The 136,375-nt window shown below is 38.1% G+C and overlaps 22 protein-coding genes across 35 annotated transcripts; 11 read left to right on the plus strand and 11 right to left on the minus strand.

The window, feature by feature from the left end:
• The first annotated feature begins 11,721 nt into the window (after positions 1-11,721).
• On the plus strand, positions 11,722-21,316 carry LOC110997658 (calmodulin). 2 transcript variants are annotated; one of them, XM_022265907.2, is made up of 4 exons: positions 11,722-11,993; positions 13,905-14,079; positions 19,657-19,899; positions 20,399-21,316. In XM_022265907.2, the coding sequence occupies exons 1-4, from the start codon at positions 11,991-11,993 to the stop codon at positions 20,425-20,427; spliced, it is 450 nt and encodes a 149-aa protein (XP_022121599.1). In that variant the 5' UTR covers positions 11,722-11,990; the 3' UTR covers positions 20,428-21,316. The 2 variants fall into 2 exon arrangements, with proteins under 2 accessions (XP_022121599.1, XP_022121598.1); XM_022265906.2 differs by lacking the exon at positions 11,722-11,993 and adding an exon at positions 13,674-13,795.
• Positions 21,317-21,325: 9 nt separating this feature from the next.
• LOC110997657 (cytosol aminopeptidase) lies at positions 21,326-26,471 on the minus strand. The gene is made up of 13 exons (XM_022265903.2): positions 26,127-26,471; positions 25,913-26,022; positions 25,541-25,676; positions 25,332-25,459; positions 25,092-25,263; positions 24,807-25,012; positions 24,634-24,739; positions 24,341-24,448; positions 24,159-24,264; positions 23,935-24,084; positions 21,689-21,762; positions 21,526-21,625; positions 21,326-21,458 (listed from the first exon to the last, which is right to left on the minus strand). Exons 1-13 carry the CDS (start codon positions 26,292-26,294, stop codon positions 21,385-21,387), a joined length of 1,638 nt encoding a protein of 545 aa, XP_022121595.2. The 5' UTR covers positions 26,295-26,471; the 3' UTR covers positions 21,326-21,384.
• A 15-nt stretch (positions 26,472-26,486) lies between these two features.
• On the minus strand, positions 26,487-27,981 carry LOC110997695 (alpha-ketoglutarate-dependent dioxygenase alkB homolog 6). The gene is made up of 2 exons (XM_022265962.2): positions 27,605-27,981; positions 26,487-27,167 (listed from the first exon to the last, which is right to left on the minus strand). Exons 1-2 carry the CDS (start codon positions 27,644-27,646, stop codon positions 26,529-26,531), a joined length of 681 nt encoding a protein of 226 aa, XP_022121654.2. The 5' UTR covers positions 27,647-27,981; the 3' UTR covers positions 26,487-26,528.
• Positions 27,982-28,120: 139 nt separating this feature from the next.
• LOC110997694 (ubiquitin domain-containing protein 2) lies at positions 28,121-31,975 on the plus strand. Its single transcript, XM_022265961.2, has 5 exons — positions 28,121-28,315; positions 28,395-28,675; positions 28,986-29,183; positions 29,274-29,430; positions 30,117-31,975. Exons 1-4 carry the CDS (start codon positions 28,234-28,236, stop codon positions 29,418-29,420), a joined length of 708 nt encoding a protein of 235 aa, XP_022121653.1. The 5' UTR covers positions 28,121-28,233; the 3' UTR covers positions 29,421-29,430; positions 30,117-31,975.
• A 73-nt stretch (positions 31,976-32,048) lies between these two features.
• LOC110997693 (cytochrome c oxidase assembly protein COX15 homolog) lies at positions 32,049-34,881 on the minus strand. Of its 2 annotated transcripts, none has more exons than XM_022265960.2 (6): positions 34,645-34,881; positions 34,419-34,566; positions 33,639-33,771; positions 33,190-33,322; positions 32,910-33,096; positions 32,049-32,831 (listed from the first exon to the last, which is right to left on the minus strand). In XM_022265960.2, the coding sequence occupies exons 2-6, from the start codon at positions 34,560-34,562 to the stop codon at positions 32,160-32,162; spliced, it is 1,269 nt and encodes a 422-aa protein (XP_022121652.2). In that variant the 5' UTR covers positions 34,563-34,566; positions 34,645-34,881; the 3' UTR covers positions 32,049-32,159. The 2 variants fall into 2 exon arrangements, with proteins under 2 accessions (XP_022121652.2, XP_022121651.2); XM_022265959.2 differs by having other exon boundaries at positions 34,715-34,880.
• A 1,870-nt stretch (positions 34,882-36,751) lies between these two features.
• LOC110997661 (tubulin alpha chain-like) lies at positions 36,752-39,031 on the minus strand. Of its 2 annotated transcripts, none has more exons than XM_022265914.2 (5): positions 38,904-39,031; positions 38,162-38,372; positions 37,575-38,047; positions 37,144-37,500; positions 36,752-37,013 (listed from the first exon to the last, which is right to left on the minus strand). In XM_022265914.2, exons 2-5 carry the CDS (start codon positions 38,268-38,270, stop codon positions 36,756-36,758), a joined length of 1,197 nt encoding a protein of 398 aa, XP_022121606.2. In that variant the 5' UTR covers positions 38,271-38,372; positions 38,904-39,031; the 3' UTR covers positions 36,752-36,755. The 2 variants fall into 2 exon arrangements, with proteins under 2 accessions (XP_022121606.2, XP_022121605.2); XM_022265913.2 differs by lacking the exon at positions 38,904-39,031 and adding an exon at positions 38,446-38,547.
• An 861-nt stretch (positions 39,032-39,892) lies between these two features.
• Positions 39,893-40,940, plus strand: LOC110997663 (dihydroanticapsin 7-dehydrogenase). Its single transcript, XM_022265915.2, has one exon. The coding sequence runs from the start codon at positions 40,027-40,029 to the stop codon at positions 40,789-40,791; it is 765 nt and encodes a 254-aa protein (XP_022121607.2). The 5' UTR covers positions 39,893-40,026; the 3' UTR covers positions 40,792-40,940.
• A 96-nt stretch (positions 40,941-41,036) lies between these two features.
• LOC110997664 (circadian clock-controlled protein daywake) lies at positions 41,037-45,237 on the minus strand. Of its 2 annotated transcripts, XM_022265917.2 has the most exons (6): positions 45,115-45,237; positions 43,667-43,895; positions 43,462-43,592; positions 43,255-43,392; positions 42,798-42,951; positions 42,092-42,201 (listed from the first exon to the last, which is right to left on the minus strand). In XM_022265917.2, exons 1-5 carry the CDS (start codon positions 45,218-45,220, stop codon positions 42,800-42,802), a joined length of 756 nt encoding a protein of 251 aa, XP_022121609.2. In that variant the 5' UTR covers positions 45,221-45,237; the 3' UTR covers positions 42,092-42,201; positions 42,798-42,799. The 2 variants fall into 2 exon arrangements, with proteins under 2 accessions (XP_022121608.2, XP_022121609.2); XM_022265916.2 differs by lacking the exon at positions 42,798-42,951 and having other exon boundaries at positions 41,037-42,201.
• Positions 45,238-47,673: 2,436 nt separating this feature from the next.
• On the plus strand, positions 47,674-52,076 carry LOC110997689 (protein takeout-like). The gene is made up of 5 exons (XM_045634731.1): positions 47,674-47,939; positions 48,467-48,686; positions 50,689-50,813; positions 50,925-51,077; positions 51,530-52,076. Exons 1-5 carry the CDS (start codon positions 47,873-47,875, stop codon positions 51,679-51,681), a joined length of 717 nt encoding a protein of 238 aa, XP_045490687.1. The 5' UTR covers positions 47,674-47,872; the 3' UTR covers positions 51,682-52,076.
• Positions 52,077-53,510: 1,434 nt separating this feature from the next.
• On the plus strand, positions 53,511-57,145 carry LOC110997691 (circadian clock-controlled protein daywake). Its single transcript, XM_022265956.2, has 6 exons — positions 53,511-53,667; positions 54,936-55,041; positions 55,124-55,237; positions 56,242-56,375; positions 56,533-56,688; positions 56,940-57,145. The coding sequence occupies exons 1-6, from the start codon at positions 53,613-53,615 to the stop codon at positions 57,089-57,091; spliced, it is 717 nt and encodes a 238-aa protein (XP_022121648.1). The 5' UTR covers positions 53,511-53,612; the 3' UTR covers positions 57,092-57,145.
• A 3,597-nt stretch (positions 57,146-60,742) lies between these two features.
• Positions 60,743-61,908, plus strand: LOC110997669 (ribonuclease P protein subunit p40-like). The gene has a single exon (XM_022265923.2). The coding sequence runs from the start codon at positions 60,853-60,855 to the stop codon at positions 61,870-61,872; it is 1,020 nt and encodes a 339-aa protein (XP_022121615.2). The 5' UTR covers positions 60,743-60,852; the 3' UTR covers positions 61,873-61,908.
• A 59-nt stretch (positions 61,909-61,967) lies between these two features.
• On the minus strand, positions 61,968-63,479 carry LOC110997670 (superoxide dismutase [Cu-Zn]). The gene is made up of 4 exons (XM_022265924.2): positions 63,280-63,479; positions 62,862-62,912; positions 62,372-62,539; positions 61,968-62,281 (listed from the first exon to the last, which is right to left on the minus strand). The coding sequence occupies exons 1-4, from the start codon at positions 63,343-63,345 to the stop codon at positions 62,102-62,104; spliced, it is 465 nt and encodes a 154-aa protein (XP_022121616.1). The 5' UTR covers positions 63,346-63,479; the 3' UTR covers positions 61,968-62,101.
• Positions 63,480-63,916: 437 nt separating this feature from the next.
• On the plus strand, positions 63,917-73,292 carry LOC110997685. 3 transcript variants are annotated; one of them, XM_022265947.2, is made up of 14 exons: positions 63,917-64,060; positions 68,227-68,293; positions 68,477-68,681; positions 69,277-69,472; positions 69,540-69,699; positions 69,774-70,069; positions 70,148-70,532; positions 70,600-70,760; positions 70,830-71,026; positions 71,092-71,224; positions 72,227-72,539; positions 72,609-72,746; positions 72,838-73,004; positions 73,086-73,292. In XM_022265947.2, exons 2-14 carry the CDS (start codon positions 68,230-68,232, stop codon positions 73,227-73,229), a joined length of 2,559 nt encoding a protein of 852 aa, XP_022121639.2. In that variant the 5' UTR covers positions 63,917-64,060; positions 68,227-68,229; the 3' UTR covers positions 73,230-73,292. The 3 variants fall into 3 exon arrangements, with proteins under 3 accessions (XP_022121639.2, XP_045490445.1, XP_045490444.1); XM_045634489.1 differs by lacking the exon at positions 63,917-64,060 and having other exon boundaries at positions 68,203-68,293; positions 69,540-69,664; positions 71,092-71,162; positions 71,194-71,224; XM_045634488.1 differs by lacking the exon at positions 63,917-64,060 and having other exon boundaries at positions 68,203-68,293.
• Positions 73,293-75,463: 2,171 nt separating this feature from the next.
• On the minus strand, positions 75,464-77,595 carry LOC110997684. 2 transcript variants are annotated; one of them, XM_022265945.2, is made up of 3 exons: positions 77,438-77,595; positions 77,272-77,313; positions 75,464-77,199 (listed from the first exon to the last, which is right to left on the minus strand). In XM_022265945.2, the coding sequence occupies exons 1-3, from the start codon at positions 77,471-77,473 to the stop codon at positions 76,615-76,617; spliced, it is 663 nt and encodes a 220-aa protein (XP_022121637.2). In that variant the 5' UTR covers positions 77,474-77,595; the 3' UTR covers positions 75,464-76,614. The 2 variants fall into 2 exon arrangements, with proteins under 2 accessions (XP_022121637.2, XP_022121638.2); XM_022265946.2 differs by having other exon boundaries at positions 77,427-77,593.
• A 2,857-nt stretch (positions 77,596-80,452) lies between these two features.
• Positions 80,453-86,364, minus strand: LOC110997667 (exocyst complex component 1). Of its 2 annotated transcripts, none has more exons than XM_045634427.1 (6): positions 85,846-86,364; positions 83,785-84,085; positions 83,233-83,432; positions 82,631-83,152; positions 82,263-82,553; positions 80,453-82,189 (listed from the first exon to the last, which is right to left on the minus strand). In XM_045634427.1, exons 1-6 carry the CDS (start codon positions 86,014-86,016, stop codon positions 81,500-81,502), a joined length of 2,175 nt encoding a protein of 724 aa, XP_045490383.1. In that variant the 5' UTR covers positions 86,017-86,364; the 3' UTR covers positions 80,453-81,499. The 2 variants fall into 2 exon arrangements, with proteins under 2 accessions (XP_045490383.1, XP_045490382.1); XM_045634426.1 differs by having other exon boundaries at positions 82,631-83,155.
• Positions 86,365-89,030: 2,666 nt separating this feature from the next.
• Positions 89,031-90,026, plus strand: LOC110997660 (prefoldin subunit 2). Its single transcript, XM_022265912.2, has 3 exons — positions 89,031-89,332; positions 89,402-89,543; positions 89,616-90,026. Exons 1-3 carry the CDS (start codon positions 89,193-89,195, stop codon positions 89,769-89,771), a joined length of 438 nt encoding a protein of 145 aa, XP_022121604.1. The 5' UTR covers positions 89,031-89,192; the 3' UTR covers positions 89,772-90,026.
• A 145-nt stretch (positions 90,027-90,171) lies between these two features.
• On the minus strand, positions 90,172-93,304 carry LOC110997659 (GTP 3',8-cyclase, mitochondrial). Of its 4 annotated transcripts, none has more exons than XM_022265910.2 (7): positions 93,098-93,304; positions 92,557-92,674; positions 91,795-92,126; positions 91,639-91,723; positions 91,500-91,563; positions 91,057-91,427; positions 90,172-90,923 (listed from the first exon to the last, which is right to left on the minus strand). In XM_022265910.2, the coding sequence occupies exons 3-7, from the start codon at positions 92,113-92,115 to the stop codon at positions 90,337-90,339; spliced, it is 1,428 nt and encodes a 475-aa protein (XP_022121602.2). In that variant the 5' UTR covers positions 92,116-92,126; positions 92,557-92,674; positions 93,098-93,304; the 3' UTR covers positions 90,172-90,336. The 4 variants fall into 4 exon arrangements, with proteins under 4 accessions (XP_022121602.2, XP_022121601.2, XP_022121600.2 ...); XM_022265909.2 differs by having other exon boundaries at positions 92,994-93,304; XM_022265908.2 differs by having other exon boundaries at positions 92,775-93,303.
• A 1,549-nt stretch (positions 93,305-94,853) lies between these two features.
• Positions 94,854-103,207, plus strand: LOC110997681 (major facilitator superfamily domain-containing protein 8). Of its 3 annotated transcripts, XM_022265939.2 has the most exons (7): positions 96,519-96,977; positions 98,737-98,983; positions 99,054-99,371; positions 99,873-100,119; positions 102,047-102,296; positions 102,375-102,701; positions 103,011-103,207. In XM_022265939.2, exons 1-6 carry the CDS (start codon positions 96,810-96,812, stop codon positions 102,675-102,677), a joined length of 1,533 nt encoding a protein of 510 aa, XP_022121631.1. In that variant the 5' UTR covers positions 96,519-96,809; the 3' UTR covers positions 102,678-102,701; positions 103,011-103,207. The 3 variants fall into 3 exon arrangements, with proteins under 3 accessions (XP_045490384.1, XP_022121631.1, XP_022121630.1); XM_045634428.1 differs by lacking the exons at positions 96,519-96,977; positions 103,011-103,207 and adding an exon at positions 94,854-94,999 and having other exon boundaries at positions 102,375-102,994; XM_022265938.2 differs by lacking the exon at positions 103,011-103,207 and having other exon boundaries at positions 96,520-96,977; positions 102,375-102,994.
• Positions 102,707-109,126, minus strand: LOC110997679 (organic cation transporter protein). Its single transcript, XM_022265937.2, has 7 exons — positions 108,932-109,126; positions 107,793-107,997; positions 107,618-107,718; positions 107,378-107,532; positions 107,055-107,314; positions 104,047-104,395; positions 102,707-103,975 (listed from the first exon to the last, which is right to left on the minus strand). Exons 1-7 carry the CDS (start codon positions 109,090-109,092, stop codon positions 103,563-103,565), a joined length of 1,644 nt encoding a protein of 547 aa, XP_022121629.2. The 5' UTR covers positions 109,093-109,126; the 3' UTR covers positions 102,707-103,562.
• A 1,149-nt stretch (positions 109,127-110,275) lies between these two features.
• On the plus strand, positions 110,276-118,714 carry LOC110997690 (solute carrier family 22 member 6). The gene is made up of 7 exons (XM_022265955.2): positions 110,276-110,468; positions 115,713-115,944; positions 116,026-116,126; positions 116,203-116,357; positions 116,949-117,315; positions 117,396-117,834; positions 118,085-118,714. The coding sequence occupies exons 1-7, from the start codon at positions 110,344-110,346 to the stop codon at positions 118,241-118,243; spliced, it is 1,578 nt and encodes a 525-aa protein (XP_022121647.2). The 5' UTR covers positions 110,276-110,343; the 3' UTR covers positions 118,244-118,714.
• A 7,426-nt stretch (positions 118,715-126,140) lies between these two features.
• LOC110997686 lies at positions 126,141-135,657 on the plus strand. Its single transcript, XM_022265948.2, has 12 exons — positions 126,141-126,382; positions 127,051-127,179; positions 127,254-127,373; positions 127,445-127,571; positions 132,746-132,872; positions 133,174-133,242; positions 133,322-133,452; positions 133,523-133,748; positions 134,591-134,813; positions 134,895-134,958; positions 135,035-135,078; positions 135,159-135,657. The coding sequence occupies exons 1-12, from the start codon at positions 126,314-126,316 to the stop codon at positions 135,510-135,512; spliced, it is 1,683 nt and encodes a 560-aa protein (XP_022121640.2). The 5' UTR covers positions 126,141-126,313; the 3' UTR covers positions 135,513-135,657.
• Positions 129,177-133,308, minus strand: LOC110997687 (collagen alpha-2(I) chain-like). The gene is made up of 7 exons (XM_022265950.2): positions 133,135-133,308; positions 131,817-131,939; positions 130,786-130,948; positions 130,251-130,310; positions 130,070-130,169; positions 129,936-130,002; positions 129,177-129,820 (listed from the first exon to the last, which is right to left on the minus strand). The coding sequence occupies exons 2-7, from the start codon at positions 131,833-131,835 to the stop codon at positions 129,282-129,284; spliced, it is 948 nt and encodes a 315-aa protein (XP_022121642.2). The 5' UTR covers positions 131,836-131,939; positions 133,135-133,308; the 3' UTR covers positions 129,177-129,281.
• Positions 135,658-136,375: the final 718 nt, after the last annotated feature.

Here is a 136,375-nt window from a genome sequence, read left to right on the forward strand (position 1 = left end):
AGGTCCACACTGTTCCAATATAATGGGCCCATTTAAAGTGATTTTTATTTGGAAAATTACGCGACCAGCCGTCGTAGCCTTAAAGAAGTGATAACATAAAAATGCGGCGAAACGAGCGACAATTGAAGTTAAATCGAGTTTGTTTGTGAAGTCCGGCCCCGCAATGTCTCTTTATGGGCTTCCACATTAACTCTACACTAACATTTTCTCATCTACCCTTTCATGTTTATGTTTAAGTATTCTCAGGAGTACTCTTAAGTAAGGAGATGCTTTTTTAACTAAATTTTATATCAAGGCAACTTATAATTAGAAGCTTTAAAGGTTAAAAAATTAAAGCTTTAACATCATAAATCAGCTAAATCTTGAGAAATTTAATCTAACATTATCGAGTTAAGGTACGTGTAATCACGGACCATAGAAGCCGGCGACATGAATAAGTAATAAAGTTTAAGAGAGCCAGCACGAACAGGTCATTTTAAATGTGGCCGTTTTATAGTTGGGCTATAAAGTGCACTTACTGCGGCGAACTGTCCATAAAGCGAGGAGCGCCGTAAACTGCGGATAGTTTTATGACGGAGCCTCCATATGGAAATTACTTTTTCATTTATTACTTTACTCGTAAACCCTTTCAAGTTTGATCACGTAAGCTTGTTCAGTCTTTGGAACGAACACGTAATTATATCGTTTGGCTTTAGTCGCTTAATACACTTGATCAGCATATGAGCAGAAATTAAACACAAAGTAAAGAAAATTATTTCCTTTTATCCTAAATCTCGGCACGTAGGTAACAAATGAACGCGAGTTATTTGCTTGGGCCGACCGCGCCCGGAGCGATGGCCCTTTGAAACCTTTGAGCCCTCTCTCCTCACATTCTTTGTTTAGCACAACTAAGAAATTAACATAATTATTTTCTTCCAAGACACGACAAGCAAGTTATTGATATTTAATGTTTCTCTTATATTGCAAAACAAGATTATTGAGAGGATTGATGTCGCAATGTGAGAAACGCAATGCGGCGAATATAATAAGACCTTTCGACTCACTTTTATGTGATGTGTTAACTCCATTTAGACCTGTTAAGGCCAACAACAGAATGGATTGGAAAACAGTATATGAGCAATCGGTATATAATGACTTTCTACAAATGCTTAAAAACATATGTGACGAACATTCTATTCTTCCTAATATAGCCTCATGAAACTGTATCCTTCTTCTTCTTCTTTATTTGAACACCGTCGCCAAGCCGAAAATTTTAATTTATTAAAAGATTACCAACTTCTGTCTTTTATGCGTTCAATAAAGGCATATGATTTGAATGTATTATAAAGCTTATAAGAAGATGTACTGCAGAGGATGACTTAATTAGCAATAAGGCAGAAAGGTCACAAGTCAGTGCGGCGTGTGACGTTGTTGCGAGCGAAACAGGGTCAGTAAACCAGTTAAGCATGAAGCTAATACGCTTATAAGAATATTGGATTTGTCGGCTGCCGCACTCCGCGGATCTTCACTACCATTTGGCTTCACTTTACTATGCGTCCGATGTAAGCTTCGCTCCCGTCTGTACCTGTACCATAATTATTTATTTATCATAGGGAACGACTATTCCTTTTGTATTAAAATAGATTTCCACACAGTTTTAAAACACAGCAAAAATGTGCTATCTATTATCTATATTGTTAATCTATTTATATCAAAATATGTTCATGTATAATGGGGTATATATTTTATACTTTACCAGATTTAATTTCCAATAGGTTATATGATAAATGAAAGGTTCTATCACAATAAATTTATACATCTCGTCGCACAAGGCTATGTGCTACGGACTGCGTTGCTACGGATTTGCTACGCATGTGTCTGTGCGCGTGCTCTATGCCACGCAATACGAACCTACGCCAACTTTTACACCGATTCACTATGACTGAAAAATATATAATATTATTCTTACACAACTTTAAATAATTGGCAATATAATAGTTTTAGGATTATTTCTATTAACTAAAAATTTAATAATTAATTATAAATTCAATTGTAAATAATATGTATAATAATTCCCGTCTTATGGAACTGTTTGTTAAATTACAACTTTATTCAAATTCTAATTAAATGATTGAATTCACTGGTACAACACGATATTATTCTAAAATATAAAACTTCAAATACGTTATATAAAAAGCGTTCCATTTTGTCACGAAACACTAAAAGCAAACGTATCGCTGACACATAAATCCCAGCTCGTTTGTTTATCTGTCTGCTATGAGTAATGGCTTGCATCAGCCGCGCGCTAGCCCACCAAAGTGCTTGGATTTCTGAAACACGCAACTTAAGGGATAAACATGTCCTTTGAAACAAGACGTCATTCGTTGTGATTTCTTAGTTGTGATCACACATCTCTTAACCCAAGCAATGCCAACGCAATAATAACTGAAATTTTAAATGAAAATATTGTTACTATTTACAAATAAAACAATTCAGCTTACAAATAGTTCAATGAAATTTTAATATTTAATTACAAAGTAACCGTTTAGTTGATTTTATAATAATGCTTTCGTGTTAAGGTTTTTATTTCGCATGCGTAAGAAAAATCGTAAATTACAACTTGCTTATCAACTCATCATTGCTTATCAAATAATTTCTAAAAAAAGACTTTTTTAATAATAACGGCCTAAAGCCACAAAGACGTTGAATAAACACGGCCTTTGTAAACAAAATTTAATGTAATTCAAATAAAACCTTTCATCGCAAGTTTATTGACACCAATAAAGTTCGTTTATGGAAAGAAAAATTAGAGAACGCATTTGAATACAAGATTAAAGGAAGGATGTACGTTGATGGCTTGATGCGTATTGCGTCGTAAAGGACCTTGGTTTTGCATTTCGTTCTATTTTATTTTACGATTCTCCCAAATGGAATCAAACAATTACTGCGTTTGATAAGCGTGGCATTGCCCAGCTCGCTATACATTGCTGCTTAAAAACCAAAATTGTAAAAACCACACAAATTAATAAAGAAATGTATCGCATTACATTTCGTACAAGTTTTAATAAGTAGAGAGTGTCGAAGCTCACGGGCGCCTCACGTGGCCAAGCCCAGATCGATAGTACAAGCACGACAACTGTTGCGCCATCCCCCGCCTCCTTCTTTCAAACACTGCATTGACGTGCCAGACAGAGATGGAAGCCAGGATTCATACGTAGATTCATAGCGGAACACTCGAGCACACAGCTATTTCGCTCCAACTTGCGTAAAAATTAGTGGTGGAACAAGGACACGAGATGCGGCAAGCGTTCCCGAAACGCCACAAAAGAGGTCGCCTGATGAATAACAATGCGGACTGCGGGTAAGATGTCCTTATCGAGCTCTAACTTTCATAGTGAATTTATTATTTCATCGTGAACATCGAACGCATACTTCTTGTTGAGTTATCATAGAAAACTTAATCAATTTCGATCATGCAATATAAAAACAAGGGTTAACATTTAAGCTAGTGCTAGTAGCTAGTTAAAACAAAATTCTTCACCTAAGGGGGCACTGTTGTTCGTAAGCCACGTAGTGTAAGTAGTAAACGAGGAGCATGGAATGAATAAGCGGTATCCTCGATGAGTAGATTAATTACGAGTAGATATGCGAGCCATTTCGAACATTACTTTTTGTTGATGAAAAAGAATATATTATTAAATATCATATCAATATCAATAAAACACCAAACTTTAACGACTATAAATTAGTATGTGTGGCAGGAACTGTCGTTCTAATGGATTGAAACTTAGAATTATTCATATTTGAAGCGAGTGAATATTTATGAATAAATTATGAGACAGCGGAGCCCCTCGAAGGCTACATTCGAATTGCTGCTACGTTCAGGACAACGCACTGTATTCATTTCAGTTTTAAATTGGGTATATTTTTCAATAATTGACGGAGAATACTCGAATACGTCAAATTGTTTGGACGAGTTGTATCGTTGACCTAATTACTGCTGAGTATTTATCGCTCTCTTTTTATTATTATAATTATGTATATAAACACACTAGCAGCTTAATAAGCTGATGCGCGCGTAATTTGAGATTTGGAGAAAATATCCAATCTATTTTAAAAGAGTTCAATGATGGAGTACTTTCCGGAAGCCTATTCCAGTCGGCCACTACTCGGTTTGGGAGAAAGTTCTTTAGGGAATTTGTGCTATATTGAGTACTCTTAAGTACCTATTAAAAAACTCCCCTTAAATGGGTATTTTCACTTAAAATAAAGAGCTTCTCAATTCCTGGACCATTTTTGTGGCCAGTGAGGATTTTATAGGTTTCAGTGAGATTTCCTCTTAATCGCTTTCTTGCTTTCATTTCCTTGACGATAATTCTTGGTAAATAGAATCATCACCCGAAACGTCTTTATGTACCTAATTGTAATCACATAGCAAAGCTAACACCATGAGATGCCGTGTGATAACCTTTTAGATTGAACAGAAAATAAATAAAGAGACTGGACCAGATGGCCTCGACCAAGTAGACGCCATCGATGAAGTTAAAGTAATGAGTTCTGGATCCACTCGCCTGTCACAGTTGTGTATCAAACTGAACTCTACCAAACAACATTTATTGTGTTATGCGCCAGAAGCGACGGTCCCTAATTTAATCAAGACTAACTTCAAGAATTGTTCATAAAATGAGATGTTTTTACTAGTAATTAGTTTTTATATTTCTATTCCTTCTTCAAAATTACCGTACAAAATATTTTTATAATGAAAGAAGTTGTATCTAAAACCAATTTCTTAAAACTGTTGAACGTTCGAGCTGTGCTATTCGTATGTTGTTATAATTAGGTAATCAATTTTCCTCTGTAATTGCCTCCTTCCGTGTTTAAGACACAGTTTATAGGTGTTGAGCCTTTTTTATTATTACATGCATGCTTATAATGAAACTTATTATAAATGCATTTTTGATTATTAGGTGAACAATTATTTTGATTATTGTTTGTAGTACGTAAGAAATTAGTATGTGTAATGTATCCGCTATAAAATATGTACAAATAAATATTCACTACACAGCAGCACAGCTGTCTGCTGTTGCCATGTCACTGTTTCTACAGAACAAAAGAAAAGATTTTAAGATCTATGGGCCATCTATAATACAACTATGTTTCTAGAAGCGAATCTAGGTTAGTTTAGTCGGAATAGACGTTTACTTTTTGCAGTATTAGAAATGGTCGATTAGAAGTGGAAAGGAAATTAAAACTAAAATCACATTAGAAATGTATTCGGTTTTAATTTCCCACACACGCAATAGAACTTCACAAGTAAATATCCATTAACTGCTCTCACGTCGGCTTCCACGATTTGTGGCGGTTTCGAGGCTGTTTCATCTCCCTCGTTTTTTATTTACTATACTATTTATTTAAGCCTGCTAAGGATCGTAACCAGATTTTGCGCCAAATCTTATCACATATTTCGGTTTACATTATCTTGTATAACCTCATTGAAACAAGATCTGTATCGAGCGAAGAGATTTTGATTCAAATAAGACATGTACACGGCTACGACCTTCTCTGCTTGAATATTGAATAATTATTGTCAAAGTTAGGATTGAGAAATATGTAAAGGAACATCTAAAACTCAAATTTTTATTTTAAGCTTCCAACTTTTATACAGTTTTCTTTATATACATTTTGTAGTTGTTGAAGAATGGCGCTCCATCTCGTCATAATTTAATAGGACTACTGTTACACGTTTCACTTTCTCAATCACATGAAATGGTTTGTGCAGCCATACAACTGTTTTAAATAAATATTTTGTTTAGTTCAAACGGACAGCTCTTTGTTCTATAAAAAAGCTATTCGTTGCGAAATCGTGAATCTTCTCTGCCATATTTACTTATTTATTTACGGTTTCCGGCTTGAAAAAGCCATCTCAGGGATATATGGAAGTTAGAATGTCGCCATGTAGGCTGAGTTGGGAGAGACGTTTGCCAAATACTCGTAATTGCAACCCTTTGTCTCGCCTAGATTTACTTGCCAGAAACTGTGCCGCATCGCACCAATTTTATTGCTGCCGTCTCGGAGGCATGCCCTTATTATATATTATGCTTTGTATTTTTTCAAGACTTTGCGGCTAGCGTTTCTACTTAGATTACATTTAATTTGCTTGGAATAATAATTAATATATTATAGTATAAGTAAATACTCATAATTATTTATACTGTAATATATTAATAATGGATTTTAATTAAAAGGATGAAGGTCTAGGAATTAATCACTTTTGTTGTAGAAGGCAAATCGCACATTTCCTTCTTGGTTACAAGTTGAGGGAATACATAGTATATTATGTATTTTTTTTTAATTCTTCAGAACTTTAATTTTAAATCTGATTGATCCATTTCTGCGAAATATAAATTTTCGTTTGATCAAAATTAGCAACCTGCAGTACTTAGGATTAAATAATTCTCTCTTCTCCTGGTTATGTATCACTGAAGTAATTAAATATGTAATGCGCCTTGAGACTTTCCGCCTTTTTCAGTACTATGTTCTATATTAGTATATACAGTAAATAACTAAAATGTTTACTACATGAACAGTAGAATATGTTCACTATTTGACCCAACACTATTATTACGTTTCCTAATATTCATTACACAAACTAAAAAGTTCATTAACCACATAACTTAATAGGTTTTGTGTGTTCGTGATACACATGTGATACACGTTACTTATCTATTGGTTTGCGTGACACGCGCTCCAAAAGATACTACACTCGAATGTCCTACAAAAAAAATTACATGTTCGAATTCAGCCGTCTTCTAACTGAATAGCGTGTGAAGCCACAATAGAGCCTTACACCACCTGCATTGGCGACTCTTACCCATTTTAATTACCGCACGACTATTAATATTCAAACGTTGGCACACGACAATTACACACCAATTTGCATAATTGTACGTTCGTGGTTTTCTGGAAAATTTGTTTCCTGAAATATTATTTCTTTTTTCACATTTTAAATTAAATTTTCTACTTACAAAGAGGATCCCACTTTGTCGTTTACTTTTAATTACCTGAATGTTTTAAATTAATAGCTTCAGAGACAAATTGTAGTTATTTCTCATTAAAACAATTACAGCGAATTTTTTTTATTCGATGTAAACTGAATTCTTGTTGAACTTCACAACCTAATCTATAAATTGTAAGCATAAAAGTAAAACAACAAATGTCTTGTAAAGTATGGATCAAATTGAACCTTTATGTAAATTAACCCTGCTGCGTTTAAAAAAAGTATAATATAGAAGAGCACGCGAAGCCTGCACAGTATCGATCGGTGGGAAACTTTCACCACAGGTAGCTTGTAGCTGCTTGTTTCTTACTTACTTGCAGTCACGGCGCGAATTTATAACTAGGATATTACTAATTATTTTAATGTTTTTCTGCTATAATTCTCTAAGGTTTTACGATGAAAATTGTTCAACAGATGCAAAAACTTGAACATAATTTGTGAGCGTTTAGATTATTAACGCATGTGACCAGAAGACGATTTCATAACACATATCTAGTGGTCTACAGTCTTATTACAGTTATGAAATTCAAAATTGCCAAGAGCTATATTAGCTTGAAGCTATAATTCTTGCAGGTGAACCACTCTAGGCTGATTACGTAGATATTTGTACAATGCAAATGTGTTGTTTGAGAACGAAATACATTTATGGTTGCAAATGGTTGCCTACTGCAAATTAATGTACGGGTTTATGATTATAGCAGTACTCTGATATCGTTTCGATCTACCTTTAGCAATTATCTTTTTGGATGCTTATTCTGTTGTCGTTTACCAATAAAATAAATTATACATTGTGTCCAACAGAATATTTTATTGCAATAACAGTAACGACTAGTTACTAAATGTACAAGCGAATTATGTGGCTTAAAGAAATCATAAAATAAAACTTATAATAGAATATATATTGTATTATATTTATTTTAACATATTTTATTTTATTTTTTAAGTTTATGGTCAAATTAGTCTTTACACGTGCATATAGTTAAAAAAATTCTTGAATTTACACCTAAATAAATTATTTACAATTTCATTTGTGCCCTGACCCAGTTATCTAATATTTTCGTCATTTGTTATCCACTTAAATGTTGACCTAATTCATTACTTTGCCTTTCATTATAATAATTTAATTTAATTTAATTTAATTTAAGTGCTCTACCTTATATGTAACACAATAAATTATGACTGTTAAATCATAATAGAAGAATTATAGACTAAAACCAATAAGTATATATAAGTATTTGGATAATCTATTTTGCTGACTCAGGGAAATTTCTAATGAAGAAAGAATTTATGAAATACGTCCAGTAGTTTGAAAGAATCAAATTGAAAAGTCAATACTGACTTAACTAGGAAATTATTGAAAGTACTGCTAAAAAATTCAGTGGCGCTACAACTATTTTAGGTCTGTCAGGCAAGATCAGCCTTCTGTGCCTTTGTCTAAGACAAGCCGCTTTCCTCGTGATGTTTTCCGTCACAAAGTACTTTTACAGATTTATAAAAGTATGTTTAGGTTATTATGATAATGAAATGTGCAGTAAACGACGTCAAAAGATGGCACGACTCATTAATCTTGCTTATTCTCCTGCTAAAGTCTACAAAGTACCTATAATATTATAAACATCTCAAATACAACAAAAATCTTACCATGAAATACATACAATGAATATTCAAATACAATTCAACCATCGACGAACGTATTATGTAGCCTCATAACTTGCACTTTGTCTCTTACTGTGAAAATGCATAGTGGTTGAGAATATACCGTTAAGTATGCCGAGCATTTAACTAGAAAATAGTTAATAATGTATCAAGTCGTAGTTTATCTGCTAGTATTCTTTGAGTTACAGTCGTATGTAGCGTGAATAAGTACATTTCACCGTCTTGTAATTTGAAGTGTAATCAGCTTGTTCATTCAAACAAAAAACAAATTGTGTATTCAACTGAGTCATGATAATACCCACCGTTCACTTTATTTATATGTATTTTATTTGAAGTATATTAGTTCTAGAGGGACTATTTCATTATTTTTCAACTTTCTCCTTTAGCGTTATTTAAGCCCCGTCGCCGTAGCAAACTCGCGAGGATTACAATGTGTTACGTGTTTTGTACTTTATTAGCTTTGATGAAAATAATAACGTTTGAATGAACGAAACCTTTATTGTTTTGTAAAGGTACAAAATGTTAGGTTACAAAGGTATGTTAAAAAGAATCTGGCTTTTCAACCTTTTTAGGACTGGGCCTCAGATTCCTGTTTCCGTTTCATGATTAAATCAAATTATATCAAAATTATTTATCCATTTAGGTAACATAATTTTTCCTCTATCAGCACTCAGCAGGAGGAATGCTGAAATAGGAGCACGCTAAGTGCTTCTCGTGGGAACAACACGCAAATATACATATACACACAACAGGCATAGTTCAGACAGGAATAGCGGAGGCCTTTGCTAAAAAAAGGGCACACAGATACCTAAAAAGTATATATAGATAAGGTAAGAAATATAAATGTGTTTAAGTGTCAAAGTATCTTCGAAAACCTACGTAGAATGAATCATTACATGCAATCAATAATCAAATAATATGGTTGTAGGTCATGAAATAGTCATCCCAGACTAAACAGTATAGTGAGGCATCACGCGCCATTTGAATTGTTATTGTATATAACATCAGCTCATCTTATATGTGATTTAATCATCACACATCGTTAAATAATACCGACATGGTGTGGTTGTGTACCAATGAATCTTGGGCTGTTTTATATGCCTGAACAATTTATAAGAGCAACATTATTGTAGTTTGCTTTTGCTAATTATGTTAAGTCAGCGCACAATTTGTATAGGTACCTACAGTGTACACTGAGTTTATAATATTATAACAGTACCTGGATCCGAGCTTTGCTCGGTATTTTTATTTTTTTATAAATTGTGTTTTTGGAAATCATATATAAGTACGAATTACATACTAATAAAATGATGAAATATGAACAATATAGATTATATATGCTGGAATAGCTTTAGTGTTGTTGTGTCGTTAAAGCAATTTAAAAAAAATAGTATTATTTTTCGCCGATAGATGACAGGAAGATTAATTTTACAGTTTAAATTGGGACTACTCAAACACCACCTTTTTGTTATTTTCTATCATTTATTCCTAGCTAGATCGATTTATCGCCCCCGAAACCCCCCGTATACTAAATTTCATGAAAATCGTTGGAGCCGATTCCGAGATTCTAATTAAATGTATAAACATATATACAAGAATTGCTCGTTTAAAGATATAAGATTACACGTACGTTGACGTTACGTAATTATTATTATTATCTAGACGTTAAAATACGACAGAATACACAATACGCCTCGTGAGGTCAACCACTTGTAGATTTTTCTGATAATAATACTATGGCATCACCACCTTCCCCTTTTTTTATAAATCTTTGAAGTGAGCTGGTAGTGCGAAGTATTCTTCGCACTATATAATAAATTATTCTCTGAAGAAAGAATTTTAAAGTTTTTATTAAAATACTCGTTCATAGTGTCGTGCTCATTCCTAATTTTTAAGCAAAGTGAAGTGAAGTGACCGGCAATTGTGAATACTAACAATATTATTTTGGTTTAAAACAAAAAATAAAACGTAGAAAGCGTTTGGAAAATAAAAGAAGCCGTTAGGGCTCTTAACCCCTAACTTCATTGGTTCAGCGAGGAAGGGGATCGGCCTCGAGGTCTGGTGTTCTCCACTCATCCAGTCACGATGAGATTTTCTAGAGATCCATCTCTGCTTGTTACATGTCCTAAAAATGTCAGGATGCGTTTTATAAACAATCTTGTATTTAAAAAATTGTGATTATTTTTCGATATTATATTTATTATATTGAAATAGTTATTATTAGTTTTTATAGTCGGATTTAACCAGTGGAATACTACTGCCACCTACGTAAAATAAAACATGTGAAACATTACTTTATCCTATGAATTAGGATAGCTTTAGAAAATAAATGATCGACGATATTCCTTCGGTGGCTATTTATGCATGGTTTTTATGATTTAGTTCTTGTTCTTAGGTATTTTGGATCCAGTTTGACGTTTAACTTATTTAGTGATCTAGACTTTATATCAAATCAGTTGTAATCGGTTCGATATTTTGTTTTTCTGAGGTGACTGACTAATACAAACAGCAGCTTAATAAGTAGATACTGTCTAGCGACCCTCAGCTAAATAAATGGGGGGGAGATATGAATTCAATTCATTTTATCTTTTCTGTCTCACCTCTTATACTTATTATTATAATAAGGGAATGTCAGTATTATGAATTCATTCTTAATCAACTACCTTATGCATAATCAAATGCATGGATTTGTAATAGCGTGTCTAAGAATGCAAAGATTTACAAGGTGAAAGATCGGACGGTGGGAAGCCTGCGCAGTCCGGACAGCTGTTATCTCGTTAGTCGGGCGGCATTGCGGGTGGAGCGGGTGAGGCGAACCCGAACTGGGACAGCGCGCCTGGTTCGCGGTGCGGCCTGGCGCAGCGGCCGCGGCCGGCAGCCGGCAGCCTATTCGCGCGCGCGCCGCAGTGACGCATTGCAGGTATAGGACATCCAATCGGCGCGCGCCGCAACTCAGACACTCTATGCCACGGTAGCCGCCCGATATAAAACCGACTATCCTTTGCGGATCGGCTCTAATCCCTTGCTGTGCGTCCCGAGACATGGACTTGTATGTTCAAAGAGAACGACACGAAAAGTTATCTTGAACGAATAAGAGTTTGAACCGGTCATGATAGTGCGGAGATTCGATTGAACGATTACGAAAGATTCGCACGGCGCACGGTCGCGAGTTTCCCGGCGCGGCCGTTCGCGCGATAGAGGGCGGCAGTATTCGTTTACCCGTCGGTCTGTGTGGTCGCCTTACGGCATAGTCTGTGATTTTTTTAGTGTAGCTCCTGTTAATCCAAGTTAATCGACTATGGTGAGTGTCCTTTCTTCAAAAAAACTGCCGGAAGTGTTTTTATAAAAAATATACTACTAGTTTTAGGGTATATTTCGGAGCTTTGGTGAATCGGTGTTTATAGTGATGACGGCCTCCATTATTATTGTGATAGCCGTTTTTATACCGCATTGCGGAATGTCTACGTAGCTTCGAGACATGAAAAGGATATCAACAAAAGCGTTTGGGTATCATCTATCACAAGGAAGTGAAAATGGAATGAGAAAATTGATAATCGTTACCATAGCTCGTCAACTCCGTCGCCATAGTTAGGTGTAACCGACGTTGTGACGTTCAACTGGACTGGATTGAATTCAGAGAATGTAGCACGGCTTTTAGCCTTTAGGTAGCAAATATTTGAGAAAGTGTTTAACATGTTTTGCACGAATGTCGCGCCCCAGCGTCGATGATCGATCGCCGGGCGCTCCTGTCAATCGCCCGTTGACTCATCCCTCGCACAAATTGAATACGCAATTTAACTAAACTAGTTCCGTTACCTTTCTTGTCTTGTACTTATGGTGAAACTTTATCAAGTTAGTTTGGATTCCAATCAAACTAGATAAGTCTGATTTTACTTATAAGCAATTTTACAAAAGTAAACCTTTGATCTTGATTTGATGATTTTTAAAGTACTTAAAAAATTTGGTACTATATAGGCATGTATTTTCTGAAATTTCTTTCTTTTCACAAGACTTCAGTTCTTTATGAAATATACAGATTAGATAATATTTGTGATTCTTTATTAAACTTCTGCCTAGGAAGTTTTCAAGTTTTAACCAACTACTCAGTGAAGACTTAAGTTAGAGAAACCATAGAAATGCTTATATTAATACATATTTTTTTCTATGAAAGTTGTAGTTTAATACCACACTATATAATGGGAGACAGATCAAATGTTAGGCATTTTTTTTAAATAAACGTAATACATGTACAGTAAAAGGGCACAGGACATATATAACTAAATTTTGTAGGAAAAATATTAGTTTTTTAATATTAGTTTAGTAAGACATTTCTATTTTGTTCTATCTAGTTCTACTCTGATGTCATTTGTATTCAGGATTCCTATATTGTATATTACGAATGGGCAACAATTATTGTATCTCAAGAAACATGTATAGTTTACTAAATAGTTATTTTCAAAACTAAATCTAATTAAAAAATATTTCTTACATATTAGCATGTACTTATGTGAAGGCTGTCAGGCTTTCAATATATATCAAATGGATAACATTGTATATGATATACTGCATTATTCCTGACAATTTAAAAAATAAATTATTTGGAATAAAGGGTCCTTTCATAAAGACTTTGAATTTTTGTTGATTTTATAAATGTATTTAAAGTATCTTTAGAGCATGCATATCTTTTTGAATAAATGTTGTTGTCCTGTGGTTTGTTGGAAGGCTACAATTTAACTGATATTACTTGTAGATATTCTAAAAGGGTCTGTAAGCATAAAAAAGCTATATTATAGTCATGATAAAGTAAATGTTAGTTGATTGAATCCATTGTAATAATAAATATTAATATATATTTAATCAATAAGAATAATTGTAACAAGTTCCAATCTGTATGTGAGCACTTGAAACTTGTAAATTATCTAGTATTGTACAGCTATGATAATATTTATTGTAATGCAGTAAATGATATCACAAGTTATTATGTCTGCATTGTGACGTGGCTCTAATCAAATAGAAAATTATCTTATCTTTTGAAGACTAAGTAACTCATTAGCTTACAGTGTTTTGCAGGGTACAATACAATACACAATGGTTGTTACAGTGGTTTGTACCCATAATAGCAAATAAAAAATATTTTATTTAGTATAATAATAAAGTCATAAGGAACCAAGTAATAATTTCTTTAATCTAATAATATCTCTGCATGTTACAGGCGGATCAACTAACAGAAGAACAAATCGCTGAATTCAAAGAAGCGTTCTCACTATTTGACAAAGATGGTGATGGCACCATCACCACAAAAGAATTGGGCACTGTGATGCGATCACTAGGACAGAACCCCACAGAAGCAGAACTACAAGATATGATAAATGAAGTTGATGCTGATGGTGAGTCTCATCTTGCCCTCTATTTACCAATATTTTAAACAGATACAAAGACCAGAGATTCATTTTGAATGACATATTTTGACTTATAGCTTCTAATAAAGTAAGAATCCATTCTGATATTAATAATCGAATTGTTATCGGCTCACTTATCGATTACATTGCGGTACGTACCTGTGCTGTATTAACGCTAGTTTTCCCTATCTTTTATATTATATATTATAATATTATTATAATCTTAATAACGTGAGTGGTTACGATTACAACTAAATTATACCATTGGTTTATAATTATTAATAGACCCAATTATTTATTTTATAAAAAGAACCGCGTAGAATTGAAATCCATTTGATCAAGGCACAAGCAAGCGCCAAATGTTATAATTGAATAGCCGAAACTAAGCCGGGCCGTCGTCTCCGTGGCTAGAGATTCGCTTGCAAATCGCTTCTAATTGTACTTTTGTGTAAACGCTCGCCTAGAACTGCGTGTGCCAACAAAGTCTGAATTAGTGGCAAACAAAGCTCATCGGGTTTTTTCTCACATGCAAGTAAAAATCTATCGTTCTCAACTAATTTCAGTACTTGATAGATGCGTTGGCAAAAAGAAATGGTATATTATGATTGATTATGAATGTGTTGAACGATCGCAATGCGTAATTAACGGCGAAGAAATGACAGGATCGAACAGCTGGCAGCGTTCTCTTCACCCAGGGTGGGTGGGGCCAAAGGCGTTTACAATAATTACGCAATATCTATTACTCGAAACCAATGTCAAACATTTTCCAAATGTTTTATAATATATTATTTGCTTGAATTCTCAAAAATCAGTTTCTATTATAATGATGGCAAATGTAATTTTTACACAATTGTGTAAAAAATAACAAAAGAAACCTTTCTAATCTCAATAGATTTGTTACAGTTAAATATTTACGCAGCGATAATTAAATATTACTTTAGTACTTGATATCACATCTCTATCTAAACAGATATCAGTAGTAGGTACTTCGAGATGTTCCGCGTTCTTTTACAAGATAAATATTAATAAAGGGAGAGCTATATTATTACAAATCTTTACTTTTCCGATCCTCACTACTACGAATGTTATTCGAGTGTTACAATGTTCTCGTTGGTCGCGTCTAGACGTCCCTGATCTCGTCATCTCTTTACAATATTAATATGCGATTTAAGTATTATTAGCTTATGTACACACTCACCTGTCGAAAATCTTGGCGCATCTCTCAATAAATTAATATTGGCTAATGTGGATGTCTGGTTCGCCAAAGAAAATGCAGGCTAGTAAAACCTGTGTATGACGAGTATCGCTAGGGTTTTGGTTTGCGATATCTGCTCCAGAGGGTCTTTAAACTTCAACATTTGTAAATATTATACATTGTTGCGACTCAACTGACTTCCCATGGACTGAGCCAATTTATTCCCACATTTTAATGTAAATATTTCCGTTGAAATAACCTTGGGTTGCATTTATGAAAATGGAGCGAACAAATGTGAGAACCGGCAGATGTGCGTATCCAAAGCGATCCTTTTATTTGTTATTGTAAACCGGTGCTGCCGTGAGAGCTGTTTCCTACTCATTAACATGACAATTGCAGTTTTATTGAGATCGTGTAACATAATATCTTCATTGAAACACGACAACTATTATATCTGCTCTTGCCCAGCAGATTAGTGTGGTGGTCAACAGGAAGGCGTTTCTGATAAACTTTATCCCGTCATTTTCCTGTTTTGACTTAATCGCTCGTTGATAACAGATCCAGAATTTAGTACTAACGATGTGTTTTTTCCATACGTTAATAACTATTATTTTCTGACGCTGTGTCCGGTTGTATTTGTTTTAGTTAAATTTATAATTTACTAATTAAACAGTATATTTATAACATATTCAACAATAAAGTGAACCTAACGTAGGCAACGCGAAAGGATGCGTTTTTAATTTCCCCATAAGAAAAATTAATAAAGTACATTTTTTTCCCTATACTGGTTTGAGAAGAGAGACAAAAAACACGCAATAAATCGTTTACTCGAGAGATTGCAAAATTTGAAGTCGATGTACGATACTAGGAAGTGCATTGGTCCAGTTACCCGTACTTAAATACCTTTACGATTGCCTTTTTATCAAGTATTTACATTTAGTAAGCTTTCTCTCTGTATTCAATCAGATCAAGTCAGTCAGTGCAACAAAACGTTACTTTACAATTTACACTTGTTATGCCACCGCTTGGTTACCTATGGGGCCATTGCTTTACAGTTCGGCCCCTCTATCCTTAAAATATAAAATGGGTAATTAAAATGATGATGTCACTACGATAAAGAGTCGTTCACATGTCCGAGTGAGACAGTCGAGCGCTTTGCACTCCTCCGATTCTATTTGTGGAACAATACCGGAAAATTAAACGGAAAATCAGCTTGAATGTCCAGCACCACGCACATGAAATTCACGTTAAATATGCATTGTTACTTAATGGCGTGTCTTTCATAAAGTCACCCAAATATTGGAGATACGACTGCTCGCCTGAATACAGCGAATTGCGGAATACGTACTCATATATTTAAATAGATTTTAAAGTGTCTCGAGTAAATACCAACTATATCCATTACTTGTTGAGCGGAGAGCCGCCAATTAATAATTACGTTAAGATCGATTTGTATCTCGCGTCTCGCTCGACCCATTCACCCTCGCCACAATAGCTCTTTATTGATCTGCTTAGTGACCCGTAGGTGTTGTACCCGTAGTGACAGGAATTCTCAAGCCGAATATGGACTCATGCCACTTTTCCGCAACTTTATTATGCTCAGTATATATAGTCTAGACTGTTCTAGTCACCATGAAGTGTAGTTTTAATAACGAGGAACGAACCGCACAACATTACAATAAGGTGTAAATCGGATTAACGGGTCAAAGAAGCCGCCCCGTATCGATCTAGCCGGTCTCTACTCCATCGATGGCAGTTGTTATCTACTTTAATATAGTAATGACCTTAAATATTTCATATTATGTCCCCCACTATCGTAGTAAACGTGGGGTAAAATGATTAGTATTTGTCATGTCAGTAACCGTATAAATCGATAGGAAAAGTAATAGATGTTTTGTTGGCTCGTCGCCAGTCGTATCGAGCCGCTGAAGTCTCGCCAGGAGCGCAGCGTCTAAATAACTGACCCATTGTTGTCCTAATTGCTCGCTCGACGTATGCCCTTTCTTTTCTTCATGGGACGTATTTTTTAGTAAAAATGCGATGGTTTAGGGCAATCTGGGCCAACCGTACTGTTGTCCTCTTATCTTATTGTATCGTGATGAAACTAAACTGAAACTGGTGAAATTTGCAAGTGAATTTGCATATCTTGTTGGCGATGGGCCAGCGGCGGTCACGACAGGCCGTCCGCTAGGAGCAACGCCCCAACAGCTACATGACTGCAAATATCCACTAAGCGGCCGGTGAGTACGCGCTGGCGCCCAATACAGCTATTTACATTTTTTGCATTGTTTTTTTTTTGTGTCATATGATCTTAGTAATGCTATATCGAACGTAGCCAGAACATTAGCTAGCATGATATGGTGTTTTCTCGGTTATTACGCACTCTGTAAAGTATGCGTATTTATCGCAAAGCCTCCGCCTCTGACGCCATTTTGAATCACGCGTCCTTGTCAGGCTTCTTCGATTGCCGCGTTGTTATCGAACATTCACTGATTACTCACCAAGGCCCCTCGCACTGATTACTTATAATTACTTGAAATCCTCTTCGTCGTTATAATATCCGCATAACCGTTATTCAAAGATAGCAACGCCATTGTTGTAAATACTCGACACAAGGTCCTTCATGGCATGGACTAGATGTTAGTCATGATGCTGCGCTGACGTAATTCTACTTGAATAGGCAGAACAGCATATACTAAACACTATATTTTTTTATCAATATATCACACTTAGTTTTGTTCTTACATCATGTATCGATCAGTTTTAAATTCTCAAGTGTTCAAGTCAATTTAGTCCTATATACGATATTATTAGTATGATACGATCAATGCAGGAAGTATTCGATTTCTCAATCGAACCTTTATATAAACAAATATGTGACGCGCAAGGAAGTCATTTTAATATATGATAAAAGTCAAAGAAGTATGCTTAAAAAATTACGTTCGTCGTGGGTCGAGTTCAAGGCAATGAAATATGCTGCCTTTTGTTCCGTGAACAATACGCAGTCGGAAAATGGCTCATAAAAATACTATTAAATTCTAGTCGCCGGTATAAATAGAGAGAGATCCACAAAGTCAATTTATATCATTATACTTACGAAATAAGTTTGATCGTAGGCTCTAGAATTGTTTGTGACAAACGAAATGACAGTTTATCATTGTAGTTTAGGGAAATGACGGCAGATGCCCCTTTACTGACAGATCGTTAGGAATGCTTTCTGCATTCTCGATCACGTGCCTGTTATAAATAGCATTTCGCGCCCCGTAAAGGTTACCACACAATTATCACCTCCAAACTTAACTCGTACTTGTTATTTATTTGAAGTCTGAAGAAATACAAATAATATAATTTCTTTAGCTAAAACTACTACTAAAACTTCGATTTCGTGTTCTAAATCAAGATGATCCGTGGGATATAATATCAAGAGGTGCATCGAGAGAGACCTGATTCTTGGTGGCTTAGTTTCATATAAATTAATAAAACACCCTTGGATTAGTGGCATAATTGTTTCTACAACATGCTATGATTTCCACGTTGATTATCAAAAACTAAGTTTAAATACGACCTTGAGCTTCGTAACGAGACCTTGCTAACTTTAATGTTACTCTGATCTCGGACAGGCCATGGTCACAAAGTTATAATTCTAAATTACGTTACCGCTAATAGTAGGTAAGCCATATCCACTATCTCGTTTACATTTTCTTAAAATAAATTATTCCTTTCAAATATTACGTTCATAAGTACAGGTTTGTGGTACCTTGTACCTTTATGAATACCCTGAATAGTTTTTTTAGCCTCAAAATACACGACGTGCATCTTCGTGTTCGTCATGAATAATAGATTCGATTCTCGTGACTTTAGCCATACTTGTAAACAGATATTGTTTTCATGCGTGTATTTTGAGTTAGTGACGTCATCTCAATTACCTGGACGTTTCTAGCTGGGACAGAACCCCACCGACACGACGCGTACTCGCGTTGAAATGTATTTTTTTTGCTTTAATAGATTTCCTAGTCGGAGAATCAATGTTTTCGTTATTTTATTATAACCGTGGTTTCAGTGATTCACATCGTCGCTTAAGTTCAATCAGAACTTATTTAATTATGATGCAACACATTTAAAGACTTCAGAATTTTATTTTATTTACACTTAAAACAGTTCTTAATACGCACCGAAATCAACTTGACAGCAAAACAAGTACTTAAATTGAATTCTCATTTCATTGAGCCTTGTTTAATAACGGTTAAGTGTGCACCTCTCAAACCTGATACGCACTTGTTAGATCCTAAAATCCACATCTAATATGAGGATAACTAAACTAAAGCCTAAACGTTGCTCAGTGACACTAATCGGCCATTCTCGCATTCCAGGTAATGGAACGATAGACTTTCCCGAATTCTTGACGATGATGGCGCGGAAGATGAAGGACACGGACAGCGAGGAGGAGATCCGCGAAGCGTTCCGCGTCTTCGACAAGGACGGCAACGGGTTCATCTCGGCCGCCGAGCTGCGCCACGTCATGACCAACCTCGGCGAGAAGCTCACCGACGAGGAGGTCGACGAGATGATCCGCGAGGCGGACATCGACGGCGACGGACAGGTCAATTACGAAGGTGCGCGCTCCACTCTCTCGGACCACGTCTCTAATCCGAACGACGACCGACAGAGATTTGTCTGTTTGCAGACTTCCGTGCGCTCGCGCAAATGATTTTCGCGCGCGGCGAAGGCGGCCGCTAGAGCCTCTTGTCGTTTCCGTCCGTCGCCAACGGCAAGGGGCTCGCCGTGATCTCTCTTTCAGCCCGGGGCCTGCTCCGCGGCGCCCTCGCCGATCAAGGGTTTGCTGCTCGTTTTAACTGTTCCTACGTCCTAGTCTCTTCGATTTCTCTCGTTCAGACTTCAGAGTGCATCGCATCTTTCCTCCTCTCGATGTGCCCCGTAGCCCCCTAGCCCCCTAGCCCCCTAGCCCCCTTCCTTCCTTCGGGCGGATGATTGTTGTGTCGCCGCATGTCGACCCGTCCCCCCCGGAAGAAATAACCGCCCCGACGAGCAGCAAACGGCATCTCCGGGCCCCGCCCCTGCCAAACCTATTAACGTGTGTTCTCTCTTTTTCAGAATTCGTCACCATGATGACGTCGAAGTGAGCCGGCGGCTAGTGTGTGTGTAAAAGAATAAAAATACACTTTTGTTTCATGACACACAATATTAACATCGTATTGGACCTGCATTTCTCTAGTGTTTGCGATAAATTAAATATTGTCATCGTTTCAGTTCAATGGTTTAAATGGTTTAAAGGTATAATTGTATAGCGGCGAGGACTAGACTTAAAGTATTCCGTTAATTTAACTATGCTAAGGAGACTTTCGTGTGGGTGTGTGCGTGCCTCCGTGTTGCGTCGCGGCCTATGCGCAGGCGGCGCCAGCGTCCGCACCTTTTAATGTATTTTTAGTATGAGATATTAAGTCGGGCGTCGGCCGGTCCTCGCCGGCGGATCCTTTGCCTTCACTCTTGCGTCTTGAGACTCGTTTTTGTATTTATTCATAAATTGTGTTGTAGTCCAAATTAATTAATTAATTATGTAAGTCATTATGATCGATAGCGTTAAAAGATGTATTCTGCGTCGACTCGGCGGCGCTTCCCGCATAAGTGTAATTAATAATAATTATCTCGTAATTGTAAATTGACTAGTTTCACTATTCATCTCTCGCATCTGTGTAAAGTCGTCGTATTTACTGTATTTATAAAGAGGTCAAAGTTTACTCGAAGCTTAATAATCGTTAATCTAAAATAAATAGTGGAACTAGAAGTCGTTTCGATTCCTCCGCGTGAGCGGGGCGAAGGCCCGGCCGCCGCCCGGTCGCTTCGGAAGATGTAAATGTCTCGATAAATATTATATTTCTATTGTTGAACTAAATAATTGTATCGGAATTTGACGAGTCCACTCTGTTATTGAATTACATTTGATTCATTCTGTTATTCAATTTTACAAAAGACATACTGAAATAAATGTTTCTTCATTTTTAGGTCAATAAGCATTCGTGTTTTATTCGTCTCCCATCTGAGTTTTATTTATTTATTTATTAAAACGCTTGCGATTCCCACTAAGGCCTCGGCCGAGCTCCTCCTCGGGCCGCCAGGTTCGTCAGGAAGGCGGCCAGAGTGCGGGTGGGCCGACCTGAACAGATAACGCACCATTTTAAATACGCTCTCGAATTTGACAAGTCGTTCATTAAATGTGTCACCTGTCATCCGCGACGGTTCCAAGTAAGGTGGCGCGCGCGCATGAGCCAACTTGCTCACGCCCGTGATGTCCAGGTGCATCCAATCGGTACAAATGAAATTCTAAACAAAATTATTTTTATAAAACTTGTCTTGCCATATTTTTTCGGTGTGATAAGAGTGTACCTTGAGAAAAGCTGCGCCGACGCAAGGCGAAGCCGTGCACGATCCGCGGTTTCTGAGGTCCACTGCGGGATCCGCTGCAATTATCATTTTCCGTATTTATAAGGCATACTAACAATATGCATGACATACGCAGACACACTCTAAAGATGTTCGTGATGTGTTTTTTTTTAACTTAACCAAAGCAAAGGAAATTTACAAATACAACAGAAGGTTTTGGAGGTTGCCTGCAGTACAAGTAAAATCCAAAACAATTTGAATATATTAAAAACAGTTAAGTTTTTTCAATGCAACTCACTTTATCGTGCTTGAGTGCAGTTTGGCCAATTTTATATATTTTACGGGTAAAATTGTATACAGTACTTTTATAACATGAACTACGCAATCATTATGATATTATACTTGCATAAATTGTGACAGCCTGAGAAAGAAACATTCATTTTGTCTGTTTACTGATATACCATTTTCGTGGAATGCGCTTGCCTCGTATCATTGATATTAAGTAATTATTTTATATAATTATGACTAGGATCAAAATATTAAATTAAGTTTGTTGAATCCCTGTCCTCTTAGCACGAAGATTTTTTTATTGATCGTGAGGGAACGGCATTGACATTTTGTATGTGTATGAAAGTATGACATTTGACCATACAATGCATTTCAGAACCCACTTGACAAGACAGCAAAACCATATTGGACTTAATTTGCAAAATAAAATCAGTCTGGCATGTTTGTTGAGTATGTGATGATTTTGAGTCATATTTATACCCTCATCGGTTGCAACATTTGTGAACAGAGGCAAAAGCGAGTGGGTATAACTTATAGACCCATTAAACTTCGGACACAAATGACTCCAATATTCAGAATAAAATTTCGCCTGGTACCTGATACCTGAATAGTAGAATAATACCTGAACTAGATTTAAAAATCATTGTTGTTCAATCAAAGTCAAATTCATTTATTCATATAGGTAACTGTAAAAGTAAAATTAGTAAATGTAAAATTAAATGAATCTAACTTTACATTTACTGCCAGTTCTCTAATCAAGGGCGTAGAACGGAAGAGAAGAACTGGCAATAAACTCTCCGCCACTCTTTTTAATCGCCAAGTTTCTTTTACACAATGTTTGTAAAGAGCTGCAACCACTACACCATGTTCCATATGACATATTGAGTAATAAAGAATAAAAAAATAAACACAAAGATTTGTCCTCTATCAGCAGGAGGATGGTGAATGAGGAGCACGCACATACATACTTGTGAGAACAACACGCAAATACGTAGTATAAGCAACTAAATATATCACCGCATACACGAATTCAAGTACGACCAGTCACCACAAGTAGCACCCGTTCACGAGCGATGATTCGGTCATTAACTCTTGAGTAATTGCTCAATGGAATGATTAAGGGTAACTAATGGTCTTAAGCATGTTCAGTCTATAAAATCACAAGCATAAATATTTTGCCGGTTATAACTCCTATTATTTCGATCGATATGGAATGAGGCTATAGTGCGACCTATTGAAAATGGAGATACCTACTACTAACTAGTTAACACTAAAGCGGTAAAGGACCATCGCCCTATAAGTATTCCTAGACTCTCGAAAGTTTTGGAAAAAATTGTTAACTTAATATTGGACAAAAGTTTAACGGCACAGGACTCAATCTGGAATTTTTGGATTATACGTGTAATTTGGATAAAATTAATCTTTGTTCTCTTGGAAAAACTTTGGATTTCTGAGAAGACGGTGAGATGATTTGCTAGTTTTTTAATAGAACGTAGATGGTAAAGGTACCAAGGGAAGACGGTCAAGTGTTATATTCTTGTTGTAGCGTTTGTTACCTGTCAAGACGTGTGCCCCAAGGATCAATTCTTCTATCTGCAGTATTTCGAATTATAAGTATCATATTTGGGCTGATGTCATCCTACTTTCTATTTCATTCGCGCCTGAGGCCGCTTTCAGGAAAATTGTCTTGAACCGAACCGAAAGTGGTAGTGAAAACCGTTTAATTTTAAATCGAAGTAAGACAATTCCTGATGGGAACACCTTATATTAGGTATCAATACATAATACGTTGGCCATTAATAGCTTAGTTATAACTAGCGTCAATAAGGCCAAAAATTTAGGTGTTTTATTTGATGAGGATACGATTTCCAATCGTTTTTACAAGCTAAGACTTGTATAGAAGTTATATTATATTCTGAATTTGTACATTGCTAACGACTGCAATAACGGTTCACGTATACCTTGGATGTCTCGCCCGTAGTAGGCCCAGAGCGGCAGCCTCCAAGGGCGATCTCCTGTCTCTACGCCGGCGTCTCGGAGGCTGCTCCAAGCCGAGTCGTTGTTGCTGAAGCACCCGAAGGCGCCGCCTCCCGTCGCCAGGGCTACGCCCTCTGAAAAGTACTATACTCGTTACTAGTTAGTTCAGGTATGAAAACGTGACTTCGCCGAGATGTGTAGCACTGACGTGTGAGAGCGGCCACGTCCAAGACCAGGGCAGGCTTGAGCAGGGTCTGTCCGTACACCAACGCGTCTGCCAGCAAAAGGCGACCCTCCATGTCCGTGTCCTCGACCTGAAACCAGAGCCGTTTCAGACTACAGAGATTTAGAGCGCGATTACTAAACGTCTCATTCGTATACGAGGCCTACCTGCACGCGAGTCCCGTTGAGGGCCGTGACAACGTCGCCCACTTTCAAGCATTGCCCGCTCACCATATTCTCGCACAAAGGAATTATTGCGCTCACGTTTATCCCCGCCTGCACCCACCCACGAGCGTACGATGGCACGATGGCGGGAGAACCAACCGGGAACACAAGTTCAAATGAATGTTGAATGAACTTAACTAATACTGTAGGTACTGTAATATTGAATGCTTCTAACTAAACTGATACAGAGAACAAAAGAACTCATGGCATATTTAGATTCTATTTAAAAACGTTACCTTAGCTATAGCTATTGCCCGCAAAGCAGCCAGCACGACGGCGGCTCCCGACATGCACCCGCGACCCTCGGACATCTGCGTCCGAGTCTTCAGGCACAAGCCACCGCTACGAACGGTTTAATTCGGTTGGTGGTTGTCAAAAATAACGAGAAACGGTCGATTCGGGGCGGTACCTGTCGAAAGTGACGCCGGTAGCGGCGAGCAGCACGGGCGGGCCGTGAGTGTCGGGCTCGGGCCGGTAATGGCACTCCAGCAACAAAGGCGGCTCGCAGGAGCCCCGGGCCACGCTCAGGAACGTCTCCATGCGCTGAGCCTCCGCCCACTTACGCTCACGCACCGATACCTGCACGCCCAGCGGACACAGCACGTCCAGCGCCTCCTACACATATATATATTACCGTTTTCCACAAGGGAACGCTTCCCGCACCCGCGCGCGGCCTTTCTAGACGAAACCATACCTGCGCCAGGCCGGCGGGCGTCATGACGTTTGCGGGCACATCGCAAAGGTAACGCGCCCAGTTCTGCGACTCACCCAGCACCACGCCCGATGACCACTCTCCCCGCTCGCCGCCCAATGCAGACAGGCGAACCTCGCTTTTCCGGTCCACTGTAGACTTGAACTCTTGGAAACTGAAAGTTAAAGTCGTCGCTAGAGCGGGCTGACGTCATAATTTGCTCGTCAGTTCGTGGATACTAACGTCCAAGAGGCGAGATGAGCGGCCTCCGCGGCGGCGCGCGGGTATCCCGCAACATCAACGGCGATGTCGATCACTCCACGGGAACGCAGACACGACACACCCGCGCCCACGCCCACACGTACGTTCTCCTGCGTGTGCACACCGCGTTTTAGTCGTCCGATTCCAACTTCGAACACATGTTAGGGTCGAAATTGATATCATAGTGTTACCTTGGCCTCGTCCAGGCCTTCTTGTGGGTCATGAGGAGGATCACGTGGTCCGAGAGAGGCGAGCGCCACGGAACCTCCGTCCGCCACCACGTCGGTTACCACGAATGATTTGCCCAGCCTCAGCTCGCACGATAACCTAAAATGTTATAAAACCATGACTACAAATGAAATTAAATCCTACGCTACTCGGAAATCGCGCTGTGCACTCTACACTTATGTGAAGGTGAAGGAAGGTTTCTTTGATATGTTACAGGCTCTTGTTTCGTTAGAGATGTGTTTTGTTGATAGTAAAACATGGTTAGTCATTTAACTTTAGTGTGAACCGTAGATAACCCAATAGATAAGACATTTAAAGACAAGAATAATTCTAACTCATCCAAGTATTTGCACAGCTTTCCCCCACTCTTCTGATTGATTTCCTCAGCAGCAGGTGTTAAAGAGAATTTGTCACCTTCTTCATACACCCCAAGCACCATGCCCTTCTGGAATGTGATACCAGAAAAATATGTTTTGAATGGAGTTCTAATTAACAACAAATCTTTTCTATATATCAATAGGTATACCAATATCAAAACAAATAACCTACCCTGGATGGTGGTCCAGAAGCAGAGGTCTTATTTGTTTTTAACTTATCTTCATTTTTATTACAAGCTGATGCTTCTAATGTTCCACTATAACTTCTCAAAACTGTTCTACCAAAATTTGCCTCAATACACAATAATCTTACACTCAAAAATAATTTTGTAAAGGCCATTATAAAACAACAATTCTAAATAAATATATAAAAGGCCAACTAGATTGTGGGTAAAAATTTGAAAGTAGAAATAATACATAAGTTTAAAATTCAAAATTTTATTACCATTACATTTTTGAAAAAATTGTAGAAGTATGTTATTCAGATTTCATTGGAACATAATATATGAAGGTTACAAAAAATTTCAACAACTTTAGTAGTTATAAATTTATTACTTTCATATCTTTCACATTTCTATTGTTTTCCAATATTAATCTTAAATCTAGTTGTTTTTGGAACATGTCTTATTGTCAATGATATCCTAGTTTCTCGTATAATTTTCTTTTCTTTGTAATATTTACTAGAACACATATTTAAATTTAATATTGAGTCAGTAATTATATCTTCATGAATATCTTCTATGCCATGCAAATAATGGCTAAACAATTTATCTTGTAGAATCAATAAACTTCTGGGCTCTAAAAGAAATGAAAATTTTGGTTTTAAAATGTTTGAATGATTAGAAATTGGTTCATAAAAATTCAAAATAGTATGTGAGGCTAGAGATATTGTAGTGATTGTTGGGTAAAATAAAAATCCATCAAGGTGGGGCAAGATGCCTTGTCCTGGAGTATATTCATTTACCAATATATGATTAGGCTTATTTCCATTCATTACATTTAATTTGTCGATTTTTAGAAGGTAATTGTTAAGCCACATTGGAATATTTTCAGCAATCATGCCTTTGTTATGGGGGATTCCACCCCAATTTTGTAGTCTTCTATTTGACAGTTGTGTCCACTTTGGCTTCGGAACACCATATACATTACTTAAAATATTTTTCTCTTCTGCCTCTGTTATGAAATCTGATACATAGTATGCAGTTGCATCAACCTAAAATCAAATATCGATAAGTTATTTGAGGCATTATTATTTATTTAAAATAAATTTTATAAAATTACAAACAAATATACTGAGAATATAGCCAAAGATGGAATACATAGATGATACATACATTTAACAGCAAAAATATTTAAAAAAGGGAACAAACAAACAAAAATTATTTAATACATTTGACTAATTGTGATTTAATTTATTTAACTAAGCCTAAAAGTGTGTGTACGTGATGGTGTGTATGTGGGGTGTGCTCATGATGTGTGATTTTGCGCTATGGATATTCTTAATACATTTTTTAACAACATTCCGCGATAACCTAAACAAGTCAAGGCCCAAATAGTGGTCATTGTATGTCCGGGCAGCACGATACAAAACTGAGTTTTTAGCATAATTATAAATAGCATAATATATATTAAGTTATTAAATTTACGTACTCCTTGTATTCGGTGGCCTAATAAAAAGGTAGTATCGTGCATCGCAATTTTAGAGGTCTTTTGATCGAAACGGGTAGTCTAAAAATTTTTGAATCAAATCCGGGGTTTATACTATATACACTCGTTAAGGTATAATAATAATAAATATGTAAACACAGGTAACTTGTTAGAATTGTTTTTAGTTATAAACAAAGTTTAGCTACGAAAGAATAAACTTTCAATAATTTATAAACGTATGAAAGTATATACACAGTCACAGATTGGGTATATTTCTTTATTCTTATGTTTATATATTTAAAGCCTGAAGTCTTAACTCTGAAGGTTGTATTTTGTAATGACTAATGAGACATCAAAACAAGCCACCATGTTAATTATGAAAGATTTGACGTTGATCAATGAACGAATCTAAAATTGTTCGTTAATTTTTCGCTTTTTGAGAGTTTTGAGACATTTGACCAATATGTATAAGATTAAGTTATACTCTATGTTTATTAGTCTTGACACATTGAGATTGTCATGAAAGTACTATTCAACATTGAGATGATCGAGATTCGGGCCGATAGTGTTTTAATATGCTAAAATGTGTTTGTAAATGTTATTGAAACTGTTCATAAGAGAATGTGATAACAATGGGTGGATGTATTGGAATAACAAGAACCAGAAGTGGTGCGATAGAAGAATCTTCAGGAACAGTATCTCGACCTAACTCTGGTCCGTGATAAAAGTTGTCGCCGTGGAATCGATGTTGTTGTTTGATTTCGAATCTTATTTATTAAAATCATTGTTTTAGGTGGTTTAAGAAAGAATCAATCGTTGTGCCATGAGACAATCAGGTGGAAATCGGATGTGCCATTGACAGAAGGTCAATTAAGGAGCAAACGCGATGAATTCTGGGACACTGCCCCGGCCTTTGAAGGTCGGAAAGAGATTTGGGATGCATTACGCGCAGCTGCCGTCGCTGCAGAGGCCATGGACTTTCAACTTGCACAGGCAATCTTAGATGGTGCCAGTGTTTCAGTTCCAAATGGATATCTTACAGAGTGCTATGACGAGTGGGGAACTAGATATCAGGTATGTTTTAAGGCATTTACGATTAAAATTATTCTATTTCCATATCCCACAGCAATATTTTTTGCCAGTTTTAAAATTTATTGGTTTGTTTGTTTAATTTACAAGATACAATTTTATCTGTTGTATTAGTATGTAAAGTAAATCATATATTTTTGTTTAATAAAATTTATTCCTTCCATTTGGACTTTTTTAGATTTCCTTAACTTGTCAAATCCTAATAAATTTTCTATACTTTTGGGTATATTTGTCTCCTTGGTACTGTAGTTTTTTTTTATTATTATATATTTAAACTTATTGTCATCACTTTCAGGTACCAATATACTGTCTGTCAGCCCCAATTAATATGGTAAAAGAAGCAAGCGGTCGAGATTCCCCTGCTGATTGCTCTGAACCTGTGGAAGCAGGATCTGAGATGGCTCTAAGGTTACGGCTATCGACTACCTGTAAGGACTTGATCTTGTCAGTTGGCTCCAAGCACACCATTGCACACTGCAAGGCTAAATTACATGTATGAACCTTATTAAATTTAAAAAAAAACTTATTTACCTACCACATTTATTACAAAATAACTAACTCAAATATATTATGCTATTTACAGGCTCAAGAAGCAGTAGAGGTATGGCGACAACGTTGGTTCTATGGTGGCAAGTTGCTTGGTGACCGTCTGCTGGTGGAGGAAGCGAAAATCACAGCTGGTTATGTTGTACAGGTTATTGTCAGCACTGACCCACATCCGCCTAGTTAGTTGCCTGCAGGTACATGTTGCTCTTATTATATTACTCATCAGATTAACCTAGTCCAACAAGTCGGCAAACATTGATCTATTGGTCATTTTGCTGGATAAACATAGTTAAGAGAGTGGGGAGGTAAGGGAAGTTCCTTACAGTCGAGGCTCCTTTGGATTCATAATATAATTGATGCGTGCATGTAGATGATTACTTTATCAACCAAGAAGAGTGGGGATTGCAGAAATTTAGTTGGATTTCTTTAAGACCAATATCAAAAGACACAGGACTTTTGTAGATGGTCTAGTTAATTTAGCAATACTTCTTTTGATGTGAACAAAAAGAATGGATGGGGATTCTGATGGTAAAAGCCATTCTTTTGTTGGGCCAATCAGATGTAAGTGCTAATGGGCAGCAGATCCTGTGGTACATTCTAAATGTAAACTATGTGTTCGGATATACAATGCAGCATTAATGTTAAATTATCAGTGTTGGAACATGAGTGAAGACATTAAAGGGAAAAACGGAAGTATCTACTTTATGACTTTATAAATATATGTCATGTGTCGCGACCCGAACGTGGACTCACTCATCTCAATAATTGTTTCGCCATTTCATGTTACTGAAATTTGGTTTACTTAAGCATAATATTTCTTTCTTTAGATGATATAGCCTGTAGTGAAAATCTCACCTTTTATCGATAACTTAATTTTCAGAGACATAACGGATATGAAGATCACGCAAGTACCGCAAACCTTCTCAGAGACATACATATACCTACGCATATAACTGTATTATAATGAGTATATTAATCTAGTAAATTTGGCATTCCGATCATTAGATGACTGTGCATCGGATCACGAGAGGAGACATCTCGATAAATTATTATTTTTGTATTATTCATCTAATGATTAGGAACATGTGTACATATAAATAAATATTATATAAATTACATAAGACGAAATAGGTTTTGGTAAAACTCTCGGCGTATGGTTTATACTTTTTTATGCGAACCGGGCGGGCGGTATGTGTCAATATATACGCAGAGCACGACATTTCACTATTTTGTTGTTTTTAAGTCGGTTATATTTCGGAACACCCGCACAACCTGTACATAAAGATATAATTTTGTCATTTATTCGATAGGAGACGCTTCTAAGAAATCGAATCGTCCGAGTCTCGTGTACTCGAAAGTCCCTATTTACTCATTGTGTATATCGAAATATAAATATATGTTCGTTAATTTAAAGCATAGTTTAGTATCCGATGCGATGCTAAACGAAATGGTGCAAGGCTAGGGTTGCAATGTGTAAAAAGTACTTAGACAAGGCGCACGCCTTCAATGGCCGAATGCTCATAAGCTCCAGAATTTGAGTAATTGTGCGAGTACGCTTTATTGAGTTCAGCCAAAAGCGGCACAAGGGGGACCATTTTAACGTTCACTGCCGAGTCGGCACGAGCCGCCAAATAAAGAAGTAGCTGCCGTACGCATGCTATTGGTTCGATATTTTTTATTTGTCCCGTTCCTGTCTCATGTCGATTTAATTATTAATGACTTCGCTTTTATATGAATATTTCTAATATTTGAATCGGCTAATGAAAGCCGAACGTTGCTACATGAGAGGCGTAAACAATTTTTGAAATGTTGTGTGCCGATCTTACTTGGGGCATTAATCAGGGAGCGAGGTGGGTATTTCTAGATCTCAATAGTAACTACATTGTTCTTCTCGTCTGTTCGAGATTTGTGGTACGGTGCTATCGTGTAGCGTGCGATATAATAGATATGGACGATTGTGAATGATTTTTATCCCATTTTTTAGCTTTTATAACGTTTGCTAAAGATCTCTAAGAGAATTTCATAACACGTTCCTACGTCATTTCTCTCTCACACGGTGTAATTGACGAAAGTTAAGAGTTTTTAAATAGTTGCTCACGTATTCATAGATTAATTTCAATACGAACGTGTCCGAAACTATTTTTTCAAATGCTATTATATTTGCTATGCTATGCTATTTCCGATCGCTTTCAATTTATTTACGATTAACGGTTTTTAACTTGAAAGATGAGCCAATTCTTTATTAAATCCACGCAACCTAGAGATGCAATATTGGTTTCGGCCACGATATATGTATTTGCCATTGTTCTTTGTCACTAATGAGATACGGGTATCGAAAACTTAGGCGAGTCTTGTTTTATTGTTTTCTGAATTATGAAAATTATTCTCCTTCACATGGAAAACGAGCACCGTTTGGTTCGGATGGTTTTTCGTTTAAGAATTCCGAAACGAGTGCCATAACGACTCGCGAATTCAGATCGACGGCCTAATTTGTCCGGTTCCAATCTGTTTCGTGCCCACGGCGGTCCCCTGCGGGCCCCCACCGGTGACCCTGACTTCGGTCGAAGCGCACATTCTAGTTATGTACATTTTCTATTTTATTATTCGCTTTTGGGTTACATCAGCCGCGTTTTTCTATTTTTACAGGATTACATCGCGGCTGATCTCATCCAAATGTGTTATTGTAGAAATCTAGTTTGTAACAAATTAACATATATTATTAAAATCTAATGATCTGAACATTTGTATTATTTCTTACAAACAAACGAAAGGGAGTGGTGCAGAGATGATGCAATTTACAAAAAAATGGCGCTCAGTTTTGGTAGCAATTTAATTAGGAAATCGTACCTACTCCAGTATCGCGACCGCATTTAGTCATTCGGACGACCGAATGCTCATCTCGCGAGACGTTCTCTTCGGAGATCTACTTGGGGATGTACTTGAGCAGTTTGATCTCGTGCGTGAGCCACACGGCCAGCGACAGCAGCAGCAGCGAGCCCGACTGATGCGAGGCGGCCAAGGGCGTCGGCACGTAGTGCAGCAGCGTCATCACACCCAGCGTGGCCTGCAACCAGGCGGCGGCGGCGACCGCGCCGGCCAGCCTCGACGCCGCCGGAGACAGCGGCGCCCGACGCGCCAGCAGCCCCACCGCCGTGGCCGCCAGCAGCGTGCTCACGCCCAGCACGCGGTGGTCCAGCTGCACCGTGCTAGGGTTCTCGGTGAAGTTGCGCAGGCGCGGCGTCAGCTGCCACGCGTCGTCGGGCACCCAGCGGTCGCCCATCTTCGGGAACGAGTTGTACACGAGCCCCGCGTCCAGCCCCGCCACGAAGGCGCCCGAGAGGGCCGTCACGAAGGCCATCGCTTTGACGAAGTGCGCGGCGACGGTCACCCGCGCCAGCTCGCCCACTCGGCGGGCGACCGCGAGCGAGGGCGCGGGGCGCAGCACGCGCAGGGCTCCGCTCAACAGCCCCGCGTACAGTAAGAAGGCCAGCCCCAAATGCGACGCCAGCCGGTACTGCGACACGCGCGGCACGTCCGAGGGGCCCTGGAACCGGTCCTCGAGGCCGGATTTCACCATGTACCACCCCATCAGACCCTGACGGTCGAAATAAACGGATACCGAGGGCGAGATCAAAGAGGGCTAATAGATGTTTAGATAGATCTGCGAACCGACCTGAGCCCCGACGAGCGCGCAGTACGCGGCCACCCTGATCTTCATGGGCCCGTCGAGTCGGCCCCGCAGCCAGAAGAAGGCGGCCGGAAGGAACACGGCGGCTCCGATGGCGCGGCCCCAAGTGCGGTGCGCGAATTCCATCCACCAGATCCATTTGAACTCGGACAGGCTCATGTTCATGTTCTTACTGGAATAGATGTGTGTTGTAATTTTGTCAATGATTGTGAGCCGAGTCCTGTTTCTAACATGACATGATAATGTGACTAGGAATTACACTAACTATTTATATTCAGGAAATTGTTGATAGGTTTCAAATTCACGCTGCCATTCTTCTTCAGTTCTGGGCAACTTCTCCCCTAAGAGCTTCCATGTTACCATCGATAGACCCGACTCTGTCAATCTAGTGACCCCACCTAAAAGTAGAAATAAAACCAAAACCAAATTTTTAAACAGATTTATTTGTTCTCATGCCCTATTAGCTCAAACTTATGTATTTGTTTAAAACTTGTTTAAATCTACCACCATTTTACATTTTGTTTAATTGATTTTCACTGAAAAATTCTATATTTCAATACGTAACATGATGTGTCTTCTACAGTGAAAAATACAATGTTCTGGTTATACAATTGTTTAACCAGAAGTTTCACTTAGTGCCATTAGTAGTAGTTACAATGACATTTACAACATAATAGATACAATAGAGGAGAACGAAATATCCACTGGCCATACCTAACACTACCGCTGTAAACACCATCCCACTGCACCCAAGTAACCAATAGCCCACTGCTTTAGGGGTGTTCTGTTTTGGTGATGTATTGCAAAACCTGGCCAAAACACCATTTTGTTTAACTATATCACTAATCTGTAAATAAATTGAAAGATTTACAAACTTCATAAAGAAATTTATGATAATATTATCAACATTAAACAGATACAGGACACATATCTGCTTTATCAATAAATGGTCTATGCCAATAGAATGTCAACAATATTTGTTTCAAATTAGCACACCATTTATAAAACTGATCCTACATAAGCTCTATATAAATGTATAGATATTGAATTATATCTCTTTATTACTTTATTTTATATTTCTTCAGAATAGGCCATATACTTTAAAGAGGCATCAAAGTTGTTAAGCTAACTGAAAATTTTGATATAAAAATTTAAAGTTCATGGATGTACAAACTGGAACTACCTACTTAATAAAATAAATGCATAATGCAATACATAAACTAATGGTGCTACAACTCTTGATCCTGTCTACAATTTCTGGGTGTGGTTTCAAAATAAGATCTAAGGTTTTTAGGAGTGGTTTTTTGTGACTGACTACCCCATGATGTTACTGCTAGCTTTCCCTAAGCCAAGGAAGCGATGACTTGCTTGACATTATGTCTAAAAGATACATCGTTTTGGGATCCCAAATTCTGCAATTTGAAACTTATACAGGTAATGGTCTTAGGGTGGAGAAAAGAAGGGTGATTTTTTAAAATAATGGTTATGTAATACCTTAAAACTTTTATTGACATTGTATTGTGTCTGTGTCATTAATTGTCTGGAGGTGGTTATTCCATGTTTTTTGGTGGATGACAACAAAGTACTTGGTACTCTTAGATACTGTGAACACCGACATGATTGCGCCAATTTAATCATTCTTCTGTAATAGGTAAAAATCTTAATTATGTTTATATAGCATAAGAATATCTAATAAAGCCCAATTTTAAATAATACTTTCTTATTTATTCACAGCTTGAAGTTGCAACATTGAACACATGATTGCATGTATTTTAGTTATTATAACTTACATTGAAAAATTAAGAGGAATTGTTTTGTTAATAAATTACTTTTCTTCCTCTCTCTAGTTTCAATTCAATTAATAAAAGTAAGAATTTTCGTTTAGTTAGAATATTTGCCTTTTTATTAATTGTCTTAAAAATAGTAGTGTAACTTGTGTTGTTAACTGTCAAGATTACATTTTTTTTTAATTTATCCCTAATGGGAAAGGCAAAAGACTTTAGTTCATACAGCCAAGTCTTATTTTATGTCAAGATTACAGTAACAGATGACTATTTGCTACAGTCTTCAGTCCACAGATACTGGTTAATAACTTAGAGAGTATAGTAATATAGTATATAGTATAGCAGCTATAAGAGTAACTATAATACTAAATAGTTTTAATTCCAAAATTGAGGTTAAATTTGAGATGCTCTTTAATTTTAGACCCAATATAAATAAACATGTTTATATATAAATATGTTTATGGTTGGTAAAATCGTTGTTTGTTATTATAAATTCAGTTGTATTTTTTTTTTTAGGATTCATTTGTTATCAATTACCAAATGCAATAGGATTATCATTACCTTACCTGAACTAACGTAAGAATAATAACTACTTAAAATAAAATCTACACAGTAGGTACACTGTACATAGTATATTAAGTTCCTGCGATTGTGACTTGTGATTATTATTATTTACTTAAAAATTATCATTTAAGTGTATTTGTTTAGTACTGGAATGGTTGGTAGAGAGGTGCATGCTTCGTTGCCTTGAAGGCACTGTACCTCAAATCAAACCTATACGTGTGTTTTCCTTAGGGTATGATAAATCTTTTCGTCAGGCGTGTCCATGAACGTAAAAAAAATTTTCAAGAAATAAAAAGTAATGTGTATAAAATATAGCTTAAAGCGTTATGGATAAAATACCTTACCGACTAACAAGAGAATGTTTACAAAAATATATATGTAAGTATATAAGAAAGTTCTTTAAGGTTCTCTTGCACGACAGTCCTCCTGTACAGCTTGCCTTTGTAGCACAAAGGCCTCCTCCAGCTTTTTCCAGTGCTTCCTATCACTGGCAAGTCTTTGCCACAGAGAACCGGTAGCTTTTATAAAGTCATCAGCCCACCGCGCATATGGTCTTCCTCTCCTTCGCTTGGTATTGTAGCAAGGTGACCATTGGGTCACTTTTTTCGACCATGTTGTAATGTAGTAACGTAACACAAAACTACTGTTAATAAATAATAATTATCACGTGAAAAACTTGACGTTTGTCTTCGTATTTAAAAGCGTGGTACGTCATAGGAACTGGTGCGACGTCCCGTTTTGGCTTAAAACTTTAAATTGAACATTTGAAATTTAAAAGCCCATACTTAATTGAATTAAAATAACTAATTTGTAACAAATTTATAGATACTTATAAAATCTTGGTCCTTATAACTACATTACGCTCCTCGGATGCATTGATGGATGCAGCTGACTCTCTTACGTCTTTCTACATAAACACTTCTTAACCATATACTTTGCATCTGTTAAATCGTGACGTTTATAATTATATTATTATTGAACCTAGCATTAATTGGGATTCTTAAAATTGTAATTGTGTTAGTCTGCATTAATACTTATTCTAATTCTGTCAATTGAATATTGCTTCTTCCATTTTTCTTACTAAAAAAGTTGCTTGGAAAAGATCGCATCTTAGAGCCGCCCGTAGTCTCCTTAATAATTTATGTCATCTGATTGTAATGTACTATTAATGCAATAGGATTAATAAATTATAAAAATAAACATTTAAAAAAGGACGCTATTTATCAGCACCAAACTGCTGCAAATGTGCGTAAATTTCATACACTAGAAAAATGTGATCAATTTTAATAGGTTTTGTTTTAAACCTGTAAATATTACCAAATTATTAAAATATAACACGAAGCCTTTTATTTACCTTTAATAGAAAAATCGAGCGCACTACAAAATGTACCTATTACAAAAATAAAAACAAAAGTAGAATATCTGTAGAAATAAGTATAACGGTAAATAAGATTAACAATTAGTGTAAATATATTGTTTACTTTTATGTTTCCATTTCCCTGTAATCATTAGATAAAGCCTTGATATTATAAAGAGCATTTGTAAATTCTGCTTCTTCTAATCCTTCTCCAACGTAATGATGTACAAATGCCCGTTTGGCGTACATCAAAGAGAACTTTCGGCATAAATGTTCCCAAGCTATTCGGATCGCGGATGTGTTTGAAACCATGGTGACAGCTCTTTGTAATACTGCTAAATCACCGCCGGGGACAGTTATTGGTGGTCGACTGTTTACACCAATCTGTAATAGAATTTATTGAAGTGAATTTAAACATCATTAAGGATATTAAAATCAATATAAACTGAACTTATACAATAATTTTAAACAAATAAATAACAACAAACTACATCAGCTGATAGAGCTCAGTTACCTTAAATCCTGTCGGTGACCAAGAGACAAATTTAATGGATCTCGTGCTTTTGATTTGGTTAATTGCAAAATTTATGTCATTCGGATTCACGTCTCCCCGGAATAACAGACAACATGACATGTAGTTGCCCTTCGTGGGATCGCACTTTACCATTTGGTTGGCCGGCTCAAAGCAAGACATCATCAACTGTTGCGTACTCATAGTCTCATGTTGTCCTCTCGTCGGTGGTACAAATGGAGCGAAGGTCACCAAAGGAAAATGGATTCTAGGATAAGGAATCAGGTTTGTTCGAAATTCCACGAGTTCCACGTTTAATGAGCCTTCGAACCTTAGAGACGCTGTCATACATGATATTACCTACGAAATAATAAAAACATATTTTTTTTACGTTTTCCTTTACATTAGTAATTTTAGTAGTAAGTCGTATATACCTGAGCGATTAATCTATTTAAATTTGTATAAGTCGGTCGAGGTACTTCTAAAGATCTAGCTAGAATGTCGTACAAGGCTTCGTTGTCGAAGATAAAGCAGACATCTTCTGTGTTCATACAAGCGTGAGACGTCAATATTGCGTTGTACGGCTCTACAATAACTGGTGACATTCTTGGGGCAGGATAAATAGCAAATTCTATTTTAGATAGCTTTCCGTATTCTCTAGCAATGTTTTCCAAAAGAAGTGCTGTGAATCCAGATCCAGTACCTCCTCCAAAAGAGCGGAACACTATAAATCCTTGAAGATGACTGCAATCTTCAGCAGCTATTCGTATTCGATCGAGTGCAACATTAATCATCTCGCGTCCCACTCCGAAATACCCGCGAGCGAAATTGCTAGCCGCGTCTTCTTTGCCCGTTAGCAGAGACTTAGAATTAAATAGATGTCTGTAGGTTCCATTTCGTATTTCGTCTGTAAATAAACCAGCTATGTTTATAAAATTATTATTTCGTTAATTATATTTACATTCCATATAATATGATCTTATTATTTCAGACAATTGATTAAGGTTTTGAATGTACCCACCAATTGGAGTTGGTTCTAAATCAATCATTACTACACGCGGCACCACTTTTCCTCCTGCTGTGTTACTAAAAAAGGAAGCGCAGCTATGTTCGTTTTCGCCAAATAACATGATGCCATCGGGCCTAATGCCATGTTCCAAGCAATACAGTTCCCAACAGGCGTTTGCTACTTGAACTCCCGATTGTCCTATATGGATGTGTATAACTTCTTTCTAGAGGGCAGAATGTAGATATTTTTATCAAAATCTTAGATTATTATGCCTTTTTTGCGTTTTAATTACTTACTATTGTCATTTTAGGGTAACATAACTGAAAATTTGTATTAAATTTTTTGCGAAAACTTCTAAAATTTACCTTACATTATTATGTAAACAAAAGATCTTTTTGAAATTTAATATGATATGTATGCTTCAAATTGACAAACATATAGCCACATAGATATAAAAAAAATGTTAATGGAAAAGGTTAATAAGAATAATAGTAGGGAAAAGATAGTGATGGCGGTGAAGTAAACTTTCTTTCGAAATAAATATTTTTTTATATTAGCCTAATGGTAGTCATGTTTATTAAAATAAACTTAAAAAAACGGGTGTCTAAAAAAATTTTTGTTGTATTGTCGATTTCAGGTAATTAAATAAATTGTGTTTGGCATCTTATCAATCCCACATCCTCAAAGACATGCAGGATCAGCTGCCAACCTATGATCGGACCGACATGGGTTCCTTAAAGAAAAAAGGGCTCACCAATTCTTAAGACCGGCAACGCTCTTGTGAGCCTTCTGACATAGTGAGTTTCAATGGATATTAACAGCAGATGAGCCTCCTGCCTGTTGGCCTCCAGTTACAAAGAAAAACGTCGTCTGAACGGTGTAGGAGAGCACTATCCTCCATAAAAATGGAATCTTCCTGAAGAGCAGTCATTGCGAGTTGAGCATATTATGGTAGATTGACAGTGTAATCTATAGAAGACTTATAGGTAGGTAGCTAACGGCGATGGTCCAGACTTAAGAATTGAGATTTAACGAGTAAATCATCGTTCATAATTCACATTCAATAAATTGTAGTAGGTTCGAACCACAAGGGCTGAAACTTCCTTTAACGTTCAATATAGACGTTCCATCTTAAGGAGGCTATGATTGAACATCAGTTCAGATTTAACATCATTTCCCAAGACTATAACGTTACACAGATATCTTTCAACGATAATTCCGTCATCGGCAAAACCGAAGATACCTTGATTTTAGCATGTCGTGCATTAGAAGTCGCAGAAAGAGCAGATCTTTGAGGTACACTGGCATGGACAAGCTTGTAAGCGCTCCTTTAAGAAATCTTTTATCTATTTGCATACCAGTTCAACAAGTCACATTCCAAATATGCTATTCAATAGTCATAGTCATGGTCATAATATCTTTATTCATTTAGGTAAACATGTACACTTATGAACGTCAAGAAAAACAAATTAAATTAATCATAAATTTACATTTACCACCAGTTCGCAAGTCAAGGGCGTAGAGCGGGTAAGATATAAAATAAACGTTGCTTAATCCTGTTCAGAACAGAGATCATCTCGGAGGGTATTCATTTTTACAGGTATATTATTTTAATAAAATGTTTTAATATAATTTTATGACTTTGACATTAACAATTGACATCACTGATCACACAACTATATATTAGATGTCTGTGAATACATACATAATATTATATTTGTTTTGAGTACTATTTTATTACTATTAATATATGTACATATCATTATCTTTATAAGGTTATACATTATTTAATTTAGTAGATAAGTATAGTTCCTTGGCGACAGTATTTAAAGTTGTTATAAAGTGCTGGTAAGATTTTTGTTGATAATTATTTTACAATGAATTTTTCCGGAAAAGTAGTAGTTGTTACCGGCGCAAGCTCAGGAATTGGAGCTGCTACTGCTGTTTTCCTTTCGAAGCTTGGTGCTCAACTGTCACTAATTGGAAGAAACGTAAATAATTTGCAAAAGGTCAATGACGACTGTGCAAAGTCAACTTCTACCATAACTATACCAGCGGACTTAACTAAAGAAAGAGATATCGAAAAAATTGTTAAGACTACCATTGATCATTATGGAAAATTAGACATTCTCATCAACAACGCAGGTATTATCGAAACCGGCTCAATAGAAAACACGTCTTTGGCCCAATATGAACGATTGATGAATACAAACGTTCGCTCGATTTATTATTTGACTATGCTGGCAGTTCCCCACTTATTAAAAACAAAAGGTAATATTGTGAATGTATCAAGTGTAAATGGAATTCGTTCATTCCCTGGAGTTCTTGCTTACAATGTATCTAAGGCATCAGTCGATCAGTTTACTAGATGTGTTGCTTTAGAATTAGCCCCTAAAGGTGTCAGAGTTAATTGTGTAAACCCTGGAGTTATTCTGACAGAGTTGCAGCGTCGTGGTGGGTTAAATGATGACCAGTATGCTGCTTTCTTAGAGCGAAGTAAAGAGACACATGCATTAGGCCGTCCTGGAAAACCAGATGAAGTTGCAGCAACAATAGCCTTTTTAGCTAGTGATTTGGCAAGTAACATTACTGGTGCTAGTTTGCCAGTTGATGGTGGTCGCCATGCTATGTGTCCTCGATAAATGTGCCTAAATGCCATATGATTTCTTGTATCAAATAACTTTAAGCAATTTTTCTAGTAATTTTGTTTATACTTTGAAAACATTTATCTATTACATAAAAATTATATAGGTATTTATTTTTTAAGAAAAATTAAAATTGTTATATGTTTCTTTGGTTTTTTATTTGTTTAAAAAATTACATTCTTAATAGAATTTTTTGTTTGTAGAAATCTGATGATAAAGAAATGTCATCTCATGTAATTATAACAGAGTAAATGATAAGTTGTAAAGAATACAAACAAAAATATCTCATAGTTCAAGAACAGTTAGCTGAGTTATCATAAACATTGTTTCTGTTGACTTATCAATAAGGAACAGTGTGGGCGTTAATAATTACACAAATACATGTTATCTCCGATTCACACATTGACACTAAAATCAACTAAAAATATATATTTTTAATAATTACTTGTATATTTTTTTGTAACTATTACAGTTTACAGTAACAATGTTTGGAGAAAAATTTATATACCAGGACTTAGATAATGTTGAGGGCAAGGATAGATATAGTGTTAAACATTGTATGTTAAAGAATAAATTACCTAATCACGATACTTTAAAAAATTGTTAAGACATGTGTGAATAGACACAACATTAATGTGATAAATTAACTACCAATATATTAACCATATAATAAATAGTGTTTATATCGTAGACGTACATAGATAAATGAACGCGATATTAATAAATAAAAGACTAAGGACTCATTAAGTAGGTATAAAAAATAACGGAAAGTATATAGAGTTGCAAATACACGCTGGCTTTGTGGTGGCTGGCCCCGAAGAGAGGAATATGCGCACCGAGAGGAAGTTACAATATTCATACGGAAATGTGCAACCGGCGACCTTACGCCAACGAGCCTGGATCGTCTACCGGTTTGTTGTAAAACATGATTACTAGTACTACCACAATTATTAATAACAAGTCAACATAAAATTACATTAGTGCTGTTATACATTATAATTTTTTTTTATTCTAGAACAACATTTTAGAACCCTTTCCTTATATTTATGCGTAATTTCTTAATCACTAATAGTCACTAATTTCAGATGAAGTTAAAACTAAGTACGAATAAAAATAGAACTAGGACTTAAAGACTATAAAAGGCAAACTGGGCGGGATCCGGTATTATAAATATGCAATTAGAAATCGTCTCTTCACTGGTGACGGAAACCCGATTTTCTGTAGATAATCCTGATAATTGTTTGTTCCGCTTCCGTCAAGGCAGCAGTAATCGGTCAGCAGGGACGGCAGCAAACAGTTTCTTAGCCTCGTTGACACACGCACTGATAATAGTCTGGAAGGCCACAGGAGCGATGTCACGGATTACAGGCTCCCAGTTGTCATTGATCACTCTATTTATTGTAGATGCTAAAATGTAAATAAATAGGGTAAGCTTTTAATTATATTAATGATTGGAGTTACGCAAAGGTTCACGCGGCGAGACATCATTGAACTTTCAATTTAAATTACGTTGACCTTCAGAGGGATGTTGTGAAATGAGTTTTTGACATACTTTATGTTCGTAAAGGGCACAAACTTTTAGTTATTTTATTAAAAAAACGTCATAATATATTGGTGTGTGAGTAAAATTTAATCCTTCACCCCGAAGATGTTAATCATAAGTTTGTGCTTTTATTGATGACGGGCTGATCACAGTCCAATAGACTGCTCGGAACGCAGCGTTTTGACTATAAGGAGTTATTTAAACAGGGACAAGCCTTTTTCAAATGCTGCTTCTCATTCAGTCCTCAGGAAAGAAAATCTTTAAATTATTTATATAAAAGAAGATTAGGTGAGACAGATGACGTATAAGTTTGTTATTTTCAGTTAATTATTTCTATTGTAAGTTTCTGTAGTATATATAAACGAAAACCTAAGTAAACAACTTGAGAAATTAGACAGGCTGTAAATTGTTTAAATGAAATCAAGAAACGATGCAGTGACAGATAGTTTCTCATTCAAACCATTAGGCTGCAAGGAGATCAGTCGCCGACACGGCCTTGAAAAGCTTATTAACTTCGTCTACGCATTTCTGTACGACATGCTCGATAGCTGGCGGTGCAATATCTTGCATTATAAGCCTCCAGTTTTGGTTTGCAAATTTTACGGTCGTATCAGCTGAAATTGTGTTTGAAAAAAATTATCTTGTTTCAACACATAACAATATATTAATTCAATCTTGTTGAGTTTAATTGAAAACAGATTGAATTAGATTTCTCTACTCATGTATAGTTGGTACACGTAAACTACATTTAAACGTATTTGTGTAGTGTTTTGTTATCACAACGACTAAATTTTGAAGATATTTAATTGTTTTAGTTGCTATTTTATATCTACAATGAGACATATATAAAATAGAACCCAGCTCTTTTGTTTCTACTTTGCCATTGACCACAGGTTGGTTATCGATACTTTACTCACCCAGCTCCTTGTTGCCGTTGAAAAGGTTAGTGAATTTGAAATGCGCACGGTCCATGTTGTAGCTATCTTTGTAACCCGTCACCGTCCAGTAACCGTCGACAGTCTTGTAGTCATACTTGATCACGATATTAAGGTTGGCTGAAGAATGATTAATCTCATTAATTAATCCTGCATTATCCTATGACATAGTAATAGTGTATAACTTACTGATTTTTATTTTGGCATCTCCGTTTCCTCTAATTGGCAAGATGAGCACCTGCCCATCCATGTCATAATGTGCCTTCAGTGTTACATTAGCGGTAAAGTCTAGTGTAGCTTTTCCTTTCTCCGTGTCAATCCTTAATGATCAAAACAATGTATTTAGCATCCAATCAATCGTGATCAATCTTCCAGCATCAAGTGTGTAACTTACTTAAAAGAATTCACGACAAAGTCACCGAGACCGGTAACGACGGTGTCGTCGAAGGTGAGTTTCAAAGCGGGGTTGTCGACGACCACCCTACCCAGGTGTACCGGATCAAGGGACGCAATTCCCAGCTCCGGGATTCCCTTTGCGAATTTCCCTCCCCCGACCGCTATCACCTTCTCCACGCACTGACTAAGATTTGGGTCTGACGCCGAACAAGCTCTCAGGAAGGACGCTAAGTTATTAGGCAAATAAAATTATTTTTAAAAAGAAAGTAGTCTGAGTCAAGGTAAACTTCTTTTGAAAAACCAATACCAACGGTTTACGCAATTTGAAATTCATACACTTTTTTGCGCATATCTTTGTAGTGTATATAGACCCAGGTATTTTGCAATAACATCAATATCAATTAATGCAACCATTACTACACAAAAGTTGTCACAAACAATGGCGGATAATTATTAATCAAATAATCACACATTGTCTTTTTTCTCCATTATTACCATGTTCTATTCTCTTTTTTTTTCTTTAAAATCTATAACAATATAACTAACTACAATACTCCATTTCTCAATTCTCTAAATTTGCAATACAATTATAGTGATCAGTATTCATATATATACATCATACGTTCACTAGTTGGTTGGTTGTTTAGTAAAGGATTTAGGAAATATTACATGTTAATATGTATATTATATATGTCACAGGATAGAGGACGACATTGAGTTGTCACGCAATAAGGCATTTCTTCATCGGATCGGAATTTATCTCTTACAAAACCACTAACATGAAAGTAACGACCTTAAATATTTATCTTTACAATAAAAACACAAATAATTTGTAGTTTCATTGCAAAATCATAGAAACTAAAAATGTATATATCGGCTATCAATTTTTTTTTGTTGCACACTGTCACATTCAGAAAAACCCTTCCTATTTATTTATATAAGAAATTCCCATATTAAGGTAGTTATAGTTTTTAAATCTTAATGGTACTTAAAAATTTGTGATAAAGCAAAACCTAGGACTAGATTCAACCTTATAAGAGGGTCAAAAGGTGCGACAGCTGCGGTAAGCGCGTTTAACTCTTTTACACGCACACACTTTAATACAGAGTGTTCAAAGGAGTTGTTAGGATTAACCCTCTGGCATTGAGTGTGTCCATGGGCGGCGGTATCACTTAACATCAGGTGAGCCTCCTGCCCGTTTGCCCCCTGTTCTATAAAAAAAAAAACAAAGCTCCTGCTGAATTTCATCATCGGATGACGAATGTGGCTTTGTTTCTTAAAATTCTTTAAAAAAAATAATGGTTTTCAAAACAATAAGTGTTTTATTTATCTGAAAGGTATTAGGTTCATTTTTAATTTTAACTTTTTAAAAGTTTGGTCTATCAATTTAACTATTTCAATTTAAATCAGTTTAAAATAGAGTAGGACATATGCTATTGCACTCACGCAATGTTGCGGCGCGCGCGTCCAGGGTGCAGCAGAAAGCCACCGCGAGGCACAGAAGTCGAAACATGTCGTGCGAATGTAAGTAGCGGACTGCGCACCGCAACATGTACCCAACGTTATATATCTTTCGCAATTGCATACACGCTCAACCTTTGCGTTTAATTCAATCAATTCCTATCTTTATTGACACATGTAGTGAAATAAAAATACCAAGTGACTCTGATACATTGCTTTATTACAGCACCAGAATGCAAATTTATAAGTTTTGACATTTTATGCAGCACATAGCGTGGGACAATTAATGAAGTCGTGCTTTGGTTTTCGTCATGTTATATTTGCAACTGAGTTCCAAAGTGCCTCATAAAGCATAGCAATCGATACATCGTTTGATTTGTTTAACGCAATATCCATACAAGACACATTGGGACTAATACAAAACCCTCCAATATAGTCAAGTCCGGCAGAGATTATTGCTCCAAATAAAAGCCCAGGCACTAGTTTTCAATTGGTTTTATTTATGTCCATTCGTGAAGATTATTAATTGTACCTACCGCTATATCGTGATCAAAGGAACTTAATAATATATTTTCTGCTATGCTGTAGGTATCGAACCAAAAGATTAGGCTCTACGTGATCTAAATCACCTATACAATATACCTTTAGATAATAACAAGTTACTTAATGTAATTTGGTAACCAAATGAGTTTCTTGATGGTCAAACTATGATATGGACTGAGCCCTTGATTGCAAGCTCTCGCTAACTATTTGATTAATTATGTATTTAAATAATAAATTGTTAAATTATATATCGGAGTATTTTTTTAACAAACTTATTATTAAAATTTTCGACTTTATCTGTGTTTGTAAAAACATATATTTTGTAGTAAAGGCATGGTAATTCTTACCTTAGTGATCTACCAAATATTTCCCTTTTAGTATGGGGTTAAACCACCTCATATTGCTAGATTTAAACTTAGGTTGGCTAATGCTTTAAAATTCCATTGACGTATAAGAATACCGTAAGCCGTAATTTTCAATGTTACACTTAACAACTAAGAAAATAAAAGTTGAAGAAATTTAAAAAAATCTTGTCCATTTTCAGTAGTAGCTTCATTTTATTTATCGGTGCAGATGAATGTCCAAATTATCAAGAATTTAATTAGAAAGATCACACAACGAGCAAAATTATTTTTTACTAACGACTGTATTTTATCTTAATTATTATTATAGTATTGCACCTCACCTCAGTTTGAAGCCCGTCCCACCACTAGTTGGATTTTTCTGTTGATAAGCTTATGATTATTTTTAAGCTTATATTTACTAGTTAATTATTTAACTTCACAATAAACACGTCCTAAAGTAAAAAACTTACAATGTTTTTTGGGTAAGAATGCATACAATTAAAACTGATCTATGAAAGAAACGAAAAAATGTGTATGCCCCATGCCCCAAGCAGAAGGATGCCTTCTATATCTAGTTTCGTTGCATAGTAAACTTCCTAAAAAAGCTCGCTGGCTACTTCTTGCAGAAAATAATTCTACCTTCTTATTAATCTAGCGGAATGCAAAGTCACCGAGTTGCTTACGTCTGGGCACGCACGTACACTGTCACGGCCAGGGTCAAGCGGACCCTCACGTATAAAGTGTATAAAATTAGATTTATCTAAGCAAGAGTGCAACATGTTAAGTATATGTTACGTACAACTATGCAAGACGTATACTTCTTCCGAATACATCAGTTCGATAACTAACTAATTGTTTATTAAGTTAACTGCAACCATGTTGACTACTGAAGATTGTCGATCTGAGCGCGGAAGAGTAAAGATCAATGACATCGACCTTTGTGAGTTTGGTTTAACTCCGAAATGATTCATCGAGTGTATCATTTTGTGTGCACGTGTGTTCCTGCGCCCCTCACCAACGGAGCTCTTCTTACTCATACGTAGGTCGAGTTTTATTTAACCTTACAACTAGTTATAAATGACGTTCGTCAACGATTTTCCGAGAATTTTACATTTTACGTAGCAATAAATATTAGATAATGTATATTTGTACACATTTGTACATATTGGATTTATAAAGTTTATAATAATATTTTAAACTAAGTTGAAAAACAAATGTTACTTCATTTCCAAAGTTCCATCTCCGTATGATCCAGAAATGAACGCGTAATTTCACCGACTCAACATTTATGTATTTTTAGTGAAGAGTAAAGGGCTCCATGCCTCGAGTCGTCTGACTGACCCGATCAAGTTACACTTCTTACCACCAGCCAAAGCTTGCCAAAGACGGGGTGGTGTGGACGTAATTGTAACCTTGGGAACACTCAGAAACACCCTGGGAAATAAAGAGCGCAACTGAAGGGAAGAGGCTATTCTCTTCGTTTTAAATTATCTATTTTTAATCAAATGTTCAGTCTTAAATGACAAACCTTTCTTCATATCTATAATATTAGCTATGATAGGCTCATGCGAAACATTTCAAAATATAAGGTTGAAATAGACAAAATGAGTCTGATATTTCAAAATGTCTGTAAATAGTCAAAATGAATGTACCGTGGTACTGGTAGTTTGTGTAAAAATATTGCGTCTGCCCGTTTGTTATATTTGAGCATTTTTCACTAATGATACTCAAAAGTAATGGAATAATTTCACAAGAAACGTTTAACTATTAATGCGTGACTAATTAGTGGTTTAGATAATATAAAATGGTTGCTGATAAAGATCGTCGCCCTTGTGTGCTGATGTTGGATAGTCAAAATGAAGGCATTTCTGTTATTTTCAACCTTTGTTGTGGTTATCGTACATACAGTTCGCTGTGGCTTAGGTAAGTCTATTCTTTTGTTATCTTTTTTCTTAGTGTTCATGATCGATCTCTTATTAATGCAATCGAACACGAAGTTTTAAGTGTAGGTGGAACGACGCTACTGAATAACTACCGAGAACGAATGTTTTGTTATGGAACTGGTTTCATTTTTAACACTTTGTTATTCCGAGTAAAGAGCGGCTTCATCGTAATCGATTAATGTGAAAACTCGAGGAAACTATAAAACATAGCAATTATTTAATATAAGACCATAATAACATTAAAGTGGTGCGTGAATGTAGTGAGGATAAAAGCGTCGAGTTGAGGATAATCGTCTGTTACATCCTTGACACGTTTATTCAGCTTCAACCGATATTCATTTAGACAAACGTTAGAGGTGTATAGGATTCGTTATGTCACATATATTTATATATTTGCAGCATAGAACACGTCACACATAAATACATGCTAAGCATTTAGTAGAGTAATATGACAACTTAACTTTAGTTGACGGCGAACATTTAACTGTACGAGATTCTTTTACACAGCGCCCTTCATTAGACCATGCTACGCAGAAGACAGGGCATGTTTAAAGTCGTCTGCTCAAGCGGCCGTTGCGGTGGTGGCGGCAGGACTTCCGGCATTGGGAGTAGAGCGAATGGACCCGATGCATCTCGAGCACGTATCGGCCAGCCAGTCCGGGCTGGTTATGGAGTTCAATAATACCCAAGTACGAGGGTTGCGACACTGTCGTGTGCTCGATTTACAGTAAGTACGTTTTACATAAGTACAACATTTATATATTGGTAAATATATGTCAGTGTTGGCCTAGTGGATTCGGCGTGAGATTTTCATCTCTGAGGTCGAAGGTTCCATCCCCGGCTATGCCCCGATATACTTTTTTTCTATGTGTTAAATGTTTCTTTCTTCGTTCAAACGTTTAAGGAAAACATAGTGAGGAAACCGGCTTGCCTTAGACCCAAAATATCGAGGTCGTGCGTCAGGCACAGAAGGCTGATCACCTACTTGCCTATCAGATAAACAAATTATTATGAAATAGATAAATAAATCTGAGGCCTAGACCTAAAAAAGTTCAATTCAAAAAGCGCCATTTACTTAAATGTATGTCAGACAACCGTATTTTGATACTCTAAAAATGAATGAAAAATTAAAAACAACAAAAAGTGGACATGGAAAAGGTACCTTAAATGTTTTACAGTCACAACCTTTTAGAAACACACCTTGGGCGCACTGAAGTCTTCGTTTGTCTGAGGCATCAGTCCTATTAAGTAGTTTGCATCGCACGTAGTTGACGGAGTCTGTCAGCTGGAAGAGTGATCTAGCGGAAATAATGACCACGAAGTCTCATCAGTGCATTGCAAAAAATGAATTGAGGATATTATTATTAATTGAATTAAATTATCTGTGAAGCGTCACAGCTAGTACTCTGTAAATCTCCTTAACAATCAATTCCAGCACTCACCGCCACTAACGATGCGATCTATTAGCGTGGCTATTAACTGTCATTAACTTATTTCATGTGACAATGGCATTCGGTTTTTATGAGAAAACTTTTGAGTTTTTTGTCGATTGTCTTTTACAAAGTAACGTGTGTTTAAGTTGAAGGCCTGCTTCGACGTATCCGCTAATATTGTTAAACAAATTGCTGGTTACGACTTCGGGGCAAATGCAAGTTCATGATGCGTGACTTGTACCAGTTGTGTATAGAAGGGCGTAATAGGGATGATCGAATTGTGGAATCAGTCGATATGCGATGACATATTTAACTAATAATAACATTCCACCCGGAATGTTATTATTAGGCACTCTCAGCCCCAATCTATCCTTTATTTCGGCATTATGTACTCTAGGACCTTAAAAAATATAGAGCAAAGGCAAGGTCCTTCTTTACCTCTAAATGGTGGTATCCACCGTTCCCAAGACGAACAGTTAGATACATAATAAACATGGGTAACATATAACCATATGTAAATAATATCTACTAAGTTAATATATTTTGACAACGCTCCACTATTTGAGAGTATGTATTTCTTTTCTTGTAGAGACCAAATCATGTTGATACATTTCAAATTTCTTCTTACACGTGCATTATATAATGTCACTATAGCTTTTATATTTCCCTAAGTCTTCGATTTCTGTTTTCGTGCTATAATTAAAGAGAATCGGTGCCTGTGCTCTGATAAAAGAAACAATGAAATTAAATGAAATGAAATACGTTTATTTTGGAACATAGGATCATGATGGTATCACTCATTCCAGGTCATTAGAACTTTTGTAGCGCTAAATCTATTTCCTTCGCTATCGGTGACAAAATTTCCACTTGTGTTGATTCACTCTGTCACTTCAACTTTGTTTTACACCGATCTATTGATGCTTTAAGGCTAAGATTGAATGTGTGGAGAGTGGGTTCGGCGAGTACCGCCCGAAGATATACGGAGTTATACCACGAGAATCTTGGTTTTATGTACCTCCTTTAATTGTACCTTTCTTACGTGAACCACCGTGCCATATTTACACAATCTATCTCCCCAATGGCTTTCTCAAATATCTATATCTATAATCTTGCTTCGAGTTTTGCCTGACACAGATTGATCTACAATGTTTCGAAAATCTACATAACTCAGAACGATGATTAACACTTTTTTATAAGTAACATCGCTTTTCTCTCGATTGAAAAATAACAAAATCTTAACTCGATTTAAGTATTATTCATTTAAATGTTTCGTATAATGCAGTCTATTTATTGCAGACGTGAAGGTCCTCGGATGTCAGTGGAGCTGCAGTGCAGTGTGGTGCTGACCGGGGATTATGTTCTCAGTGGCAAATTGCTCATCTTTCCCATACAGGGCAGTGGCCGCTACAAGATCACAATACGTGAGTTGGCGTCACATTTTTATATACCATTTATCTTTTTTAGTACTGCTTTTAATTTTTGATTCCAACTATTAATAATTTTTATTATCGTATACAAATTACCGTCAACAGGTGACATAGTTGTGAAGGTCAGCTTGGAGACGGTGGAGCGTACGAAAGGCGGAGAGCGGTACTGGTCGGTGGTGAGTTGGAAGCACACGGCCCATGTCCTTACGAGCGTCGTCTATCATTTTCAGAATCTATTTAATGGCGATGAAGCACTGGGTAAACAGTTTTCTAAAATCTCTATTAGTTTACATTTTTTCATTTTTTTCGGAAGATTATTTTAGATTACATTAGGGCATTTAAAATAACTTCCTTATAGAAATACTTGGTTCTACTAACATGATTTGTTCAGTATTAAATTTGCATCTCTTACCGAGCCTTAAAGTTGTATCGGATGTTATAACGTGGGGAAATACATTCCGCATACCATTTGACGTCATTGAGCCTAGGTTCTGAGGGTCGTGCTTGCGCAGCGCCTCCATGGTGATGGCCTCAACGGAGATGAAAATAAGCTACCGGAATCGACTTCTCTGACCCTAATCAAGTTACCCAGGGTTACTACCTCGCCCTGTAGTAGGTCCACCAGAAACCGAAAGAGAACATATCAACAACCAATTACCAATAGAGCACTTTAAAGGAACTTGGTTTGATCTATCTTCGATTGATTGCAGCCCGTCCAGTAACCCGTTACGCAAACAAGAACTGGCGGGAAATATTCACAGAAGTGTCACCGCCCATCGTCTCCGCTATCGTCGACCGCATCGTGCAACAAACTGCTCACCTCTTCGACAAAGTGCCTCTTACACAACTTTCCTTGGACTGACATACCGAAGATTCAATATTCGAAGTCATTTGTATCTCCTTTCCTTAGAAATTCATGAACGCATTTGGAAATTGATTTATCTAAATACTTATATTACAATCAGAAGAAGTTACCTATTTTGTAATAATTTCATGGCATCCGTTACCTATCACTTGAAGAAATAAGGTCATTATCATTTATAATATTTATTATAAAAACATAGATAATTCTTAATATTATTTTATAATTTCATTTCTGTTAAACTTTTTTGTACGTATGAGTCATTGGATGAAATTAACGTAAGTATGTGTTTTCAACATTGGTTAAGTCACTTAACTAAATGAACAAACGAACATACAAACAAGGGAACACAAACTGTTATTGTATTTATTCTGTGTGAATATAGATTAAAAATATGAGTATGTTTTATTTTTATAACTTAGCTTCCTTACCTTGCTTATAGTAAGGTTATGTAGGTACGTTAATTAAATTAGGAAAACTTAATCGTCTCCGTTTCGCTTCAAGTATGCAAATAGACATCAAATGGGGTTTTCCCTTAGCAAAGAAAAATACAAAAAATTGGAAAATTGTTGGTTGATTATATTATTCCTCTTTTAAATTACATTTGACTAATGTCTATTAAGCTAAATAAACAAAAATCTCAACGTACGTAACGACATACTAATAATTCAGTCGCACTCTCATATCGAATAACCTCGACACCTTGTCACGAGGAAAAAATGTGAGACTCACAGCTAAATAATAAAACAGTATAAAAATGTTAATAAAGACACTTTGTCGTTAGGCTATATACATATCGGTAGAGGACAGAAGTATAACATATAACAGAAAGATTCCAGTACAATTGCGGAAATGGGATAATCCCATGTACCAATAACAGTTTACAGCTAAAAACAAGATGCAGCTACTCTGATGCCAGAGACGTTCATGCACTCTGAAAAGAAAAGCAAAGTTTACTAACACATCGTTATATTAAAAATGAAAGCAAATAACATAAATTAATGGGGATACAACGTGAGGCCTTATCGATAACGAGTAATCTCTTTCAGTCAAACCCTAGAAAGGAAAAAATCCATAGATAAAACAAAAGAGAGACAATTAGAATTAATAATGACTAACTATACAATTCCCAAACCGAATCAAAATAATAAAAAATAGACTAAGAACTAAAATTAAATGTTAAGATTCATAACTTATACATGCAATACAAAAGAATAAGAAAATACATTTATTTCAAAAGACACGATTGAATAGGATGGGATTATTTTCGTACTTAATTTAAATTAAAAACTTCGCGCGATCCGTCGTTTCATAGCTACCTTATGTTTTTTGCGAAGGGCGACTGAGATCAGAACGACTATAATAATAAATAAACTATACTCCTTAGTTTTAATTCGTTTCCAAAAGCAATTAATTATAATTTAAGTAACTTAAACACAAAATGCTATTTGCAGCGATTTTTAATTAAAGTTTTTAATTAAATTCTTCTATGAGAATGAAGAATTATTTAAGAGCTCACAAAAAGCTCCATAATGTCGTTATGCGTCAGGCCGGTTCTTCACTAAGTTGCTAGTAAACAATATTTCTAGACGTTTTGGGAAATATTAATTTGCCGCCGCGGCCGGTACGTATTCAATTGAATTCGTTCTGCTGCGTATATAAGCCACTTGCTTTCTCATCTTAATCACATTATTAATTCTATTATGTATGACCTCGTTGGATCAAAATATCATCGAATCTTTGAATTATTTAGTTATTAAAGAAAATGTTTTGACAACGAAGATGAGGTCGACGGGTAAAGTCAAAATCTCGCATTGGCCGTAGCACGCTCACAATGTCAGGGTCGTGACGTCAGTGTGAGCATAAAACGACGGAGTTGAGGCGACTCTCATCACAACACAACTACGCCACCAGTTGCTAATATTTGCAAAATGTTCCGCATCCTCTATTTACTCGGACTAGGTTTAAGTGTTCAGTGTGCTTCGGGTGAGTCTTTTTTAAAATAATACCTCACAAACACACCTTAAGCAAACGAGAGGTGTTAACTTTATCATGTTATATATACGCCCACGAGTGCTGACTATATACTCGCTTCAAATTTAGAATACGGCTTTATTGCATAATAAATATACTTGAATATATTGATTGATATATATAATAATCATTTTTGTCTGATGAATAAATCTCTGATTCGAATAATACATAAATTACTTGTTTTCGTTATGTACATTTTGCTTTTTACATATTAACACACACGTTACTGGAATTAGTTACTACTTTTTAAAAATATGTACCCATCAAATAGTGGGTGTTAGCTTAATAACAAGGTATTTGATATTTTTTAGGTATTTTTATTAAACTTAATAATTGTAATTAATATGATATTGTATATATAATTTGTAAATTGCGGTTTATAATTATATACGATACCTTATTCACGGGCGATATACTCGTAAGTCAAGCGTTTGTTGAAGATGCAGCAAAACTAGAATTCAATATACTTTCTTATTCATTTCAACTCAACTCGACTGAAATGCAGGCTTTTTGGGCAGTCTGCTGTCTGTATGACGTTATGAGTATATGTATTTAATTCATCGTTACATAAACATTATAGTAGGAACAATCCGTATCTTAAAGGAGATCTCTTCCAACCACCTCGTATATATATTATTCATAATAATATTTGTAAGGCTCGTTTTCGGAACTATAATATATTGTATAATAATTAGGATTCATATAAAATAGCGCCACCGATGAATCTCGACTTAAAGGTTTGAAAAAAGAGTACAAAAAATGCGAAGCCGGAGTTAGCAATAAAAAAATTAATAGTCAAGTTATTGCTCAATTAATAATAATTACAAACTGAGAAAATACAGGATTAGTTTTTGTATTCATTAATATAACGTTAAAGTATTCTTATGAGTTGTGAAGGTAGATTATTTAACTGTCAATTAACAAAATACGCTCTAATGCGAACAAATATTAAAACATTGAATGCACACCAAAACATTTTATGGCGAAAAAGATATGTATGTATATGTACACATTGTATTATGATTTTTTATTTAAAAAAAATCATTTTTCGGATACGAGTGGTCAGCATACAGCACATAGCACTCGGATCCGAGAGCTAGGGATGGCAATGGTTTAAAAACATGAACGGATCCGAGTGGGTGGCACCGCTACTATGACCCCGCTCCACTGGGATTTAAGTAAATAGCCCTTAATGTGTTAAAAATAAATCTTTCCTTCAGCACCCTTTATAAAGCCATGCAAGCCCGGGGACTCCGCCTGCATTTTGGCCTCGGCGCGGGCTGCAGCGCCCTTTTTGTTACCCGGGATACCAGACCTCGGCATTAAGTATGTATGCATGTTTGCCCACACTATTGAAAAGTAAAATTAATTTTAAACAGTACGGTTGATCTAACAAAAAGTATTACAGGTCGCTGGACCCCATGCACCTGAACGTGATCAAGAGTGACCAAGGAGGTCTAAAGATGGTCTTCAAGGACACCAACCTCACTGGCCTTAAAACCTGCAGCATAGACAATGTCAAGTGAGTACCGGATACTATATTAGAAGCCGCAAAGAATTTCTTCAGAAAAATAAATCTTTCGTTACAACTATGTAATTGTAACAATTTAAAATATTATATTGCATTAAAGCAAACCTATGATGTAGAAGAAATAACCAGCGTGAAAACCGTGCCATATCACTGATACGAAAAGTGCTGCGTGCACCTTGAGAGAAACCTATGATGTAATATTACATATTAAATCGATATGGCTAGGCCAGATCATAAATAATTAGCTTTAATTGTAATAAAGCGCGAATGCCAAGCAACCTTTATGATATGGTCATGCATACGCAATACGCATTAGGATACAAATTAAATTGTTTCATTATTCACCGTTCACTACTTTATATTTTTATTTATAAATATGTAGGATAGATTTTTTTACGTTTGGTCATAATAGACGACTATAGAGAAATATAATGAGAGTTTGTTTGATTATTTATTTTTAATTTTTTGAAATCCTTGATGGATTTTATGTCTAAACCACTGAATTTTTTCAATATCCAATTCTCGAAAGTCAAATTAGATAAAAACTAAGATTGAATTCAGTCTATCAGCTAAATACCTCGTTTTTTGTAATTAGCAGTTGCTATAAATATTAAATGTATTATTATTTTTGTTTTTCTATACATACATATATAAAATATGTTACAGTCGATGTATGTAAGTATGTTGCCAGCATAATTGAGGAAGAACAGAATCTTGTGCAAATAGTTTTTTTTTTTTTATTGGACCACAAAATTAGGACAAATCCATGTCAACATCAACTTACATACGAAAATATAAAAAAAAAGCGGTGCCGTCCCTAGAACATGTGGACACGACCAGCGAAATTAAGTGAATACAATAAAGTGTCAAAACAAAAAACAAACAAAAATCTAAAAATAATAGCTATAAAGAATTAAAACACTATAAAGTTGTATTTAAAAGCAATAGATGTAGATGTAGATTAAGTAGTCATATTATGTAATATATCTTTGCAGGATGGATATCGCAAAGATGAAGCAGTCGATATTGCTCAAATGCAGCAAGCTAGCACTTACGGGCAACTATAAGCTATCGGGGCAGCTGCTCATTCTTCCCGTGCAGGGTGACGGGCCATACACCATTGACATAAGTAAGTAGAATCAGGCTGAGATCAACCTTATCAGCTGATACCACCTAGTGTGAACCGTTGTCGCAATGTTCGTTCAGATAATATATGGGCTTGCTCGGCAATAAAATTACTACGATGAGTGGGAGGAGCGAAGTATAATTAAATACTGTATGCGCAGGTGATATCGTGATCAAAGTGTCGACCGATCTAAGCTCGGTGACGGGCAGTGATGGCCAGCAGCACTGGCACATTAGCAAGTGGAAGCACTCGTACAACGTCCTCACCGGCGCACACTTCGCCTTCAAAAACCTATTTAACGGGAACACCGCCTTGGGTAAGATAATTCCTTCACTCAAATAGAACACTCGTTGGCACAATTATAAGGTAGTCGGGGACCATCTATATGAGGGAAGCCGGTTGGTAGCCGTGCCGGTCTAAGACGGTTGCGCCTTCAGATGACTGCATAAGGTTATTCAGATGTAAGGTAATAAAATAATCGGACATTTGAAGAATTTATCTAAATTATCACGAGCGTAATTCTCTGTAAGGATGCCTCCATTATGTTCAATGAGCAATTACTTACAGCGACACCGGTGGAGGAGTTCGCGAACAGCAACTGGAAGGATGTGATGCAGGAAATCGCTCCGCCCATCGTGCACGCTGTGCTGGAAGAGATCGTAGCCGCTGTGGACAACCTCTACGCTGCCGTGCCAGCCGACCAGCTTTACACTCCCTAAGCCACCTATTATGTTTATTTTAACAATGTAAATAAATATTACGGAAACTGCAAATTCTATAACATTCGCCACACCCCGCATTAATTGGCTATCGAGAACAGATTTGAGTAACGGTTGCATCCAATACAGGACTGCCTAACTAAATAATAATACGGATAAAAACTTGAATCTTTTTTTTTATCAAAACATGGACAAACACTTACAACAACATCAAAAAATCGCCACACTATATAATAGTTTATTGGCGATCATAGCGCTCTGTTATTCAAACAATCGTATGGGTTTTACAATTAATTTCGTTAGATTTACTAATTTCCAATTATTTATATTTATGTTATTAACTTATTATATATATTTATTATTTATATTTAATATATATATATATAATTAATAATACATATTTCAGTATTTACTTACCTTATTTGTACTGCTATCTTTGGGAATGTTTTTTAAAACTACATCTAGTTTATTAAATATTGTCGGAGTTCCGCTCCGTAATCGTTACAGCAAACCTAAACGTGTAAAATTCTTATTATCTATGAATTTTTGCAAACTTATGTATATTATGTTGGGATAAGAACTAACGGGTACCCTTCAAATTACACACAGGGCCAATCAATTTAAGTCATATACATATTTTTATTCATAATTTGAGACAATAATAAAATGTAACTAAATTTAATAAAGCGACAATCTTACTTTAGATTCTAGAATATTATTCTAAATGCCTGATGCCTACGATAAAATTTCATTAATCGCTCAGTATCCTTTAATAAATTAACTATGTATCACTCTTATAGATATAGGTACATATCCTTCGACGCGAATTACAAGAAATAGAATCAAGTGTCTGAAAGAACAATTTCTTTCGAAAAGCGAATCGCTAAGCATGCCACTCCTATCGAAGTGTTATCGGGGTGATTGAAAGATTCGATCAACAAGATGCTTTAAAGCTGTTGCGTACGCAAAGTCGAATATCTACTAACACGAATTCTTATTTCGTTGACAAAATCGCCAGATATAAATGTTTATTGCATTTTGTGTTTTTTTTTCTGTTATTTACATCATAGAGCGAAAAAATTTTTTTTATTAAAACGATTATGAAGTGTCTGTGTTAAGTTACTAAATAAGGTTTTTACTCAACCGACAATATTATAAATTGTCTGTGCACAAAGTTAACATTACGATCCCCTACTATTAACCTATCTTGACTAATAGTAGGGGAGCCCACGATGCTAAATGGGGATTTACTCTAGCGTCATAGAGACCTACTGGGTTGCGAATCTTAGATACGAATAAAATGTATAGGTACCTTTTCATCGGTGGGGGGAGTCGATGTCATCTAATAATCGGACCGACTCGTAGGCCGTTATTAGAATCTTTGTAATACATACTCAAGCGCGTCAGATCAAGATATATATTTTCTAGACCTGATGACTTATAATCTGACTATTATCTGGAGGGATTCGCCTAATCTGATATTTGAATTTTTTTTCAATCAGTGAACTTAATTTATTGATAAGCTCAGGAAATAGCAAAAAGTGTATGTTGTCCAAGTAGAACTTTTCATTTATTAAAAATCAAAATATCTTTATTCATAATAATAAATATCATATAGGTAAACGGTACACTTATGAACGTCAAAAAAATTATATTAATTGTAAATTTACATTTACTGCCAGTTCTCAAATCAAGGGCGTAGAACGGAAGAGAAGACTGATAAACTCTCCACCACTGTTTTTAATCGCCAAGTTTTTTTTACACAATGTTTGTAAGGAGCTGCATCCATTACACCATGTTCCATATGACATCTTGAGTAATCAAGAATAAGAAAATAAATTAGATAAAAAAAAGAAAAAACAAAAAAGATTTGTTCTCTATCAGGAGGAGGCATGGTGAAATAGGAGCACGCACTTGCATACTGGTAGGAACAACACGCAAATACGTAGTAGAAACAAGTAATATCACCGCATACACGAATTCAAGTACGACCAGTCACCACAAATAGCACCCGTTCAGGAGTATGACGCATGGCCAGCCATCGGGCCCCCTCGCCATATTTTAGGGAGAGAGAGACAACCCGACGCATGGACGCCGCCATATTACAATTTAAAAAATATATATGTGTGTGTACCAGAGTACACAGGTAAGAAGTGAAACTAATATAAAATAAATATAATTTAATGACATATTTCTTTTTTTTGACGTTCATTATGTTACCTATATAAATAAATGATTTCTGTTTGATTGCAGTATATATTTTGGGTGTCCATAAACTTGGCATCGGCATTTCCTGAGAGATACGATCTTCTACTGTTCGAAGTAAGAGTGTATTCCTCTCTCTAAGGTCGGCAACTCACCCAGTAAATAAGAATAGGTGTTCATGGGATGCGCTGTCCCTATTTTATAAAAACATACTTTCAAGTGCGAACGGGAGGGGTAAGTTCCCATTCCGTTTCTTATTCGTTCTAGTTCTTATTCGTCGGTCTTATACTGAATTGAGTCAGCGACTGCTTCATTCCATCCTGTTGAGGTCTGGTCTAATTTTTAATTGGGCTAATCTATTCGCTGCTTAAGTTTATAGGGATAATAACTAAATAAATCACCTACAAGTTCATTGACAACAGTTTTCAGTTCCAGGCTTTGGGCTTTTTCCTTTTTAAAGTCATTCACTAACAGTTACTCCCTCTCCCCCTAATCTGCAATTGTATTATTTGCACATTATCCATATATATATATTTCTTGTGTGCGTGTGTATGTGACTGAACTTCTCTCAAACGACTGGACCGATTTGGACGAAATTTTTTGTGTGCGTTCAAGGGGATCTGGGAATGGTTTAGATTCACAATTTTGTCCGCTGGACAATGTTTTTTAAATTAATTTTTAATTTATTAGTAGTTGTTGATTTTGGAATGTTTTACATTGGATCCGACAGACGTAAATCGCACTGTCAAATTTTAAATAATATTCGAATTTTAATTTTAGTCTGTCCCGACAGTTAGCGCTGCGATCAAATTAAAAAAAAGTTTTGTTATAATTGTGTTATTGTAGACCATGTGCTGGATCGTTAGATATTGTCATAACATTTGAATAATAATTTTCATCAAAATGGTCCAGAATGTTTTAGCTTATTAACAAAAGTTTGAAATTTTCAAATTAAAGACGTATAGACAGGACAACGTCTGTCGGATCCGCTAGTATTTATATATAATGAATTTACTTATTCTGCAATACAGAATATAGAAAAAAACATTTAACTAAATTTAAAAAAATCGTTGCTTTTTAATTTCCCACCAAGAATTCAGTGATAAGTAAATACAAAAAAATTATCTATACATATAATTCAAACCGTAAAAAACACCTAAAACTGTTTAATGAAACAGTATATAACACCTATAAGTGGATCCAAATCACGTCTCAGGTTTTGCAGTTTGCAGTGTGACAAATATTTTATTCAAAATATCGATTACCAATTTTATAATTTTGGCGAGAAAAAAGAGCCAAAATGATATGAGCTCGCCGTAAACTAAGTCCAAGTTCGACTTCTTCGTCTTTGAATAGAAATAGAGCGTACATGATGGGCTTTGACACAAAGGGTATGAAGCAGGATACGTGTTATGTTGGTAACTTGGTATTGACTAATGACTATTGACACTTGAAAGTGACAGTGGACACTGGACATTGTATTTTGAGTGCTTTTATTATTTCTTGTATTATATTTCAGGACCATATTCTAAAGTTGGATTTAAAAATAAGTGAAAATGTTGTGTCCTGATATATGCAAGTTCTCTGCCCCTAAAACCATTTGTTCTTTGCAGAAAAATTTAAGTTTTAGTAAAACTTTAGACAGGATTAGAAATAATTGCTTTTATAGAAGTGTAATTATAACTTGTCCAGACGAAATAAAATTACCAAATTCAATTGAAGAGGCGGTACTTGAAGACAGTGATTACTATAAAATTTCAAATTGTCCCATCACTGAGTTCACAGACTCTGCTTTTATTGAAACTTTCTTAAAGAAAGGAAAGTTATATTGTTTAACAGCTCTTAATAGCTGTCTGAATGATAACGGATTTGCAATAACTCCAGATGGTTCACTTACTCTGCATGTATTAAGTTCTGTTTACCAAACATTAGGCATTGAAGGAAGTAAATGTCCACATGATTTTTATGACATTAAAATTGATCTTAATGATATTAAATCAGTTGAAAGGTTAAGTAATAATTTAAACAAATTAGATAAATTTAATTTGTATATAACCTGGGAGCCTAACAATGAAAATGTATGTCCATCAACAATAGCAAAATATTTCTGTGATAAAAATTATGTAGTAACCCAGCATTCATTAAAAGGAACAAATTTATCTCCTGATATTGGGCAAATACCTTCTCTTGATGCTGATATTGTAGAAGTTGTAGAGTGGATGGGTATGGTGGCCCATAATGCTAATTTAACAACACCAGAAAATTATGTTAGCTCTTATTACATACCAGAGAGTTCCTATCCAATGCAGACAACAAGGATTTCAGTAATGCTTATTAAGGGTTTTCTAACTCCTAACTTACTATGCAAAGTTGCCCAACTTCTATTTCAACATGTGTCATCTAGAGATTTAGCTAACTACTGGTCAGCTCTTAGTATGCAAACAGTAGAAGAAAGTCTATATCAGTGGTACCCAAGTACGGCTAAAATATTTCAATCACACAACTCGTCAACTAATATATTTTTCACTAGTAATGATGCTATTATTTATTCTACAGGTCACTTAAAGTATTCATGAGAGTTGTTTCAAATCAATAAAAACAATTATTATTTCTTTTGTATTATTTATTTTTCAAGTACCTTCTTTCATCTTTAAATAAGACTATGTGTTTAAAAATAAGTGATTTATTAAAAGAACACACAGATACTGAAACCCCTGCACCAACATAATGAGACACATTTCATGAAATAAAAATGAATTAAATCTTTTTGTCAAAGTGCTATTTTTTACAGTAGTAACAAATAACTTATTCAGCTTTAGCCAATCCTATAACACCACAGGCAATACGTGCACCAGCATTACCTGTGGTCTTGCTCAGTTCATGGCCACCAATTCCCAAGTCATCTGGATCTGCATGAACAACCAGTGTGCGTCCAATAATACTGTTAGGACCACTGAGTGAGATTTGGGAGTCCTGTATGCATACCTGGAAGGCCATGTTGACAGTCAGTTACAATGTGATGAATGTGAAATACACTTAATGTGATATAACACAAAAATTTATTTCGCCTTTAACCTTAGTAACTCCACCATCTTGTGCTTCAATGTTGCCTAAATCTCCAACATGTCGCACAGCTGCATCTGGAGATCCATGATCTTGCTTAAATGGGTTGAAATGGGGACCAGCGGAAGTACATCCGTTAGTATTATCACCAAACTCATGTATATGGAAACCATGTTTTCCCTGTTAACGTAAACAAAATAATAACTATGTATTAAAATTTAGTTTTGAGGATAATGTATTTCGGTAATTACATGTTTGAGGATCATAATCTTTTCAAGTGTTTCATTTTTAATTAATTTATTATATCTTTAATTATTCTCTAAATTTCATTATCCATATTACGAAATATTTAATTTTACATACTTTATTATTATTATTTTAACAATTTCTGGTATTTCATTTTTGTTTAATGAATTTATTTACTAATAATATACAATTAAAACAATTTATAGAGAAATAAGGAAGTAGACACTATCTACTAAAATGATAATACAATACATACCTTTGATAGACCTTTGACCTCTCCAGTTACAACAACTGGTGCCTTGTCATCCTGATGAAATAAATTTATTGATTGAGAACATGATTAAGTTAGCTTGATAGAATGACAAAGCAATTTACTCTCAAAGAAATAACGCAATTTAGATCCTATAGCTTAAATTAACTTTAATCAGTCATTACAAGATACCGATAGATTAAATGTTGCATATTAACACTTAAATACCTATCGACCTTACTAATAGATATTGACATAAGTGCTCTTTTAGTTTATATTTCATACAAGTAGATAGTACAATTATATAAGTACAGTTGATAAACTTGGTTACACAAAATATACAGGTTACTGCAAGGTCATTAAGCAATTATCAAGAAAATAATAAAAGGTTTACTGGTACATATAAATATATTATAACGTTTACCTTTTGATCAAATAACACTGTACCGCTTACGTCGCCATTAAGGACACAAACAGCTTTGACTGGCATTTTTATTGAATTTACTGTTATAAATTAACTAACTTGTTATCTATTCGGATTAAGACGAATGACGTTCACAAATTAATATTTGAATTTTATTAAGTTACTGGAGCCGTAGGACGATTTTTATATTTGAATTTTGATTGTTCGAGAAACTGTGTCATTTGTCAAGAACGCATTTTATTCGCTGTCATAGACAAAAAATACTCAAGAGTCTTTTATAACGATTATTAAATATGAGTGTAAAGAACGCAGAGATTGCATTCTATCCGTCGCCAAAAATGGATTGTCTTCTTAGGGTTTGGTTATTGGGATGCAGATAGAAGATCGATCGACTGTCACGGTCTGATCTCAGATTGTTTTCAATCTCTTTATTGTTTTATCAGCGACTTCTTGTTTGTTTACTCAAATACTTCTTGCCATTAGAGAATATACAGGAAAGCCCACTGCTGCCAGTACTCTGCGGTGATCTTCAAATATTCCTATGTAACCTACTCGAGTAGTCTGTGAATATAAACATTATATTATGTAGAATACATACCTCCTAACTTAATAATGTATATTTTATCATTGTATAATCAGGTGTCATTTGTCACTTCTGACTTCTCAGCTCTCACAAGTCACAGTCACAGTGATAAAAGTTTGTTTTGTATTTATGAAATAATATTATGAAAATATGTTCAGAACATAATTTGTTTGAAAAAGCGCAAGTTTGACTACCAGAGATATCGCACCTCCGCTCAAATAACGTCACAACTCCAAAAACTACATTTTTCAGGAAAGACATTTAAAGTTTACCCAACTTAATTTGTTTAGTTTTTGGATCATAATTAAAAAGGGAACTATTTTAGAAGAAAACTTTCTTCACCGAGTTATAATGTTTTTTTAAGCTCTATAAATTCATATTATTAGTAATCTGAAAATCCTGAAAAAAACATTGAAATAATCTGGGTTGTGACACTATATGTACAAAAAATACAAAGTTTTATTATAATTTGTTTATTATAATGACACAAGTATTTTTAACTTGTAATGAAATACAATATATTCTTTAATATAACGTGTATTACACACATATTAGACTTTGAAATGCCTTTTTATATAAAGACAATTAAATTTTCAAACTTATAACTGAAAAAAAAACAACTTTCTATCAAAATTAAATAATCTATGTACTTCAAAACGATCAACAGTTTAATTAAAACGAGGGTAGTACACCTCTATAGCATTGAAAAAATAAATCAAATTAAGGAACTTATAATTTACAACGTCTTAACTGAAAAATAAACAATTCACACTCTATCACTATAATATATAAACACTCTATGAAAATTAAATAATCTAGGTATTTCAATACTTATTTAAAATCACAATTTGTAACAGTAAGTCTAAAAATGAACTTCTATCAAAATAAAATACTTTAAGTACTTATAACAATCAGCTGTGCAATAACACGAGAGTAGACAGTGTAATAAAAAATAATTAAACTTATAAACTATTATAAAAGTTGGCATAAAAACTAGGAATGTGGTTGTTAAGAAGTAATGTCATTAAGTCATTCTTTTTCCGTTCCTTAATCTCTATTTTAGCAGCATAAACTTGCTTTAGATCAGGAACTATTATTTTTTTATTTCGAGAAAGTAAATTAGTTTCAGACCATTCAATGTCAGTGTACGACGTTTTGTACTTTAAAATATTTGGTGCGGCTTTGGTAATCATCATCATTTTAACTTCAGAAATCTTTAGCTTATTTAAAGTAGTAATACCTAGATCACTAACTAATCTTTTTAAATTAATGAAATCGGTGTGTGATAGTTCATTAACTCTTAGTGGTTCCCCAGTTTTCTTAGCCTCTTTAATTATTTGTACGTACTGACTTGGCACGTAAATTGGACCAGTTTTCAAGGAACGTTTTATTTGCTTTTCGATTACCGAATGTATGGCATCACCTTCGTTTTGCGTATGTCCGGCTATCAAAAATTTATGAGTAATAGAATTTAAATTACTAAACTTCAATATTGCATACATGTACAATCCAACAATAAACTTATTTTTGTTTTGGCCGCAACAGTTATCCGAATAAAAAACTATATCAGCTAGTTGGTCACCCTCGTAATCATGCAATTCTTTTTCTATATATTTAAGCAAACAGCTACCAATCTCATCTGAACCCCGATTACCCTGACCCTCGTGCCAAAAATAACAATCGGTAATACTGTTATTTACAATAGTGTCTCCATTGTAACTATCGTCTTCAGTCTGTTGCCTTTTTTTCTTTTTTCCCGATTCTTCTGCTTTCAATTTGCTTATCGTAAAGTTCATATTATTTAATTTGCTCTTATAATAAAAAACAGAAACATCACCACGAGGTACCTGTAAAACTGCTTGTAAATCGTATACAGATACAATCAGGTTTTTGTTTTCTTTTAGGGCTATTTTATCTCGCTTTTTTTCTTCCCTGGATAAAACCTTGTCCACTAAATGTTCATCATATTTTTTTTTGAGCAACAGTTTACTTTCGGGAACTGCATTTTCATAAGCTACACATAATTCACATCTGTCTTTTTTTGGCACAAAAAATCCTAAATTAAATTCACCGTTAAAAATACGACTGTACATTACGTAGTTTCCAAAGTTGCGTCCATCTTGTTTACATTCATTCACATAATCTCTATGTAAGTCAGATATAGTCTTTCCTCCATCAATGTATTCTCGTGTTGTTTGTGCTCTTAAATAATGACTTTCAATTTTCGGTATACGTTTTATATGATTTCTTATATCATTTTTTATAGTGTCACCTACAGTATAATGTTTACCGTGTTTCCCTCTTTCATCTTCTTTCAAAAATCCTCCAGTAGATTTCTCTGTTACAGTTCTAATTGTTCTATCATTAATATCCAATGTATTTTTAAACATTGTTTTGCAAACCCTTTTTAATGAACCTTCAACCTCAAAGTAAAATGCATAGTTGATTTTTCGATTTTTCTGTGCTTTGGTAGACCGAAACTTTATCTCTATCTGTTGTATGTGTTTGTGAATGAATAGTCTCTGTTTCTCTAAATCTTTCAAAGCCCAATAAGAATCAAAGATTTGAATTCTTATTTCATCGGTAAGAAAATAGCTGCATTTAAGTCTACAACCTTCTCCACAACTTGGTTTCATTTGTTTCTTAGAAATATTTCGTCCGGACTTCGTTTGATAGGGTAATCCAGAGTTTCGTAAAACTTTTGTTATATTCTGCTTCCATTGTGCCTCTCCACGGCGTCTCTTACGTGTATTGAAATTTCCCTGTACTACGGTCTCGTTTGGTATTGGAGAATGAATACTATTTAAGTTAATTTCTTTGGAAGTTGAAGGCAAGCATTCATTGTTGTCTTGATTTGTTTGTTTATTAAGTGACAATAGTACAGAGGTAGATGTTGGAGAATTTCTATTAGACGAAGGAGTATCAGAAGAGGATGAACTAGATGAAGATGAACTAGATGAGGATGAACTAGACGAAGAGGAATTTGTAGATGAAGTACTAGATGATCGCTGACGAGAAACTACTAAATTCTTGCTACGCTTTTTGGAAGACAATTTATAATCACGATCTTTAACAGAATCGTCTGTTTCTTCACCCGTAGATTCGGGTTCTTGCAAATTACAGTCTTCATTCTCTATTCTATTACATTCTACCTGTAAGTTGGGAATGTGTGTAGTAGGTTCATTTATATGATATGTATTCTCTTTATTTGACGTGTCACAATTTTCTTCTACATCTTTTGGTTGCGTATCTTCCGCCACAATAGACAAGTCATCAGTTACTGTGTTATGATGGTCATTGGGTTCCAGACATAATGACAATATTTTTCTGGATCTGGACATAGTTACAAGTGACACCGCCAAACCGAATAACACCTGAGAACAAGATGAACAACACAATTAGTTAAAAACAATTAAATACCTACCTAAACATTTTTTAAGGTTTTAAACTAAAAAAAAAACAACAATGTGGCCTCAGGGAATTAAAAAAAAACATTATGCGTAAACAGTACCTAAAATAATTTTATACTATCACTATACGATAATTTTAAATTAATAAATCTATCACTTTATTAATAATCATAGTCAAAAACACGAGCATAATTGAAGACAAATCAGTTTTCTTGCTGACACATAGTTTTATTTTCAGTCGTTTTATTTATGAATAAAGTCAAAATTCAACATAATTCAGATTTATTATCTAATAAAACATATTGTGCCATCATCCCGATCACATATACTGTCATACATTAGTACAGGTCAGTATTAGTGATAAACAGACATGTTTAATAATATAATTTCAATCACGTATACCGTCGTAACTCTGCATAGGTCAGTATTAGTGATTAACAAATGTGTAAATTGAATTGTTTCAATCCCGTATACCGTCGTTACTCTGCATAGGTCAGTATTAGTGATAAACAAACATGTTTAATAATATAATTTCAATCACGTATACCGCCATAACTCTGCATAGGTCATTATTAGTGATTAACAAATGTGTAAATTGAATTGTTTCAATCACGTATACTGGCATAACTCGACAAGCATCAGTTTAGTTGCAAAAAAGAAAATAAAATGTTACTTACCTCGTTTACAAAGACTGTCTTGATTCGACACAATTCACTTTTACTGAACAACGCCCGTATGACCACCTCGCGCAAGTCGTAACATGACACTGTTTATGTTCGCCGCGGCACAACTTTCGGTAAACAATAGAACGTCACAAGTGCCATCTAGGGACAAATAATTGAACTACGTCTATGACGATTTATGAGCATGAAGTATGTGTTATTCTGATACGAATGGTACAATTAAAGTCATTTGACATTTTATCGAGTTATGACGTTATTTGAGCGGATGTGCGATATGTCTCTTTTCCCCGCTTACGGAGAACTTGTAGGTTTTAAAGAGGACCAAGTTTCAAATGCAGGTACCTAATTGCGAAATACAGCAATGCGATTACATATTCAAACATTTCATACATATGCAGTGTTCTCTTTTAAAGTTATGTGTAGGCTCTAGTCCCAGAGAAATACAAATTTGTATTATTAGAAAATTGTTTTCAATTGTATATATCCTAATATTTATTTTACTTATTTATTGTTATTTGAAGAAAATAGGCTGTCTTCTCATGAAATTACTGAGGCAATGGAAGTACAGTTGCTGTCCAGTGATGTTGAAGAAGATACAGTGGCCCATGATAGAAGTTGTAAACCACTTTTACAGCCAACATTATCTTCAGATGACTTTTATTTAGATTGCAAAGTGGACTATGGAAATTTGCATGTTTCTACACTTTATTATCCAGGTAGACCACAGTAAGTGAATCTTCTAGTTTCTTCTTCTTCTAGATTTTAAAATCAAAGGTTTTTTCAATTATTGTTGTGTAATCTTTTCTTTTGAAAAGTCTAAAATTAAATATATTAAAAATGTTTCTTCTTTCCTTGAGTCAGTAACACTTCTTAGAGATTTTAGGTAAAATACAGAGACATATACATACAAATAAAGATATACATGAAGTAATTTAAATACAGTGTAAACTCCTTTCAACATAGTACTGTGTCATGCTGTACGCTAAGGTTGCGGGCGGCCTGGCCCATGAGATGGTGGTGTTGTGATTTTGGGACATCATAACCTATAAATTACGGGAAAAGTTTACATTCCCTAAATTAATAGATTGATTTGAATCTATTAATTTCACAGAAAAATAATCAGAGAGTTTCTAGTGAAAAATTTAAAAAAGGGGTAAAATTTATTCACCATATTTATAGGACTTATAATTTTTTATATCTACAGTATAAGGCCGTTTAAAAAAAGGTATCATGTTTAGCATTCAATGTTGCAGAAAAAATTATCTTCACCTGACTTGGATTAAAAAGATATAAATTCAAGTGAAAAATCTCTATTTTTCAGATACAACTACACTAACTCTGGTACAATTGGATCAAAACAAAGTAAAAAGGACGAAAAGAAAAGGTGGAAAAGATATTTTTCTAAAGAAATAATTGATGAATCTGGTAGTTTAACGGAGCGGCTCATCGCCTACCGCAAGCTTCTAGCAGAGACGCCGGACGATCTTCAGCTCTGGGAAGCCTACATCGACTTCAGGGTACTTGCATCCTCACCTAATTCACGCCACGCCGTCGGCCACATGTCACTTCGTTCCCGTTTTCCAGGAGGTGTGCGAGAGCGTGGAGGGCGCCCTCGAAGCGGTGCGGGAGGCGGCCGGCCGCCTACCTGACTCCGTCCGCCTCAGGGAGAGGCTCTTCGACCTCATGCAGACCGCGCTTCCTCGCCGGCGGTACGTCGAGGAGCTGCGGGAATCGCTCCGGAAGGGTAAAGCTCGACGCGAGACGCGAGCCGAAGGCGGGAATGAGTATCTCTGTGAACGAGCCTCGGAAACGTTTCAGAGCGACGCCCGGCGGTCCGCACGGAGACGTGGGCCAGACTCGTCGCGGCCGCGGGGGCGGAGGGCGAGGCGACGGACACGGTGCGGGCGGCCCTGGCCGACTGCGGTCGACGCCCGGGCGCCTCGCTACGACTGCTGCACGCCTTCGGGCTCGGCCTGCGTTCGGCGGGGCTCTGGGAGAGGCTGGTGCTGGCCATCGAGCTGCTCGTGGCCATGAACCTTCCCTCGCCCGCCTTCCCGCCCGCGCCTTCAGACGCCGACGCGGCCGAGCGACGTCTGCTCGACCTCGAGGACGAGGTGTCTATCGCCGAACGTCGTTCGCTTTAAACCGCTATCCGTAGTCATGTCACAACTCCCTCCCCCCTCCTCCGCCAGGCCGTCCGCAGCGGATTGCCCGTCGGCGTGGTGTGGACGCGCGTGGAGCGAGCGCGGGCCGCGGCCCACTGGCGCCCGGCCGCCCCTCGCGCGTCGGACGCCGACCCGCAGCGCGCGCCCCTGCCGGCCGACGTGGCGGACCTGCTACTGCCCATCGTCGGCGACGCCGACCTCGCCGGCCTCGCGGTGCGGCTGCTGTCGCTCGCCAAGGTGCCCCTGCTACCGGCGACGGAGGCGGCGGCGCGGGCGCTCGGCGAGCGGGACGGTACGGCGGAGGTCCTGCTCGCGCTCTCGGCGGAGCGGGCCCCGCGGGCCGACGAGCCGTCGACGGCGGCCGCTCTGGAGGCGCTCGCCGATCCGCCGCACTACTTCGCCGACGACACCGGTAGGACGCGCGGCGCGGGGTGACGGAGCGGGCGATGGAGGACCGAATCGACCGTAATCGTGTGCAGGGTACGGCAGCTGGGTGTCGGGGCTGTGGGAGGCGTGCTGCTCGGCGTGCGGCGGCAACCGGCGCGAGGCTCTCGTCTGCTGGCGGCTGCGATGGTTGCGGGCGCTGCTGCTGGCCGCGCCGCCGGACCGCCGCGCCGAGCGAGCCGCGCTGCGACGCCGGGTGAGACCGTCGGCCGGGCGAGTCGGTCCGTCGACCGCGAACGAACGCTGACGAGATGTCTATTCCCAGGCACGAGGCGTTCTGAAGCGGTCGGCGGCGACTTCGCCGACGGCGTTCGCCGAGTTCGCGCTGCTGGAGGCGGACGCGGCGCGCGGCGAGGGCGTCGAGGACGGCGCGGAGAGGGCGAGGGCGGCGGCAGCGCATGCCCTGCGCGCCGCCATCGCCGACGTCGACGCGCCCCCCGAGGACGCGCTCTACGTGGCCAGGTACGTCTCGTCCCGGGCCGAACGGGGATCTCCGGACGCCGTCTGACCTGCGCCCCGGTCCGCAGGGTGACGAGCGAAGTGTGCGGAGCGGAAGCCGGCGAGTGCGCGACGGTGTTCGCGGTGCTGCGCCGCCCGCCGCCGCCCAAGCTGGGCTTCTCGTCGCTCGACGCCGCTTCGAGGGCCGCCGCCCTCTCCGCGGTGAGTGTCAATCTACAGGACAGGAACTCTTTCCTCCTTTTTGTTTATAAAAATGATCTACCTTTCATGTTAGAGAAGAAACATCAGATGGTTTTGCTTTCAGATGATACGTCCTTGATTTTTAAAATCAAACGACAAATAACAAATTTTGACAATGTGAACAACGCTCTCTTTTCGATTGTCCATTAGTTTAGTATGAATAACCTTATGCTTTTTATTTTATTTTTATTTAACCTTATGCTTAATTCAAAAAATTACGAAATGCGCACGATATTTTATATATATAAAAAATATAAATAATGAGGAATTGAATCTGGATGATACAACTGTATTTCTTGGAATCACCATGGATTCATCAATCACCAAAAATTCGCTCACGGACTGATGTCGATACAGATAGCCTTGTTTATTTTAGTTACTTTCACAGCTTAATGACTTATTATTATGGGGTCATGCTTCTGATGTTGAATCTATTTTCATTCTGCAGAAGAGAGCTATTCGTGCAATCTATAATTTAAAATGTCCCTACATTGTCTCTCTGAGAGATAAATTCAAGGAAATTAGTATACTTACCTTTCTCTCGCAATATATTTATGAAAATATTATGTATGTATACAAAAATATGTAAAAAGGCTTACTATAAAGTTAGCAATTATCTAGTGGATAAAGAGGCCTGGGACTAGTGCTGGGCAGGCTACATCTAATTAATTTGCTATATTATCTTTATATATGATAAAAGATATCGGCCAACTCAAGTCTGATCAGCGCAACGAACCTTGTGTACCTCGTCCGTTTCGTCTCATGTTGGAGCAGTAGCAGCAGCTGACAAACTTTTTGACATCCATGTCTACTATCGCTTATGTATCCGACATCATTTGCCCTAAGGATGGGGATCAATAAATTAGAAACGAGTCGGGACTTCTGGTCTGAGGGTGGTGAGTTCGGTCCGTGAATGTTATCTGTATGTCGGCATTTTTCTATCTCATTAAACAACTCGCGCAGTGCGAGCAGCGATGCGCCGAGCTGGAGCGGAGGCTGGGTGAAACGACGGAAGAGGAAACGACGGACTTGACGTCATTTCTGCGCCCGAGCTCCACCGAGTGGGCGCGTGCGAGGGTCGCGCTCGCGTCGCCCGCTAGACGCCGCGAACTTCTCGCGCGACTGCTGCACGCGCAGGCGGACGTGGCCAACACCGAAGGCGAGGCCCTGCGATACTACGAGGAGACCGCGAGCGAGCTCGTCCGGCGAGGCGCCGCCGCGGGGGCCGAACACCGCCTGGCGCGGCTCTTCCCCGGCAACGCGCACCTCAACCTCGGTGAGTCCGCCGCCGTCCGACGCCGGCGCACCGTTCTGCCGAGAGCTGACGCCTTCTCCTCTCCGACAGCGAGCGCCTCCGCCCGTCGGACCCCGAGCGTGCAGTGGCGACTGAGCGCGGTGGCTCCTCCGCGGTCGCCGACGGCCGCCCTCGCCTCGCTGCTGCCGACCTTCCTGCGTGCGTCGCATCGGGACTGGCCGCCAGTGGGTGGGTACCCCTCCGACCTGGTGTCCGACGCTAGATCTACGCGGAGACATTTCGCGTTGCGCAGACTCCTAACTACAGTTCGTTCCGGCAGAAACTGCACGCGCGGTGCGAGCGGCCCGACGGGCGACCGGCGGAGCGGGTGGCGTGGCGAGCGGCGGAGCGGCGTGGGCGGCTAGGCTCGAGGCGGAGGCGCGAGCCGCCGACCCGAAGACCAAGCGAGCGCTGCTGACCGCGCTGCAGCTGACTCCACACGACAAGGTGAGTACTCGGCTCCGCCTCCTCGCGAAGGAGAGCCCCGCGACCCCCGCCGCCGAGGCTGACGGACCGACGTCTCCGCAGTGGCTGCACGTGCGAGGTGCGCGCTGCTGCGGCGAGGAGGCAGAGGTGTTGGCGGACGCGCTGCTCGAGAAGCAGCTGCGGCTGCACGCGCTGCCCGACGAGCTGCGGTCGCTCGACGGACCTCCGGCTTCGGAAGTCTCTTAGTTATTCATAATAAATATTTTCTTTGAAGAAATTTCATCCTTCGGCAATAAATGTTTTCCTCGATGGTTTATTTTTTTTCCGAAGACTTGCCAAATCGTGAGTAAATCTCCAAGAAATTTAATCTCGAGTCCAGATCTTTAATTCGGGATTAATTTACTACTTTGTTGCTTTTTATAAGTTACACCAAAATATGCGTCATTATACACGGAGGACTGGGAAATGTGACGTTCTGAAATTTGTAATGTAAGATTAATTGCATTGTTCTATAATAGAGGGCTCGGTGAGAAAAAATTGAAACGCATCCTTTCATTATATATTATGTACAAGAATTGATACCTTAAAGTTAAATTCTAAACAAATCCAGTGATTGCGCGTACCAGTATCAAAGCGGTCTCGAAAACGTCTAAATGTGATTATGAGAAGACTAGTTCAGACTTCAGAGATCATTAAAACACTTGTCAACTACTAACAAGGCTGACGTGTTACATCCGTAGGGTTTTAGGTCTTCAATTTTTACTGCTGTCAACGAATTAATATTACGAACACGCTGTATAACAGCGTAAATATTCTGCAAACCTCTTTTGAAATGCCTGCGGGAGTATGACAAATATCCCAAAAAATATGAAAACTGCTGCGCAAAAGATCTAAAAACTTTTGAATCAGTGCTACCGTTGTTTTGGAACTATGTTAAGAATAAAAACACCACATCTGTCGTAAAGTCGTAGCAGAAGGTTTCTTAGCTATAAGCGGTGTGCCTTTATAATCACTGTTCGGGGTTGGGATCAATTATAGAGATTATTATTTATTAAAAGATTAATGGACTAAACTAGTGGGGTGAGATGAGATAGGGATAAGAGTCGCGCCCGGTACGCCGTACGACGTCTGAATGCGAACTATGAATATCATAAAATATAATGAAAATGAACACACTAGCAAATCGTATTGCATGGTGTCATTTACATTGCAAATAACTGTACGGTTGTAAACCGTACATGTTCCCAGGGGAGGAAAAGATGAGGGTTAGTCAAAATGGAGGATGAAACAAGGTGTTACACGAATTTTAATATTAAATGTTGATAAAGTGATCACTATAATATGTTAAGATTAGTTGCGGGCATTGATATACAAAAAACCCAAGATGCACAGTCTCGAATAAAAGTAACGGTCGAAAGTGTCCCGAAACACTATTTCCGTCTCTTTCTATAAGTGACAAGCATATATTATTGCAAAATGAACCTTACGCGAATTGTTTAAAGTTGTTATTACAACGCAGTGTACTTAAAGCAATAAAATTTGACAACCGACCGTGGTCGGTAGGACAAGGTATTGAGTGGAGTCGAACATGACTTTTTTTTCATTATACATTACTATTTAGTATTTTAAGAGTTTGATAAATTGTGTTTTAAACACATAAATATATATATTTGTGCATAAATATGTTTTTGGGTAGGCTATGGGTATACCAAAAAAAAAAACAAATAATAACTGTTAAAATTGTTTATTCAAATATTTGGTTCAAAACGATTTAAACCTTTTCGTTAAAACATTTAACGCATTCTTTAGTGAAATAGTATTTTTAACAAGTCTCGAATTCTTTTTCCTTAAGTTTTTAATGACTTTTTCCTTGCTAATTAACCTTTTGCGGCATTTGTGAAGTTCGCTTTTTATACGAACTTTTCGAGGTGTATTCAAAACTGCCCCGTGCTTAGAGAAGTGATAGGAGATTTGAATTTCTAAATTAAACATTGAACTCGTAGGACACACTTCAGTATCACCGCCATCATCCGGTATTTCAATCTATAAGCAATATCAAAATATTTACAAACATTAAAAAAAATGTTAAATTGGCTACCTCCTGACCTACACTTTATATAGCGTAAATATATTTGTGAAAAACTATACATAAAAAAGTTCAATAGTACATAAATTTATTTATAAAAAAAACACAAATAAATATAATCGACTCCACTTATTAGAACAGGGTTATTTTTATAATGCGACTAAAATAAAAAGGAGACTGTTATGCGTTGTTCTAACACTGAACAAGCAACCATTGAAGTTGACCGTATAAAAGTTTGTGCGTTGCATAAAGTTTTTAGAAAAAATAAATAAAAATCACACATTGCTTGTTTCATCAGTTATAAAAACAACAAAAACAAATCAATAAAGTTTTTTTACTTACCGAAAATACGATATCCCATCCTTTATTAGCCTTCTTTACGTAATATTTTTACAATTTCTCACAGAACACTTTGACATTTTTAACGTCTGCTCCCTGACGCGAGCGACGCGAGACTATTTGAAATGAGCGCACAATTTAGAATGTTGCGCTCATTTTTTGAGGACGTTTTTTAGACGTTGAGTGCATCTTGGGTTTTTTGTATATCAATGGTTGCGGGGGAAAAAATGAATGACAGTTATCTTATTAGCTGCTAAGATTTAATTATATTTAATTCCGGAAAGGAAAACACGAAACATCGGCGAGGAAGCTCGATCTTGTTTATTATCAATTACAATGGATTGACTTTTTGAATTGAAATTACTTTTCAAAACACTGTATTATTATGATTAAAATGCATTTTTTCCGTAACTTCACACTCGCTCAAACACTCCCTTTCACGGGGTGTGGACTGTGGAGAGGGCAGATATCGATACTCCTGGCACAGCCTCCACCACCGGCTTTGCGTCTCCAATAGGCAATTATTGCCAACACGACCAGGATTGCGATTAAAACATATATTATAAAAGAATGATGAACATCGTGGCACGATATCTTGGTGCTCAAAATTTCTCTTTATTTCTTCAAATCGTCGAATGTCTTCTGAACTATTCAAATCAAGATCATGACTTGGAAAAGTTGAGATAGATATATTAATAATGTGACATTTCTGATGCCTCAAATTCTGAATCAATACTTATGTTTAGGTCTAATTATTCACATTAAATATTTATCATAAAATTACTATATATCATGTTATATTGTTAAATTCATTCTAAGCTGTAGAAAAATGAACAAACAAGTCTCGAAAAATACAAATGATTCAATCAAATGCTTGTGTGAGTTCAATCTAAATTGTGGAACTGTAAAAAAAAACTGATGTATGTCGGTATTGTGCTGCTGTTTTTTAAGAACTGATTGATGGATCTAATTTTTTATACAATTGGACAATTTTAATATTATTTATTCCATCCATTTAAACAAATTACTTTTCTAACATAGTAAATAATTAATATTTTTTACTGGGAAAAATATGATAGAACTTAAAAGAATTGAAATAGAATATTCTGAATTTTAAATTAATACACAATTGTACAAATCAAAAGTTCCAGGTTCATTGACATGTTGTACATTCCCAGTGCACCTTCTACCAGTATATCACCAAGACTAATCATCACTAACCTCTGTACTCAACAACTCAATTTTTATAACAGAGATGTCATTTTCCATCCGATTTATATCTATTTTAACTTCCGGTTGCATTTGGCATTCACTCCGTTTTAAGGTAGTCAACTCTTGTGGTTTTAATAACTGTGCTCCAGTAAAATTCTGTAGCTTGTAAAGATTTTTAATCAGTTTCTTATCAGTTAGATCGCTGATCTTCATCTGACTATTCATTTTCATAATTTCCGAGTGAAGGCTATTGAGAGGGGCAACATTTTTCAGTATATAGCTTTGACGGGGTCTAGTTGGCCGATTTAAAGATACCTGATCAGGCATATTATTCTCAGACTCACAAGCTTGGTAGAGCTGATCTACATCAGATACTGTGATGCCAGAAATAGATGAAGGTGATGAAAAACTTTGTTTAGTTTTTACAGACCCAGTTTCATTGTCAGGATTATCTACTTTGGCAAACTGTAAGTCTTCATAACCAAATGGAAACTCACACTCGGTGTTCTCACACATCAAAATTTTTTCAAAATAATTAATAAAAAAGAAATTTATTTTAGATGCACATAAAGGACAAACCTAAAACAGAAATAAATAATTAATAGATTTATGTAATTATTAATAATGTTACTATTTAAATTTGTGCTTTACCCTATCTTCTAAGACTGAAAGTCTTTCCATTTCCGTTTGTTCCTGAAACAAATAAAAATTCAACACCATTCTTCAATTAGCAATGAGGATGATATGAAGTTTATTGTTGCAAAAATAATTACATACATTTATTCTTATTACTCTCAAATACTCACTCAAAACTTACATTTGTAGTTAACCCTGCAGTGGTCCTATTATCCATGTTTATTTAGACAAGTATTTTTTATTATTAAAAACAATCCCTAAAGAAATGGCAATTGGCAAGGGTTTGAGACAAAGTCACTTTTCGACAGTCGTGGAATGCTCACGCTTTGTCACGTGACTATTTTCATACGAATTCGTTTGACATTAGTCGGTCACGCCTGCCGAAAATAGATATTGTCTCAAGCTTCTGATTACATCAATTTAAGAAGTCATCTGGACAAGTATTATAATTTTAATTCTGTGAAGTATAAATTCGATTTATAAAAATCCCATACTTGACGCTGACTAATGTACAAACCGTAGGAAAAAAGGCATCTGAGAACTCCTGCCTTACAAACGTAAACTTTCCAAGTCAAGAATTGGCATAGCAAAAAAAAGCACTAGTCCATATAATTTGTGATAAAAACTAAAAAGTGAGATGTTATATGCTCCTTATTATCCGTGGTAATTGGTAACAGTATAATAGGTCCTTACATACGAAATTGGCGTTTTGTGTGGTAGGAACAAAAAGTCGAATATTTTTAAATATAATACATTTAATTAATCAAAGTATGATCCATTGTTTTCTATGCACTTTTGCCATCTCATAGGTAGTTCATTGATCCCTTTACTAAAAAACCAGTCGGACGGGAATCAATAAAATCTGTGAAGGCAATTTGACTTATACTGAATGGATCACCTGAGAGGGTTATTAATTATAGAATTAGTGGCGGGCTCATGTTTGTAGAAGACGCGTTTGGCATTTTATCTAATAAATTCAGACTTTGCATTCACGCATTGATTTACAAAATAGAAAGCAAAAATTGTCTTGATGGCTTGTGTGCATCTACACAATTGTATAAGGAGAAATGAAAGAATTACTGGTGGAGTTTTGAACGAAGAACAACAAAATATTCCCCAGATCGCTCTTAATGTAGAACCAAGTGTAATTAGAAATGAGCTAAAATTTTAATTTCTATCGGAACAAGGTCAGCTTCTTTGGCAATATCAAATATAATGTTTGAAGGAAATAAAATATGATTATACAAATAATTGTTTTATTTAGGAATCAGGAACATTTACCAATAATTTTTATTTTCTTTTTTCTATTACACTATTTTCGGTTAAATTATTTTCCAAGACTTGTAACAGACTGTCACTTGTTGATCTAGGCTATTTTGCATTTCATAGTCTGATTGAACAGAGTAAGAGCGCGAAGTTGAAGGCGATGGTGACATTGCTGACGTAGTAGGTTGGCCTGTGAAGTATGCTGGGGTCTAGTCAAGACGGCTTAACAGTAGTGTATGTCGACACTAGCTGTCATTTTCATTCAAATTTAGTTTTCGACTTTCTACATACACTACTGTTACGCTGTCTTGACTAGACCCCCTAGACGAACATTTTGATAACGAAGAGGCTGAGTAGTATTATTGGTATCAAAATTCATCGAACCCATTCTCATTTCTGCTTCATAGACAATATTCTGGATTTGATGTTGTACTATACACATCGTGTATTGATCCATCTTCCTCAACTTGCTACTTATATAGTCTGCAAATATAGCAGCATCATCGCGTGGCCTTGCATTAGACGTAATCTCCCTCAGTAATTGCAAAGCTTCATCAACTTCAGGTTCTCTCTCTATATTTCGCTTTCGTGAAGTCCTTTTAGTCTGGGGAGTGATATTATCTTGAGAGGACTGAAAATAAAAAGGAAATCTTATAAATAATTACAAACAAGCACAAGCTTCAACATTATACTTTGAATAGTATGTAAATCCCTACTGTATATATATATATATTTTGTGCTACTTATTATTTATGTTTCTTATCGTTTAAACCTTCTCTGAACTTCTACAAATATTTCGAGATCAAAATTAGCCAGCCGTTCTCGAGTTTGAGCGAGACTAACGAACAGGCTAGTTTTGCTGTGAAAAATGGCGATATCAGACCATGTGTCGTTGGCAACACTGGATCTCATCCCTGTCACAGGGATACTGTGTACTGTAAGTTAGACTGTGCTAAGTGCTACGGGTGTGACGTATATTTCCGGGAGTGTAATCCACATTAGGTTTTTTTTGTATAAAATTAATAATTTAATTTTCATCCTTGAAATTTCATAAGAAGTTATAACCATGGCTTTGCCTAGAGTTCTAGCGTCTCGTCTAATGCAAACGACAGGTAAATAATTAAGACCGACTTAATTTTTTATTCATATATTTTTTGATTTCTATAAAAACATATACCGTGTTCTACATTTGGTACTTGAACACATTTCTTACATGATGGTTTCATAATAATATGCGATTTATTTAATTAAAAAATTATTACATAACTAACCTTTAAATGCCTGAATGCAGACATTCAATTTAGGGTACGGTCCGACTTATATTTGCCTCCAGTGTTTGTACCTTTTTAACTTGATGCTCAAGTACAAAACCAAAAACGTAGCAATCAATTTCAAGAATTAATTTCAGATTACTGAAATTTTTTTAAAGATTTACAGGTCATGTTGACTTGTTTATTGTTATGTTAGTACTTACCTTAATTATTCTTCATAGCTATATATATATAATGGTTAACAATTGTGAATGGGTGCTATACATATAATTTACAATATTTGTGAAGATCTTAAATATATAAATTGTGTTGCAGTGCGCCGTTACCACGGTGGGTCTCAGTTCAAACCCCCCTCTATGGATGAGCTACCAGTGCCACGTGGATCTTGGCAGGCCAAGTATGATGCTGACCAGCGCCGCTACAATTCCATCCTTGCCTTTGGAATTGCTTTTTCAGTGTTCTCATTTGCTCTTGTACGTATAGTTACAAACTACATAACAATTGAATCAAATGAAGTCAAATTTATGTATAAAAACTATGTAAAAATCTTGTTTGTTTCAGGCAAAGGGCTCCGGGTTGCTGTACTTCAACTATGCTCCACCAAAGTCACTTGACTAAGCACTGCATTGATGCAAAATGTATTCTTAGATATTAAACAATAGTATTTAATTGATATATCATTTTATTAACAAAATACTCAATTCCACTCAAATTCCAACATCAAATAAACCGTCTTTCCACATTTTTCATAGTCAGCCTATTGTTTGGGTAAGCTTATATAACTTTTTCAATTTAAATGTTTAATGTGGTTAAAAATTAAAAAATAATAGAGGGTAACATTTTTCATTGTTATAACATCCTCCATAAATAGATTTTTGGAATTGCAATAAGGAAAATGAGAACATGAAATATTAAGCACATAGATAACTGTGGCTTGAAGACAAATTTGCTACCGGTCTCAATTTAGTCGATTTGGTAATGGATTTGCGGAACACGTCACAATAATTTCAACATCAATTATTAAAAAATGTAAACTGTAAATCACACAAAATTAGACCATCGTCAACTCGAAAAGTCCTTTCACGTTACTGCATGAGTAGTGGTAAGTATATAATTCCTGGACTACCTAACGGACCTAAAGAAACAACTTCGTTAAAGAAAATTATAAGTAAATACATTCGCCTTTTCACGACAAATTAGTTAAGGTATAAATTATCTGATCGAGAAGAGACTCCAAACATTAGACCGGTAGAATGGCTCCACTGCCAATGTTGTTAAACCGGGTCAGGTAAGAAAGTTAGATTAAAAAAAAATACCACATTCCGCACATATCGCTGGTTACTTCCATTAGATTCGATTGAATTGCTGTTGGAACACAATCTTGTCCTAAATTAAAAACGAAAAACTAGCTAAAGAATTATCAATATTGCACTACAATTACTGTAATAATACTATACTTCACTTCTTCCTTTAGAGTTCGACATACAGAGATGGATTTAAATTCTACATCAAAATGGAGAATTCCTCCTACGGGAAACTCAGGGTTGACGAGATTAGGGAGAAAAGTTTAAAATTTAATTATATAAATTCTCAATATTCTGCCTATGTAAACAGAATATTATTTTGGTAGACATGAATGGTCAATGTTTCTCAATAAAAGTCGTCGTCGTCGTCGTGGGTTCCCTCGTCCAGAGAGTCGCAGAGAGTCAGTGGTCGCGCGCGATGTCCGAGAAGGCGCTCAGGATGTCGGCCGTGTCGAGGGGCAGCGCCAGGCCGGCGCCGGGGTAGCAGGCCGCGATGCGCGTCTGCAGCGCCACGTGCTGCGCCAGGAACTCCTCCTGCATGGCGCGCCACACCACCTGCAGTAGCCCCGCCTCCTCGCTCAGGTGCTTCTCCACGCTGCGATACAGGCGGTGCAGCGAACGACGCACCTCGTGCGGCGGGTACAGCGCCAACAGACGCCGCAGCTCGTGCTTGCCGAAGGCGGCGCGGAAGCAGACCTCGTCCTCGCGGGCGCCCGCCGCGACCGCCTCGGCGACGCCCTCGAAGAAGGCGGCGATCTTGTCGAGCGGCCGCCCGAACGACAGCGTCACGTAGCGCCGCAGCGCGTCGGCGTAGCGTCGCTTGGCCTCGCGCCGCAGAGGCTCGAGCGCGGGCACTCGCAGCGCGCTCAGGGCCGCGTGCAGCCGATGAAAGTTCTCAAGCTGCACGACATCGCGCGGTGTGCGCGGGTGCTCGGCGGCCTCCACGGCTGCCATCGCGCCGCTCACGAGCGCGCAGTACCAGCGGTCCAGCTCGGCGCGTCTGCCGCCCGCGAAGATCCGCTCGCACTCGCCGCTCACCTCCTCCAGCTCCGAGATGAAGCCGAAGATGCCGCACTTGGGCTTCTTGGCCGCCTGACGAACGATAAATGCGCAAATGAGAAGAGTCCACGGAGAGAAGAAGAGCCCGTCGGCGGACCCGCCCGACCTGTTTGACGGCGTCGGGCATCGCGGCCAGACGCTCGGCGAGGGCGCGGTCGGCGGCGCGTTTGGCGGCCACGGCCACCGCCGCCAGCACCTGCCGCGACCAGCGCCCCTCGGCCGCCTCTCCGCCGTCACCGAGAACGCGCCGACCCAACCACGCGAGAGCTCGCATGGCCCCGAACGGATCCCGCTCCACGTGCGCCAGCAGCCCCAGCAGCTGCTGCTCGAGCGCCGGAAACAGCTCGTTCATGGTGCGCCTCACCGCGGCCTCGCCCCTTTCGCCCTCGCAGCCATCCTGCGCGAGTTTACGAGTGAAGGGCCGAAACGTCATCGCAGACGCGTCTCGTCGCGATCGACCGTCGTTTCCGTTACCTTCCGATCGACGTCGAGAGCGAAGAAGTGCGTGCAGAAATCTTGTTCGGCGTCGCACACCGTCTCCACCGCGGTGAGTGCGTCGGCGAGAGGAGCGTCGACGCGGTCGGGCCGGTCGAGGCGCTCCCGGGCGACGGCGCAGATGTTCGCCGTCTCGCGCTCGTACAGCTTGCTCCACGTCGTCACGTAAACACGCAGCAGAGCCTCGTGCGCGCGTTCGTCCATCTCGCGCAGACGCCGCGCGAGCGGGGCGTACGGCGCCAGCTCCACGTGGTGGCGACGCGACGTTCCTCCCGACGCCGTCTGCGCCTCGTTGGCGAGGTGGATGAGCGCGTTGTTGAGGTGGCGGGCCACGGCGGTGGCTAGCTGCTCGCGCGCACGCCGAAGGCGGCGCAGCCGTTCTCTTACGGCGGCGAGCCGGAGGCGGGCGGCGGGCGCGGTCCGCTCGGCCTCGAGCGCGTCGATTAGCGCCTCCGCCGCCGCCGACGCCCGCGCCCTTCCCTCCGCGGTCGCCAGCGGTATCTGCTTGCAAAATTTTTTACTTGAGCCCCGCCGTTAGGTTCCGACTCGATGGCGACTCCGGTGAGAAGGCCGGCGCTCACCTCGGGCAACCGGTCGAGGTCGGCGAGAGGGGGGGCGTCCAGCCAAGCCACGACGTGGGCGAGCTCGGCGCGAAGCGCGCGGGCACCGTCGTCCGCTCTGCCGCCCGCCCATCGCGCCGGCAGCGCTCCACCGCCGGCCCGCGCCAGCGCCTCCAGCCTGCCCGCTCGCGCCGAAAGCGACGCGCCCAGCGCACTGCCCTCTGCGAGTCGTCACGTTTCATATGTCAATTTCTGACTTTTTTAAATGCCCTTACGGAAATTCATCGACATTGTAAGCTATTCAAATTCAATGCGTTATTTAAGCCATCCTCCTACAAGATGCCGTACCATGCGACGCAGAATCGGTGCCTCATCCATACTAGGCAGCAGACTGAAATATTATTAGGTATAACTTGTCTGAATTTTATCAGAGACATTTGGATTGGAAATAGCCTAATATTATTTCCATACCCATATAAAATGCTCTCCTGCTGACTCCAGGATGTTACACGTGTCTAGAAAGGGTCATGTGACAACGATCGACCTCATTGTTTAAAAGCAAAAGGCACATACCCTCAAGCCTGGCGGCAAGTTTAGCACCGCCTCCTTCCGTGGCAGCAGCCAACATGCCTCCTACGTTCAGAGCATCCAGTCGAGCTAATTTCTCAGCCAACCTCTTGACACGTCTTTCGGCGTCGCCTTCTTCGATTTCGGCATCTTCTAGCAAAGAAGCTAGCTCAGTTTCCGAAAGAGAATTGTTGGCAGTAGATGAAGTGGCAGCGACCGCTGCGCGGTTTAGGTGAGCGCGTGATGTTTCATCGGGACATGCCCATTTCACGGTCTCTCCACCCATTTCTATACTTATTTCACAGTTCTGTAGAATATAAAATTGAAGCTACAGTGAGGTTTTTAAAGTATGGAAATTGTAATACGTGGACGTTTCGTTTACGTAGCCAAGGCTTGTACATTTTGCTTTCGTACTCTTATAAGCGTAGCGATTTCTTAAATCGTCGGATTTCGCTCCGAGAGTATAGCCAGACGTAAGAGCTCTCTACAACTGTTACATCTCATACATTACATTTACTTACATTCATTATTTCGCTTATATTCTATTGTTGTACGCGGGTGGTTAATGGTGGATAAGTACGAACACCAATGAAAAAAAATGAAGGGGTTGGAGCGAAATAACAGAGAAGTAAACCACATTTTAACAAGTACCTGTTATCCTGTATCTAAAAAAAAACTACTTTTTTTAATCAAAACCTATAATTGTTTTTTAGTTATGCATGGATTCTAAATTGTTACCCAGAGCGTTAATATTGTTTTATTTGTTACAGAAAGCAAGTAAATATTTTTAGTTTCGGTGAAGCCTTATATGCAGATATGCATAGTCTCCGAGCTCTGGAAAATGACTACCTTCAAAAAGATAACTATTAGTTATCTTTTTAGCTTTTTAGCTTATAACATAAATTTAAAGTGAAGACTTTAGTAGTCACTAAAAAATAAATAAAATAATAAAAATGTTTTAAAATAAATAGAATAATATTATTAAAAAAATTGCCAAAATACACAGCTAGGTAAAGATAAATTTAAAATAAATGACAGACATTCTAGTGAAGACCTTAGTAGTCACTTTAAAATAAATAGAATGATGTAATAAATTTTTTTAAAATATAAATACTTAGATCATTGTATTAAAAAAGTTTTTTTTCATAAATTATATTAATGTTAAAGAAATAGACAGTTTTTGTAATAAATATGGAGGGAAACACTGTGTTTAGGATGAGAATGCTGTTGGTGGTGGACGCAGGGCTCATCATCAGAGATAGATTCCTTTTTCAATTCAATGGCTATATTGTGCAAGACAGCCAAAGCTACTTACTACACATATACATCTTGGTGTTTGCTAGAGATATTCTAAATCCCTTGACAATAAATACCTAAATAGATTATTCCAAACACTAAAACATCTCTTTACACTATTGGACTTTAATGTGGGCCTAATTAAGGCCTAAGTTAGGCCTTGTCAAATGGTTGTATTTAGTACTGGTGTAAATAAATAAAGAGTGCAAGCAAGTTGCCATGTAATCTACCATGAACTTCTTCCCTCTTAAAACATTGTTTAAACAGCTTTTTATTAAAAATCCTTGAGTCATCGTTCAGATTATGTCATACTTATACTAGGATGGTGGCTGGAATAACTCTAGTATGAACAGTTATGCCAACGTTATACTAGGTTTATTAGTAGACATTTTAATATTCTTAGGTCATTCTAGGTGTAAAATTTTATTCCCCATTTATGTACCACTGTAAGAAGTCAGAGAAATGCTTAATGGAGATTTATTTATTGCACCAACAAAGTAGTCACTCATACATGCATGAAACACAAGCCAAGTGCTTCCCCAATTATAGGCGCATACAATTTTTCTTTCTTATGTAAAGCTTATACACTAAAAAATAATTAAATTAAGATAAAATAAAGTTAAAATAAAAACAGGGATTAATCCTGACACCTAACTTTATTGGAATATTGTAGTGTTAGTGTAATGTGCCTCTTTATACACCAAATTCAGAGTTATTAATTAAACAAATTCAGTTTGCCCGCTTATGTCTCAACGACGTCAACAAACATACCGGTAGATCTGAGCGGAGTCTCGCAATATGTAGTGGCCAAGATCGCAGCCGGACAGAGCCCTCGTACAGCGCCAGTGTGCCGCTGCTCTCCACCGCTAGTCTCTGAGCGCGCCCACCACTGCCAGTTACCACCGTACTACACACCTCAGTTGCACATTCCTCCAACTTCATATTTATATACGTTGCACCACACCACAAGCTTAATAGAAACACAATATATAAGATTTTATTAAATTTTGGTACACTTAGACTTCAACAATATAAACATAAAGTACCACAGTTGCGAAATAATAAATTATTGTAAAAACTCTTAAAAGTTAATTATTATTTATTGTTTATATACTGTTGTAAATTGTGTTGGAATCCTAGAAATTGGATGGTGAAAATGCCATACAGGTCGATACCAAAAAAAAATAATGTTCTTTTATTCGTTACTTTACAATTTAATAAATGAAATTATTGCAATAAATATATTAACAAAAACTTCGGTTGCGTTGTTGACTTGTTGTTGGTTTTGAAGAGTTGAAGACACTAGACTGTAGACAGCTCACACTTCACAGCATCAGCCATCAACTACAGAGATCAGAAGTTTGACTTTGACAGACAAAGTTTGACTTTTGTTATTATTATTATCTATCGCAGACGGACTATGGTCTATGGTTCTAGATAGAGTATCTACGTAATATCTATACTAATATTATAAAGAGGAAAGGTTTGATTTTTTGTTTGTTTGTATGAATTGAATAGGCTCCGAAACTACTTGGCAGATTTGAAAAATTCTTTCACTGTTGGAAAGCTACATCATTCCTGAGTGACATAGGCTATATTTCATTTTCAAAAAAAATAGGCATCCTTACTAAAATTACGATAACATTAACATTTGTTTATTATTTGATACAATTCTAACAGATGGCGCTGAGTTAAAGGTAGTAGTTTGGCAAGACGACGTTTGCCAGGTCAGCTAGTATACAATAATCTGACTGAAACTGAAGAAAATCCTATGGTCTAAGATCCGGCTGCAGGATTACTGCGCTCATCGGTTATTTGCTAAAAAAACAATTTTATATGTATATTTATGGTAGTTTTCCAATTACAGCACCAGAGCGCATTATGCGGCACAATGTTCGACGTTGAATGTTCCAACTACAGCAACGCTTCGCACAATTGAGCACTCTTAAATGTAATGCTCTCGCGTGATACTCACAATCAATACCAACTCAGTGACAGAAAATTGACTAGTTTTTCTTCTTTAAGTTGGCATTGATCGAAATTATCGTTAGTAATATTATTTATTGGTGAAAAATTTGTAAGGCTTTCGTTTCGTCGTAGATTTTAGAAATAATCAAATTTATTTCAAACTGCTAAAATATAAATATAATTATAGTGGCTCAAATGCTCGGAGCATTCGATAAATCATCGTCATCACTATCATTTGGATAAGATGATTCAATTAAAAAGTGTAGGTATAATTCATTTAGAAATAATTTTAAAAAATCCAACACTGTACTTAGCGCACTCTGCTGATGCATTTGAAAACTAATTCACGTTCCAATTAAGCTTCAGCATAATTCGGCATTGTGCGCCACTGAGTCGCATTATGCTCCGTAATTGGAAAACTAGGTATAAGTATTAGAATGTATATCTACCAAGTTTCCTATGAAAATTTGGCCGCTACTATTTTTAGTGAAATTATTTTGAATCGATTTCTGGGAAAGCATTTCGTTCACTTGTTATTTAAATAAAATATCGCCTACATGACGGCAATTTACATAAATATTAAAAAAAATCACGGGTGCCGTTGATCCAATAGCCGCACTTCTTCGCAGCAAGGTGTAAACAGGTATGATTTCGATACATTTTTACGTTTACATATAATAATTATACATATATCAATTTAGATTATATACACATATTAAAATAGCGTGGAGCACTGGCACAAATGAACAAAAGTCTATACATTTCACGGTCAGCTGCTGCGAACTATGTGCGCTGCCACATTGGCCTTGGCTGCTATGACGAGCGCCTTTCACTTTATCCCTACTCCGCGGCCGACCGTCACGCAACATGCGCCACACAGACCATAAAGTTTGAGACGATGTAAGAAAAGTTTTGTAGGTAAATTAGTTAACGACATATCGCTGATACAAGAATAAATTGTTCTGAAAAGAACAGTTTATACGTTTTCGTTATGATATAAGTGTGTTTTGAAAAGAACAGTTATGTCAGCGTTATCGCAAGGATATCGAAGTGATCTCAGGAAGAAGAATACATCTGAACGCTTCAGCCGCTGCGCGCAGAAAAGGGTCAAATTTTTGCCGCGCCACGCTTTTGTTGAAACACGAGTCAGGTAGCGAAAGATACCTTTCGTACACACCCTGCGCGTATTGGCTGAACGTTTTAACACAACATGTTTTTTTTTATTATTATTACTACTTATAAGCATAGGCTAAGTTTTCTATACAAATGTACCTAGTTTTGTAAAATAATATACATTCATATACATTAAGTTTCATCTTCACCTTTTCTCTAGAAGTAATTAGGGAGTTTTATTTATTGAAACCAAAATTCCCCAAAGTTTCACTTTAACAATTATTTACTATCATCGATTTTTCATACTAAAACAATCGATTAATTAAAAAACCGACTTTTTTAGCAGATTGTCACATCTAATAATCAATAGAAAAGTTTTAAATGGCGTATTATTTACAAATTTCAATATATTGTTCAAAATATATTTAAAAAAAAATACTTAGATGCAACTCTGGCAGCATGAATTACTCCAAATAGATTCCTACATATTCATTACCATCAAATTCGAGCTATTGATTTATAAATCCAACTCTATTGAATTTGTGGACTCTCATTTTGGTTCTTCCGAATAAAGTTGTGTTTTATAATAAATATAGTTAGTTTTCCATGCAATGCTAGTCATTTTAAGTATCAATAGTAAAAGACTAAATACGTATAGTATTTAATTTCATAGAAATACAGCTACTATCAATGCAAAAAATAATAGAATAAAATCCAGTATTAAGTAAATTTAAAAAATATAAATCTACAAAATATATCAAACTAGGGATAGGGATACCTTACTAATTTTTTTTTGAATTTGCCGCGCTTTTTCGTTGTCTTCTTTCATTAGCCAGACTATAACTTCTGAATCATAAGCTCTATTTATATATTATGTCTGTGCTTTGGCGACTAATCTGTGGGTTAGGTATAACCCCAAATGAGTCTGAACCCCTTTATTAAATGTTTGCGGTAAATTATAGAAGCAAAACGTAAAGCAAAACTATATATGCTACTTATTTCCAAACAAAGAAAGAAATTAGGTAGTTTTGTTTAAAATGTCTAAATCAAGCAGTGGAATGGGAACAAAATCTAAGTCCAATGAGGAGGTATTCGCAGGTTTTCAAACTCTTCGAAATGAACAAAGACAATTAGCAAATAAAATTTCAGAATTAGAAATGGATCTAAATGAGCACAAGTAAGAATGAAACTACAAGGGAGAGTAGAAGTTTGTTTTTCTGTTACTAATATGTTGTTACTATTTTAGGATAGTAATAGAAACTTTACAAGCGGTGGAGCCAAAACGCAAATGTTTCCGTATGATTGGTGGAGTATTAGTTGAGCGCACAGTTGCCGAAATACTACCAGAGCTTGAGACTAACTTGGAAAGGTTACCTAGTGCAATTCAGGTACAAGTTTAAATATTGTCAATTATATAATTGATTTTTAAGTATTCAATCCTTATAAATTATGTATTTTAGACACTTAATGAACAACTGGCCCATAAAGGACAGGAGATCAATGATTATATAGAGAAACATGATATCCGAGTGCAGCGTGGGGCTCAGCAGCCAACAGAAGCACCCTCACAGGACTCTCCAAATGCTAAATCCAATGTTCTTGTTGCAAGTGGTTAAAATTATTCTAAATCCTTAATTATTTTTGAGCTTGTTTGTAATAAAAAAGTATTTTAATTGATTAAACATATAACATGTGATAAACATTTATTATATTAAATGGAAACTAAAGTTAACTTCTATCACAAATCACTTAAATTACCTATTATCAAAATATATCTTTGCTTTACAATAAAAACATTATAAATTCATAATTTCCTTAAAAATAATTTTATTTAACTTTGTTTTAACTAGTAATAAAGATCCTCGCTTATTTACATGTTTTTAATTTTAAGTCAGTTGTGATTATTTCTCAGTAAACGAGGGAGCTAAGTCAAGTAAGCTTATATACATATATGCTTCATAAAGCAAAGTAACAATATTTAAAAAAATAAACCAAATGGGTGCTATGTGCACCTGATTACCTCATTGCACCAGCTCATTCTTTATACATCCTATTAAATGTGATCATCTTGGCTGCATTAAAGGAATTGAATATGCCATTTATATAAAAAACATAGTTTAAGTGTGTCTCCTAAAGTATGTATTTTCACTTATCCTAAGTGTTATATAAACATGCATAATATTAGTTCTTCTCGGACGACGGCTGCGGCGGAGCGGCGCCCTCGGCGAGACACCAGTCGCCGCCGGCGCCGCCAAACTTGCTCACGACGCGAAGCTCGCCGATGGTCATGTGCCGGTCGACCGACTTGCACATGTCGTAGAGCGCGAGCGCGGCCACGGCGCACCCCGTCAGCGCCTCCATCTCTACGCCGGTGCGCGACGTCGCCCGCGTTTCGCACGCCAACTTCACGGCCACGCGGCCGTCGCGCGAACTCGCCGCCTCGCTCGGGACCTCGACCGTCACGCGCGCCAGCTCCAGCGGCAGCGGATGGCACAACGGGATGAGGTCGGCCGTGCGCTTCGCGCCCAGCGCGCCCGCCACCTGCGCCACCGTCGTCGCGTCGCCCTTGGCGAGGCCGGCGCCGCGCAACAGTCGCGCCAGCTTCTCGCTGATCAGCAGCTCGCACTCGGCGCGCGCGCCCCGCCGCGTCACCGGCTTAGCGCCCACGTCGACCATGCGCGCGCGGCCCTCCGCGTCGAGGTGGGTGAGCGTGCAGTAGGCGCGCCGCCCGGCGGGCGCCGCCCGAGCGCGCCGCGCCGTCGCTCCCGCTGTAACGTCCGCGTCAGCCGCCTATCAGTATCATCGGCCGGTTCTTCGCTCGCGCCAGCTCCCGCATCCCTACAACACAGGCGCCGGTTCGATCGAAGCGAGGACGTCGGAGTCGAGAGGAGCGGGCGGTACCTGCGTGCTGCGGCTTCTTGCGGCGGAGAGCGGCCCGCACGAGCGCGGACAGGTCGTCGTCGGCGACGCCGGCTCGCAGGGCGTCGCGCAACGAGAGCTCGTCGGCGCCGAACAGGCACACCTTGAGGCCGCCGTCGGCCGTGAGACGCAGGCGGTTGCAGGAGCCGCAGAACGGTCGCGTCATGGAGGAGATGAAGCCGAGGCGGCCGACGTGGCCGGGAACGCGCCACAGGGACGCCGTGCCGCAGGAGGGCGCGGCCAACGGTAGCAGCTCGCCGTAGCGAAGCCGGAGAGCGGCGAGCGCCTCGTCGCCGGGCACGAGCCTCGCGTCGTCCCACGCGTTGCCCGAGAACGGCATGAACTCGATGAACCTGGGGGACCCGAAGCTCTTTAATGATCACACAGTCTCCGGACCGGAACGAACGAACGTCGCGGCGACTGACCTGACTTCTATGTCCCTGTCTTTGGTGAATTCGGCGAAGTCGCAAATCTCGTCATCGTTGAAACCTGCGATCACAAACCGATTAACGAGAGAAACGAGCGAAACAAATGAAACGTGGCCCACAATATTTTTTTTTTCACCTTTCATGAGGACAGTGTTAATTTTTAGAGGGCGGTAGTCGAGCTGCAGGGCGAGATCGATGCAGGCCAGAACCTTCCGCAGACCCTGCAACGTTAGAAGGGGACGTTAGGAATAGATTGCGGGAGAGAAGATTAGGCATAAGCGTTGATACGCACGGGGCGCCTCGCCATGCGCTCGTAGCGGTCCTCGCGCAGAGTGTCGAGAGAGAGGTTGAGCGCGCTGAGGCCGGCGCGGCTGAGAGCTGGTAGTCGGCGCGCCAGAGCCACGCCGTTGCTGGTCATGGCCACCGTGGCGATACCGTCGATGGCCGCCAACTCGCGCACCACGTCGGCCAGATCCGCCCGCAGCGTCGGTTCTCCTCCTGTCAGCCGCACCTTCCGCACGCCCAGCGTCGCGAACAGCCGCACTAACCGGGACAGCTCGTCGCGCGACAGCAGCTCGTTTCGTCCGCACAGCGGCACGCCCTCGGCCGGCATGCAGTATTGACCTGTCAAACAATTCATCTTCTGAGCTTTGCAAAATTGTCCTTTTTATTTCTTTTACCCTGACGAGAGAGGAACATACAGGAATTAAATATGTTATGCAGTGTTCCAAAACAACTAACATAATGAAACTGATTAAAAAAATTTATAGTAGCAAATTAAAATACATTAAGTAAAGGGTTTGATAATTATGAAATTATCTTCATTCAGTTATAAATTATTATACTAAATTACATCACCAAATGTATAGATAACAGTAATAGTCACAATAATGAAACTGAATGACCTCTATCTGAGAGACTCAAAAAACTTATTTCTTGTTTCTACAATCTGTCTTCAAAAAAAGTATGCTTAATTATTACAAGTATGTTTCATACAATGCTTAAGTTAGAATATAGTTCTTAAGGCTAAAGTGTTGATGCTTTTATTACTTACAGCGAAGATTGCACCGCTCTGTAAGAGATATTCGCAGATAATCATGTTTCCGTCCAAGTAAGTCCACCAGGGGTGGATTTTCTACTGTAGATTGATTCTTTGCATGGCCATTTACATTCTGGAGATGAAAATGACAATGTCACAAATACTATATATTTGCTATACATAAGCCCTATTTAGGAAAATTTACTTATGAAGTAGGTACTACTAAAACTTACATTGGTGTACCGTCTGCTGGTCTCACTATAACATGAATGGCCTTTTAAACCAGTATTGTTAATCACAAGTGAGAATGGCGCTCGGGTCATGAATAATTGTCTATATAAAATCATTTTGTTATTTTTTTTGTCGCGATTATCCTTAATAGGACCTTAACGATAAAAGAACCTAGATGAATTTAATATTAATGTAAAATTAAACATAAAATTGTTACTAACACTGTTATAATATATAAAACACAAATTTTACCACCACACACGACACAGGTTCGTAAGTATGTGTTTACAAATTACAATTAGATAGTATGCATCGTATACATAACCTATAAAAAGTGGGTTCGTAACAGCTGTGGGCTAAAAAACTTAATAAAATTGTACAGTTCCTATTGTTACGCATTGAGAAATATACATTTACTTGTATTGTATAATGTATTCTTTTTCACAGTTAAACAGTGAGGTGGACATTATATAGTTGTTAAAAATATAATCGCTGTACAGATTAATGGCAAATTGGCAAACATTTGCAATAATTTTTAAACGCTAATTATGATAAAAAAAAGTCGTCTTATAATTAAAATCTAAAGCGTTTGGGTTTTTTGGTTTATTATTATAGAATAAAATATTTAAAAAATTACAGAACTAATTTAAGTAATTCTAAATAGAGCGGAACCTAAAAGCAATAAACCGGAGTATAGATAATTAATACATAATTTATTAACTATTTAGATCTGTGAACTATAATCATAACTTCTAGAACTCCATTTTATGTGTTTTTTAGTCGCGCTGTGCATGAATTACGAATATAAATAATTTATAATATTATACATATTTTGGAAACAATAACTGACGTCGAGATGATCGTTTGTTTCTTAGGTTGAGTTTAAAATTAAAAAAGTAAATAAATGCATACTGATTTATCATACATATTAATTTGTATATTGTATACTCAGGTGACCATCTATGTGGTGTTCAACAAGAGTACACTTTGCAAGTAGGTACATATTTTATAGATGAAAAAAAATAACAAAAACGATAAAAGCTTTATTTTCTTTTAAAAACACATTTTTCTTCGGAGTGTATTTTTTTCTCAATAAGAATGTTCGTCTAGTTATGTAGCTACATCCGAACAACTTTTATTTTGCATATTCAATTTTATTGTTAAGATGGCAGATAATGTTTTTACAGAAAGTTGCGACTTCTTACTGTTCCAGTAATCTTTCCTTAGTGAAAATTCTCTTTCAACAGTAGCATTAGTGCCTGGATAATATAAGGAAATTTCTATTAAAATTAAAAAATACAAATAAGTATAAAATTATACAAATGAATACTTTTAGAAAAAAATAGTGCAATACTCAGTGAAAGTATAGTTGTCAACTTAATGTATACAAGTATTATCTCTCCCTTTCCTATGATTTATAAATTTTTAAAAATTACTTGGATGAAATACCTGAGCGTTAAGAGTCGTGCAGTTATTCACTGCACTGACTCCTCTACCCAGTAACAACGTAAAGAAAATTACTAATACATATTATGTTATGTTGCCAATAGCCGTTACGCGTCTAACCATCATAAGTACAAGCTTGCAAAGAAAACAACACTGATTCTAATTACATTGGTACAAATAGAACGCAAGTCATTATGTAATTGTTTTAGATGACGATGCTAGAATATGATGAATAAATTCCATGGTCTATCCAATTAATATGAAGTAAATATCATAATGCCTAAATCCATTTAGATCTTGTCCAATGGCGGATGACTTATTTTAATTTTATCTATTAATTGCGATATTTTTTACCACGGTGCCCTACGTAGTTATAGCACATCTAAGTGTATAATGAATTTTTATGCGGATGTGTTTGCAATTAAGTTTCAATTTCTACTTTTTTTATTGATGTTTTTTAACCCTTGTTTTATTTTGCATGTCGTGTCCTATTTCGTGTAATATTTTAGGAATTACACATGTAAAATACTTCATATGTACCTAAGTCTATTTACGTGTGTTTGTGCTTATTTTGTGGTTCACAAAAAGTGACCTAATATAATAACGGTAATCACCTTAATATATGGATATTAGGATCCGTGCTTGTAAAATTATTTTTGTTTTAATATTGTTAAATAAATGGTTGCGGTTTCGGAGCGTGTACGTCATTTAATTTACCATGTTTCGGGTTTCGCTGGGCTTCACCATCGTTCTCCCTGGCGTCTGGCCCTACTTGGACAAGGTGACTACTAACTACTCTTGCTCTGACGTAAATAATATTATGCAAACAATGTATTGTTCCCTCTAATTTGTTATTGTTCTTATTGTTTTTATTGAAGCCCCCCAAAACGATTGAAATGTGATTCATTTATTTAATTGGTTTTCATGCTTCAGTACATTCGTCCACAAACTTATCAAAAAATTAACATATTGACAAGCGCTTGAGATTTATTTATTTCGTAATCCTACAGCTAACATAAATTATACATAATTTACAAATAAATACACTGCAAATATAGCCAAAGATGGATTACATCATACATTTTAGGTACTACAAAAAGATTTACAAAAGGGACCAAACAAACAAAAAGTATTCAATAAGTACATTTAACTAATTGTGATTTGATTTATTTAACTATGCCTAATTTGCTTGTGTTGTGTGATGTAAAAGTGAGGGTAAGTACGTGATGGTGTGTGGTGTGGTGCTCATGATGCAGGTGATTTTGCGCTATGAATATTGTTAATACACTTTTTAACCACATACCACGATAACCTAAACAAGTCAAGACTTAAATAGTGGTCTTTGTTTGTCCGGGCTGCGCGATACAAAACTTAGTTTTTTGCATAGTTAGTGTTGATGTCAAGAATACGAAACAAAGCACGATTACAAGTCTTGTAGGCAGGAACAAGAAAGGGCAACTTTTCTAGAAGGGAGCTGCAATTAATTTTATTTGAGATAATGTCATGTAGTAGAAATAAATCATATTTGTTTTCGTTTATTTAAATCAGATATTTCCTACGTTGGGAACAGTCCAAGTTTCATCAAAATTGGTTTGGTAGTTTTGAGTTATACTATCCACGGAATTTTTTCCTTTTTAGTTGATACTAGCAGACTCGGCCAAGCGTTGCTGTGACTAAGGTTTTTGTTATATTACATAGTAGTAAATTACTCAAGGGAAACCGTAGGAGAACTTATGTGAAACGTTGGTACCACGACACGGACCTAAACTAAACTACCTTTAACTCAGCGCCATCTGTTAGAATTGTATCAAATAATAAACAAATGTTAATGTTATCGTAATTTTAGTAAGGATGCCTATTTTTTTTGAAAATGAAATATAGCCTATGTCACTCAGGAATGATTTAGCTTTCCAACAGTGAAAGAATTTTTCAAATCTGCCAAGTAGTTTCGGAGCCTATTCAATTCATACAAACAAACAAAAAATCAAACCTTTCCTCTTTATAATATTAGTATAGATATATTTAATGAAGAACAAAATTTTCCAAATTAAGGTAATTTAGAAAAAATGTTCGGTAGTTATTTTCTTAATTTTTTTTATATAAATCAATATTAGTGCATAGGCGACTACTCCTATGCAAATGAAACCATTGCTAACAATTTACAAATCAGACACCCGATTGCTGAACCAACAACAATTGCCACTGATAAGTATATCATTGATAAGTGATTGTTTTGCCACTGGGCAGTTCATCACTGCGTCATGCGTATGCGTGAGTCGTGACTCGTGAGCTGTGACTGCGGACTGCCAGTTGCCACTTGCCAGTCGCCAGACGACAGTCTTTGTACGCGTACCTCTCGGAGAGGACGTGTTGTGCGCGCGAGTTCATTTGTGTCATTTTCTTTGTTTGTTTCGATGTGGAGAGATAAGAGCAGCTAGTGGTCGAGATATCGCTGAAATGTGGACGCGGACCGTGGACACTGCGCAGCCAGATACACTGCTCGGTATCGACGACAAATACAGCTGACGTAGATAGAGTGTCAAAAGACCCGAGTGAAGTTTAACTCGCGGGCAGGGAAATTTTAGCCGAATATGTCGTGTGAGAGGGGCAACGAGGGGCCTGCGCTTGAAGAAGAGCTGGAAAGCGCGGCGCAACGGCGCGAGCGCTGGCGGAGCTTGTACGTAATCTACTTTACCATGTTCCAGATGTCGCTGGGCTTCAGCATCGTTCTTACTGGCGTCTGGCCCTACTTGGACAAGGTGACTGAGTAACTACTCTTGCTCTGACGTAAATAATATTGTGTAAACAATGTATTGTTCCCTCTAATGTGTTATTGTTCTTATTGTTTTTATTGTTTTTATTGAAGCTACCCAAAACGATTGAAAAGTGATTCATTTATTTAATAAAGGTTTACCAACGAGCATTACAATAAAATATTAGACCTAAGAACACAACGAAATAACAATAAAAACTGATTGTACATACAAACAGGCGAACAGCGAACTTTATACTTAATAACTATTTCTAACAAACATTATTGTTACAAACTATAAATGTGATCTAAAAAGCGAGAGATGTAAATGAATTAAATTGCAAAATTTTGGAAAAGTCTTTGCGAAACTGTAAGAGAATGGGATTTCTCATTTAAAATGTACCCCACATTTTAAAAGCTTATTACACATCCTAAGAATGTCAGCATTTGACGGTTTTACGGAAGAAAATCGCAAAGGCATTAGGAAATCGAGCTTTATTTTTTTTTCCTAATATTCTAAATTCAAAAATAAAACCATCACTTATTCGGTACACCGTTTAGTGTGGTGTGAATATTATGTCATACGCATCTTTATTTAGGTACTACTAAAATATTTAATTATGTATTTATTATTTTACCTTATCGTTTGGCTCGATCACTACAAGGTGTTATCTTATCAAGTTAATCAGTCGTTACATTATTATCATCAATTAGTTATTAGATGTTCAACAAAAGGCTAACGTTGTACTGATTACGTTTTTTTTACAAAAATTAAATAATAAAGAGAATTACCTAAATTGAACAGGAAGTATAATTGTTACTGTAAATTATAAACACTACAATAAATAAATAAATAAAAATTGCTTCTGTGGCAACATAAGGCACGAGAATAACGATTAGAACGTAGTGCATAAGTATAAAAAACTTTACTTTTCGACGCTCGACTCGAATGGACCTTTGAATGGAGATTAGCGCATTTAAACTCAAACTTAAAAATATCTTTATTCATATAGGTAAACATGTACACTTATGAACGTCAAAAAAATAAATTTAATTAATTGAAAATTTACATTTACAACCAGTTCAAGTCCAAGTCAAGGGCGTAGAGCGGGTAAGAAGAACTGGCAAGAAATTTTCCGCCACTCTTTTCAATCGCCAAGTTTTTAATACAAATTGTTTGAACTGGAGCAAATCAATCCCAAGGATTAGGATCATTTAAGTATTCGTCACATTTATAAAAGGCTTTATTAATTAATTTACTTTTAACAAGGGCTTTGAATTTATTTAGTGACAGTTCTCTAATTTCGCTTGGGAGTTTGTTGTAAAAACGAATACAATTTCCATATAAGGAGTGGTTTATCTTCTGGAGCCTGGTTGGTCGCACACTCAAATTAGTTCTATTACGCGTATTATACTGGTGAAAGTCACCATTTGTTTTAAAATCGTTTACTTAAAATTTTTTGTACATACAACAAGGCTTCAAGAATATATTGATCGGATAATGTCATAATATTTAGTTCCTTAAATTTATTCCGTACCGACTCCCTCGGGGAAACACAACAAATACCCGAACAGCCCCCTTCTGCAACACAAATATGGATTGAACCTCTGCAGCAGCACCCCACAGTGGAATACCGTACGACATAACGCTGTGAAAGGAGCTATGGTACACAATTTTAGCCGTATCCTTATCAGTCATTCAAACAAATGCTTTATAATATTACTTTAGATAACAAAAGTTGGCCTAACATAATTCTATGCAACAGCTGGAGGGTGGCAGTAGCAGCAAAGAGGCACTCGGGCTAGCTGTGGGCGCAAGTCCACTGGGGCAGCTGATAGCATCGCCCTTATTGGGCTTTTGGGCTAACCGCAGTGGAGGCGCGCGTGCGCCCATTCTTACTTCGTTAATTGTGTTTGTGCTGGCTTCGCTGCTTTACGCAAACCTACACATGGCACGGCCGCACGCTCACCGCGCGATGCTCGTCGCTCGCACACTCGTGGGCGTCAGCTCAGGTATTAGTCCTTCGGAGGCGCCGCGCGCTGTGCGACGCAACTTTGACTCAGTGTATTGTCTCTTTGCCAGCTAATGTGGCAGTGGCTCGGTCGTACTTATCGGCGGCGACGCGTGAGATCGAGCGTACGCGTGCGGTGGCCGGCCTATCGCTGGCGCAGGTGCTTGGCTTCGTAGTGGGGCCGGCGCTGCAGGCGGCCGCGGCGCCACTTGGGCCCGGCGAGGCTTATGTGGAATCCGAGCTAGCACCGCGTCTAGATATGTACACCGCACCGGGTTGGATCAACGCACTGCTAGGGACGGTCAATATTGTTCTTTTCCTTCCCTTATGCTTCAAAGAACGGAAAATTGCCGCCAGGGAAGCTATGATCGCCCAGGGCAAAGATACGGGTAAATGCTTAGTCAGAATAATAAGTTAGAATAGTTAGGAAGGCAACTAATCACGCGCTTCTTCCTTAAGGGTTCGACGAGTTTCTCGTAGTGGGCATATTGAGATGGTGTCATCAAAATAAGATAGATTTAAATTCTACATAAAAATGGAGAATTCTTCCTTTAGAAAATTCTAGGTTGACGAGATATGGGAGAGAAGTTTAAAATTTAATTATGTAAATTCTCAATATTCTATCTTTGTAGACGGAATTGAACGGATTAATCGCCATTTCGCTAAACATCGGTTGGCGGTCTCTTTCCTTGCAAAGTTTTGATTAACCTAGTAGACATTAAAGGTGGAGGATTTGCGGTTTGACCTTTTTGCGATAGGTCTCTATATAGTGTAACACGTAATAAATGTGTTTAACATTAATTGTGACTTGTCTCTGTGAATATAGTTTAATCTTATTAATCATGTCTGTATGCATGGTCTGTGTTTTTCAATATTATAAATAAATCTAGAGAAAGAAGCGCTGAAGGCCCTGAAGCCAGACCTGGTGAGCAGCTGGACGTTGGTGGCGGCGTTCTTCGTGCTAGTGTTCAACTTCGTGCTTTTGGAAACTTTGGCGACGTCGCTGACTATGGACCAGTTTGGATGGAGCAAACGGCAGGCGCTGGAGTACATGGGTGCCTTAATGAGTGCTGGTGCGATACTGGCCTGCGTCGTGTTCGCACTTATTACGCCGCTCACAAAGCTCTTCGAGGAAAGGTGCGACTTCAAATCATCATCAATCACAAGTATTCGCCGTTGGCATCCACCAGATACTATACTTAGTAATTTAATCTGAATTGATCTTCTTTAAATTAAAGATACACATACACGATCACACAAAGCATATTAACATCAACACAGCTCGAGGTTAATCATACACACATACAATATATTTTTTAAATTAAGACAACGGGTACGTGTAATATGATATCTCCTTTATTTATTTAGTGAGGCGAGTTTAGCGCAGGGATTGCTAAAAGAGAAATAGGTAAACAACCGTAACGGAGATTCCACAATTATCGTCTTAAATTTATTTATACAATGTTACATACGTCACAATCAACTCTGCAATTGAACAACCTTAATGAGTTGAAAAATCAAAAATCTCCCAAGCCGACTGGTCTTCGTGAGATTTCTCCTGGCGGAAAGTACACAAGTGAAATAGATTTTATTCTGACAAATAAACGATACATAGTTAAAAACGTCACTTTATTCAATAAATAAAATTTCAACACTGAGCACAGGATGGTTGAAGAAACATCAACCAACAGTCGATCGTCAAAAGCAATATTATAAGTAATGAGGAAATTCTAACACGTAACTTTAAGATTGCCCTAGAGCTTCAATCTCAAAACAATGATTTAGAAGAAAAATATTTACAATTCATTTTTACTTTGCGTGTTGTTCTCACGAGTACGTAAGTGCGTGCTCCTATTTCACCATGCCTCCTGCTGATAGAGGACAAATCTTTGTTTTTAATTTTTTTTATTTTTTTTATTCTTTATTACTCAATATGTCATATGGAACATGGTGTAGTGGTTGCAGCTCCTTACAAGCATTGTGTAAAAAAAAAACTTGGCGATTAAAAAGAGTGGCGGAGAGTTTATTGCCAGTTCTTCTCTTCCGTTCTACGCCCTTGATTTGAGAACTGGCAGTAAATGTAAAATTAAATTCATTTAATATTTCTTTTTTTGACGTTCATAAGTGTACATTGTTACCTACATGAATAAATAAATTTTGATTTTGATTTTTGATTTTCACATCTCTATCAAAAAATGAAACACGTAAGGCCAAGACACATTCAAAAAAAGAAATCTCATTATTATTAATTGAAAAAAGAAAACGCTTACAGTTACTATTATTAAACAGAAAAGAAAATTGTAAACAAATCTCAGAGATAAGTAAAAAGATTAATGAACCTATAAGAAACGACAATAAGGGGAAACGGCTTGATGTTATTAAACAACACATTGAGAAGACTGGCGAAATAAAAAAGGCTTTCAAAGAACTAACATGCAATAAGAATGGTGGCAAATCTACAGTATAGACGGGGAATACGCACAACAAAACGAAAGGAGAAATAGCGACAGAATTCTACAAAAAATTATATACCAGCAATTAAAGCATACCAAAGTGCAAAGTTGACGAGGACAAAGATAAATGAACGAAGAAAGTGACGGAATGGCTTCCCCGCAATGACAAAAGAAAAAGAGGATGACAAATGAAAAATATGGGAAGATGATATGCGAAGAGTAGCTGGACCTCATTGGATGCGTAAAGTCTGATTCAGAGAATGACGGAAGTCGTTAGAGGAGGCCTATGTCTAAGGACAAGCTGTATAATGAAATCAACCGGCTTGCCGATTAATTATTAGTATTTTTTTATTTTTAGTGATAACTTTTTCAGTATTTCACAATTTTATGTACCTAATATTTAAATACAGTAATAAAGGCTTTTATTATTATTATTAATGTAAAGTTGAAATGGTGAATTAGATTCACAGTTACTCCTTGCAAAACTTACTTACATACAAAAACAAGTTCTCTAATATTTGATATGCCTACTAGAAGAAAACATGTTTAAAAAGGTATAACGATGTTTAAAGTTGGAAGTCCTTTTTTAATTAAAAAAAATGTGATTTCAGAGCTCTGTTGCTCTGGGGTGGTTTCCTGCTGACGGGCCTAGCGTCGATTCTGTGCATTCCGTGGGGTCCCTACGGGCCGCCGCTCGCTCCGCCCGAAGCCCGAGAAGCGGGCGGCGGTTGCCCGGCGCGGACTCAACCCTGGTGCCTCACAACCAGAGGCCTTACGCTACCGCAGTATTTCCTCAGCTATACCTGCGTCTCCATTGGGTACCCTCTCGGCGTCACCCTCATACAGACCATTTTTTCGAAGGTAAGCGGAATTTGTGAAAGCGCGAGGAAAATAATGGTATCCACGGGGTGGTAAAATATAGGAACGGCTCGCCAACAGGTTTTGGGTCCACGGCCGCAGGGCGTGTGGATGGGCGTGCTGACGGGCGCGGGTTGCGTAGCGCGCGCCTTAGGGCCCGTGTTCGTGGCGACCGTGTACGCGCGGCGAGGGCCCGACGCCACTTTCGGCGCCACGGCCGCCTTCACATTCTGCGCGCTCGTCGCACTGCGCCTCGTATACGCAAGGCTCTCGCCCCGCGGCGCCGCTGCGCCTTCCGTCTCTCCCGTCGCTCTCGAGTTGCGGCCTCTCAACTTCGACAAGGCAGCCGCGCAGACCACCCCGGCCGCTAATGCAGAACACTGACTCACTGGAACTGCTTTTTGCCAGGTTCAAGATTTAGACGTTCAATTTGTGAACGGTAATACGGCGGAGAATCAAATGAAGAATGATGAATGTTAAATGTTGATTACTCTTTAATCAACATTTAACATTTCGGAAAACGTTTGGCCACCACAACTCTCGGTCCTGGTGAATGCAAAATCCGATAGACTTCGATGTTAATATTCGTCTACATTTTCGTATACAATTTATTATTATTTTATTTAATAACTGAATTCAATTCTGCGACATTTTAAAAGACAACCACGTGTGCTCAGTCCTAGTAAAGATTTGATAAGTCATTTATTTTGTATCAAGGATCAAACATCGAGCCATGACAACAGTCTGCAGGGATTTGAGGTGTCCTCTATATTAACATTGTGATGTATATATTATATAAAATACTTTGTGTAAACATAGAGACAACATGGAATTATTTCGGTATTACTTGTACGTACAATTGTAAGACTGCTATGTTTTAATAATAATTATCGAATTAAAGGTAATGTGGAAAATTTTGCCGTTTTTTTGAAAGGACACTCGTAGTGGACTCGTATCGACGCGGACACACCCGTCGTTCGCGAACTCAGTCTTGCTTCCGCTACCAAACACGAAAACGTCTAGTAATTTTTTAAATGATCAGGAATATATTACCTAAAATAGGAATTAGACGAATGAAAACATAACTAAATTTATTCAAACGATTTAAACTTATCGTATTCTATGGGATTTCAGTCACCATGATTATAAAAATAGAAATAAAAAACACGACGCCATTCGAGAGTTGGCTCTAAGTTTAAATTGTGACTCAACTGAGGTAATAGTATTACTAATATAAATAGAGACGAACTACGACGTACGATTTACACTTCAAATACTCGGGCACATTATCCTGGTCAGCGCAGGGCCGGGAGGTGCTTGGGGTGCGACGCTGCGCAGAGGTGGGCGCATCGGGACGGGTGGCGGAGGGTAGCACCGCAGTTCCTCGGCGTCGCGAGCGCGCTGTGGCAGAGGAGTGCGTCGCGTCTCTGGCATCAGCGCCGCCGCTAGTGCACCGACAGCCGCCGCCCCACCGTATGCCGCGGCTTGAGCGTTCGCACTTAGCAGCGGGGTCTGTGGCGCTAGCACTGAGCCGATTCGACCGACGAGAGACGCGGCCGCTAGAGAAGACGAGCGCGCGTCCGTCGGGAACAGCTCCGCCGTAAAGACGTAGAGTGAGTTGAAAGCGAACGTGATCGCCAGCTTGCCCACGAAGTGCATCACTCTTTGGGTCATCCCCGGACCTGGTGTAGATATTCCGTTAAAAATTATGACAGATCTTCCTTTAATTTTTTTCTAAAACCTGTTAACATACCTATAAAGAACGGAAGGACAGCGGCAAAGCCGCACAGCGAAAAAGCGACGGAAATCGTGATCTTTCGCCCGATGCGTTCCAGAGCCATCATGATGAGTAGTGACGCGGCGACCTCCATGGCCATGTTCAGGGCAAAGTTAGTGTATTTATTTCCAGCTAGTGCGATAGAGTTGATGGTGAGGCCGTAGTAGATGAAGGCGGCCATTATCCAGCAACTGCAGCACGCCAGTAGACGAAGGACCAAGGCACGAGATCGCACCACCTGTCCTATTGCGATCCATACGTTGGTCCCGCCCGTCTTTCCCGACGACGTCAACGATTCGTTAATAAAACTTTCATCTATAACAACCTATGAAATATTATTGATTTATTTTTCTTCTCAGATATGATCGTCAAAGATGGCTTAATTAAGAGTTAGTTTTTTCCAATTACACCTGGAGTGTGTCCATTTTACTTTATTTACGCCCTTGACTTGCGAACTGGTTGTAAATTTACAATTAATTTAATGTGCTTTTTTGACGTTCATATGTGTCCATGTTTACCTATATGAATAAAGATATTTTTGAGTTTGAGTTTGAAAAAGGTTTACTAATGAAACACATACAGACATTTACAGAGAACACATGATGTACATAAAACACAATACATTTTTTTCATTTAATATAAAACGAGAAACGGTCATATAGCCCATAGATACCCATTTAGCACACGATGCCGGTTTTTGAGGGAGGAGTACACTAGGAGTTTTAATAGTTGAAGGACGTTTCTCTCAAGGAAGACCCACAGTTCGCTAGATCGCAAAAGAAAATGCCTTTTGAAACGGACTGTGGAAGACTTCGAGCCATCAGGTTGTGCAGCTTCCTTGTCAAATGTGAAATATGTGTTTGAAATTTATATGTATTGAATGTCAGGAGTATCTGTATAGTATATGTAATGTATGTATGATCAAGCTGCACTAGATAACTAAATATATGAGACGTAGGAACCTAACAACCCAAGGATCCTCAAGCCTTAAAGACACTATAGTGAATATATAAATAGTCACAGAATGTCTTTACCAAGAGAACTTAGTTAACAGATGGAGCCCTATGGGTAAGAACAAAGGTTCGAGGTGGTGGGATTATCTCAAAGCTATCGGGCAGGCTCACCAAGATAACTAAGGGCTTGAAGAAGTCTGCCACTTTGAGAGGAAGCGAGAAATAATATTATGATTAAGACAAAGCAAAATTTAAATCTGATTCTTTGTCATAAAATAAGTCTTTAATACTATTTATACGAATTCACAGGAGCATGATATTATTCTTATGAGCTGCTGGTGTATTGGGCATTAAGCTGTTAAGATTTGGGACACCCGTGATCCATGTCAGCAGTTGGTTGATGTTCAAAGCGAAATCTGAATAAAGGTGATGTTGAATTTTGAAGTGAAACGAGGCAGGAGGAATCAACCCAAACAATTGTTCAGAATACTCATCGTAGTACACTTTATAGAAAACGCAAAGAGGCGCAATGAAAACAATTTCCGTAGAGAGAGAGAGCCGATTAGTACAATATTGGAGATTGACAATAATTCGACAAGCCCTTCGCTGAATTTGGTCAAAAGGAAGAAGCTGCTATTAAGGAGCACCTGCCCAGAGATATGAGCAATATTCCATATGAGGTCGTACTTCAGCCTAAGCTTGAGCATATGCAGTTATATAAGAGAAAACAAATAATACAATAAACTAGATTAAGAAAGACAGATATGAAATAAAATATCTAATTTAAAATGTCATATATTTCTACCTAATATCTGGAAAAGTATGAGTCTGAGAAATGAACAAATTAGCAGTGAACTTTCCTGTTGATGATGGCACGTCGAACGCGACCCATACATGTACACAGAGCAACAAGATATTCAAATCTTCGAAAGGCCTCAACATACACACTACATAAATTCAGAGGAAATGTATTAGCCAAAACTGATCACGGTTAGACATCTCTTCTATTATTCTGAATGCGCCTACATATGCAGCCAACGATCCAACTCCTTTCCACACATCTTAGAAATTTGAAGAATGGTATACCCATAGTTAAAAAAATCCCTCGAGGAGTTTGGACGATTGGCAAGAGACCGGACGGTTTAAGTTTGATTCCATGGTAGATAGGCCGCAAGCTGGTATGGGATGCAACCTGTTCAAACACGCTGGCCCCTTCCCATCTACATGGAATCAAGAATAGAGCTGAGGTGGCTTGTGATGCAGCTGAAAAAGTTAAAGCATGCAAATATATGGGTCTAGGCTCCGATAATTCATATGATTTTGTCCCATTCGGTGTCGAGACCCTTGGTCCTTGGGGTTTTAAGGAAATAGTAAAAACGTTACTCGACATCACAGGAGACCGAAGAGCTGGCGGCTACCTCGGACAAAGAAGTAATCTAGCTCTTATTTCATAATAATGTTATGAAGTAAGAGATACAACAATTAAAAAGTAAGAATTAGGCTTAAGGCTACTACTAGATGTTAACATTTGTTTTTTGAACAAATATGTATAAACTTGGCTTCGTCAAACGTGTTTGCAAATCTTTTAAGAATATAAATGGCATGTAGTTTGCATTTGTTAGGAGCACATTATAATATGCTGGCACTGTTTGGTCACCAATAAACAATAAATGAAATAACTCTGGTATTCTTTATTAGATATAATGGCTTTGCTATTTGTCTTAATTATCTAGGAATGTTTCAAATTATTATATAAATATACATACTTACATAATATATTGTAATAACTGTAAACTGAGTTCTATGTTTGTGTTTGAATGTGTAGCCCTGTTTAGCTTTTGTGTAAAATGTAATTGATTAGATATATTGTATTGTAATAAGTAGCTGTAGAAATACTGATAAGCAAAAAAGGAAATGAATAAAGAAGTCAAGATTTCTAGAAAGGAAGCTACTCGCCACATACTCAGTTGCTTGTTGTTAAAACCTGCTGCCGAAGGTAAGGGTTAGGAGTAGAAGAAAACTATTACCGACCTTATTCCATCGAGCGGCTTTCCTGACGACGGCGGCCGCTTCATCGGCACGACCGGTCGCATGCAGCCAGCGTACGCTTTCGTCCAATAAAAGCCAGTAGGCGGGCAGCACCAGTGCGGGAGAGTATACGACGCGCAGTAGACTGCGCCATTGTGGGATGCGCCTCGCCGTCTCCGCGAACAGTATGCCCCCTAGCCCGTATGCCACGCCCGTTGCGCATGCGAACACCGCCCGAAGGGACGGCCTGGCGATCTCCACCACTGCAACCCTCGCGTTAGTCTCCGTCCTCTATGGAGGCCGCCCTTTATGTTATTACTACTCACTTATCACGTACGCGGCGCTGTTGAAGCCGTAGCCGAGTGCCGCCTCGAGGAACTCGAGGGCTATGTACGAATTGTAGTTTGGCGCGAACGACTTCACGAGTCCGAGCACTCCTGCGAACGCCCCGAAAACGCAGAACGCCGTGCGGCGACCCCACCTATATATTTCCACACACAATACCGATTAAACACTGCCGACCGCCGAACAATGCGCCGAAATAATAAATATTATTATTCTGTCACCCGTCTGAGACGTAGCCCGTGAGCAGCAGAGCTAGCGGCAGGGCCGCGTTGCGCACTGTGCCTATCAGGGTTCGCCGCCACTCGCGGCACGCCAAATCGAACTGTAACATCACACCGACATTATTTCTTTGCGAAGATCACCTTTTCGGTGAAAACGGATTGTTTAGTTTTGAACCTCGGCGAATACTGTATCTCGATTTTCATAGAGGATCTGTTCACAAGGCACGCTGTGGTCAGCATCGAAGTTGGTTGGGTCGCAGGTACGAAAGCCGGGGCGGCGCGGTGCCGGGCGGCGGCAGGCGTCGCTCTGAACGAGCCGAGCCGCGGTGGCGTTGGAGAACCGCGCGCTGTGCGCCTCCTCGCATTCTGGCACCAGGCACCTTCAACGTTATACTGACCATACAGATAGGACATATTGTTAATATAAAACGGGTTCCGAAAGGTTTCGATTGGCCTAGTATGAGCTCATGTATAAGATTCTTAACTTATTTATTACATGACAAGTTCAATCTCAAACCGATAAAAATTAATCAATGTGGCTAAAATTATAGGAAATAAAATTAATTCAAAATGTTAATTGCTAAAATAAAAAAAAATATTTAGTATAATTCCATTAATCGAGATCTTATCTGTCGTGATCAATTAAAATAACGATGGCATTGCTTTGTTTATTTATAGATTCGAAAGGTAACTGTTTAATCACAAATTGAATTGTTAAGTGATTTTTTGCGTGAAACAACTGTAATTAGATATTGTAATTAAGTCGGATAATTCATCGGCGAGTTCGAAGGGTTAATTAGCTTTGGCAACATTTCAATGTTTATTTAGTAGAATGAGAAGAAGAATCACTCACGAGGCATTTGAAAATAGGCTATATTTAAACGATATTTGATTGCAAACTGAATTAATCACACATTGCCGTTTCCTCAAGTAAGACAAGCAAACACATTCTGGTGGTGGTGGTGAAAATATAAATAGCTTAATATTTCAAAGAACCAACCAATCTGCATATATGATGCAAGTACCTACCAACAATAAATCAAATGTTTAGAATAACCAAGAAATTAAATTATCCGTACCTAATTCTACTGTGTCCTAATTCTACTCTTAGCTGAGGCCGGAGAATCATGTCTAAACTCTGCGTTTATGGTAGCGATATAACCTAATAACTCTCTGCTTCAATATAACAAAGAAGAATTTCAATTTACATAACTTTTAGATTGAGTGAATTCACCTTGATAAAAATATTGCCCAAAGGTTTGCTGATGTTTTAGATACTCGGTAGATAAATTATCGGTTTTGAGACAAGCTGACCTGAAGGGCACACGGTCAGCGACGAAGACGTAATTGAGGGAGTACATCGGCGCCAACAAGTTGGGCAGAAGCAGCAGCAGCACAGCGCCGCGTTGCCACCAGCCGAAGGGGCCCAGCGCCGTCAATAACGCTTCCACTCCGTCCGTGTGGTGCTCTTCCATCGCGCTCACTGCGCCCGCGCACGCCGCTTATCGCCCGCCTACTGATAACACCTCCCTTATCTGAGATACTTTGCAGATGTATATCATTCACTATCGAGAAATTACCGAAAACGTTAACATACAAGTAACCTATTTATGAGTTGAGATTTAAAAAACAACATTCAACATTTTCAAATTCATTTATTATTACGAGCTTTGTAAAGCAACCCATATATCTAAATAATGAGAATACCTGCTGGTTTAGTAATATCTCAAATACTACAAGTACTTATATGCCTGTAAGGGAACCTAATACCGAAGAGAGAAAATTCATCGTTAAGGGTAGCACATGACAGCACCACAGAACAAATTCGCTTTAGGGCTGATTGCAAATTACCGCAGAGAAAAACAAAGGGTAATTTATGTTGTTGAAACCGAAAACATAAATAAAATAACCCATTCGGTTGTTTTGCTGATCTTGCCTTCGCAGAAACACTTGAAGAAGGCTATTTCGTCAGTATTCTAATGAAAAAAATCGAAAACTCTTTTGTCGTTCCTCTTTTAATTTATTAAAGTTAGTAGATAGTCTATGGAGAATTAAGTTATTTCATTCCTAGGCCAAATGCACATCCTCCATAAGACCGCCGCGGCAGTTTGGTTCGTATTTGCAAAGTATATAGCCACAGGCGTTCTTAATAACCATCATAATGACGCACTGAGTAATGACCACCAGTCACCACCACTTAAGCCACTAAAAATATCCCCTGCTTTGTAGATGGGTAGTAAACTGTTGATGGCCACGACTATTGATTTAGATTGTAAGCTTATTCAGATATTTCTTCAAAATATAATGTTTAACTTGGTTCCATGGCTTTGCGGCTAAAACGCTTCCGCGTTGTTTGCTAATAGTATTCCCGTGAATCATTTCACAGTTGGAAGCTCGGTACGGGGACGCCGGTTCGTTTACATTCCTATTTATACGTGACACAGATAGGATACTGACGGTCGAACGACAACACGATACCCGCACGTGATATATTATGTGGCGATTGAAATAACGCGGTAGCTAAATATTCATTTAGAATGGCCTACGAATTGAACGAGGAAGACTATTTTAGTTAAGTCATAATATTTATTTCGTGAGCACGTGGCGACGCGTGGTACGAGAGGGCGGAGGGGGGCGGGGGGCGGGGACGAGCTTCCTTGCAGTCTGCGGGTGCGCTGGGGCGGGCGGCCGTTGTTCGCAGTTCGCACAGTTCGCGTAAAGTCGCCATGGAGCGAGAGCGTATACCGTGGTATTGGCAGGCGCGCACCGCGGTGCTGCTCGCTTTGCCCGTTCTGCTCACGGGCATGTATGGAACCAACTATGTTTTCCTCGCAGCCCACACGCCACACAGGTAACAACAGTTTCATATTGTAACGCTTCTACATTGTAATAGCTTTGTAAATAATAATTAATTTCAAAATAAAAACTAAACTTATCATACTGGCAGATATTCGAAATCTTTTCTGCTCAAAGATAAATCTCAGTGGACCATTAATTATTAATAGATCAAGTGTGCGCTTAGGGGACCTCCTACGAAAGACAATTTAATTAAGGTAAACATTAACATTCATCTAAAGAAAATAAATTCGCGGATATCATTTATAGTATATCATTTATATATTATATCGCTTTCAACTTCCATAAATAATATAATAAATTAATGTAGGTAAATAACTTACTACGACTTGAATAGCCATTTATGCGATTTTTTAAAATAAAATATTAGATAAAGCTATTTTGTATCAAAACGAGGAAATAACTTATTTTTAATTTGTTTGTGCTGTCAATAATGGCTATATCACAACTTGAATTTTTAAAGTACGTCGCGCGCGCTGATAAAAAATAAAATAAGGCGCGGCAACTTGCCGCTTTGTTTATTTGTGCGTAAAAATATAATTATTACGACATTAAAGGCTTAGGCAAAGAGGCGGCTATAATTTTTACAAGTTAAATGAGGACACCATAACTTCTACCATTCTAGTCAACTCTGTTTAAAAAAATGTCTCAAATCAAAGATACTCGACCCCGGAGGTCTCTATAGATAAGGTGTGAACTGTGAATTTAATAAAAACGGGGTCGCGATGTCCCGGATCTTGTAGAGTACGGCGGCGATGTCCGACTGGCCCACAGAGCAGTCGACAGGCCGGTGACCGACGACCGGTGACCCATGACACTGCATTTATCCGATGTCGGCCGTTATCCGACACGTGCGCCTCATCCACTCTCATCCGGTGCTCGGTAGTTTTCACACAAACAGAGGTCTGTCTATAGAAAACAGGAATTTATTCTTTTGAGATTATATCTGAGCATTCCTTCAATTATGTCAAATTTCTGCCACTTTTACTATACGATTTACTTAAGAATTGTCAAGAACAGTCAAGGCCTTGGTTAGTTACGGAAGTTAATTTATAAAAATTCTGCACGGATTTATTTTGTGCGAGTGGAAGAGTTAGGAGAATTTTGTATTTTAACAGTTGCCGCTCTTCCAGCTTTTCTTTCATCTGCTCACCATCACCAATCTATCAGTGTGATTGGTAAAATCCTTACATCTTAGTTAATAATTATAGAAATTTAGATTTCGACTTTCTGCATACATTAAGGCACTTTGACTAAGTTCCCAGGCTTGAGTTTGTTTTGTTTGAGTCAAATTACCAAGAAGCTGGGATGAATTAACTCATCTAAGTAAAAATCTGAATTTCAAAACTTATTAGATCACACTACTGCAAAGTAGTGTGATATAATAAGTTTGCTCCTCGTTACATCTCATAATAATAATAAATAAATAATGTGCAAAAGCCGTGGTGAAGCAAGAATAGTATTTTCGGTTATGGTAGAGTCAAATGATTTAGGAGTCGATAGATACACGTTTAAACGTAAAAAGTTTATTGCTGAGAGGTTTCACAACGTGATCCAACACCGTATTTTGTTTGTTAACTTTGGCTACAATTTTCACTCAGAGTCCTAGCGGGAATTTTCATTTCTTCCGAGAAGATTTTTTGCTTCCTAATGGGGTTTTGACGAATTCTGGCTAGAACTACATAATAGTCTTCGTATTTCTAACAATGCGAGACCGCCCAGATCTTTTCTGGTCCTCGACAGACGAAGTGTTGTTGTATCTGTTGATAGTACCATATACGAACATACGGCTTACAAGAAGCTTTTGAAGTGTCTGGAATATGACAGACGGCTCCACACTCCCTATTTTATGGTGATCACTGCAATTCTATTTTCTCTAACACCTCAATAAATATTGTAATTTGTTAATTAACACGAAATTAAATCTAAAGAAATTTTTAAAATATTACACGTTTCCCAAATTCAAAATAATGGCCGGACAAAAAACATTTTGATAATAGAATTATTATCTAGATATTTAGATGTAGAAAAAAGCTCTTAGGTTAAGTAGAAACTAACGGTTTCTCTCAAAGTAAGCCCAATCTGACGCTCTGCTATTCTGTGATCTGTTCAGTAATTTTAAGTACTTACTGTTTTTTGCTTTACCTCAACTCACGAGAGAATGACTGAACACATAATTGAACAATACCTACTTAATTGTTTCCAATCGGCCACGGTTTTAATGGATGTTGTAAATACATTTATAGAGCAATAATAAAGAATGGACTGCAATTTCTCTCATCTGTGCAAATCGGAACGTGCCAGAGCATACTAATCTCGTGTTGTACCTACGACGGATTTAATCTCGACGTTGGCGGAACGGCTCTTTTTAACTTTTATACGAACTCTGTAAATCATCGTTGTCTTGTCTCTCGTGAAGATCACTCATTAAATTACTCTGAAAACGAGAAGTTTGGTAAGAAACTTCTCGTTTTCAGAGTAATTTGTGCCCCGATCGCAGAATCTACGTCCAGACTAGGTTTTTCATCTCATGTATATTTAACAACCTGAACAGAAAAGTTGACTTGTTTGCTTTTGCAATCATATTACAAATAAGAAGCTGTGTGCCTTCCTGAAATAAATGACTTCATACATAAATTTACTCAGGCCAACGAATTGATATCAGTTCCCTCCGCGAATTCTCTTTTATTATCTGATTGCACAAAAGCACTGTATTGGAAGGTAAGTAACACATTCAACGTGTCTATTTTCGTGTAGCGTATGAAAAGGAGGCCGCCTGAGTTTGGGAAAAAAAGACTTCTTTTTTATGTCTAGTGGATAGGGCGGACTCGAAGATAAGTTGAGTTTATGATAAAGTAAGGGTTCATTAGTATGGACGTCACGTGTGCTTAAATTATAATGAGTATTTTTATATTTTTATACCACATTTAAAGATTTAAAATTTACTTACATCCTGCAATGTTCTGTTAATATACTGTTGGCCAATATCTAGCAATTTCCGGGTGATAATTTGTGGTCAGCATTTGTTTGTTGACAAGTTTAAATAAAGGAGTGAGTCAGATTATTACTTTTAAATTTACTGAATATGGTCGCACAATACCTCCCCAACTGATTTAACTTAAATAATTAACAACCCCGAACCAACCAACTTACTATGTTGAGCAACGAATAGTTAAACAAAGAATAATTTGAAAACAGTTCAATATTATTATATTAAATAGGCTTTTGGATTTATTGAGCTTACGATATTTTAAACATTAGTTTATTTCGGAATATTGCGTAGTCTCATGGAGAACACGTACACCAATTAGTATAGTGATTGTCACTGAAAATCGTGAATGAATGTTGTGGTTCTTTCTTGGGAATATTCCGTGAGCGGGTGTCCTTGAAGTGGGCGCGGCGTCAGGCGTCAGGTCGCACGTGGCCCCAATCAGTCACGTGACCACGCTGCGGAACCCCAACACAAATTATTTACTTACTCGCGAACTAAGTTTAACTGGCATCTCGACGAAAAGTATCGTTCGGTGTAACCAGTACTGTTCGCTGTGTGTGTACCCGTACACGGTCCTACACGTATGCTCTTAACAACTTAACACTTAACTTGGGTGAGTGGAATTACTGCTTTTAAAATAGAACCGGTCTGCGACACATTCATGCCCTTACCTTATGCGGCTCCAATCGGCCTTCGGCGAGAGCTTAGCGCCGCTATGTTCCTACACGCACATTGCGCATTTATTTACTTATAAAACGTTACATATATAAATATAAAATTTAGTTCTCTCGCATGGGCCCATTTGCCACTAAATCAGTAATTACGAAATTTAAAATAAAATCAGAGCTACTAGCTAGATCGACAGAATCAAAATGCAAAATGTATATTGTATGCAAGTTGTGCATAATTAATTTATTTCAAAAATAAAACCCTAAGACCTGCAAATATTTCTCGGCCCGACGCAACTTGTACATAGAATGATTATCACTATCGATAGCTAGGCGCGTACAGCTACAAGTGAAAGCGAGTCACGCGCTGTCCTCGTACCTTTCGACCCCAGGGCTCCCGACTCGATGCCGCTTAGCATTAGTCACAGGCTCAAAGTTCACTGACCTCACCCACGCTTCTCATTCATCGCTTCGCCGCACCTAGTTTGACCAGAAGAACTCTTCACCGATGGATTAAAGAAGTGCTCGATGTTAACTAAGAGCGCCGTAGATATCGTACGAGCGTGAATGTAAAAACAGCTCCGACATGTTTGACCGGTCACGAAATATAGAGCAGCTGTCGGTTCATGTCAAACCGGACGATTTGCGTAACTACGGCGAAAAAAATTCTTAAAAACATATCCAACCGACTCCCAAATGTACCAAAAAATATTAAATTTAAAGAAGATTATTTGTAGACAATCAATGTGTGATACGTTAAGTAACTTGCTTACATACGAGGCATATGAAGATTCTCTCAGATCTTCTGTGATTTACGTGCCTCTATTTTCGCTGTAAATTTCCGTCTCTTTGCAAAAATCCTCTGTATGGAACCTGTCCCGATAAAAAGCGGGAAATGCTCGATCGAATTCCCTCTTTCGGCTTTTTGATATCAGTACGAATAAAAAAAAACATATAATTTTTCTACCCCATTAATGTTAATTAATTAGCAATAGCCGATCAATTTTAGCGTAAGGTAAACAAGAGCGTGGCCATTTACCTGTTATTGCTTGTAACGAGGCAATAAAGGATTAAACGAGCTACCTTAACACGAATCATTGACCCATATTTTAGTCATCTACAACAATTATGAATTTATTTTTCATTTTCCTACCTATTTTAATGTTAACATTAGAAGAATATATATGTTCTTATATATAGTAGTTTCCCACGGTTTCACACTTACCAAACGCATAAACGAACTCTTCTTCCTTATATTTTCTGTACAGAGATCTCTACGCACTGATAAAAAAAGATAGACTAAGCAATATCTGAAGATTTAGATTTTTAAGTTTATATTTTAATATAAACATCAAAAAGCGCAGCAAATATAGTTAATAAACAGCGTAAAGTGTTTAACTCCTGTCAAAGATGTCATTGAAAGCAGAAAATCATCTAGTAGAGTAATTTTGTTTTATGTTAATTAGGTAAGACAAGAGGTTCCGAGGCACACAAATTGCAGCTGGGAAATGGTCCATTCGAATTGGTTCCATATTGAAATTGTTTCTAAAGATTACAATAAACACTATACAACTTACAGATGTGTAGTTCCTGAGTGCGAGGGTGGGGATGGGGTTGACGGGAGACCGGAGAGCGCCGTTTGGGCGCACGCGACGAGAGCGTGGGGCGAGTGGGCGCTGTTGCCCGACGAGCCCTGCCACCGGCCGAGGCCTCTCACCACCCATTGCCGAGACGCCACTGCCTTCGACAACACCACGCTCCTGCCTTGCGACCGTCACCTCTATAGCCATAGCGCCACTATAGTCTCAGAGGTCGGTCCCAATCGTATTTTTAAATCATAAGGGTTCACTTCTCGTGAAGACTTATTGGATATATATACGGATTTATTTCAGTTCGATTTGGGGTGCCAAGAGTGGAAGCGCACGTTGGTGGGAACGATACACAATGTGGGTATGCTCGTCTCGCTGCCGATCATGGGATACGTCTCGGACAGGTACTTCAATATCATATTGAACTCTTATGGCTGCAACTTTTGTGGCCATCGATTGACACAAGAAGGTTTGTGGCAGGTGGGGCCGACGGGCGGCGTTGGTGGGGAGCGGCGCGGGCGCTGGGCTCTTTGGCCTGGCAAAGTCCTTTGTCACGTCCTACCCGACCTATCTCGTTATGGAATTTTCTGAAACTGTCTTCGGAGCCAGCGTCTATCCGGCTGCGTTTGTACTCAGTAAGTGTAGTCGAGTGTGGTGAGGGTACCACTTTGAATTATTAAAAAAAAAATCGTAAATAGATTCTTACTACTTCGAGGCCACAATATTTAACTGAAAGTCAAGAGACAAAAGTGACAAAATCGAAGCGAGACTGACACGAAATCTCTTAAGTTAAAAGAAGGCATATGAACAATTTCAAAATTATAATAATGGTTTATTAGCAAATTAATCATTCAGAATCTTTATTTATAATAATCTGCACAATCAGCTATACAATAACAATCGTCATATTAATTTTCATAATGTCAAATTAAAAAGTTAAGTTGTTGTCAAACTAAAAGTAAATATAAACAATGATATAAACTTGGTACTGTCAAATACCGTGTTCGTAAAAGCATGGTGTACAACTTATAAGTACACTCCACTCCACACAAAAATTAGTTTTAGCTTAAATTAGGTTTTCCAATTTAAATAAATCTTGTATTATATGTAAAGTTAAATGCTAAACTGTAGCCTTCTGAGATATAAAAGAAACACTGCGTTTAATAATGATTTTGTGCATAGTTTATTAAACGACTGGTAATGTGATGATAATTTAACAATTGCAGTGATCGAGTGGCTTGGAGTAGAGCAAAGGATTTTAGCGAGTTTGCTGCTGGGCGTGCCTCTAGCCGCGGGGGCGGCCTCGCTGGCGCTACTAGACTACGTCGTGGGTTATTGGCGCACCTGGGCGCGCTTCGCCTACCCGCCCTCGTTTCTGCTACTACTTTACCCTTGGCTGTTGCCTGAGAGCATGCGCTGGCTGGTCGCCAAGGGAAGAATCAGCGAAGCGATTGAAACTATCAAGAGAGCCACCCGAGGGAATAAATCCGATTTTTCCGAGGAGACGATACATAGAATGTTAGCGACGGATCTAGTGACCGAGAAGGTGGAGGTCGTCGTCGAAGAAGAGAGCTTATTCAGAGCGTTCATAAAGTGAGTGGCTCTTATTTATTTCTTAATATATATATTAACGTAATGATATATAGAAACAACCAATGTAATGGTGGTTGCAGGTACGGTGCGTTACGACGTCGCTTAGGCGTGTGCTTCGCGTGGTGGGCGTCCGGCGTATTTGTGTTCTACGGGCTGGCCGTGCGCGCTCATGCGCTCAGCGGATCGCCCCACGGGAATTACGCGCTTCTGGCGGCCGCCGAGTTGCCTGCGCTACTGCTCAACACGCTGCTGCTGGATCGCGTGGGTCGTCGTCCGCTTCTCACCGCCGCCTTCTTGCTCACGGCGCTGGCGTTGACCGTCATCCCGTTGTTGCCCGAGGGCAGCGTGGCGGGCACGGTGTTGTTCCTGGCGGGCAAGATGGGCGCGACCATGGCACTCAATGCACTCTACGTGTACACGGCGGAGCTGTTTCCCACACGCGCCCGCCAGCGCCTGTTAGCTGCCTGTTCGACCTGCGGCCGATTCGGCGCCATTCTAGCGCCTCAGACACCATTGCTTGTGAGTACTTTAAGCGCGTTTAACCTGGCAATTTATAATGACATGCGAGCCTTCATAGGCATTATTTTCGGAAGATATGCGTATAGAAGTGTGATACGTCCTAAAAAATCTTTATTAAATTCAATGCACTATATACAATAACACATTGATAACTAAAGCACAACAGCAGCTCTCAAGGCACTGACATTTTGTATATTTACATTATTATTACGTATGTAATAATGCTTAATCGATGCTCGGTGCTCCTCAGGCGGCGTACGGGGCGTGGGTGCCGACTTCGGTGCTGGGCGCCTTGCCGTTGCTGAGTGCAGCGCTGACGCGGCTAGTGCCTGACACACTGGGCCGGAGGCTTCCCGACAGTTTTGCCGATCTCGGCTCCAGCGCTACCGACCTCTCCGACCTGCCCTGACCGTTTATTTCTTTGGAATTGCCGCCGTCGAGTTTCGTGGGTTGGGCGGCGTCGGGTCACGCTCACTCCTAAATTCAGAGTTTTTATTAAAAATTAGATGTAAGAGCCGCGGTAACTTCTATGAGAACCCGCACGAGACTTCTCATTCCTTCTAAGAAGATCTGACGAGATGTTTTCTTGATACGCACGGGGTCAGATATGAATTCGGTAATGTGATTACGAATTTTTTAAAATTATGCGCCTAGGGCTAATGAGTGATAGCTTTCTACGAAGTAGGAAGTCTGTAAGTTTTACTTATATTGTAAGTCGTTAGTTTAATTTGCACTTGATTTGAATGTACCGGCTGCTACAGTCGAAAGTGTACAATTTGTGGAATAAAATTAATATATTGTAGTAAAGTTGGAAGAAAGCAAATAGGTAGAAGTGTAAAAGTGTAGTAGCTTATAAGAGGATTAAATAGAATATCGACACCGACGACTTTTATTCACTGTTTCCTAGAATTATTTTAGTGGCTTATGTTTCAGAGGTACCAACACAAGAATACAATTTACAAAGTATCAATATTATTAGTAGGGGAATACCACTCTATAGACCGTTTCCTTGATAAATATCAACTACTATATTTCACGCAATGTATAAAGGGTTATTGAGAGTGACGTGAATAAAACTTTTATTTATTTAACAAGAGATCAATTTACTTGAAGACTGTTTTACTGACTGAAATATATGAGTCTTTATGTAATTAACAAAAATCGCAGAATAATAATGTTGACGTGTCTACGAGCGTAGTGCCAAAGGGAGCGCTGCGACGCCATCTTGCTTAGAGCATTGTTGAAATTATTATTCTTTAAGATTTATCAAGGTTATAAATCTTAACTCGGAGAAAACGCGGGAAGCTTCGAATTTGGCGGGCGCGATTTTTGTTTGAATTTTCTGTAAAATAATATTTTTTAAAAATTTAGTGATCAGAATAGTTAAATATTGTATATATTTATAATTTGTATTATTATTTATATTTTTCTTCTTCTTTCTTCGAGTTTTGGTAAGCTTTTCTGAGTTTTATGAACGAGCCTCCGGACCCGGGGGGCACGGCGCCCCCCGCGGTTGCATTTATCACCATATCTAATGAATCCGGTATGGATTCAGACTGTTCTTTGGCCTCTAAAAGGAAGCTGAAGCGCAGTCACAGGCAAAATTTACATAAAATGTGCAAACATTGCAATAAAAGGAAACGCAAAAGTACTACAGAACACTCTAAACCCTCAGACAGTCATTCTTGTCAATGCACAGATGAATTTGCTGAGACCACTGTGACACCAACAACCAACAATTTGCCTCCACCTAGTCCTTCCACAAATAAGACAACAATGCCTCTTTCCACCGGTATATCTTCTAAACCCACCACACAAATTGGTAGGGCTAGTTACGATGCCAATGACCACGGCCCGTTTGTGGTACATGTGCAGAAAGTACAGTCTGCTGATGATGATAGCACAGTTTTACACCCAGTTGTATTCGGGAGATTTTTAAAAAAATTTCTGTTTAAAAATATTGTAGATGGTAGTTTAAAACGTATTGGCAGAAATAAAATGACATTAACTTTTAGTAAATATACAGACGCAAACAGCTTTATAAATTCAAACTGCTTACCAACTAACAACATGAAAGCTTTTATCCCTACTTTCAATATTACAAGGATGGGTTTGGTTAGGGGAGTACCAACGGAATGGTCTCCTGAAGATATTATGGAAAACACTAACATACCCATTGGGTGTGGGGAAATTATAAAAATCAGGCGACTTAATTATAAAATCATGGTCAATAACTCACCTACGTGGAAACCTTCACAAACAGTTGTTTTTACATTTGATGGACAAGTTTTGCCTAAACGGATATTTATGTGTTATAATTCTATGCCGGTTAAATTGTATGTGTATCCCACAATTCAGTGCTTTAATTGTTGTCGCTTTGGGCACACCAAGGTCCAATGCAGGTCAAAGCCCAGGTGTTACAAGTGTGGTCAAGGCCACACTGGAGATACTTGTAATGTAGAGGAAGACCATGGTTCTTGTTGCTTATGCTCTGGGCTGCACTTTGCTTCAAGCAAAAAATGCCCAGAATATGTGAGACAAACAGATATAAAAGTAACAATGGCAGAGAATAGCTTATCTTATATTGAAGCGTCAAAATTACATCCCCCAATTTCGAAATCATTTGCTGATGTTGTATCCTCTCTCCCAAGTAAATCTCTTCCTGGTGGAAATACAGTATTGCCTGGTTCACCACCTCCACGTACAATATCTTATAAAAAAACAGTCTTCACTAAACCCAGAACGCCTCCTCAACACAGTAAAGGTTTCGATCATGTAGCACATGAGTCTCTTGTAAGAGACTACAATATGCCAGAGCCTTCTAATGGATGTGCATTACCATCATCGCCTAATGCAAATTCACAACAGACAATAATAGAGTTAATTACTACATTAATTAAATTACTTTCTCAACCTAAATTATCTATACCGTCCCACGCTGCTAATTTAATTAATTCCTACACTGATAATAATAATGGCCAACATGGACAGGTTAGTTCAATGGAACTGCCGCAGTATTATAAACAAAAAGCATGAAATTATACACATTATAAATAATTTTAATCCTTTTATTTTTTCTTTATCTGAAACCTGGCTAAAGCCAGATCAGGTATTCAAAATCCCTGGTTATTCTTGCTTAAGAGAAGACAGGGCTGATGGGTATGGTGGTGTATGCCTGCTCATCAGAAACTCAAGCATCTTTTCTTCCTTCCCTCTTCCTTCACATAGTAACAGCTTTTCTATCATTACAGCTATTGTTGATGGTATCTGTTTTGTCTCTATATATGTCCCTCACCCCTCCTTGCAAATATTCAATGAAATTAAAAACTTAATTTCAGTTCTCCCTCAGCCTTTCATGATTCTAGGTGATTTCAACTCTCATCATACATCGTGGGGTAGTTCAGTATCAAATAGGTACGGGTATGAATTATTGGATATCTTAGACATGTATAACCTGTGCATTTTAAATACGGGTTCTCCTACTCGCCTTACAAAGCCTGGTGAAGTAATTAGTGCCATTGACCTGTCCATCTGTACTCCCAATTTAGCATCTTCTCTCTCTTGGTCTACTTTGTGTTCATCTTACAATAGTGATCATTATCCCATAATCATTTCATTTCCCTGTAAAAAAAATAGTAATATGTTTATTAAAAAGTCTCGCCTTAAACACAAAATCATAGACTCGAAATGGAGTCAATACAGTTTATTAGTAGAAGAGAAACTGAATAATTGCTCAGAAGATAATGTCACAAATAGTAATTATTTACAAGATGTTTTGTTAGAATCGGCTGATAGTGTTTTTCCTAGGAAAAAGCCGAGTAGTAATAAGTTGTCATCTCCACCATGGTGGGATGAAGAATGTACCACAGCTATTAAAAAACGCAAGGCAGCTGAGCTTAATTATCGCAATGATATGTCTATGGAAAAATACGAGGTCTTAATGAATGTAATGAAAGAGGTTAAAAAACTATTAAAAAAAAAGAAATCTGAGGGTTGGAGGAAATATTGTAGCTCTTTATCACCTGGAATAAATTCTTCTGTCATTTGGCGAAATATCAAAAGATTTAGGTCAGCTATCAATCCTTCTAACCCGTCGTTGCTTCCTATAGAATTAGCTGATCAATTCCTTGATCGCTTGGCTCCTCCTTCTGCTCCAGATCTCATCCACTCTTCTACACAAAATAACTCTGATGTTGTCCCTTCCTCATTAAATCTACCTTTTACGCTATTAGAATTAAAAGGTGTATTAAGTTACGTTAAAGACAGTGCTTCTGGGGAAGATGGGATCCCATATTCCTTTTTGTCTCACCTTGGCGAAAATGGATTAAATTACTTTTTAAATTTAATAAATAAAGTTCTTTTGACAAATGACATACCGTCATCTTGGCGAAGTCAAATAGTGCTGCCATTTTTAAAACCGTCTAAGATTCGATCTGATATTAAATCATACCGTCCTATAGTCTTGTCATCGGTGATAACAAAAGTTGTTGAACATTTAATTAAAAATCGGCTTGAATGGTATATAGAAAATAATAAATATCTGTCACCAACTCAGTTTGGATTTCGAAAAGGTAAAAGTGTGTGTGACAATTTAGGCATATTAGTCACGGACATTCGTAATGCTTTCTCAAATAAAAAGTCAGTAGTCGCAGCTTTCTTGGATATTAATTCGGCTTATGATAATGTTTTGTTACATATTCTAAAAAGTAAATTAGATAAATTAAAGGTTCCTTATTTTTTAAATAATTTCATTGTAAATCTTCTATCAGAGAGGAAAATTATTTTAGATGTTGGCGGCCCTTACATGCCTAGTAGGCTGGTATGGAAGGGTTTGCCACAAGGGTCTGTGCTGAGTCCTTTATTGTACAATATTTATACACATGACCTAGAAAACTCTATCGGAGATTCAGTTAGTATATTACAATATGCCGATGACTTGGTTATTTATGCCTCTGATAAGTCTGTAAGTAATGCTGAACAACGTGTCTCGTCCTCTTTATCTTTCCTAAAATCTTGGATGGATGCAAATGGCTTAGATCTGTCTCCCTCAAAAAGTACCGTCGTACTTTTCACTAAATCCAGAAATCCTCCCTCACCAACTATAAGATATGATTGCGATAATATATTACCCGTCAATAATCAAGTAAAGTTCTTAGGAGCTATACTTGATTCTAAACTAACAGGTCAACCACACTGCGAATTTGTGGTTGGTAAATGTGAGCGACACTTGAATATGCTGAGATGTCTCAGTGGAGTTTGGTGGGGTGCTCACCCGGCCACATTGAGGTTGGTGTATAATGCTGTCATTAGAAGCGTTCTTGATTTTGGGACCTTTTTCTTAGATCCAGGTAATGTAGCAGGCTTTAGAAAACTAGATCTCATACAGTCTAGGGCTTTGAGGATTGTTTCTGGTGCTATGAAATCGAGCCCGGTTAATGCTCTGCAAATAGAATGTTGTGACCCTCCATTAAACTTAAGGCGTCAATATCTGTCAGATAGATTCATTTTTAGAACTGCCCAGTTCCATAATCATCCCCTCATTTCCAAACTGGAATCTCTTTCTCAAAAATTACCCTCTTCACATAAACCTTTACCTTGTCTATTAAAAAGCTTTCTGAAATTTAAACAATTACAAGCCCCAACTCATTCCTTTTATATCCTTCCCCTATTTAGCTCTTCTTATGATTCTCTACTTCTTTCTCCTGAGATATGCTTTTCTATTGGCATTGAAAAATCTGATTTTAATGCTAATGCAAACTTTAATTCCAATGTCAATATGAAATGGCCTAACTGGCATCAAATGTATACAGATGCTTCTAAACACTCCAATGGGTGTGTTGGTGTTGGAGTGTACCACAAACAGTACAACATAGTTCAGAAAATTAAATTACCTCCAGAATCATCGGTCTTTACCGGTGAATGTTTTGGACTACTAAAAGCTCTTGAATATGTGCTGTGTTTCAAACTCAAAAAAACCGTTGTATTTACCGATTCCTTAAGTGCATTACAGAGCTTAGCAAAATTTTCACTTAAACTAAACCCATTCTTTCATGTTATATTTGAATGTAGGAGAAAGCTGTTGCAATGCCAATTACACAACTATTTAGTATCATTTTGTTGGATACCTAGTCACTGTGGTATCTCTGGAAATGTGAAAGCTGACAGTTTGGCTAACAGTGCTACTGTGACCGGTGACGTATACCCGTACAAGAATTTTGGCCATGATCTTGCTGCTTTGCCCGGCATATATCTCCACAATTCGTGGAATATGTGTTGGGAAAAGAACGGCCGGATTAAGGGTCGTTTCTTGTATGCTATACAGTCTTCCGTTCCCAGGAAGCCGTGGTTTGCCAAATTGTCGCTTGGTAAAACTGCCACTTCTACTATAATCCGTATGCGTCTGGGACATAACAGCCTTCCAGTTCATTTGCACAAACTCGGTATCGTAACTAGTACCGCCTGTGAGTGTGGCGAGAGCTATTCTGACTTGAATCATGTTTTCTTTTCTTGTCCTAAGTATGACCATTCTTCCTTATATACTTCTTTAGTTTCTCTGTCCGTTCCCCTTCCTACCAATATTTATTTACTTCTTCGAGATTTAAATCCCCTTGTATATAGTATTATAAGTATGTTTATTGTAAATAATAACATTAAACTATAATTTTGATTTTTTTCCATTATTAATTATTCTGATTTTTTGTAAATTTATGCGCTTTCAATTATTTATGTTATGTCGCGATTGGTTTCCTTAGTTTTTTCATTATGCATAAACTGTAAATAATTAAAACAACGAATTATAAAAATCCCATACTTGACGCTGGCTAATGCACAAACAGTGTTAGAGCCAAAGGAAAAAAAAAAAAAAAAAAAAAAGATTTATCAAGATATAAAAAAAAATTGTGTATTCGTTCATAAATAATGTTAAATAGTTTTTATACTTTTGTCAATTTTATACAATAGTCCGTATCTTAACGATCTCAGACGATGTGTTATTTTTTTCTTTTTGTTTGTTTTCATCATTAAAACCAAATTGTATCTGGAATAAATACAAAGTTGGCGTTGACACTCTTTATCAACTTGTTAAACGCCCATTAAGTGCTTCGAACTTCAAGTCACTTTGTCAGAAGTGTGTTAATATAAATCAATAAAATAACTTTTATGGACAAATTCCGTAGAGAGAGATAGACTTCAGATAGTTTAACGTTCATAAATATATTTTTATCACTATATGCGAAGCCTTTTCATTCATTGATACCTTTGAAGCTATTCACTAGACATTAACAATAATTAATTAATAAACTAACGGAGCTACTGGAAAAAAACTATCGTCAAAGCTAAGTTGGTAACTAGTTAAGGAAGAATGGTTGACTCTGATGATCCAACAAAGTACCTAAAAATGCAGTCGCACAAAATTTTCTAGCAAGAGATAAATAAATGTTTTGAAATGAAACTTAACAGTATCCTCTTAATCTTTTTAAAATTATTTATTTCTCTAAAAACAGTCGTACAAAGTAGTTAGGATTTTATAGGTTTCAATGACATTTTCTCTTAATCGCCTACTTCCTAATTCAGTAAGATCGAGAGAATAAATATGCATACTCTAATAATAGTGGTCTTGTGTAACGTTTATATATGTTTTAGAGTGTTCTTGGTAAAAGGTGCTTGAATGATTTTCTCACTAAATAGAGCTTGGCATTAAGCTTCTTTTTAATAAGCATGATGTGACATTCCCATTCCAAGTCTTTTTGCGTTTAGAAGTTACGTACAGGCTGCTGCACAGCAGCACTTTAATTGTAGGCGCACCTTTTTTGGCCTTTCATATCAGTGTCGTTACGTATTTACAAAAGGTTCTATGCAAGGTATTGTAACGAAAAACGTTACGTTAGATGTCTTTGAATCCGATTACAAAACTCTAAGGGTCATTTGGCACCTAAATCGTCCATCGCCTGTGAGGCTTACGCGATGAACTAAACTATTCGTATTGTTGCTGTTCCCTCTTGTGCGACACGCGTTCATGAGCAAGATGTTGTGCGTGCCGTCTATTTTTAAACACGATTTGGAAACTGACAGAAAGAGGAGAATATGTATAACAGTGAGAAAACGTTGCAGAGTCGACCCGAATCAATTGAATATTGTAAAAATTATAATTTAAAAACCTATAATTAGTTTTCACTACTTCAGGACACGTTTCTTATGTAATCATTTCATGGAGATAAAGGAGATAATATTATTATTACCCATCAATCAATCTCTTACACATTTTATATTTGGAAGTTGAAATATATTTAGAACGGCGAGGAGATCGAGGGGAACCAAGAACGTGCGTCATTTCGCTCGTAAATTCTCCAGTTGGACTACGAATCTGAACCGGTCCGCTCTTTGCAGCCGTTACGATAAAACTAGTGATTTCTAATTAGTTTGCTGTTTTAGAGAATTTAACAAGTGCGAATAGTGTTGTTTGTGAGGTTAGGTTTGCACGATGTCTCGGCGATCAGCCTACGGAGGCCGCCTCGACTACTCTCCGCCGCCACCAACTAACTGCGCCAAGGTCCAAACTTCTTAATATTTCGCTACAAATTGATGATGTTGTTGACTTGGCTCTTATTTTTGATATAAGATTATAAAGAAGTCTGAAGATAACAAAGTAGTGACCACATCCGCATGTTGCTTAGAAACGGTTTGTTTGGGCTGAAAAAGTAAAACAATTTTGTAGATGCCTTATTTATTTAATAAATATATAAATAACGCTTTAGTGCGCAGTCATATTTAATATTATAGTATTATATAGAAACCCTTATATGCGATCCGCTAGCAACGCATCGAAAGTATTCAAAGATCATGAACACGTCCCATCAGCGAGTTACTTCTTACAGAATATTAACATTGTCGACCCTTATTCACTGCTAAGGTTCGAAATAAATAATAACTTCCAAATGCTGTATGTAAAGACCAATATAAAATTTTGGCGCCTTCGAATTCTTCGCAAATACAACAAAACAAAGCTACTTACTGTTAAATCCGCATCAGGCGAATAAATATTTTTAAATAGTTAATTATTGGTTATATTTTTCTTCTCCTCTATTTTGGAAATGTAGTATTTTCATTTCATTCATTATAATAGATATGTAGATTGTAACTTATACTGTAGAAAATTCATAATATATATATAATAGGACAAATGGACCAGTTCAATATAATATAATGGTTGTTATACAGTTCCTTTATTACACCTGGCGGCTATGCTCAGTAGTATTCTCACACTTCGTGATGATCAGTCTCGTCGTCGCCTACTGCATTCTCGGTGCCGTCACCTTTGAGCGTCTGGAGTCCCAGCACGAGAGAGATGTGAGTGTATTGCCACAGGTACTGATGTAATCTTAAACTCCCAACGTAATCAATCATTGCCCATTGACCTCCAGGTCAAGAAGAACATATCCCAGATCCGCGCCAATACGACGTACAGCATCTGGCAAATGACCAACCGCGTCTCCTACCTCAGCCAGACAAACTGGACTTCAGACGTTTTAGACATGCTCAAGGTTCGTTGTCATTGTTTGCCCGAAGCACTTAGTGAGATGTCGAGGTGTTAATGTCGCGCTGTGCTGCCTAGGAGTTCGAGAACGCGATTCTATTGGAAATGAAGGTGCGCGGATGGGACGGCAGCGAAAGTCCCGACCGCCTGCAGTGGACCTTCACCGGCGCGCTCTTCTACTCTATCGTCGTCATCACCACTATCGGTGAGTCTAGAGACTTAATATGTTTTTGTTGTAATTCATGACTACTGAATAGTAGTATACAAAAGTACATGCTATTTTTGTTATGTAGTCAATCTAATATTAGACCATTTAAAGTGTGTGTTGCCCAGAACACTGTTCTCGAAGCTTCCAGCCTATGGGCCTGGTGTCCCACAAGGCTATGTCCTATCCCCGACCCTGTTTCTTCTGTATATCAATGATATGTTGCAACTTAGCAACATTCCTTGCTATGCGGACGACAGCCCTGGGGATACTTTTACACTGGCCGGGCAGGTATTTCTGGGTCTGTTGTCGATGACTACCCGAACAAACTTGTGTCTGAAGTCAAAATTCTTCTACGAGGAGTCTCGGCCTAGGGTAGACTGAGTCTTGTTCAATAAAAGAAGAAGAGAAGGTACAAGTTAGCGCATTTCCACTAAAAAACTCTATTAGTCGCTACTCCTCTCTTTGAAGAGACTTACCCTAAGCCTCAGCTAGCATCGGGACACTGGGTGTTGCTTCGAGGTCATTTGGAAGGGAAGGCTTAATTAGCCTCCAAAAAGCTCGGTGTGCTCAGCAAGGCGAGACGGTACTTCACTCTGGGTCACCGCTTGCAACTCTATAAGCGAAAATTCGTCCCCACATGGAGTACTGTTCTCACCTCTGGGTGGGAATCCTCTCCCCGGTATCAGCTCGGCTTGACCGTATTCAATGAAAAGCAATTTCATTAGTCGATGTCTTTACAAAATCAAATTGGTCACTGATCTAATTTTATATATTTTTTATTACTAGTTTATAATACTGAAAATTTAATTATTTTAATTTTACTCACACACTATTTAATGTATAATATTCTATAGTTGCAATATTGTATATGTGATCAACAGGACGTATACAAACAATATAATAATTGACATATCCGCTGCATTGCTTAATTATTTGTAAGTAATACTTTGTGCCAATTATATTATAGTAGTTTTATTCTAGGAGGACATTGTCTCCATATATAATTAGGTGATGTAGTTGGAATAAATGATTTGACTTTGACTTTGACGACCATTCACTTTCCGTGCGGCTTGATCCCTTTGCGTTGCGTTGAGATATGGGTCTCTATGCATCTTCTACCGCATTTACCATGGATAGTGTTGAAAGAAGTTGTTCGGTCTAATACTTGCAGCTGAGTTTAATTATCGGACTTCAAGGCAGAAGACAAAATACCATCTGCATCAGCTCGACGTCCGACGTTCCACAACAGAGCGTTTTATAAGGCAGTTTTTGCCACGCACCAGCTGCCAACTGAAGTATTTCCAAACCAATTCGACTTAGGATCTTTCAAGAAAAGTACCAATTCTTGAAAGTACGACAACGTCCTTGCGAGCCTTCTCGCAATGTGAGTGTCCATGGGTGGCGGTATCACCTACCATCAGGTGAGCGTTTTGCTCGTTAGCCTCCTTTAATTAAATTTTTTACATAAAAAAAATTCTGATTAAACCGTTGCAATCTGCCTGTTGCCCAAGTGATATCTGTTCAAACTTCATTGATGTATATCAAATTCATTGATGTAAATCCCTCTTGTACTGCGTGGATCCAAATCAAATAAAACTAAAATCATTATGACAGTACTTATATTAAGTGTTAGGTGCTATTTTATATTTAATTTAAATCATCGGTTATCACAGATATAACAACGCTCTATTTTAAACTTATATGAAACTATTTACCGAAGCTCCTTCGTGGCCCAATTTGTCCAGTGGGGCCCCCCGGTCCGACCAGAACTTGCCTTTCTGGCCCCACCCTGCCCGTAGGCCCACCGGGTCCTACTAGGATACCAGGCCTGCTTGCACCGTACTCTCGGTTAAACCCTGCCGGGCCAATTATTCCAGTCGGACCACCGGGTCCAACCAACACACCCTGTCTCCCCGGGCCAATTATTCCCGTAGGGCCACCGGGCCCTACTAGGATGCCAGGCCTGCTTGCACCGTACCCTCGGTTAAACCCTGCCGGGCCAATTATTCCAGTCGGCCCGCCAGGTCCAACCAGCACACCCTGTCTTCTCGATCCAATGATTCCCGTGGGTCCACCCGGTCCTACTAGAATGGGCCTGCTGAATCCGAAGTCAATAAATCCTGACGCTCCTCCTGGTGAGTAAAAGCCACGCTGCGCCGATGCACTCTCTCCTGAATCGGTATTAATATTGTTGAAAGGTCCAAGCACGCCGGTGGGGCCTTCCGGACCTACTGCGAGGGGGCGATCTGAGAATTTTTATTACTACTATGAATTTGAAATTTTTAAATTTATGTATATATAAAATAGGGATAGGGAAAATGTAAAAGTAACAAAGGTGCTTGTGTGAAGAACTAATCATACCGGCTCGGTTCGGGTCCTGAGTGGCGAGCGAAGAACAGCACAGGTATTCGTGACTGCTACAGCCTTTCTGAAAAAAAAAATGTTATCTTTCCAATTTATAAGTGTGAGTAAAACTAAAAGGTACAGATGCTTACACGAGATCCCATAACACACTGCAGGTTCCGAACGGGCGCTCTTTCACAGCGACAGTACATTAAGTCGTCAAGCGTACCCTGGCTCTCCCCTGCTGCTGCTCTGGAACAGCAATATACAGTGGCTTATTAAAAGGATCTTGAAAAAGGAATGGGGCATATTTACTAGTCGTGAGCAACTGACCTGTCGGCTACGAGCGCACTGTCGGCAAAAGGCCGATTGTGGAAGCCGGCCATTTCATCACTGAAAATATACTTAAATTTAAGCATCACTATAAAACCGGTTTATGGCTTAAAATTAGTTTTAAGGCACGGTTTAAGTCACAACGATATATCTTGTCTATAGTCGCATGCTAATGTTGTGATAAAATAAAAATGAAATATTATTACAAAATATCGGGTAAGGAAAATCTATATTATTAGGAGAAATGACGGAGTTGTGCGATTATGAATTGAACGTACTGCCTCTGACAAAGCCAGTGGAGAGAAGACTACATGAAGACCCTCGTAAAGTTTGCAGACGCGGTACATTCCAATTACATCAAATGGAGTGACAAGTATGTATAGAAAAGCCAGTCAATTATAAAGATGTTCGGTCAAGTGAAACGTTGCATGTCTCGAGATGTAATTGCTTTTGTGTATTATACGAGTCGTGGCCTCAACTGCACGCCGATTGCGATATGTTTTCTTAACACATCCTTCCGGCGCATATTATCGACCTGTAGAGCGCGTGGTCGGCGGCTGAATCCTCAAATCGCACTTTGTTGTCGATGCGGACCGACGGCGCCTCCTGCGACTCTCCGCTCCGCTCATCGCTCCGCCATCGCCATTGCTCCGCTTGCGCAACACTAGTCACCGCCAATATGCAATATATACCTGAAACTGAATTACAAAATACTCTACGGTTACCAAAGTGCCCCGAATCGAACGCGCAACCGTTCACTCGACCGTGAACCAACGCACAAAGCTCGCGATAAATTAATTAATTTATAATTACGGATAATGGAATCAACGGATTCATATTACGCAATTATAGTATTAATCATTGTTTTCTGGACGCAAAAATTATATGCAATTATAAATAATCGCCGCTCATGTATTATATCTCATATTTTAGTTGAATAATGGCGATTGTTTCATAACAGCGACGGTCAAAACTCTTTCTCACTTAATTGATGGTTTTTTAATGTTAATTTCAAAATGAATAGGCTGCCTGCACTTTTTATATTTTGTGGAAGTCTATTATACCGCAGCACTCCCCCAACGCTCAATGTTTTTTTGCCGTAAATGGTTCTATACCTAGGTAGAACTTAATTATGAAGACGTCGTGAACTGCGCTTCTGAATTTGATTTATTTTAGTGAAAGTAATGTTAGTGTGTATATAGTCATTTAAAATTTTGTGGATTAATAAGCTGGTATTGTATTGAAATGATTGTTTTATACTCATGAGTTTTGTTTCTCTGTGGATATTTTTTGTGTAGAAGTTAAGTATGGATAATGGAAAAGCAATTTAATTACTTTATTTAGAGCAATTTGAAGATGTGAAATGTTAGTTTTAGTCGCGGCTCCCCAAATTTCAATAAGATAAAGAAGGTGTGATTTTGCCAAAGAATTATAAATAAGAAGACGGACTATTTATTTATAGTTTACTTTTATGCGAATAAGATTTCTGAGAAAAAATAAGATAGGTTGAAACACTAATATAGAAAATTAAAGTATGCAATTAAAAAAATAAGTGAAGTTACGAACCTGTGATATAGGGTCCCATCGCTGCTGCAGAGTGAGTGTTTCACTAGAGCTCCGGCGGGTGTCTGCGCCGTGGCCGCTGCACGCAGCAGGCGCTGACGCAACGTCCCTTTAGCCTCGTTCGACCTTCGTTAACACAACACTAGAGGACTGCGATTTTTCGTGTTTTTATACCCGATAATAATTATAAACTAAAATATGAAATTGTTTACTTTTTCTTACTGTTTTATGAAAAGCTCTCTTGTTCATAAATCACATGACATTCTTACGACATAAAACCCACAAGGGCGACCGGTCGGCGAGGACGCGGGAAAACCCTCTATCTTGGGATCTGACCCACTTCGCACGACCCACGCTGCAATTATACTACTAGTTTACGAGTGACTATTCTCTCTCTCTGATGTGTGTCAAACACGGAGCACAAAGTGTCATTAAAGAAGGAATATTAATATCCTTCATATTGGCAATTATACACTTGTAGGATGAGAATATGTTGTGGTGGTCACTAGTCCGTGGCGACCTTGACCCACTGCATGTGCTGATTGGCAATTGTAATTCCACAATTCTCATACTATACCGTGTGTCTTACATTCACTTATTTGTATCTTAATACTGTAAGAAAATCAAAACCGTACTCGTCACTCGTACTTTAAAGGTTTTAGTATTGGTTTATAAGTTTCTTCGTAAACTGGTATTTACAATATTAACATTTAGCAGGTGACTGGGTGCGCCACTAGGTGTGATGAAGCGGCCTAGAGTGGAGTTTTATCTTCTATTTCTATTACCCACCTTTATTAGGGGCGCCCTCTTCTCCTTTTTCACCTTAGCCCATTTCACATACTTGTCTCTAAATTCCACCTTTTCCTGTGCATCTTGCTATATAAGACTAATATATAACTAATATTGGTAATCGGCCATAAGGATCTTTACAGGGTATGGGCACATCGCACCAAAGACACAGAGTGGCAAGGTGGTGACAATCTTCTATGCGATCCTCGGCATTCCGCTGATGCTGCTCTGCCTCTCAAACATCGGAGACGTCATGGCATCCTTTTTTCGGTATCCTCACGTTTTATATGTTTGTATATTACGAAAAAACTTTACACATCGATAGCCAATAAAAATAAGCAGTCTGTTCCAAATGAGATAATTCCATAGCTTCGAAATTGAAATATTTTATTTTCAGGAGTTATTAATTTGCGGTAAGGAAGGTGTGTTCGCTTTATAATATCGCTTGAAAATCCTTTATATGAGTCGCGGTGTTGCTATACTTATATATAAATCAAATCAAATCAAATATAGAAAGTATATATATACTCACTTTCAGTTAAGCTCTTTTTGTGTATGTATTTCATTTCAGTTTTTTATATTGGCGCGTATGTTGTTACGTGTGTACTCGGCCACCTAAGGAGCGACCGCGACACCGCAGGTGAGTTGAGAGATCAAGCACCCAGGCTCTTACGCTGAGGTCTCTCTCTGCATCGCCACCGACGTATATCTGTCTGCAGACGGGCCGCACGGGGCTCCATGCGCCGCCGCCCCGTAGAGCGCTCGAACTCCGACAGTGGCCCCCGTAGCCGTGCCCACGCGCCGCTTCGCCTGAACCGTCCGCAGCCTCCGCGTCCCTACGACGACGACGGTACGTCCCACGTCCAAATGTTTCGCTAGAAAAGGTATGTATTAGCCGCTGAAAAAGATTTTTGTTGCAGAAGAATTCCCGAGGATATCTTTACCACTGCAAGATTTGCAAGCGGCTTTACACGATTTAGATAAATATCAAAAAAGAGCTTGCGAAGGAGAAGTGAGCAATAAGTCGTCCCCGCGAGGGGGCGGCGGCGATGGCAACCGTTACCACTGGAGGGAGTTTGGTCGCGATCTAGACTCACCTGACATTGCTGAGCTGCCCGACTTGCCCGGGCCATCGCACGTTGCCAGGTACCCGTTCTGGAGAAGCCAACTTTGATTTGAGTTGCGCAATTATGACAAAATGTTGATAATTACTTGTTGCAATATTCAACCTTTTCTATACAATACTCATTGCTTATATTTTTACTGGCACCCTTTTGCCAGCAGCGCCGCCATTTAGATATATATAACCTTTATCTAAATGTATATACCGTTCTCTACTAGATTTTTTAAAATTGTTATTTTTACGATGTCGTATGTTTCTACAGGAGTCATAATTTTTTATTCCAGTTAAAACCGTTCAATTAAATTTTGAATAGTTTTGAAACTGGTGTTGTATATTCTGTCACCAGCTCATCGGATCAAGTCAAGTCAATGAATGTTTTAAAATAATAATACAAGGCCACTGGTGCTTTCTCGTCGTGCACTTTTATGGTGCTTCTCACGGCCAAAAGAGGATTGGTGAAGGCCATCTGGTGTTACGAAATGAGGCATTGACTTAATTTCGATAAATATCAGCTCAGAACTATTCATTCCAATAGTAAAATTCTCATACATTAAAATGTATTAAAAATTCTCTAAAGATAAAAGAGTTTGTAACATATTCCGTCGATTTAGTACTATGTAATATGTGTTAAACTTTAATTATAATAAAAATATTAGTTTATTATTATTAAAAAACTATTGATAGGTACAACGTGATGTATCAATTAGCTAAGACAAAAATATTATTTAACTTTGTTCGATATATTCTCGTATGTTTCATTGTTACGTTTCAAAACTAAGTTGACCCATTACGGACACTTATTTATGTTTCAATAAACATTCTTCTGCTTGCTGTGTGGTGTGTAATAGTGATGACGATCCCACAGATGCGATCGCGGGAGATCGGAGTATTTCTCGCGTGAACGAGACGAATATCCAATCGACCGACTGAGGGAGAGAAGAGCTCGCAGTGCCTTCTATGAATACGAGAGACGTGCAGGCAGTCCCTCGCGGCGTGCGGCCACCTCAGTGCAGAGAGCGGACAGCCCGGGACGCCGACGGCTAAGGCGGTTACAGACGCTAGAAGACTCTAGAGCGCCTAGATATTATGTGAGACTACTGATGCACTTTTATAGTTTGGCGACTTTTTATAATTAATATGATTCATGTTTTTGTTTGTCTGCCATCCAGTCACCTTCCCCGGACAGAGACGAGTGGAGCGACGAAGGTCCCACCTTGCGACTACCTCGATCAGGTGAGCTCTGACTCTGGCATTTCAAAGTTTTGGACAGTATTGGAGTGGCTCGTGTACGATATGTGACTTGTTTCAGGCTGGGGCTCTCGCCAATCGGATTTGGTTTCCGCACGAGAAGAGGTGAGCTGGTAGAATTTTATTAACAAATGGAAAATTATACTGACGTATTTATAAATATTAACTTGTTGTACGTTCAACAGACAAAGCCGGTGCCGATCTGGCTGTGCGTGCTGCTGGTGTCGTCGTACATAGTTGCGGGCACGTTCCTCTTCAAGCGTTGGGAGGGCTGGGCCTATTTGGACGCCGCTTACTTCTGCTTTATAACCCTCACCACGATCGGGTTCGGTGACTTTGTCCCGGCACAGGGCGCGGCGGCTTCAGCATCGGCAGCGTCGGACGCCGTCCACTCCATAGCCTTGTGTTCGTTGTACCTGCTGTTTGGCATTGCGCTATTGGCGATGTCCTTCAACTTAGTGCAGGAGCAGGTGCGCGCCAACGTGGCCGCTCTCGCCACGCGGCTTGGCATCATTAAGCCGCGCGATACAGACTACTGAAAAACACTTGATTTCGTCATGTATATGGCGGGAAGGTGGACGCAGTTTCCACACTTGGTCCGTACACAAGCACATTTGGTCCGTAGTCTGCGTTAAACAGTGTTGAGTTGTTGTCATCCCTATGTATACGTTATTTTATTAAATAATGATTCGCCCCGGCTTCGCACGGGTGCAATGCTGATGAAAAGCACGTTTTATTAAGTATTATTATTTTCCTCGCTAGAGAGCTTCTATAAAGATATTGAGGCAGTCTTAAATAATACATCATTTATTTTGATAAGGGTTAATACCAAGGTACAAATAAAGAGCTTTTTGTAGCGGTGGTATTTTAATTTCTTTTTTCAATAAAAAAACGCTTATTGTGACATGACTGTAATAGTTAGAGATATGCTGCCGCTGATTTTTTGTAGATAATGGTGTGTTCTAAAAAAATGTAGGATATCATTTTGTTCTATCATTAATAGTTTTCGCAGCGCACGCGATGTAAGGTAGTTTTTTGATATTTTTTTCACACCTTGGATTACGTTATCGTAATTTTAGTAAGGATGCCTATTTTTTTTGAAAATGAAATATAGCCTATGTCACTCAGGAATGATGTAGCTTTCCAACAGTGAAAGAATTTTTCAAATCTGCCAAGTAGTTTCGGAGCCTATTCAATTCATACAAACAAACAAACAAAAAATCAAACCTTTCCTCTTTATAATATTAGTATAGACAATTAGGATGACGACATTCGTTTACGATTGGATTATAAAGAATTAATTATTCACTGTAGATCGACGTACTTATGATTGCATTATATACTTTGAAGCATTTATTAGTTATCATAATGATAACGATATGTTAATTCATACAAATACGCG

The sequence above is a fragment of the Pieris rapae genome, chromosome 3, assembly GCF_905147795.1.
Source record: "Pieris rapae chromosome 3, ilPieRapa1.1, whole genome shotgun sequence".
Classification (NCBI taxonomy): Eukaryota; Metazoa; Arthropoda; class Insecta; order Lepidoptera; family Pieridae; genus Pieris; species Pieris rapae.

Bases quoted from the DNA above. Each gene is read 5' to 3' on its own strand.
- LOC110997658 (XM_022265906.2), top strand. The intron at 14,080-19,656 runs GTGAGTCTCATC...CTCGCATTCCAG, and splicing joins AAATGAAGTTGATGCTGATG to GTAATGGAACGATAGACTTT. The intron at 19,900-20,398 runs GTGCGCGCTCCA...TCTCTTTTTCAG, and splicing joins CGGACAGGTCAATTACGAAG to AATTCGTCACCATGATGACG.
- LOC110997657 (XM_022265903.2), bottom strand. From the start codon at position 26,294: ATGGCCTTTACAAAATTATTTTTGAGTGTAAGATTATTGTGTATTGAG. The intron at 25,264-25,331 runs GTTAGTATCCAC...TTTAACTTTCAG, and splicing joins GCTCATCTCGCCTCTTGGAC to TTTCCAAGAGTTCAAGTCTA. The intron at 24,265-24,340 runs GTAGGCCTCGTA...CTCTGGTTTCAG, and splicing joins TCAACGGGACTCGCGTGCAG to GTCGAGGACACGGACATGGA.
- LOC110997695 (XM_022265962.2), bottom strand. From the start codon at position 27,646: ATGCACGATACTACCTTTTTATTAGGCCACCGAATACAAGGA. The intron at 27,168-27,604 runs GTACGTAAATTT...ATTTGATTTTAG, and splicing joins TAGGCCACCGAATACAAGGA to GTTGATGCAACTGCATACTA.
- LOC110997694 (XM_022265961.2), top strand. From the start codon at position 28,234: ATGGGTGGATGTATTGGAATAACAAGAACCAGAAGTGGTGCGATAGAA. The intron at 28,316-28,394 runs GTCCGTGATAAA...TCATTGTTTTAG, and splicing joins AGTATCTCGACCTAACTCTG to GTGGTTTAAGAAAGAATCAA. The intron at 29,184-29,273 runs GTATGAACCTTA...TGCTATTTACAG, and splicing joins ACTGCAAGGCTAAATTACAT to GCTCAAGAAGCAGTAGAGGT.
- LOC110997693 (XM_022265960.2), bottom strand. From the start codon at position 34,562: ATGATTAAATTGGCGCAATCATGTCGGTGTTCACAGTATCTAAGAGTA. The intron at 33,772-34,418 runs GTATTACATAAC...ATTTATTTACAG, and splicing joins ATGTCAATAAAAGTTTTAAG to ATTAGTGATATAGTTAAACA. The intron at 33,097-33,189 runs GTTAGTGTAATT...CATCTATTCCAG, and splicing joins CAATTTCCTGAATATAAATA to TAAGAACATGAACATGAGCC.
- LOC110997661 (XM_022265913.2), bottom strand. The intron at 38,048-38,161 runs GTGGGTACATTC...GTTTATTTACAG, and splicing joins TTTAGAACCAACTCCAATTG to ACGAAATACGAAATGGAACC. The intron at 37,501-37,574 runs GTATATACGACT...ATTATTTCGTAG, and splicing joins TAAATAGATTAATCGCTCAG to GTAATATCATGTATGACAGC.
- LOC110997663 (XM_022265915.2), top strand. From the start codon at position 40,027: ATGAATTTTTCCGGAAAAGTAGTAGTTGTTACCGGCGCAAGCTCAGGA.
- LOC110997664 (XM_022265916.2), bottom strand. From the start codon at position 45,220: ATGTTGCGGTGCGCAGTCCGCTACTTACATTCGCACGACATGTTTCGA. The intron at 43,393-43,461 runs GTAAGTTATACA...ATCATTCTTCAG, and splicing joins AGATGCCAAAATAAAAATCA to CCAACCTTAATATCGTGATC. The intron at 42,202-43,254 runs GTGAGTAAAGTA...TTTACATTTTAG, and splicing joins CAACGGCAACAAGGAGCTGG to CATCTACAATAAATAGAGTG.
- LOC110997689 (XM_045634731.1), top strand. From the start codon at position 47,873: ATGAAGGCATTTCTGTTATTTTCAACCTTTGTTGTGGTTATCGTACAT. The intron at 48,687-50,688 runs GTAAGTACGTTT...TATTTATTGCAG, and splicing joins TGTCGTGTGCTCGATTTACA to ACGTGAAGGTCCTCGGATGT. The intron at 50,814-50,924 runs GTGAGTTGGCGT...TACCGTCAACAG, and splicing joins CCGCTACAAGATCACAATAC to GTGACATAGTTGTGAAGGTC.
- LOC110997691 (XM_022265956.2), top strand. From the start codon at position 53,613: ATGTTCCGCATCCTCTATTTACTCGGACTAGGTTTAAGTGTTCAGTGT. The intron at 53,668-54,935 runs GTGAGTCTTTTT...TCTTTCCTTCAG, and splicing joins AAGTGTTCAGTGTGCTTCGG to CACCCTTTATAAAGCCATGC. The intron at 56,689-56,939 runs GTAAGATAATTC...AATTACTTACAG, and splicing joins TAACGGGAACACCGCCTTGG to CGACACCGGTGGAGGAGTTC.
- LOC110997669 (XM_022265923.2), top strand. From the start codon at position 60,853: ATGTTGTGTCCTGATATATGCAAGTTCTCTGCCCCTAAAACCATTTGT.
- LOC110997670 (XM_022265924.2), bottom strand. From the start codon at position 63,345: ATGCCAGTCAAAGCTGTTTGTGTCCTTAATGGCGACGTAAGCGGTACA. The intron at 62,540-62,861 runs GTATGTATTGTA...TTACGTTAACAG, and splicing joins AGGTCAAAGGTCTATCAAAG to GGAAAACATGGTTTCCATAT. The intron at 62,282-62,371 runs GTTAAAGGCGAA...ATGGCCTTCCAG, and splicing joins AAGATGGTGGAGTTACTAAG to GTATGCATACAGGACTCCCA.
- LOC110997685 (XM_045634488.1), top strand. From the start codon at position 68,203: ATGACGTTATTTGAGCGGATGTGCGATATGTCTCTTTTCCCCGCTTAC. The intron at 69,700-69,773 runs GTAAAGCTCGAC...GAAACGTTTCAG, and splicing joins GCGGGAATCGCTCCGGAAGG to AGCGACGCCCGGCGGTCCGC. The intron at 70,070-70,147 runs GTGTCTATCGCC...CTCCTCCGCCAG, and splicing joins TGCTCGACCTCGAGGACGAG to GCCGTCCGCAGCGGATTGCC.
- LOC110997684 (XM_022265945.2), bottom strand. From the start codon at position 77,473: ATGGATAATAGGACCACTGCAGGGTTAACTACAAAT. The intron at 77,314-77,437 runs GTAAGTTTTGAG...TATTTGTTTCAG, and splicing joins CTGCAGGGTTAACTACAAAT to GAACAAACGGAAATGGAAAG. The intron at 77,200-77,271 runs GTAAAGCACAAA...TTTCTGTTTTAG, and splicing joins TTTCAGTCTTAGAAGATAGG to GTTTGTCCTTTATGTGCATC.
- LOC110997667 (XM_045634426.1), bottom strand. From the start codon at position 86,016: ATGAAGTTGGAGGAATGTGCAACTGAGGTGTGTAGTACGGTGGTAACT. The intron at 84,086-85,845 runs GTATGTTTGTTG...TATATTCTACAG, and splicing joins GACTCCGCTCAGATCTACCG to AACTGTGAAATAAGTATAGA. The intron at 83,433-83,784 runs GTATGTGCCTTT...GACGACTCGCAG, and splicing joins ACTTGCCGCCAGGCTTGAGG to AGGGCAGTGCGCTGGGCGCG.
- LOC110997660 (XM_022265912.2), top strand. From the start codon at position 89,193: ATGTCTAAATCAAGCAGTGGAATGGGAACAAAATCTAAGTCCAATGAG. The intron at 89,333-89,401 runs GTAAGAATGAAA...TTACTATTTTAG, and splicing joins ATGGATCTAAATGAGCACAA to GATAGTAATAGAAACTTTAC. The intron at 89,544-89,615 runs GTACAAGTTTAA...TATGTATTTTAG, and splicing joins GGTTACCTAGTGCAATTCAG to ACACTTAATGAACAACTGGC.
- LOC110997659 (XM_022265908.2), bottom strand. From the start codon at position 92,888: ATGATTTTATATAGACAATTATTCATGACCCGAGCGCCATTCTCACTT. The intron at 91,724-91,794 runs GTGCGTATCAAC...CTAACGTTGCAG, and splicing joins AGCGCATGGCGAGGCGCCCC to GGTCTGCGGAAGGTTCTGGC. The intron at 91,564-91,638 runs GTGAAAAAAAAA...TTGTGATCGCAG, and splicing joins TAACACTGTCCTCATGAAAG to GTTTCAACGATGACGAGATT.
- LOC110997681 (XM_022265939.2), top strand. From the start codon at position 96,810: ATGTCGTGTGAGAGGGGCAACGAGGGGCCTGCGCTTGAAGAAGAGCTG. The intron at 98,984-99,053 runs GTATTAGTCCTT...TCTCTTTGCCAG, and splicing joins ACTCGTGGGCGTCAGCTCAG to CTAATGTGGCAGTGGCTCGG. The intron at 99,372-99,872 runs GTAAATGCTTAG...AAATAAATCTAG, and splicing joins CGCCCAGGGCAAAGATACGG to AGAAAGAAGCGCTGAAGGCC.
- LOC110997679 (XM_022265937.2), bottom strand. From the start codon at position 109,092: ATGGAAGAGCACCACACGGACGGAGTGGAAGCGTTATTGACGGCGCTG. The intron at 107,719-107,792 runs GTTCAAAACTAA...GTGATGTTACAG, and splicing joins GAGATACAGTATTCGCCGAG to TTCGATTTGGCGTGCCGCGA. The intron at 104,396-107,054 runs GTCGGTAATAGT...AATATTTCATAG, and splicing joins AAGCCGCTCGATGGAATAAG to GTTGTTATAGATGAAAGTTT.
- LOC110997690 (XM_022265955.2), top strand. From the start codon at position 110,344: ATGGAGCGAGAGCGTATACCGTGGTATTGGCAGGCGCGCACCGCGGTG. The intron at 110,469-115,712 runs GTAACAACAGTT...TACAACTTACAG, and splicing joins GCAGCCCACACGCCACACAG to ATGTGTAGTTCCTGAGTGCG. The intron at 116,358-116,948 runs GTAAGTGTAGTC...TAACAATTGCAG, and splicing joins TCCGGCTGCGTTTGTACTCA to TGATCGAGTGGCTTGGAGTA.
- LOC110997686 (XM_022265948.2), top strand. From the start codon at position 126,314: ATGTCTCGGCGATCAGCCTACGGAGGCCGCCTCGACTACTCTCCGCCG. The intron at 133,243-133,321 runs GTGAGTTGAGAG...ATCTGTCTGCAG, and splicing joins GAGCGACCGCGACACCGCAG to ACGGGCCGCACGGGGCTCCA. The intron at 135,079-135,158 runs GTGAGCTGGTAG...TACGTTCAACAG, and splicing joins TGGTTTCCGCACGAGAAGAG to ACAAAGCCGGTGCCGATCTG.
- LOC110997687 (XM_022265950.2), bottom strand. The intron at 130,003-130,069 runs GTAAGCATCTGT...TTTTTTTTTCAG, and splicing joins AGTGTGTTATGGGATCTCGT to AAAGGCTGTAGCAGTCACGA. The intron at 129,821-129,935 runs GTATGATTAGTT...AAAAATTCTCAG, and splicing joins TCAGGACCCGAACCGAGCCG to ATCGCCCCCTCGCAGTAGGT.